General features: G+C 56.5%; 11 protein-coding genes across 14 annotated transcripts; 4 read left to right on the forward strand and 7 right to left on the reverse strand.

The window, feature by feature from the left end:
* Positions 1–255: 255 nt before the first annotated feature.
* LOC147415330 (uncharacterized) lies at positions 256–1,129 on the reverse strand. Its single transcript, XM_086467283.1, is given in 6 exon segments — positions 256–384; positions 386–421; positions 423–470; positions 473–670; positions 672–854; positions 1,055–1,129. Coding segments are annotated over 6 exon segments (669 nt in total).
* Positions 1,130–1,891: 762 nt separating this feature from the next.
* LOC147415331 (uncharacterized) lies at positions 1,892–3,188 on the reverse strand (the record flags this gene model as incomplete). The annotated part of the gene is given in 6 exon segments (XM_086467284.1): positions 1,892–2,235; positions 2,313–2,458; positions 2,460–2,655; positions 2,658–2,835; positions 2,837–3,130; positions 3,132–3,188. Coding segments are annotated over 6 exon segments (1,215 nt in total), but the record flags the coding sequence as incomplete, so codon positions are not given.
* Positions 3,189–3,767: 579 nt separating this feature from the next.
* On the forward strand, positions 3,768–5,428 carry NKX2-3 (NK2 homeobox 3). The gene is made up of 2 exons (XM_086467049.1): positions 3,768–4,110; positions 4,788–5,428. Exons 1-2 carry the CDS (start codon positions 3,768–3,770, stop codon positions 5,426–5,428), a joined length of 984 nt encoding a protein of 327 aa, XP_086323175.1.
* Positions 5,429–14,407: 8,979 nt separating this feature from the next.
* SLC25A28 (solute carrier family 25 member 28) lies at positions 14,408–18,526 on the reverse strand. Its single transcript, XM_086466706.1, has 4 exons — positions 18,188–18,526; positions 17,820–18,048; positions 16,871–16,927; positions 14,408–15,423 (listed from the first exon to the last, which is right to left on the reverse strand). Exons 1-4 carry the CDS (start codon positions 18,509–18,511, stop codon positions 14,906–14,908), a joined length of 1,128 nt encoding a protein of 375 aa, XP_086322832.1. The 5' UTR covers positions 18,512–18,526; the 3' UTR covers positions 14,408–14,905.
* An 802-nt stretch (positions 18,527–19,328) lies between these two features.
* On the forward strand, positions 19,329–23,637 carry ENTPD7 (ectonucleoside triphosphate diphosphohydrolase 7). The gene is made up of 12 exons (XM_086467285.1): positions 19,329–19,336; positions 19,432–19,611; positions 19,713–19,918; positions 20,030–20,180; positions 20,568–20,671; positions 20,745–20,801; positions 21,261–21,409; positions 21,494–21,660; positions 22,412–22,736; positions 22,818–22,903; positions 23,031–23,192; positions 23,357–23,637. Exons 1-12 carry the CDS (start codon positions 19,329–19,331, stop codon positions 23,586–23,588), a joined length of 1,827 nt encoding a protein of 608 aa, XP_086323411.1. The 3' UTR covers positions 23,589–23,637.
* A 1,639-nt stretch (positions 23,638–25,276) lies between these two features.
* ATP6V0E2 (ATPase H+ transporting V0 subunit e2) lies at positions 25,277–27,022 on the reverse strand. Of its 2 annotated transcripts, XR_015183539.1 has the most exons (4): positions 26,919–27,022; positions 26,790–26,837; positions 26,370–26,521; positions 25,277–26,092 (listed from the first exon to the last, which is right to left on the reverse strand). XR_015183539.1 is itself a non-coding variant. In XM_086467190.1 (3 exons), exons 1-3 carry the CDS (start codon positions 27,020–27,022, stop codon positions 26,428–26,430), a joined length of 246 nt encoding a protein of 81 aa, XP_086323316.1. In that variant the 3' UTR covers positions 26,335–26,427. The 2 variants fall into 2 exon arrangements, 1 of the variants encoding a protein (XP_086323316.1); XM_086467190.1 differs by lacking the exon at positions 25,277–26,092 and having other exon boundaries at positions 26,335–26,521.
* Positions 27,023–27,490: 468 nt separating this feature from the next.
* Positions 27,491–31,726, reverse strand: COX15 (cytochrome c oxidase assembly factor COX15). Its single transcript, XM_086467187.1, has 8 exons — positions 31,461–31,726; positions 30,855–30,977; positions 30,444–30,630; positions 30,058–30,225; positions 29,441–29,522; positions 28,953–29,107; positions 27,926–28,039; positions 27,491–27,622 (listed from the first exon to the last, which is right to left on the reverse strand). Exons 1-8 carry the CDS (start codon positions 31,709–31,711, stop codon positions 27,491–27,493), a joined length of 1,212 nt encoding a protein of 403 aa, XP_086323313.1. The 5' UTR covers positions 31,712–31,726.
* Positions 31,727–31,811: 85 nt separating this feature from the next.
* CUTC (cutC copper transporter) lies at positions 31,812–36,757 on the forward strand. 2 transcript variants are annotated; one of them, XM_086467188.1, is made up of 9 exons: positions 31,812–31,844; positions 32,167–32,238; positions 32,311–32,370; positions 32,596–32,805; positions 34,056–34,091; positions 34,517–34,650; positions 35,258–35,285; positions 35,650–35,755; positions 36,334–36,757. In XM_086467188.1, exons 2-9 carry the CDS (start codon positions 32,169–32,171, stop codon positions 36,443–36,445), a joined length of 756 nt encoding a protein of 251 aa, XP_086323314.1. In that variant the 5' UTR covers positions 31,812–31,844; positions 32,167–32,168; the 3' UTR covers positions 36,446–36,757. The 2 variants fall into 2 exon arrangements, with proteins under 2 accessions (XP_086323314.1, XP_086323315.1); XM_086467189.1 differs by lacking the exon at positions 34,056–34,091.
* Positions 36,758–39,916: 3,159 nt separating this feature from the next.
* On the forward strand, positions 39,917–57,591 carry ABCC2 (ATP binding cassette subfamily C member 2). The gene is made up of 32 exons (XM_086467524.1): positions 39,917–39,958; positions 40,518–40,691; positions 41,148–41,273; positions 42,350–42,484; positions 42,903–43,025; positions 43,377–43,432; positions 43,669–43,900; positions 44,478–44,659; positions 45,259–45,436; positions 45,938–46,192; positions 46,679–46,744; positions 47,211–47,348; positions 47,694–47,840; positions 48,141–48,225; positions 48,316–48,382; positions 48,578–48,704; positions 48,880–49,056; positions 49,159–49,326; positions 49,505–49,691; positions 50,549–50,666; positions 51,096–51,201; positions 51,496–51,715; positions 52,184–52,338; positions 53,250–53,405; positions 53,503–53,702; positions 54,328–54,454; positions 54,821–54,922; positions 55,018–55,161; positions 55,438–55,596; positions 55,851–56,017; positions 56,392–56,586; positions 57,017–57,591. Exons 1-32 carry the CDS (start codon positions 39,917–39,919, stop codon positions 57,144–57,146), a joined length of 4,644 nt encoding a protein of 1,547 aa, XP_086323650.1. The 3' UTR covers positions 57,147–57,591.
* Positions 57,592–59,377: 1,786 nt separating this feature from the next.
* Positions 59,378–86,067, reverse strand: DNMBP (dynamin binding protein). 2 transcript variants are annotated; one of them, XM_086467522.1, is made up of 16 exons: positions 85,923–86,067; positions 83,441–83,563; positions 80,386–82,335; positions 67,183–67,370; positions 66,489–66,588; positions 65,837–65,984; positions 65,250–65,267; positions 64,376–64,575; positions 62,896–63,026; positions 62,551–62,655; positions 62,232–62,360; positions 61,429–61,761; positions 60,789–60,971; positions 60,517–60,715; positions 59,965–60,419; positions 59,378–59,636 (listed from the first exon to the last, which is right to left on the reverse strand). In XM_086467522.1, exons 1-16 carry the CDS (start codon positions 86,065–86,067, stop codon positions 59,451–59,453), a joined length of 4,593 nt encoding a protein of 1,530 aa, XP_086323648.1. In that variant the 3' UTR covers positions 59,378–59,450. The 2 variants fall into 2 exon arrangements, with proteins under 2 accessions (XP_086323648.1, XP_086323649.1); XM_086467523.1 differs by lacking the exon at positions 62,232–62,360.
* Positions 86,068–99,460: 13,393 nt separating this feature from the next.
* Positions 99,461–111,336, reverse strand: CPN1 (carboxypeptidase N subunit 1). Its single transcript, XM_009958627.2, has 9 exons — positions 111,114–111,336; positions 107,932–108,128; positions 107,082–107,237; positions 106,411–106,593; positions 104,739–104,850; positions 103,915–104,054; positions 103,540–103,639; positions 101,508–101,626; positions 99,461–99,592 (listed from the first exon to the last, which is right to left on the reverse strand). The coding sequence occupies exons 1-9, from the start codon at positions 111,334–111,336 to the stop codon at positions 99,461–99,463; spliced, it is 1,362 nt and encodes a 453-aa protein (XP_009956929.2).
* Between the last annotated feature and the right edge of the window lie 3,666 nt (positions 111,337–115,002).

A 115,002-nucleotide genomic window follows, 5' to 3' on the forward strand; every position in this document is an offset into this window, starting at 1 on the left:
CGGGCGGGACGTCGTGCCGTGCCGGGCTTCGCGGTGGGCGCCGGACGGGCCTGCTGCCGGCAGGTGTCGGCGGCGAGCCGGGCCGGTGGGGGCCGGGCCCGGCTCGTCCCCATCGGCGGCCCCGTCGGTGGGTCTCTGCCCCGGGACCCCGCCGCCTCTCCGAGGAGCGTCGCTGGCCCCGCCGTGCGGGGGCGTCCCCGGCGCTCTGCGGTTCTCACATAAATCAGGGCCGAGCCCCTGGGAAAGGGCCATCCTTCAGCGGGCGCTGCTGACAGAGAACGAGAAACAGACGGGCCCTGAGATAAACCACGGCGCGCAGCGTTTACACAAGGGCAGGCTCTGTGTAAATAGAGCCGGGCGCGGGGGGCAGCTCCCGGCGGCGCGGGTCCGCACCGGCCCCGGTCCGCGGGCCTCCGGGCTGCCCGGGGCGGCGGGCAGGTGAGTGCCTTCCGCCGAGAGCCTCCCGCAGCCCCACCGGGGCAGCGCCACCGTTCCCGCGTTGGCTCCCCGAGCACCGGGGCTGGAGACAAGGCCGGATTAAGGTGTTTGTTTGTTTACGGCCATTAGCGCGGGGCCGGCTCCAGCACTCGGCACCCTCGAGACTAATGGAGCAATTAGCAGCCCTGGGGCTGATAGCATCGCCCCGAGCGAGGCCCCCGGCCGCGGCCGCCTGCTACCGGGCTGCCTGCACCCCGGGGCCCCGGAGAAGGGGTGTGTGTGTCTGCCCGCCAGCCGCAGTGTGCGCGGCCGCTGAAGGGCTGCTCCCCCCTCCTCGGGCCCGGGGCGGGAGGGGGGGTCTTGGCTCCGCTGAAGCATCCGCACGGCGAGCTCCATCCATTACAATAATCCCCTGTCTAAACAGAGCGCAGGAGCGGCCGGGACAACAAGGCCCCGCTGTAAACAGAGCTCAGGGGACGCCGCTAATGATATAAATAAAATAACCATTAATAGCCCGGTGACCCCAACCCAGCCGGCTTGGGAAAGCCCCGGAGCCACATCTCGGGGCTGACACCCGCCGGTAGGTACCGGGGCTGCGCCTGCCCCTGGGTCCCGCACTCCCGCGCTGCTCGCCGCGGACGGGTCGTGCCCCTCGGCCCGAGCAGCTCCTTGCTTCCTCGGCATCCGCCATGGGGACATCGCCGCTCGTGTCCCGCCGAAGCGGGCCTTATCCGACCCCATCAAAGCGGGGATGCCAGCAGGGCGAGAAGGCGTGGGCTCGTTTACCGCACCGGGAGCACCGGCGGCAGACGAAGCGGCCGCAGTAAAGGCCGGGATAACACAGGGGTGCTCCCACGCGTTTCGGGACCTGGCCGCGGCTTGCTCCCTCCGCGGGGCGTGGGTTCCCCGAGCGGTCTCTGTGGCCGGCGGAGGCACGAGTGATCGGGTCCCGGCGGGAGAACTGCTCCCACAGCCAGAGTCGTCCCGGGGCGCCGGTTCCTCCCGGCCCGGGCTCTCCGTGCCCGCAGGCCGCGCCCCAGGGCTCGGCCCGTTCGAGATCCCGCTGCGGGCGGGCGCGCGATGGCGCCGGGCGAGCCAGACCCCGCCGGGCCCGGGGACGGGCCCTCGCCACGGTGGCTGCTGCTCCCGCAGACGGCCGGCCAGGCGGACACCAGGCAGCCCTCATTGCCACCGCCACGGAGGGCACCGGCCCCTGCCGCTGCTCTCCCCGCCGCGGGGCTCCCGGGGACGCGGCGCCGTGCAGAGCCCCGGCCGCCCGCCGCGGGGCCTCCGCGCCTGCACGTCCCCGGGAGCGGAGCCCGGCGGCGGGCGGGAGCGGGCCGGGCCGGCGGCGGACGTGTAACACAGATAACCCACTACTTCTTACTAATTGTTACGGGGGCCGCGGCAGCGAGGCAGCACCGGGCTTCTCCGCGCACCGCACGGGCCTCCATCAGGCCTGATTACGGCGAGCGCCTTTCCCCGTCCTCCATCCGGACCGGGCGGACTCAGGACGGGAGGAAGGCGGCCGGCACCGGGAGCGGGCGGGGAGCGGCGAGGAGAGACCGATCAGCCGCGATTTATGGCGAGAGGTTTGAAGCGGCGCCGTGGGAACGATCCGGCGGGCCGGGGGAAGGGGAACCAGCCCCGCCGAGAGACCGGGAGCGCCCGAGCTGCGGCGAAGCGCGCGGTGCCCGGCCTCCCGTCCCGAGCCGCGCCGCTGGTAAATGGGTTTCTCCGGGGCGTGTGGAGTGGTGGGAAGCGGGGAAACGAGGGCACGGATAGATTCGGTAAACGCTGGAGCCACCGGACGGTAACGACCCGAGAGAAGCTCCCGGGAAGGCCCCGCGAAGCCGCGGCCCCGGGACACTCACCTGCCCGGCGTGCGCGCCCGGATCCCCGTGGCCTCGCCTCGGCGCCGATCCGAGCCCTGCGGGGTGGCAGGATTTTAATCACAACGAAATTTCTCGCCCAGGACCCTCCGCCCCGCTTTCGGTGCGCCCACTCCCCGCGCCGCGGCGGCGCGTAGCCGTTGGAGGGGTTCGGGAGCCGCGGGGCGCCGCCACGGGGCCGCGGCACCCCCCGCCCCGCCGCCTCGGGGTGCTCGGCCGGTGCTCAGCGCAACCACGGGTCCGGGGGACTCGCGATGCGGAGGGGGCTCGGCAGGCTCGGTCGATGCGTTACCCGCCGGCACCACGGCATGGTGTCTCCGTGGGGCCGCTCGCCGCCCGTTACCGGCGGGAGAAACGAAACGAAACGAAACAAATCGAAAGAAAACGAAAGGAAACACCGAAGGGCACAGGGTAGCGCTCCCTGCCTCAGCCCCGCGCTATCGAGGTCCCGGACTGCCCGTCCGCTCCGGCCCGGCCCGGCCCGGCTGGGCCTGGTAGTCGCGGGGCCGTGGGGCCCAATCCGGCAGCGGCGGCGGAGCGCCTCTTCCCCCGGGCGGGCGCGCTGTGCACCGGCGGCGGCGAGCCGGGGCGGGCGGCAGATTGGCCCGTAGAGGGGGGATCTGCGGGGGCACCGGCGAGGGCACCGGGGGATGCGGAGCGGGTCGGCTACGTGTACGTCGCACGACTAGGGTCCGCCCGGGACGGCGGGGCCGCCGCCAGCTCCGGGAGGAGTGCGGGGCGGCGGAGGCGAACCTCCCCTTCGCGCCGCGTCTTGAGCGGCGGGAGGCACTTGCGGGACCGGGCGGGCCGCGGGCGGCCGTGCTGTCGGGGCGGGGAGGCCGGGCCGGCGGGGCCGCATGTGTTCGCCCCTCCCGGGGCCGGGCCGAGCCGTGTGCGGGCAGGGGCCAGCGGGGCGCGCCGGGGCGGGGGTCCCTACCTACCTACACGTGCTTAGCACTGGGAGGCGCGGCGGCGGCGGCCGCGGCTCTCTGCGGGGACCCCGACCCCGGCGCACCGTCCCCGCGCCCGGCGGGCGGGTGCCGGGCCGGCGGGGCGCTCTGCGGGGAAGCGGCCTCCCCGAGCGCAGCCTTAATACATTGCTATTTCTGGCCGGGCGGCCGGAGCCGGGCAGGGGGCCGGCTCTGCCTCCCCCTCCCTCCAATGGCGAGGCCGCCCCCGGCCCCCGGCCCCTCCTCGCCGTGACGTGCCGGCCCGGGGCAGAGGAGGCTCCCGAGCCCTTGGCTGTCCCTGCAGAAGCTGTAACAAAACGCAGACCCCCAGCGCCGGGCTAATGGAGGCAACTTAGACAGGAGCAGGCGCGGCCCCTCGTCTCTCGGCGCTGCTTGCTCCCCCCGCAACGGGCGCGGCGCTCCCCGCCGACCCGCCGCCCGAGCGCCGCCGGGCCCGCGGGACTGCCTGGCCGCTTGCGCTGCCCCGATGATGTTACCGAGCCCCGTCACCTCCACCCCCTTCTCTGTCAAAGACATCCTCAACCTGGAGCAGCAGCAGGACCCGCACTATGGGGCCCAGCTCCCGCACCACCTGGAGCACCACTTCCACCCCGCCGCCTGCCTGCTGGCGGCCACCGACGGCGCCCGCTTCTCCGACGGCGAGGAGGAAGAGGAGGAGGAGAAGTTGTCCTACCTGAGCCCCATGGCAGCGCCCGGCAGCCAGGCGGACGCGCGGATCTCCGCCGACAACTACGTGCACGCCGTGCTGCGCGGCTCCTGCGAGGCCCCCGGCCCGGGAGAGGAGCTAGACCCCGCGGCCCGCGACCCAAGTGAGTATCGGCCCCGCCGCGCTCCCCCGCACTGCCCCGCCGGGACGGGCCCGAGCTCACTCCCCGCGGCGCGTTCCCAGCCCATTTGGCATCGCCCGGCGAAGGCCCGGTCCCGGCGCTGCAGCCCGATCTCCGCCGCCGCCGTGTCCTCTGGGCATGTCGAGCCGGGACTGGCACGTCGTGGGGCTGCCACCGCCCTCCTTTACGCCCCGCTCGCCGCCTTCCCGGTAAACGCCTCCGCGGGGCCCCGATCCGGAGCTGCCGGATCAGGCCCGCGCTCCGCAATTTCTGTAGCGGAGAGGGAGGAACGGTGCGGGTTAGGCTGCGGCGGGGCCCTCCGGGAGCGAGGTGGTGGAACAGGTGCCCGGCGCCGTGCGCGGCGCGGCCCGGGGCTCGGCCCCGCGGTCCCGCAGCAGTCACGCCGCAGCCGGCCCGGAGGCGCGGGGACGCGCCCAGCCCCGCCGCTCGAACCGGCCCCTCGCAAACACAGACGGTGCCCGAGGCGGCTAATCCCGGCGCTGCCACCCCGCCCGCATCGCGGTTCCCCGACGGGCGCGTAGTAGCGCGGAGCCGGCCGGGGCGCGGCGCGGAGCTCTCGCCCGCCGGTGGGGCCCGTCGGGAGCAGCGAGCGCCCGGCGTCGGCGAGGTACAGCCGTGACCTGTGCTCCTCCGTGCAGAGAGCTGCGTCCTGAAGAAGCCGCTGGACGCGGCGGAGAAGGCGGAGGAGGCGGAGAGGCCGAAGCAGCGGAGCCGGAGGAAGCCGCGCGTCCTCTTCTCCCAGGCGCAGGTCTTCGAGCTGGAGCGGCGGTTCAAGCAGCAGCGTTACCTGTCGGCGCCCGAGCGGGAGCACCTGGCCAGCAGCCTCAAGCTCACCTCCACGCAGGTGAAGATCTGGTTCCAGAACCGGCGCTACAAGTGCAAGCGGCAGCGGCAGGACAAGTCGCTGGAGCTGGGCGGCCCCGCGGCCCCGCCGCCGCCGCGCAGGGTGGCCGTGCCCGTGCTAGTCCGCGACGGCAAGCCGTGCCTCGGCGGGTCGCAGGGCTACAGCTCGGCGTACAACGGGCCCTACTCCTACAACGGCTTCCCCGCCTATGGCTACGGCAACGCCGCCTCCTACAACCCTGGCTACGGCTGCACCTACCCGGCGGGCACCGGCGGCGCCTCTATGCAAGCTGCCTGCAGCCCGGCGGCGGCCGCCGGCCCCTTCGTGAACGTGGGCGGCCTGGGGGGCTTCGGCGGCGGCGGCCAGCCGCTGCACCAGGCTGCGGCGGGGCCCTCCTGCAGCCAGGGCGCACTGCAGGGCATCCGGGCCTGGTAGCCCGCACGCACTGAGGGCTGGGAGCGGACCGGCAGGACGGCCCGGCGGCTCCGGGGCCCCGTTATCACCCGCACCGCAGCCCAGCTGCGCGCCGCGCAACGCGCGCCCTGGACCGGAGGAGCGGCGGCGGCGGAGGGACGGCGCGGAGGGCCGCCGGCGCTCCCGCGGGCCGCGGTGCGGGGCCGGCGGCGGGCGGAGCGGCGCGGCAGGACGGGGCCGCCCGAGCTCGCAGCCGAAGCGCCGCCGCCCCGTGGAGCCGCCGCGACGGCCGGGCGGGCCGGAGCCGATCGCGCCGCGCCAGCGGAGCAGCTTTGCTTGTAAAAAGCCGACGGCGGGGCCCGGGGGTGCCGCAGCCCCTCTATCTACTCTGTATCGGTTACTGCCAGCGCCAGCTCGCCGAGTCAGTCAATAAACCAGGTGCAATATCCGCCGCCCGCTCCTCCTTCGCCCAGCGGCCGGTGCCCGGCGGCGGGGCGGTCGCAGCGGCGTGCCCGCGGGGCAGGGCGGCCCGGCCGGCTTGTGAGCGTGCCAAGGGCGCTGAATGGGGCCGCGCAGCTCAGAGCCGGGCCCATTGTGGCCGCCGGGCCAGCGCTGAAAGGAGCCGCCGAGGAAGGTAGCGGGAATAGGCGCTTATTGGATTCGGGAACAAAAGGTGTGGCAGGGAGGCGAGGGACAAAGGGGCCCCGGCGCCGAGATTGACGGGCCGCTTTGCCCCCCACTGAGGCCCAGGCCCGGCGCTTTATGCGAGGGGGCTGCAGAAACGTGCTGGGTTTTGTTCCCCTTTCTGGGAGCGCAGGGGGAGAGAAGGGGGGTCCGCGGGCCGCTGATTAGGGCCGGCCGGGCCGGGCAGCCTGAATGCCGGGGCATTATTGCTACATGTTCAGCCATTTCTCTCGGCTGCAGGGGGAGGGGGCGGCCGAGGGCCCCCGAGCCCCGCGGGACCGGCCGCGGGGTCGCCCGCCGCCCGCCCCGTCCCGGGCTGCCCTGTCCCGCCGCCGAGGAGCTGTCGGGGCTGTCCCGGAGCCGACGCCGCGGCTGTGCCTCTGCCGTGCGGGTCTCGCCGAGCGCCGCCATCGGGGCCGGAGACGCGCCCGGGGAGGGCCGGACACCCGCGGAGCCCCGTGTGGCTCGCCGCGGGCGGCAGCGGAGGGTGGAGGTGCCGGGAGCTCCGCTGCACGGTGCCGCAAACCTCCCCGGCCGCGATGCTGGAGCTCCCGAAGATGTTTCCAGCGGAGCCTTCTCGGAGCCACAGGGGTGGACGCAGCCCAGGGGTTCGGTATGCCTCCCCCTCTGTCGGCGATGCCCACCGTGTCCTCCCCTTGCCCTCCCTGTGCGTGTCCTGTGACGGTCCCCCCGCCACGAGCAGAGGACCAGGTTTTGTCGCCTGCCATCGCAGAAGCGGCAGGTAACGACCGTCCACGCTGCTAAACCCGGTTCTGTGCTGCACGTTTCCCTGAGCTGAACGCGCACCCTTGGGGTTTGCTGTTTGAAAGGAACCGGAGAAATTCTTTCCGCTGCAGCACCGCGCGGACAGAGCAGGCAACCAGCAGGCCCCGGCTCCCAGCCCTGGGTCGGCACAGCACCCCGCTGTCCTGCGTGCCACCCCGAGGCCGGCAGGCTTCGCGGGGCCGGCGCTGGGAGAGGATGCGGCACGCCCAGCCGATTGTTTGCTGGATGGCAGCAAGGTGTCGCGGGAGAGGAAGCCCAGGCCCCGCTCTTGGCTTTCGGAGATGAGTGGTTAAGGCCCTGTGGTCTCGTGGGTAGAAACAGGATAGCCAAGAACAAAGATAGGTAATGCTCTCTCTTCGCGGCAGCAGTCAGGCTGGGGAGATTTGTCTCCGACATAGGAAAGAGTTGCATTTTCCTCCATATTCTGCCAGACTGTTGTCTGCAAAAATAGGGGACCCGTGTGAGTTCATGCCTCCGTGTGCAAGCCAGAGGAATCATAACCACAATACAAGCTCCTCCAAAATTAGGGTGTGTGACAGGAGCTCCAATCTTAGCCCATCCCCTCCAAGTACGTGGCAGCTGGTTAGAAATCCACTGCATCCCCAGCAGCACCCAGAGCCTCTGGTCGAGACCAGAGCCCTGGTGTGGGACACGCTGCCGATGTCTGTAGCCACAGCTTCTGGAGCACGGACAGTTAAGCAAAGCAAAGGGGCACACAGCGACCCCACAGTTAAGCAAAACAAAGGGGCACACAGCGACCCCACGGCCGCGCTGCAGGAGGTGATGCTGGGTGGTACCAGCATTATCAAGCACCAACAGTGCCCAGCATTGCTGTAGGTGTGAGGTCAGCATTGTGCTCACCCCACTTGTGCCTGGTGACACCCGTGTGCAGTCCTTGGCCCTGCTTTCCCCGCACAGAGCTGGAGCAGCAACCAGCCAGGGGATGCCGGGAGGCCTGGCTGCAGGCTGATGTGGCATGGCGATGGAAGTTTCTAGATGTTCACCATAGCAAGCCCCATTCCTGGGACAGTTCCCAGCTGTCCCACCAGCTCAAACTGGGGGGAGGGCAGAGGGTTAGTGGGAGGGACCCCTCTGCAGAATCTCACCCAAAGCCCCCGAGCTGATGGGGAGGACGGAGCGGCACAAAGAGCCGGAGGTGCTGGAGGGCCTGGAGCAGGGCGGCGGAAGTGAAGCGCTCCAAAGAGGAGGAACAGCCGGCGGGGGCCAGTGGGAGGGAGATGGTGGGAGACTGCAGATTGGATGGGCTGTCCAGGGAGGGGAGACACAATGGAGGGAAGTCACTGCGTGGCCACACCAGAGGCAGCGCCCACCTGTGACGTATCCTGTCCCCCGCACCCTGGGGCAAAACAGGGTGCTGCTGGTGGCGCGAGAGGCGCAGGGTGCTGGTGGAAATCCCTTCAGCATTGTCCTGTTGCAGTGGTGGTGTGGCGAGAGGGACATTGGGGAAGGAGGGATGGGGAGGGCCATGGTCAAGGGGTGGAAGGCTTGTGTTTTTTCTTCCTGGTTGTTCGGGGGATTTACTGCTGTTTGGGAGTCAGGGAGGGAAAGTGCTGACTGATTTTGGACAGGGACAGGATTCTCTAAAACAACAGCAAAGGAGGGACTGTTGAGGCGGCCAGGCTGTAACTACCAGGACTCAGGCCTGCTCTGTGCACAGGCTCCAGTTCTGTTTTTCACTCAAGTTACCTGGCCAAGGAGGAGCCCATGAGCAGAACTTGCCTCTGTCCAGTGGTTCCTAGGGAAGCTTTATCCAAACCCCAGTGCTAGCTGGTTTTCTGTGGCCTCTCCATCATTTTCAGGGTCACACGGGTCCAGTGCTGTTCCCTCTGCAGCACCACAGCTGCCTCTGGTTTCGTCTCCTTCCCAACAACTTTTTTCCATTCCTCCCTCCACCTTGCACCCTTCATCCTTCTCTCTTCACCACCCAATTGCTGCCATCATCAAGGAGCTTGCCTGGGCGCGGAATGAAAAGTCTGCTCCCAGAGAGGCCAGCCAGGCTGCCCAGGGACCTGGGCAGACCTCGGTGAGTTCTGGTCCCATCTACTCCAACCTGGGCACAGCCACCTTCCACTGCCTGAGGGCCAGGGGTCTGGGGACCCATCTGTGTGCTGGGGTGGTGCCTGGCTCTTGCCCCTCTGTGTTGGATCTGGGTTGGAGCAGGAGCTCCTGCTCTGCAGTGCTTCCCACCGCAGCCACCCCATGCCACGAGCTGGGAGCTGCCAAAGTGGCCTGGCCAGCAGAGCTCTGCAGACCTGTCAGGGCTCGGAGATGCTAGAAGCTCCTCCTGGCAATGACGATGTGGGGCTGTTGCACAAGCACTCTCCAGTGCCAAGAAAGCTGTGGCCAGCCGTGGATCAGGTAATTAAATTAAAATATCAGTGCTTGTTCTTGTGCTGTGGAACCTCCAGTGAGGGTTTCTCCCATTACTTGCAAGCCAGCATGAGGGCTGGGGGCAGCCCTTCGTTGGATGAGTCACTGATACCCACAGACCCTCCCCAGTCCTCCAGCCTGTCCCATCAGCACCACAAGATGACTACACCCGACTAAACGGGGTGAGGGGACTCGCATGGACCCTTTCCCGGGGATGGTCTGGGGCTGCTGCAGGCGGATGGTGCCGGGGCCAGGGGGTCCCCGGCTGCCAGCAGGGACACTGCTGCAGGGGCCTGTCCCCAAGCGAGATACGCCACCGCCATCTATCGGCAAGCACCTGGGGGACAGGGAGCGACAGGTACCCTTCTGTCCCCGCCACCGCACGCCGCAGGGGCTCTGCGTCTGGTCTTGGCGCGGTTTGGGGGTGCCCGAGCAAGGCTTGGAGGGCTGCGGAGCAGCCGGGCAGGGTTGCCCCCTCCCCGCGCTGGCATCGCGTCCCTGGCGCTGGGGACAGCAGTGGGACACGCTGGGCATCAAGAAGGCCGGGCTGGTTGGCTCTGGGCAGTCCGGTGTCTCCCCACGGCTGGGCTCTGTGGCAGCTGGGATCTCCCGATGCACGGTGGGCAGCGTCGCTGGGTCTTGTGCACGCAGCAAAAGGAAACCCCCCATGCGTGTTCCCACTTCAGTGGGAGAGTTGGGGAGAGGGCTAGTGTCCTCTCCCGGCCTCTAGCCACCGTGCAGGTCCCTTTCTAGTGACCAATGTCTTGCTCTCTGTGATCTTTTAGCTGAGGACTAGCATCCAGCACGTCTTTGTGAGAGACTCGGCAGGTTTTTAGTTTTGATTATCTTCTCCGTCCCAAAGTGGAGCAATTCACCCAATGCCGGGAGCACACCACACCCACCCCCAAAATCCTGATGTCCTACACTGCCCACAGCCTCCACCTACTGTGTTCCCGCACCCCCCTGCAAGTCCTTGCCCAAGGACATTTGTGATGGTTGTGGCGTCTGGTGCTTGGTGCCTGTTACAGATGCGTCCTCGCCAGAGGGAGCTGTGTCCCCGGTGAAGGCACGGCCCAATTTTGGCCCAATTCCCTACACCCTCCCCTTTTACAGCCCTTGGCAATGCCCCAGGCGACATACTGCTCAGGTCTAATGGGCACTCAAAGGTGCTGGGGACAGAGGAGAAGGCTGCTTGGATTTGCATTTCCCCTGGCACCCACCTAGGCATATGTGCCAGGCACAGTCTGTGCCCTGCCAGGAGGCCCCCACGCCATAGGTGTCCCTGGGGGGATTGCAGGGTTTCTCTGGGGCTAGCACTGCTGGCAGTGCGATACCTGCAGGCATGCTGGGCTGGGGAGATTAGGACTGGAGCCCCCTTCCCCATCTCCTGGAATAGCCCTTGCTTCAGCTGCTTTGGAGACTGACCTCAGGGCAGGCTCTAGTGTCACAACACACTTGAGCTGTCCCCACTGTCCTCAACCGTGTGCCCCTGCGAGAGTTGACCCATGCTGCCACTCCTGTGCCACCCCGAACCAGCCCAGAAGCAGCTCTTCTCTCACCCCTGCCTCCTCCTCAGCACAACATACTCTCTGCCCGCACCCCAGCTCCAGCCAGGCAGCATCTTCCCAGGGCCACTTTGCCGCCCCTTGTCGGGGGACTTTGACACATAACCCTGCACTAAGTATGGGTATTACCAAGATCTCCTCATGAAACAAGACAGGCTGAGAGCAATTCAAACCCAGCCCTGGGGATTGCTTTCTCTGGTGGCTCTTTACAGCCAAGAAAGCAGGTTTTCAGCCTCAGTTTTACCTTTCAGGCTATATTCCCTGCCTTCCGGTACCATGGTGCCCAGCCAAAGCCAGGCAGGCTGGGACCAGCCCAGCCAGGAGTTGTCTCTCAGCAGTTTAACCAAGGCAGCAACGTGGGTCAGAGGAGGGTTTCCCAGGGCCCACCAGAGGCAATGTCTGCTCTGTGTCCAGGCAGCCCTGGCGCCCATGTTTACCACCGCTGTAAGGCCGTGGGGTCACGAGAACTTGTACAACTTTATTGGGGTCTGACAGAGCCCTGAGGAATCCCAGAGCCAGGGTGGGTCGGGGCTGGAGGGAGGCTGGGAGCCTACCTCCACGCTCCCCGCAGGCTCCGGCCACCTCCTCCCACCGAGCAGGGCTGTCAGGCACCCACTGCAGAGGGGCTGGGGTGCAGGAAAACTCACGGCAGCCCAGGGCACTGGCAGAGGAAGGGCAGGGATGGGGTTTGGCAGCACAAGGCCCTTGCCCCTCTGCCTGCCCCCAAACTGGTCTGGCAAAGGCCCGTGAGGGCTGGGAACCAGCGCCCTTTGTGAGATCCCAGAGGCAGGAGCAGCTCGGGAGGCCACCAGCCCCCAGCTGAAAGTATGAGGCAGATATGCTGGAGAAGTGTCCCCTTCTTGCTCCGGGGGATATGACACCCCCGCCCCCCAGCTCTGCCCTTAACCTGTGGGAGTGCCGGCATCTCCAGTTACCCCAGAAAGGTGGCCAGGGGCTCCTGAGCTGCTCCTGGCACGGCAAACTTGGTCTGCCTGAAATAGCTTGGGCTATTTCAGCCCCGGATCTACCACCTGGAGCAGGGCAAGGCTGGCAGTGCTGCCCAGCTCTGCCTGCCTGGGGGGTGCGGGACTCACCCCACCTGGGACCACCCCCAGCACCATCGGCAGGACAGGGCTGGAGGGGCAGTCGGACATGGGAAGGCAAGGCAGCAAACCCCTGCCTGTGCTGGATGTGGCCGGGGATCCTACAGGGAGGCAAAATGAAATGGGGTTGTCTCCCAAACTCTGCTGGGCTGAGTGTGTCTTCCTTGCTGGAAAGCCAAAAATAGTCTCTTTACTCAGAAGAGGCTGTAGGAGGGATCTCACTCGAAACGCAGCCAAATACCTAGGAGGCCATAGGACTGACCCAGAGCAGTGTGTCTTCACCGAGGTGTTATCAGACCCTGGAAAGGCAGCGTCTAGCTGAACCAGCCATTAACTCCGTTACCTCTGGGCATCTCACACCAAAGTGCCAGAGGAACTGGGCTGGCTGGTGAGGGAACACCCTCACTGTGGCAGAGCTGGGGAGCAGCTGCGTGCTGCCATGGCCAGCCCTTGGTCTGAGGCAGATGTTCAGCTCAGGGGCTAGAGACAGCAGCAGGACAGGGGATTTTTCCAGTCTTTTGTGGCCTGACCCAAGGGATATCTGGGAATCCCCTGGGTGGTTCTGCCGTCCCTGCAGCTCCAGACCCCTCACAAATCCTCCGTGGGGCTGCTGCTGCCTGCTGCTGCCTGCACTGGGCAACACCCAGCTGCTGCTGGGTAAGCTGGCAAAGAGCCGGCAGACTAGAAAGGCCATGCCCATGCCCTTGCCAGGGGAGCGCTCAGGCCAGTTGCTCACAGGACAGCATCTCTGTGCTGTGCTGACTTCTCATCTCCCTGTTCCTGGGGGTCTTGCTCCCTCCCCCAGCATTTCTGTGGTCAGTTATTCCTGGAAACATCCTGGAGTCACCTTCAATCATGCCTTTGCCTGCTGACATTTATAGAGCTGCTTCCAGCAGCTGATGGATTTAATAGTGTGAATCTTCCCCCAGCCCCAGCTTGTGTTTATACCTTTCCCCCTGCAGGGTCTCTCACTGCCCCAGTGCGTGGTAAGGGCTAAAGGTGAAGCTGCAGCTCTGATGCCAACAGCTTTCAGCTTCTGAGCAGGGAGACCCATCCTGGCAGAGCTCAGTTGTGCCCATCTTCTGTCTAATGCCCTGTCTGTCAAGCTAATCCTCCCCTGGTCTCTCCCAGCCATTTCTGCTTCTTGGATTTCTCCCTCTTGGGTGGAGATGCCGCAGGGCTGCCAAATCTTGCAATACTCAGGCTATTTCTTAAAGCCCCAGCTCCTGAAATGGTGCGAAAACTGGAGGCTCCTGCCTTCCAGTGGCTTTTGTTTCTTTAAGGAGTTTCTTGTCCTCCTGCTTGTGCAGAAAAAGCAAGGACCAGAAGCCTGCAGCCTATGCCAGGGAGCAGAGGATGGGCACACAACCCAGGTGGACCCAAGCTGCGGAGGGGTGGCCATGGGCATGCTGTGCCCAGGGACACCTAGCCCAGCCCTGCCAGGCAGCCGTTGAAAATTCAAAAATCCCACAGAGGGTCACTCAGCATCCATGACCCACCCTCGGGGCAAGAGAGATACTTAAGGGAAAGATAGAGCTGGGGCTGGGAGGGAGCTTGGGCAGGGTGTCAAGCACCTAGCCCTGCAGTGTGGGGGTCCCTGCCCTCCAGCAGTGCTGAGGCCCATTGCCCCGAAGGGCTGCGCCCCCCCCGACCCGCTCACCCAGCAGCCTTTCCAGCTGCAAGAAAACTTCTCTTTCCCCTTGCCACAGCCCACCCCAGCAGCCCTCTGTGCAGGTCAGGCTAGGCCGGCAGATCCTCCGGAGCAGCCCCAAGCTGACCCAGAAGCTCTCCAGCAGCACATACCACGGCTGTGAATGTTTCCTCCAGGGAGTCACTTTGGGCATGGCACTGTCATGAGTTTTAAGATGTTCATCAAGCACCAAACTAGTCTAGTTACTCAAAATCACAAGCAAAAGCCCTGCTGAGCCCCAAATCTCCTATGCGAGGTGCACAAAGCCCTCCAGCCTCACCCAGCACCAAAATTCCTGTGCTGCCCCTGACACACAACATGGGACCGTCCTGCCAACACCTTTGTTCAGAGCAGTTTGGAAGCATCCCGAGGACCAGTGGTCAGATTGAGGCTGCAGGAATGCCTGGCAGAGCAGCATGAACCTCAGCTTCTGCGGGGGGGGGGGGGGTCACAACCCACACCAACAGCAGGTGATGGGCCACGAGCCAAATGCAACGAGGACCACCCTCCTCCCTGCACCTTGCCAGGGTGGCAGGGCCAGGCAGGCCCTCTCCTCCCACTGTCACCCCCAGACCCCACTTCCCTTCGCCCTCTGGCATCCATCAAAGGAGGTCAGCACTGGGCAGAGTCAGAAAGGTGCAGTGCTGGGAGCTGGGCCGTGTGGGAGTAAGAAGGGTACATGAGGATAGAGCAGAACTGTTTTTATTGGAGGTGTCAAGAGCAGGAACAATAACAAACCTACAGGCTCCCCTCCTCAAGTGCCATCCTCCCCGCCCCCCCCGCCACCACCGGGGCAGTCAGCATCACGTGTGCGTGCTACAAGACAACGGCAAGGCTTACACTTCGCTTCAGCCAAAAGCCAGACAAAGCCCCCAGCATCCCGGGCAGTGGCGCCATCGCCGCCCCCTCCGTGGCGACTGCAAGCTCAGCCTGGCCCTGCCGGAGGCAGGGCAGGATATTCACCTTCCCCTCTGAGGAGGGGCAAGCTTTGCGTGAGAGGAGGTTTTGGATAAGAGAAGGACAGGAGCACAGCTCCACCGAAGTGCCAGGGGATGTGACCTGGGCTGCAGCTCCCAGCGGGACATCTCGGAGGACCCTGGGAGAAAGCAAGCTGCGCAGCCTGAGCAAAGCTGCAGCAGCCACAGGCCACGGCATCGCTAAACCCCGAAGGGCTTTGCTGCCCTCTCTCTTCAACATAAACCAAACCGAAAGGGAGAGGGGTCAGAAGACACACCAGGAGGGGAGGTGAAGCAGGTCTGGAACGGCGTTCAGCTCTGGCTCACTTCCCAGCCCGCCGCTCCTCCTGGCGCTTGGTGAGGATGTACTTGAAGAACTCGTACACAGACCAGGCGATCGCTGTCGAGGGCATCTGATAAATGACTCTCGCCTGGACCCCTCTGAAATAGGCGGTCACGCCGCCCACTTGGTACACCGTCCTGAAGGCATTGGCCATGCCTGTGATGTGTCCGCTGATGTTGGAGCTCAAGGCCAGGGACTCCTGGGTGTTGAGCAGCGTTTTGCAAACGTCCAAAGGCGTAGTGGCAGCAGCAGCGACGGCCCCCGCGCAGGCTCCAGAGACCACGTGGGAGCCTGGGTTGTACTGTCTGTGGGGGTTGAGCTGCTCTTGCAAGAACTCGTAGGTCATGAAGTGAATGGCTTGGAAGGGGATGTTCATGGTGAGCTGGGTGGTGTAGCTGCGGTAGAAAGCTCCAGCCCCTTCGTTGCGCCACACAGCCCGCACACAGTCCGTCACACGCTGGTAAGGCGAGTTGTACATCTGCATCCTCTGTTTGACCACTTGGGACAGTCGGCAGCAGCCAGCAGCAGCCAGGACCCAGGCGCGGAGGGGAAGAGGAGAGAGAAAAGGTAAGCGTGCAGCCAGGCTTCTTCCAAGCGCCCGGAGATTGGTCATGCTGGTTTAAGAGCCAACGACAGACAACTCGGACCAGCAGTGCCCTGCGTGTGCCCAGGCAGGACCGCAGCCATTTAGATCTGCCGAGGCATCACCGTCGCACAGACATCACCACCAGCGAAACCCGCAGCTGCTGCAGCCCCAGGGAACACCCCAATACCCGGGTGCTTGTACTCCAGATCCACCCTCGCTCCCAAGTGACTGATGTCTCCCTGTTCACCACCGCAGAGCTACCATGCAGTCAGCAGAACTCCCTCTGCATCTATTCTCTTCATTTCCAGACAGCTCTCAATCTGGATGAGCCTCTCCCTCCTCAGCCGCCCCCGCTGCAGCCCAGAATAACCACAGCACATCACAGAGCCCACCAGCCAGGAATCATTAGTGGCTGCTGCTGAAATGCAGCCGCTCTGGGGCAAGAACCAAATCCAAGCACCCCCCACCCCCCAACACATCCAAGAGTGGGGCAGGGGAGCCAGATCGCAGCCCAACGCTGTCCTGCTCCCCCTATCTCAACGTGACCACAAGGAGCTAGAAACGATGCCACTACCAACTACTACAGTCGTGATCAGAAGATGAGCTCCAGGGAAGGAATGACAACAGTCTGGCCAGGCAGCTGCCTGCTCCTCAGGGTCCCAGCCAGGCAGTGAGCAGGCGGGAGCCTTGCTGGGCTCAGATCAGCTGAAGCCCGCACTGCCATGAGCCCTCCAGTTTCAAGAAGAAAAAAAAAACGTTCATGGCTGATCTTTCCTCATTATTCCTCTTTCTCCCGCCATGTTCACAGACTTTAATTATAAACTCTCTCTGCCTTCTTCATACGTACCAGGCTCAACAAAATCAGTATCTTCCAGACATTTCACAACACAAGATCTCCCTTCCCCTGACTTCTCTAGCATGCCTTTTGTACCCCATTCTTTTAATTTTCATCCCAAACACAGGCCCAGAACCGTACCACATCTTCCTGAGACCTTACCACAGCAACGCCCAACTTGCACACAGTTGCAATGACTTACACATTATGAATCACATCTTTCTTGCCTTCTCTCCTGCTCCAGGTAACTGTCCCCAGCCAACCCCCTGGGCGAAAGGCTGCTGCCCTCCCGGCTCCTCCTAAGCTGAGGTTTGCTGTGCTCCCCAGAATGAATCTTTTCTACCTACCCCCTCAGTCACGGGCAGCCGCCGGGGGCCCTAACCAGAGCTGCAGCCACTGGCCCCCAAAGGATCCTTGCAGTTGGGCAAGCAGTAAGGAGAGCACCCTCTGTGCTCCAGAAGGGACCCGAGTGGTGCAGGCAGACCCTGATCCTCCCCTCCCCGGCAGGCCAGGACCATCGTTACCTTCAGCAGGGTTCATGGCTGCATCGTGGAGCAACGTTGCTACACACCCGGCTGCACCTGCAAAACAAGAACTGCCACATGTGAGCGGGGGGAGGTGAGGGACCCCGGGGCTCCACCACAGCCCCGAGACCCCTGCCAAGGTATAGGAGGAGGCCCCTGGAAGAGGGTGAGATCCGAAGGCAGGCTCCATCTCCCCTCCAAGAGGCGGACTGGTCCTCAGAAGTTCCCACCCAGAGAGAGCTCAAGAAAGAGAAGGAGAAGATCGCAACAAGTTGTCAAGTCCCGTGGGCTGACCGGGAACAGGCCGATACCACCAAGTGACAGGGGCCCAGAAGACCGCGAGCATCCCCTCGCCCCACGGAGGAGAAACCTGATGGCACTCTGCCGCACACCCACCGAGGGCTGCAAGTGCCCTGCTCTCCCCTCGGCCCCACGCTTTCCCCACCGTGGCGGCTCCTTGAGTCGAGTAACGGGCACCATGGCAAGGTGGGCTCCGAAACCGCATGGTGCTCCCGGAGTGAGCTCCGTCACGAACCCACGAGGCCACGGCCAGTCCCGGCTCGTCTGTGGGCAGCTCCCATCCACCGGCATCCTTCCGAGCCGGGGGGCCAGGGCTGACCACTAACCTGCTTCAAGCCAGATACCTGGGAGCGGCTCCGGCAGGCGCAGCACCGGCGATGCCTCCTGCCGGGCACCGCAGCAGCGCAGCTCCGCGCAGCTGGCTGGTGGCTGGCGGGAGCACAGGGCTTTGGGACATCCGTGGCCCCCGATCCCGCGGCTGCAATGCCCTGCAGCCGAGCAGGAGTGGGACCGGACCAGACCTCCCTGCGGCCATGCTCAGCCTCTCCCCACCCCTCTCCCCACCCCGGTGTGGCATGGGGTGGTGTGGGGGCGGCCCCCGGTAGCCCCCGGCCCCCGTGGCCCCCCGGGGGGGCGTCGGGAGCAGTACCGTTGGCCACATGGCTATTGCCCCCCGCGTGGATAACGTCGCTCAGCGTCTTTTTTAACTTTTCGTAGCAGGCGAAGTAGAGGGCGTGGGCCGGGCCGGCGCCGGTGGCGGTGATGTTCATGCCCCGCATGGGCCGCCAGACGCCCTCGGTGCGGGCGATGCGCCACAGGGCCTCCAGCACGTTCCGGTAGCGGGCGGCGGGCTCCGGCCGCAGGCTCTGCATCCGCGTCTGGAACACAAGGCCCGAGGCGGGCGGCCCGTCACCCCCGAGGGCCCGGCGGGGCCTGGCCAGGGCAACCCCCGCCTCCCTCCCCGCTAGGCCCCTGTTGGCCGACTCCCCCGCCCCGCCGCGCCCCCAGTGCCGGCACCTTGACGCAGTCGACGGGGTACATCACGCAGTGCTCCATGACGCCGGCCACGGCGCCCGCCAGCATGTGCGTGGAGACGGCGGCGCCCTGCGGCAGCGCCTCGTAGTCGGGGGCGGGCGAGGAGCGCGGCTCGGGGCCCCGCGCCGCCTCAGGCCCCCCCGGGCCGGCACCGGGACCCGGCCCCGCCTCCGCCTCCGCGCCGCCCCGCCGCGCCCGGCCCGCGCCGCCGCCGCCGCCCATCAGCAGCAGCAGGACGCGGCCCGACTCCGCGCCCCCCCGCGCGCCGGGGCCCGCGCCCGCCCCCGCGCCCGCCCCCAGCTCCATGGCGCCGCCGCCACCGCCGCCGCCCCGGCCCCGCGCCGCGCCGCCCCGCCCCCCGGCTCCCGCCCCGCCCCGCCGCGCCGCGCCCATTGGGCACCGCCGCCCGTCGCCCGCCCTCGCCGCGCGCCCACTGGCTCGGCCCGCCGCCCGCCACCCGCAGGCGCCTCGCTCATTGGCCGCCGCAGCCGCGACTCGGAGGCCGCCACTGGCCCGCCGCTCCCTCCGGCGCGCTCGGGCGCGCTGCCCATTGGTAGCTGGGACGCCCCTCCCCGCCGCCCTGCGCAGCCCATTGGGTGTCTCAACTTCGCGCCCCGCCCCACCGCACAGCCCATTGGGCGTCGAGCCTGCGACCTTTAGCCCGCCCGCTGTTCCTCTCCGCGGGGCCAGAGAATCCTCATTGGCAGCCTTGCCCGCCACTCCGGCTCTTGGCGCGTGTTGTTTATTTGGGCGCCTCGGATTGGCTGGGCGCTGGAGGTAGGAAGGCTGCGATAGGGCGCGCGGGAGGAAGTCTCTGGGTGACGTCACCCGGCGAAGGTCGGACGTAGGAGCAAGGGCGAAGCCAGGCACGGCCCTCGGCCGCCTGGGGGCGCCGTCCCGCCCAGATCCGATTGGTCGCCGGGCCGCTTGGGCGTGGCTCCGCCGGGGGGCTACGGGGCCGATTGGGCTCCGCTGCCACGGGGGGTGGAGCGCCGCCCGGCGGGGCTCAGCTGCGGGGGCCCCTATTGGCCGCGCCGGGGGCGCCTGGTGACGTGGCCGCCGGTGCCGGCGGCGGGTGCCGGCAGCGGGGCAATGCACGGGCGGGCGGTGGCGGCGGGCGCACATGGCCAGGTGAGCGGGGCCGGGCCGAGGGGTGGGTCCCGGTCCAGGTCCAGGTCCCGATCCCGGTCCCAGTCCCCGTGCTGAGCAGTGGCCTCTGCCCGCAGGATCAGCGTTTCCTGCCCGTCGTGGCGCTCGGCGGGACCCTGCCCGTGCCCATGCCCGGGGCCGCGGCAGCGCCCGGCGGCTCTGGGGCTGGCCCTCGCCGTGGGGGTGCTGCTGCTGCTGGCGGCCGCCGCCCCCCGCCGCTGGGCCGCGCCGCCCCGCGCCTCCCGGCGCGACGAGAGGTGAGCGGGGATGGGGGCGGCGGGGAACCCGGGGCTCGCCGGTGCCCGCTGGTGCTGAGGTGCCCTGTGGTCCTTCGTCTCCCGCCCTCCCCGGGCCGCAGGTACCTGGCGCGGGCGGAGGAGCTGACGGCCACAGACACCGAGGACTCGGCCCTCAATTACGGGGTGGTCGTTGACTGCGGGAGCAGCGGGTCACGGGTCTTCGTGTACTTCTGGCCCCCGCACAACGGGAACCCCCACGACCTGCTGGACATAAAGCAGATGAGAGACCGGAGCAGCCGCCCCGTCGTGAAGAAAATTAAACCAGGTGGGTGCCACACCTCTCCGCTCCCGGCCCCGAGGCCCGCTGCACACGGGACGGGTACGGCCACTGCCCGTGGCGGGGCTGTCTGGTTCACAGCCCCCCTCCCGCGGGCAGGCATCTCCGTGGCGGCGGCAGCCCCGGAGCACGCTACGCCCTACCTGCGCCCACTGCTTCAGTTCGCGGCAGCCCACGTCCCAGCTCAGAAGCACAAGGAAACTCCGCTTTACATCCTGTGCACGGCGGGCATGCGGCTGCTGCCCGAGAGGTGAGTTTGTTGGCCCTTGTCGGGGGCAGCCAGGGACCCGCTGGGATCCCTCAGCTGCAAGAAGGGGGAAGGCAGCTACCTCATCTCATGGGAGAGTTAGGAATCCTGGGGGGAATTTGAGAAAGGAAAGGGTGGAGTGAGTGGCAAGGACTGCAGGAGGAGGGTTTGAGCACACTGGGAGGGAGCTGAGAGGAGATGCTTTTTACTGAAGTCTCAAAGGAAGAGATCTAGTTTCTAATGTCCAAAGTGCGCTGGGTGCAGCCCAGGGCTCATGGGGCTGGGCGTGAGGTGTCTTGCAGCGGAATTCCTGCTGTCTCTCATGCTCCTGCAAAGGAGTGTCACTGGTGAAGGTCCCTTAGCATCTGTCCTTCTCCTGCATCCTTGCAGGCAGCAAGCTGCAATCCTGGAGGACTTGGTGAGAAATGTGCCCTTGGAGTTTGATTTCCTCTTCTCCAAATCACATGCAGAAGTGATCTCAGGGAAACAGGAAGGTAGGAGCTGCTGCAAAGCACTGCTTGGTTCCCTTTAGTATATTGCCATGATGACCCTTTCTGTCTCGTGCAGGTGTCTATGCTTGGATCGGCATCAACTTTGTCCTGGGACGGTTTGATCATGAGGATGGTGAGTCTGGCTGCTTGTAGAGCAGCTGGGAGGGTCTGAGCAGAGCCCTGCTGGAGCTTGCCAAGAGCAAGCCCTGCAGTGGGCAGCGTCTGTCTCTCTGGCCAGGCAATGCCTGACTTCAGCCACACAGAGTGTGAAATGCTCCTGGAGGGGCACCTGCCCTGGTCACAGGAACAAGTGTCTGCGTGAGAGGGGCACCTGCAGCATTTTGGGAGAAGAACTAGGGAGAGAGGGTTTGTAGTAGTGTTCCTGTAGCGGCTTCCAGCAGTGGATGCTTTGGGGGAACCTACAAAGCTGGGAGGTGGCCAGCCTCAAGTGCCAGGATCCACTGCCCTGCAAGTGATACTTGCAGGGGTGGACGAGCCCCATGAGGCTGCTGTGGGGGGTAAGAGTGGAAGGGAGGAGCTGCCGTCCCGGGCCCTGCCCCTCACTGACACGCTGCTGTGGGTTGCATTGCAGAGGAAGATGCGGTGGTCACCGTAGCACTGGGAGACCAGGGAGAGTCCCTGGTTCGGAAACGAACAGTTGGGATCCTAGACATGGGGGGTGCCTCCCTGCAGATCGCCTACGAAGTGCCCGACTCTGGAGCCTTCTCCTCCCCACAGCAGGTGGGTATTTGGTCAGCCAGCCCCGAGCGCCAGCTGCTGCCTTCCCTGGGTTGCTGCTGATCATGGACCTCTCTCCATCCCCAGGAGGAGGCTGCTAAGAGCTTGCTGGCAGAATTCAACCTGGGCTGCGATGTGCAGCACACTGGCCACGTGTACCGCGTCTACGTCAACACCTTCCTGGGCTTCGGGGGCAATTTTGCCCGGCAGCGCTACGAGGAGCTTGTGCTCAACCAGACCTATGTGCACAACCGGTACTGCTGCCTTGCCTGGCAGGGCCCCTGCTGGGGCACTGCAAAAGAGGGTGCTGGTTCCTTCATGCCACCCTCTCCCCATTGGATTGCCCCAAGAGCTCCCACAGCCACGCTGGCAGCAGCAGATACCCAGGCTGGCACAGGGTGCATGGGCGCTGCCCTTCTCCGAGCGTGGCAGGCGTTATCTGTGCTGCAGCTCCCTGCCTTCCTCCTCCTCCCCTCGTGGCAGGCTGCAGGGAGGCCCCTCTGGTGGCTTTTGGCTTTTCCTGCTCTGACTTTTCCTCCTTCTCCAGCACCGATTCACTCAGCACAACTTTCCATCGCATGCCCACCTCGAGCTCTCTGTCTCCTGTCTCTCCTTCCCTTCCCTTCCCAGAGCGGTACATGACGCTGTCGCCAGAGGCGGAGAGGCTTGATGCCCAGGTACTCCTGTGCCAGGAGCAAACCCTGCCTCCAGTTCCCTGGGGGCTGCACAGGGGTGTGGATCCCTGCGAGCTGGGTGGGGCAGGCTGTGTGTTCTTGCACCCTGCAGGTGCTCAGGGCATGTGTCCGTAGGTCAGCATGAGAGATCTGGTGAGTTTGGCTCCAGCAGGAGGTGGCAGGGAAAGTGCCAGCACCACTGGGTACAAGGAGACAGGGCCTGGTCTGTTATGGGGTGTATCTGGATGTGGGGCAGCGCTAGATTAGGCTTTTAGAAGTGGTACAAGACCCTCCCCATGCAATTGCCTTTCTTTCCTGGCCTGTTTTTCAGCCTGCACGGCCAGCAGATGGGGCTGAGCCCTGAGACGCCCTTCCTGGACCCCTGCCTGCCCGTGGGGCTGGAGGACACGGTGGCGAGGGGCAGCCAAACCCTGTACATGCGGGGCCGAGGGGACTGGCCGGCCTGTGCGGAGCTGCTGCAGCCCCTCCTGGCCGGGCCCAACAGCAGCCAGGCCTCCCTGGTGGGGACCTACAAAGCACCCATTGACTTTGGCAACAGCGAGTTTTATGGCTTCTCTGAGTTTTTCTACTGCACTGAGGACGTACTGCGCCTGGGGGGCCGCTACAGTGCCCCCACCTTCACCTCTGCCGCCCAGGTGGGTGCTGCTGCAGCCCAGGGGCTGGGAGGGAGTGGGGGCTGTTTCTCTGCTCTGAGCCCCAACTTCTCCATCCCGCAGGAGTACTGCAGCCAGCGATGGGAGGTGCTGACCCAACGCTTCCGTGGTGGCCTCTACTCGGCACACGCTGACCAGCACCGGCTGAAGTAAGTGGCTTTGCTGAGGGAGGGGAGTGCCATGGCTGGAGCTCCTGGGGGGGCGGTTTTGCTGGGGTGAGAGACTGTGGTGCAGATGGCAGCATCTGGCTGATGCTTCCGTGTGCTGTGCCTGCAGGTATCAGTGCTTCAAATCAGCCTGGATGTACCAAGTCCTTCACCAGGGCTTCCACTTCCCCCTGGACTACCCCAGCCTGCGCACGGCCCAGCTGGTGTACGACCGGGAGGTGCAGTGGACACTGGGAGCCATCCTCTACAAGACGCGGTTTCTGCCACTCAGGTACCGTTGGCTCTCTGCTGGCGTCACTGAGGGAGGGGTGGTTGGGCAGGAGAAGGAGTTACTGCACTGGGTGAGGACTGTGCCCTCCCAGCAAGGGGAGAGGTGGCACGTGCACTGGTAGCACCCCATGGCATCTCACGGCCGGTCCTGACTCCTCGTCACAGGGATCTCCGGCAGGAGGGCATCCGGCAAGCACACACCTCCTGGCTGCGCCTCTCTTTTGTCTACAACCACTATCTCTTCTTTGCCTGCATCCTGGTCGTAGCGCTGGCCATAGTCCTCTACCTCCTGCGGCTGCGCCGCATCCACCGCCGGCAGCTGCGCTCAGCCCAGCTCACCCAGCTCTGGCTGGACAAGGTGGTGGTGCCGCTGCCAGGCCAAGGAAACGGGCCATGACACTGGCGGTACCTGCCGTCCAGTTGCACCAGCAGAACCAGGACTCGCTGACAGCCTGGGCTCCGAGGGCTTGGACTCTTTTCTTAAAGACCATCTCAACACTGCACTCCATCGTCTCCACATCAGAACCTGAGCCTGCGGGACGAGGCATCTGGGGACACTGGAGCTTTCCTCTCCGCCTTGCCCCAGCCCTAATCTTTGCATTCCTTGGCCTCTGGCCTTGCCTTGCTACATGGCATAGAGCAAAGTCCGCTGCTGCCAGCGGGCTTGAGGCTGCAGGTGTAGCAGGTCCCTCAGATAAGCAGGACACTATCACTGAGATGGCCAACCCAGGGCTGTGGCCTGAAGCACTGGGCCACCCCATGCGTCAGCCACTGTTTTGCAGAGCAGGCTGGTGAGGTGCTGTACTCATGACCTGGGGTGGCCTTTCTGCAGTCCCTTGCAAGCCCACGGGCTGGAGAACAGCAATCGCTAGCGAAATTACTGCAGGAACCAGGTGAGCCACGAGTTCCACCAAGCTGCTTTGCCCAGCCCAGCCCGTCCTGGAGCATTCCTTAAGAAGTGATGGGCTCTTTGCCATGTCTTCTCCTAGGACAATCGTTCCAGTCCTAGCCACCATCCCAGGGTCAGCCCTGAGGGCTCAGGCACTGGTTCCTAAGGCACCACTAAAGCGGGCTGCCTTTCCTTCCATACATTCCCTCCTGGGCACCTCTGCCCTGTGGTGTCCCCCACATTAATCAGGCACTAGCACTGGGACCTGTGGTTCTCTCCCTCAAGAGCGCAGGCTGGGCCTGCCCGTGGGCGAACCACCTCACTCCAGCCCAGCTCCCTGCCCCGGGGCAGGCCTGGGCTTTGGCTGTGCGCGCAGGCACAAGCCTTCCTCCCCTGGGGCTGGAGCCCCCAATGACCCAACAACGTTTGTCACTTTTTACTTGAACTGAGCTGTTCACATTCCTGTAGCAATAAACAAACCCCTTGAGCCATCCAGCACCGGTCTTGTTTTCTAGCGAGCGCCTCACCAGCAGCAACGGCTCCTGGCACAACTGGGGCCAGCGCACGTCTGTGCAGCGCTGCTTTGTGCCAGCACAGAGGGACGATGGAGCGGCTCTCTTCCCTGCAGATGTTCCCTGTGCTTCCAGCAGAAGGACAGCTGAGCTCAAGTCCCGAGCTGGTAGCAGCAAGGGAAGCTCTGATCCAAACGGAACTGTTGAGGTCTTTGGAGACAGCATCCTTTGCTGCCCCTCCCTCTCCTCCTAAGATGAGAAAGTTGAGCTTGCCCCACTCTGAGCCCCTGGAAGCTCCCTGCTTTTTACCTTATCCCCCACCCCAGCCTTGGAAAGGGGCCACTAAGCTTCTCCAGCTGCTACACAGCCCTAGGGATGGCCCCAGTACAGCGGCCTGCCACAAGAGGCTGGGCAGGTACCCAATTCTCCCTCTAGCACATGCAGTTGCGTACCTGTGACCCTGGGCACAGGTGGCATCAAGGATAAAACCTTCCATGCACCAGTGTGCTGCCACGCTCCTGCCCAACAGCTGCAGATCCCAGCCTTGTTCTCATGGTGCAAGAACAGGGTTAAAGGGAAGGGAAGAAGTCTAAATAAAGCCGAGACTGTTCTTCAGCCCCAAAGCAGCAAGTGACTGCCTCCAGCACGACTTATTAGAAAAAGGATTTATTTCCACAACACAAATTTAACAAACACAGACAAATAAATAAATACAGATAAACTATGTGATAAATAAGGGGAAACCGAAAACACAACGCCCTACTTGGTTCCTCTCAGAACCTGGACAGAGGTTGGGGTAGCGGTGGTACCTAGACACTACTGCAGCACCCTCACTGCTGAGGTGGGAGGAGACGCAGAACCCCTTTAATGCCCTCCAGCAGGCTGCCAAACAGCAGAACCCCCTGCCCTGCACCCCAGCATCTCCCTCATCACACCCAAGGGGGTTTGCATGCTCCTCCAGGGTCAGCCCTCCCTTCTCACACCCACAGCCAGAGTCTGTTTTAGCAACAACCACCCTCACCACAGAGGACTGACCACGCCATCAGAGGATGCTACAGGCTCCTGCCTGCGCAGACAGACAGGCAGCCAGTGCCTGAAATGACTGGGGACATGGTAACGAGCTGGGCAGCCTGGGCTGGGGACAGGGGTTTCACTCGGGGAGGCTTGGGCTGAGTACATCAGAAGGAGCAGGGCAAACACTGCAGGGACAGGATCCTGTGGCACGACACACAGATCTCTCTCAGGATGGTGCTCGCTGTCAGTGACTGCAGCATTTGGGCAGCTGAGGGGATCTCTCCCTGGTAGCGTGGCTGCTCCCAGGGCTGGGCTTACCAGGCCCTCGTCCCAGGCAGGGTTGCTGCCTGCCATGCTCGGGGGCCCAGCCATCACTGGTCCAGGTTGCAGTGCTGAGAGTGCATGGGGCAGCGGGTCCAGCCTCTGTCCCAGTACCTCTGGGGGCTGCCTGGGATGGGAGGGTAGAGGCTGGAACAGCAGCAAGAGCTGGAGGAGGCAGAAAGGAGAGAAGTTAGCACCAAACTGCACCCACAAGGGACCTTACACAAACCTAGAGAACCACAGGCTCAGGGGGAAGTGCTCAGTTTTCTCTGGCCCAGCACAGAGCCAGCAGCCCCACGCCAAGACCAGCTCACGACAGGCACAATGCACAGAAGCAAAAGCATCTCTCCCACCCAGCAAGGACCAGATGCAGCTCCCCCCCAGTCGGACACAGGCAGGCAAACGGGGACACCTCAGCCACCCCAGCCCTCGGCCCACTCACGGTGATGACTTTGGGGGTGGGGGGTGTCTCTGTTCAGGCGCCGGCTTGCAGGGACTGCTCACTCCCAGAGGAAGCGCACGTACCAGATGGTCTCGTTCTTCAGCTGCGGCCCAAACAGGGGGTTGGCCTGGGCCAGGATGGCGATGAGCCAGCTGCAAAGGGATGCAACCTGTCATCAGCCCCGGTAGCACGGAGGCAGGGATCAGGATCCCGGCATGCTGCGTCCTGAAGGGGCTGGCAGAGGGACTGATGCCCCGGGGGCTGAAGTGTCCGTGAGGGAGGCAGGCCGCAGCCCGGGGGCTGTCCCGTTCATCCACGGGCAGGGGACTGGGCAGCAGCCACTGGGCCTGGTGAAGCCATACGGAGAATGACGGAGGTGTGTGTGGGGAGCAGTATCGGGGCCCGGTTCGCGGTACTCACAAGAGATAGCAGCACACGGCGGTGGTGACCAGCATCGTGATGATCACCCTGCGGAGACACAGCCGTTAGGACCGTGAGGCCCCGTCCCGGACCCCCCCATCCCCGGTATCCCCCCGGAGCCCCACTCACCCGCGGTTCGGTCCCTTGGGGACGAACCAGGGGGCGGCGATGCCTACGAGGCCCCAGAAGGCGGAGAAGAGGACGAGCGGCAGCGCGAAGCTGTGGGCGGTCATGGCGGCTCCGCACCGACTCACCGGCCGCCGCCGCACCGGATGCCGCTCTGCCCACTGCCGCGCGCGGCGGCCAATCCGCGGGCGGAGCGCGGCGCGCGGCCGCCACCGTCGCCTCCCATTGGCGGAGACGCGAAGCCGGGCGTACGCCAGGGGGCGCCCAAGGGAGCCCGGCCGCCCCTCCCGGCCCGGCCCGGCCCCGCCGCGGCGGCTCGGCTCGGCGACCCCCGCGGCTCCCCGCGTCCCGCCTCACCTCGCTCCGGAACGGAGGCACCAGGCAGACACCAGCCGCTCGTAAAAACTCCTTTATGTTACAAAGCGCGCACTCGCGCCCGCCGCCTCCGCCCTGTGCGCGGCCCGGCTGAGTGCACATCCCGCCCCGCCGCGCACCCGGGGGGTTTGTGGGGGGGGTCTCTGCCGTCTCCGGGCTCAGCGGCGCAGCTCCCCCAGGAGGGCTCTCCCTCTGGTGGGTTACTTGGGGACCCGCCGGAGCTCGCACATGAGCCAGAGTGCCGTGCTGAGCAGCGCCAGGGAGCCCGACTGGTGCGTGGCGGCCAGAGGCGTGGGGACGTACAGCAGCAGGGTGCTGATGCCCAGGCCCACCTGCCAAGAAGGGAGAAGGGGTGAGAGCGGCTGTGGGTGCAGCGTTGATACACATCCCCAGCACAGAGCATGGTGTAGAAAGGCCCATGGCCACAGCCAGGCTTCCCACCCTCAAATTCAGACTGTGAATGCAGTACGGTGAGGCCCCCAGTCTAGACAGCTTTGCCTCAGCTCCAGGCTCTTGGGGCCAGCACAGACCCAAGGTGGGGACAGCTCTGTCTTGTGGGGACAGCTCTGTCTTGTGAACTGGCTACAAAACACTAAAGAAAAAAAAAAAAGAAAGAAAAGAAAAAGAGACAGTACCTGCATATAAGCCACAGCCAGTAAGGAAGTCACTGCCATCCTGGTCCTGCGAGGAAGTGGGATCTTCCGCGAGAAGAGGTACAGTGCTGTGACAGCTGTGACAGAGGTGACTCCCTACAGAAGGGGAGAGAAACAGCCACCCTCCCAGAAATGTTCAAAGGAAATGGCTGCCGTGGCCTGTGGCTGCACCTTCCATGCAGTAAAAGAAATTCTGTGAGCAACATGTAACTGTAGAAACGTGTTAGTAGCCACGACCAAATCCCAGAGCTCCCATGCCCGCCAGGTTAACAACTCTGAAATTTAACTACAGTTACAGGGTTTTTGATTTTTCTCCACATTAACACCTTACTTTCCAGCAGCTTTTCTGCATTTTCCAAGTCATTAGGGATTGTTTTTGCCCTTTCCCCATCTGTCACCTTGACAACTAAAGGTGGAAGCTGTTATCTGGAAAACTGATCTCATTTTCACCACTTGGCTGTAGTTCACCAGCATAATCCTGCTGTACAGGTCACCCCAGGTGATTCCTCTTCCAAGTCACTTGATCCTTCTTTCTAGTCTTAGCAATGGCTTAGTCCACCGCAGTGCTGGCAGTGGTATTTAATATCTGGATTGCTCTAATAGCATGAGACATTTTCGCAGGGCACTACTGGTGTAAAGCAAGTTCAGAAATGCTGGAGGAAGCATTCAGTATTGTGATTTTCCAGTTTTATTTCACACAACCTTCCCAGACATTTCAATAGCGAAAGCTACCCTGGTCTGTAACTCGTGTAATGGAAAAAGGAAACACAAAGAAACAAAGTCTGTAACTTGCACAGGAGGAAGACGTCCTTAAGGGAGGAGACCACATTGAAAGTAAGTAAGAGGGCTAAGCTTCCTCCTTCTGCAGAAGCAAACTGGTAACACGCTCTCAGGACCTTCAGACACCCTGATATCACTCAAGCTGACAGAACCGCAGCCCAAAGAGGACAGCTTGGCTGCAGGAGACAACCGAGAAGCAGCACTGACATAGCAGGAAGATGGCACTTACCAAGATCCTGTGATCAAACTGTACAGTTGTAGGATTCTCAAAAATATTTCTCAGCACAGGGGAGAAGGCAAAGAGATCATCTGGGATCCAGCGCTCCCCCATTTTGGGGAAGGAATTGTACACAAGGCCAGCATCCAGCCCTGCCACAAAGGCACCTGCAATTCCAGAGCAGAAAATGAGACAACCAGGGCAGGCAAAAGCTGCTCTCCAGGTCACACAGCTGTGACTTGAGAGCTCAGCTTGATCCTGAATTTCTTTGAGAGTGATATACAGCGACCACACAGCAACAGGCAGGCTGGAAGGAGCATCTCCACCTGCCCAGGAAAGACCAGTAAGGGAGGTTCTCGACTGTATCTCACTGACAGTGATAAAGCTTTCCCAGAGGATGCGATGGGGTTGCTCACAGTCCCCGCCAGACCAGAAAAAAAAAAAACAAACAAGAGAGAGAAACGAGCTGCAGATGGGACAGCAGAAAGAAACAGTCTTACCTGAAAGAGCAGTAAGAAAAATGAGAGCTGTAGTGCCATGAGCAAATTGTCTCAAGCGAAGGAGCTGATGGGTTTCAGGTAACTGCAAAATACAAAAAAAAAAAAAAAAAAAAAAAAAAAAGGGACAATAATCAAGGCAAAGCATTTCCAGTGCTGTTTGCAGCAGGTAAGAAAGGTCTTTACTGCATATATAGGCCAAGGGGTTGGCCTGTATTTTACAGGAGGAATCTACAGGCCACCACACTGCACTGTCACACTTCAGTGGTTCCTCAAAACCACAACTAATCGAGTCCAACTGTGTGCAGAAACTGAAGTGGCCACTGGACAGTTACTGGCACAAACCATTCAGCCCGGCCAGGCGCACCTCTGCCTGAGCTTGCACGAACTCTGAGACTAATCACTTCTGAGCGGAACAGCAGCAGCCAGAGGAAGCCCCCCATAACCAGGAAGTTTACAAAAAGGGTATTTTGTAAAGCAGGATTACATCAGTCAGGAACGGAGACTAAAACAGAAGCACCATCACCCTTCACACCCTTTCCTCACCCAACACATGACACCCCCAACCCTCTCAATGGTCACTACCCAGAGCTCTTCGCTCCTGACGCACCCCTCCACACCTTGTGTCGTGGAAGCAGCAAAGACAGCCCCGTCCACAGGCTAGCAGAGTACAGGACCAGCGCGGAGCCGAGATGCGCTGCGAGACGGTACTGACTGACCCGAGGAATGTCGTAAGATTCTGGCTTCTCTTCCAGCCCGCTCTTCACCATGTACCATCCCAGCAGCCCCTGACAAAGCAGGAGAGTGGTTAGAGCCAGGCAGGGCAGCAGCAACTGCTGAGACTTCACCTTTTGGAGCAAAGCAAGTTCTTTCCTCCACCTTCAACCAGCTACCAGCACGGACACCCCTCCAGCTTTCACGACTCCCACTGTCTCAGCTACGCTCAATCAGAGATTATTCATAGGATGGGCTGCCGCTAATCCCGGCAGCTACAGAGCTGGCTCACCTGGAAGCAGACCAGCCCGCCGAGCGCCAGAACGCAGCCCTTCATGGGGCGGCTGAGCCAGCCCTTCCACCAGAAGTAGGTGGCGGGCAGAATGTAGGCCAGCCCCACAGCACGGCCCCACATGCGGTGCGAATACTCCATGTACCAAATGAACTTGAACTCCGTCAGCGTCATGTCGCGATTCAGGCTGTTGAAGACAGTAAAACAAAGAGCTGCAGCACGGCAGCCCCGTGCTGTGCTTCCCACAGCAAGGGATCACCTTCCTCAGAGAAAGGAAGTGACAGCGAAGGAGAGGGGCCGTGTGTGCCTTCCCAGCGATGTCAGACCACGTTTCCATCCTCACATCCTTGGCTGGCTCAGTTGCAGCAGGGATGTTCCCAGCCCACCCTCCTTCCAGTTTTGCACACTCACATTTTAAACTCCGGGAACTGCTGGTACTTCTGGAACTCAGCTTCCCACTCCTGCTGCGTTCTCGGGGGTTTCATCTCTTTCACCAGGTGCCAGTCAACCATAGAAAGGCCCGATTCCGTCAGCCTGGGAGCAGACAGACACAGGCAGGCACCGCTCACTCCCTGGCAGTATGCAAACCCACTCAACCGAAGAGAGAGCTGTTGGCTGCACCAGACAAGCCTTAAGCTCACGGTTAGAAAGAGGAGGGAGATCAGGGAGTTTGCGAGTGATCAGACTGACCTAAAATTACCAAAAACGGGTAAGAGAAAGTTGTGCCCAGCTGGCACCACGGCACCGCGGGCAGCTTCCCTGGTATTCTCAGCCCCACCCCACGATGCCCCCTTGCGACCAGGGAGCAAAGACACGGCAGGAGCTCTCGCAGGCACACTCGGGACGTGTCCCAGGCGTGGGAGGCAGCTGCGAGCCCCAGGGACTGCCTAAGCCGGTCACCGGCGGCGAGGACCGGAGGGCGGACAGGACCGCTGCCTCCATACGGCCCCTTCAGCAGCGCCGGGACGGCCGCGGGGAGCGAACGGGCGCTAGCGGGCCGCGAGGTGCTGCGCTCACCTGGTGACTCCGCCCAGCACCACAGCACCGGCCACGGCGCCGCTGCAGGCCAGGAGCCATCGCCCCACGGCGGGCGGGGCGGCGGGTGGGGGCGCCTGTTGGAGGAGCCGCCGCGGAGGGGGACGGGCGGGGGTCAGCGGGGGGGGGGGCGGGCCTGGTGCCGGCGCCCCCCGCCCTTCGGCAGCGCCGCCACCGCCCCGCGCGGGCAGCAGGAGCCGGACGCCGCCGCCGCCGCGCACCGCACGCAGCATCCCGAATGACCCCGGAAGTGGCGCGCGCCGCCGGAAGCGGGCCGAGCACTTCCGGAAACACCTGGGCGTCACCATGACAATCCCCGGCACGTGACCGAGAACCAGCAGCGACCCCCGCGCGCCGCCAGCGCAGGTGAGGGCGCGTGCGAGGCGGGGGCGGGGCCCGGGCGGCGGCGGGGGCGGGGCCGCGACGCCGGGGGGCGGGGCTTCCGCCACAGCGCGCGAGCGAGGCGCGCCGTCTCTCCCCCCCGCCCCTCCGCCCTCCACCCTCCCGCGCCCGCCCTCGCGCCCGCGGGCGGCGCGGGCCCGGGCCGCGAGGGGGCGAGGCCGGAAGCGGGAGCCAGGGGGCGGGGCATGAGGCGGAAGTGGGGCGGGGCGGAGCCGTAGCCGGCGGCGGTGCGGAACCGGGCGGCTGCCATGGGGCGGGTCGGGCTGACGGCGCCGCTCTCCCCCAGGTATGGACGATGGCTTCCTCATGGAGGTGTGCGTGGACTCGGTGGAGTCCGCCGTCAACGCGGAGCGCGGAGGTAAGGCCCGGGGGGGCCTCGGGGGAGAGCGGCGGGCCCCAGCGGGGCCGGTTCTGACGTGCCTCTCCCCAGGTGCCGGCCGGATCGAGCTGTGCGCGGGCCTCGTGGAAGGAGGGACCACCCCGAGCATGGGTGAGCCTCGCCCGCGGCCCGGGCCCTGCCCCTGCCCTGGGGCCGCTCCCCCTCCCTGGGGGCTCAGCGTGCCCGCCTGAGCGCCCTCCTTCCCTCTCCCCCTCTTCCTTTGTCCCCCTCCCGCCAGCTTGGCTGCCCCCCTGCCCGCTGCCTAGCCTCGCCTTCCCCGGTGGCCAGAGCTGCCGCAGCTCGGCGCTGAGCTGCCTCCGCCCCTTCTCCCCGCAGGGCTCCTGCAGGTGGTGAAGCAGTGCGTGCGCGTCCCCGTGTTCGTGATGATCCGGCCTCGCGGCGGCGATTTTCTCTACTCGGACCGGGAGGTGGAAGTGATGAAGGCCGATATCCGCCTTGCCAAGCTGCACGGGGCTGACGGGCTGGTGTTCGGGGCCCTGACTGAGGACGGGCGCATTGATACTGAGCTCTGCACGGCGTTGTTGGGTAAGAGCGTCTCCAGAAATGCTGTGCTGAGCTCTGTGTGAGATCTGTGCTGTGACTGGGGGTGGGAGTTCAGTGCTGCTCAGTCTGATGTTGTAGAAAGAAGTGCGCAGGGTGCTTTGCTCTGCCCGTCTTGTCTGTGGTCTTGCCACCTCTCTCCACCTTTTCCAGTTCCGTGTATTGTCGTACCTGTGAGATATTAAATAGGTAAGAAGCTTTGCAGACCAAGGGCCGCTGCCCCAAGCAGCTCACACAGAGTTTGAGGCCACCTAAGATGTAATAACAGTGTGTAAGAAGAAGAGAGGCTTAGATGAGCTGCTTTGGGGGGCATCAGAGTATTAACCTGTTGGATTATCTTCCTTGTTAATTTTATTTTCCTTATGTCCCTGCTACAGGTGTCTAGGACATGTCTCTCCTGGGTTTTGGCCTTGTGGGTAGCTGGCAGCTCATCTTCTTTTTTTCCTCTAACATACCTAGTGAGAAAAGATGATGAGAGAGAGGCAGAAACATATAAAAAGCTACTAAAGCTGTAATGAGAAATTGTTAGTCCAGACCCCTAACATGCAGAGAGAAGGAGAATTTCCTTCCACATCTTTTCTGTGAGCTACAGCCAAAGAGGGGCAGAGCCTCTTCCTCATGATGTGGTGCTGAAGTTCTGTGAAGGTGGAAGTGCTGTAGGGAGTACAGCAAGAGAGAGGGGTCTTGCCAGGATTTGCCTCCACTAGAGCAATGAGGTGCTCTGCTGGAACCAGTGTTTACAGGGTGGGAGGCAGTTAAGTTTCTTTTCGTAGAAATAAATAAGCTTTACCCAGTGAATAGAGCACCAGTGGTGAAGTTTGCTGTGGTCTGAGAGCAGAAATTGTAGGTAGTGAAAGAAATCACAAAAATCAGCTCTCCTGCTTTCAGAATGCTGGTCCTGTCCCTTCCCCAGGTAGATGACACAACTGCCCTGCTTCCTTCCTGTAGAGAAAGACATCTCTGGTGGGAATGAGGGTTCTGCATGATCCAGATGAGATGGAGTATTTTGGTGTTACTCATAAAAACAACGGTTTGTTGCTTCCTCAAGAGGCAGAATAACTCTTTCCCACCAAAGAGCAGCAGCTGTGTTGTTCCCAGCAATACTGGGACTCTTCTGAGCTCCCCAGGAATGGCCCGAGAAGCCTTTGCCCTCTTTCATCTCATGGGCTTTTCAGATTCTAGCACAAGGGACTCTCTGTACCAGCTCTGGCTGACCATATGTCTTCTTATTGCAGCGGTGTGCCGTCCCCTGCCGGTCACATTTCACCGAGGTGAGTCAGTGACACTGTCGGACAGTGGCCCTGGCAGGGACCAGCCTCTGCTCTGCTGCCAGAGGAAGGTGGGGCCTGGGGGGAGCTGAGTTAGTGTGCTGCGGTCGTTCTTCGAAGGAGGGAAAGCTCTGCTTGCTGTGCAAGAGCAGGCTGGGGTTGTGCTGTTCTGCCAGGAGGGGAAAGGTTCAGGGGGTCCACGTTTGGGGGCTGTTTGGAGAGGAGGTGTCTGAGGAGCTGAGCATGGTGGCCCTGCCCCTGCTGCGAGGGGGACATTATAGTGAGGAGCTGTGGCTCCCCGTGGGGCTGGCCAGCTGTGAGAAGGACTTTTCCTGTCATTGTCGCCTGGGCCTCTTAGCTGCCTGGGGACAGGGCTTGAGCATGATGAGCTGAGCGATTTCTGAGCTGTTGTGTTGGTGGTCTCTCAGCGTTCGACATGGTGCACGACCCTCTGGTGGCGCTGGAGACCCTGATTTCTCTGGGGTTTGAGCGGGTGTTGACAAGTGGCTGTGACAGCTCAGCGCTGGAAGGATTGTCCTTAATTAAGAGGCTTGCAGAACAGGTGAGTGTTCCCTGTGCTTCCCTGGGCTACCCTGGCTGCTTCCTGGGCATTGCCTGGAGGCCACTCCTTTGGGGTTGCCCTCAGTTCTGTAAGGGAACTTCTGTCAAGGAGCGCTTGCCCTCCTTCTCTGGCTTTGCCTTTATCTCTTTTCCCAAGTCCATGTGGGCTGGACCCTGAAGTCTCCCACACCAAGGACTGGTTGGGTTCTTGCTCGCCGACTGGGAGGAGGGCAGTAGGAGTTGGCTTCAGCAGCGGGTGTGTTTAGCCCACGCAAACAGCGAAGTGAGGTCCCTGCTGGGGGTCTCACAGTTCCTTTTAGGAAAATGCAACAGATGTACCTGAGAGGTAACCAGGTGGGATAGAGAGGTAGGAGAGGTAGGAGGAATTGGTGACAAGTTGTCTTAGCTGTAACTGCAAATTCTTTTCCACTCTTCCTTGTAAAACATGAATTGTACAGAAAAGATGGGCGAGAGCGCGCGAATCGTAAGCGATGGTGATGACCATGAGCTTATGGAAGGTGCTGTGTGTAAGGTGTCTTTGCTACCCCACAAATGCATGTGCAGATGTCGTGCTGAGCAGTATCAGTAACATGTTACTCTTCTTTCAGGCAAAGGGCAGAATTGTGGTGGTGCCAGGTAATGTTTTTTTGTCATTTGTAACACGTCCTGTAGTCCCTAGCCCCTGCTTCCTAGCCTCTTGCCCTGGGATACGCTGTCTGATCTGGTTTTCTGAGCCAGGTCCCCAGGAGGAGGAGCCCTGGTGCAAGTAAAGGCCATGCAGGCAGCTGGGGATGTGGAGACAGCTCTAGACCTGTGGGAGAACATCAGCCAAGGCTTCTCCCGTTTTTTTTCACGTGCCTGGGTCTCCATTGTTCCAAGGGCTGTTTTTTTCCCTTCAGTGTAGATGGCTCTTGTCCCTTAGGGGGTAGGTCCTGGGGTGGTGTCAGGTCTGGGACAGTGCCATCTGCGCCGTATGTGACATCGGGATTCTTCCCGCTAGGGGGTGGCATCACAGAGCGCAACCTGCAGAGGATTCTGGAAGGCTCCACCGCTTCTGAGTTTCACTGCTCTGCTCGCTCAGCCCGAGACTCAGGGATGAAGTTCAGGTAACTGATTATTTATTTTTATCTTTATTTTTTAGCAAAACTGTACAAGGGAAAATCTGGATTTGTGTGAACGTGAGTTTGTAGAACAGGCATAAATTTCAAACAGCTTCCTGGGTGCTAATTGCGCTCTGGTGGTTGGGATCATGATGCCTGGCTCTGTATTCTGCAGTGGATGAATCCACACATCATCGGGACACGAGCTCTGTGCAGAACCCAGTCCTTGGGGCATTTCTTCCGCTACTGCTGCCCTAGGGCTTGTGAGTGTACTTGTGTGGCACTGGAAGGCAGGTTCTGGTGCAGCTGCCTTAGACCTTTAACACAAGGGTGTAGGATTTGGGAGTTCCGTGGGATGCGCCTCTGAGGAATGGGTAAGGAATGGCTTACACTTGTTCACAGGTCTGCACTGGGTGTCTGTTGGTGCTGTTGTTTCTTGCCTTTGGATTATTCTTTTTATTACTGTCTCATCTTTGGTTTGGGTGGCACCAGCAGGCTCTCTGGTTACTGCTGAGACTAGGGGAGACAGTGGGTTTTTCTTAGTGCGTCCACCTGCAGATAGTAACCAGTGGTTTTCCTGACAGAAATCCGAACGTTGCCATGGGAGCGTCCTTCTCTGCCCCTGAATACTCCATAAAGGTGGCAGATGTGGCCAAAGTGAGGACCCTGAACGCGATTGCAAAGAACATTCTGTAGCGGAAGGCACCGTGCTGGGACAAGAGCGCTGAGACTCCAGGGTCTTCCCTACCACATGGACAGATGGGTACTGCTTCCGTCCTCAGGCTGCAGAGGATGAACTAGGTGATGAAGCCTGACATCTCTTCCCTTGGCTTCCCCTGAATGACCAGTCCCTGGCCTGGAAACTTATGTTGGCCATTTTAAATAAAAGGACTCATTCCCAGATGTTGCGGCAACCAGCTGTTCAGCAGTATTTGGGAGGAAGTGAGCTGAGCAAGTAGGGGGACTGAATTGTGTAGCACTGCATGTGATTGTCAAATAAACACTGCAGCTGCCCCCCTCTTGATGTGCTTTTCTAAAAAATTATTTATATTTTACAGGTAACACTGTGATCTGTGTTGCGTAGCCTGAATTAATCAGGCCCTCTGCTGCACCACAGGAGAACATGGTCACATCCAGCATGCCGGGGAGGGAAACATAGCCACAGCTGGAAAAGAAGGCCTGCTGTGTCAGCCAGTAGGATGGCTGGGGATTAGCAACACAGCAGCTGCTAGCTAGAGAAGGACGTTGATACGTAGGGGTGATGAACGTGTTAAGCTCTAAGGGGAAGGAGCTTCTGACTGATTAGGTGAGGTAGTTGTGAGGCATCCTGGGCTGTGGGGCATGCTTGCTTGAGGTGGGGTGGGCTTGTGATGGGATTCCTTGGGAGGGCAAGGTGCTTTTTCTCAAGGAGTTTGCAGGTCCTTTTCCCAACATGAAGCACAAACTGCTGGTTCTCCAGACAGTACTCGGGAGAATGTGCCTGGTGGGTTATTGCTGCCTAGTCAGAATTGAAGCCTTAGACTCATTTCAGTTACCCTGCAAAATAGCCAATGAAGGATCTGAAAGGCATCAGAGTGGTCCATTAAAAGAGTAGGGACCCAGAGATAAAGCACCTTTGGTTTTGCTTCCTGCTCTTATCTAAAAGATCCATAAAGCTGAAGAGAATTCCCCCTGACAGCAGGGGTAGCAGACCTTAGGAAGCAAAAATCAGTGTTCAGATTTGTTGGCCCATCTTCGCAATAGCATACAGCCTATGAGGATGGACAGAAAAATGTATTATTTGACAAGGTGGCAGCACATTTTGTCACCTTAAACCGAATCAAGTCACTGAAAACCTGTAGTGAAGACTAACTGCCTATCTTCAGCTCAAAGGGGACATCCACCTTTTCACATGGATCCATCAGAGGTATCAGTGTCTCCCAAAACACACCTCAGGAATGTATGTGGTAGTTCTCAACAGAGGAGCTGGGAAGGGAATGGCTGCTTAGTGCTGGTATCAGAGCCTGCTTCAGCGCTGATAGATGTGCAGGCAGTAGGAAGGATCTGAACTCAGAAGGAGGAATGATTACATTTGCGGTTATGGTCAATGTAGTTCAGACTACCTGATTTAAAAGTTCATGACTTATGTCGTGAGATTTCATGAGTCATGGTGATAATTAGATACCGGTGGCTCAATTGATATGAATATTCTGCTGACACAGCGCCCCCCCAGCATCATAAGCACAGAGTTCAGTTCCTTTTGTGTAAAGTTTAAAAAAAAAAAAAAAAAGCTTTTGAACTGAGTGGGGTTACAGTGTTTGAACTGAGTGGGGTTACAGCATTAACAAAACAGAGAAAGAAACACTTCAGAAACAGAGATGAGCAGCGAGGCCTGGCCTAATTCGCAGATTGCCTTGCAGAAGCCTCTCTTGGACCAGACCCTGTGTGAGACAGGCATGAAGCAATGCCTAATTTTGAAACCTTAGGTTATAAGATGGTGGACAACAGATGGGTAAAGGCAGGGGAGCACAGGGAAATGGCCTGGTACTGTTGGCCAAAGAGGTCTTGCCACTTTGATTAGCTTGGTCCCAGTGAACATTTTCTGGGTATTGTAGTGAAGGAAGCTTTATGAAGGGAGCTGAAGGACAGGGAGGTGGCTTTGTGGGTTTTTAGGAGGAGCATGCCCCAGGTGTGAGGGTAGAGAAAGTGCGGGTGTGCTTGCTTTGAACATTAAAGGTAGCTGGTGTCTTGTGGTGAGAAAAGCGCTTCCACTCTGAATGAGAGCCCAAAGACGGGGTGAGGGTGGGCTGTGACGTACTGAAAACTGAGACAAACGGTGGGACAGAGGATTACATAGGAAGGTGTCACAAGCAAGTGGTCCCATTGGCAGCAGCGCTCCAGGTGGGTATGAGCAAGGCCAGAGGACCCCTGTGCCAGTGAGCAGAAAGATGAGTTCCATCAGCACTCTGCATGGAGAAGGGCTGAGGGAGTGACTGCTCCATTCACTTGTTTCTTATCCATTGCATCAGATTGCTGCTCTCGTCAGCAGTATGTTAGTTCCGGCCTGGGGGACCTAGTACTAGGGGTAGCTTTATTTACAAAATCAAGTGGATTTAATCAGACAAACCAATAATAATTAACCAATGAGTTGGACATTGAACCTTTCTCTGGTGTTGATGGTAAGGGGGTTATTCCTGAGCAATTACTCATTGTATCATCCTTGACTTCTGAGCTATCTACTAACTCCATGAACAATGAGACAGCAGAATTCTTGTAGTCACCCTACCATCCCCTTTTACCTACTGCTCACCAAGAGCACGTGTGATAAAGCAAATTTAGTTCTAGCCTTAGAGTAGCACCATCCTAACCTGCCCCCACACGTCCACCTAGAAAGGTGATGATTTAGTGGCGGTCACCCTCCTCAGGAATGGTCCTATGGCTGTCTGAGATGTTGGAGGTTGCCTCAGAATGAAGATTCAAGGTCTCTTTCGGGTTTTGTGGTTAGCTGGCTGCCATAACGTAACAGCCGGCTGCAGACAACACAGAGATGTGGGAAAGTATTCAGGCTCTGCAGGCCAGAAGAAGTTGGTAAAAGGAACCTGGATCCTGGGGACTGACCACTGCAGCATGCAGTCAGCTCGGCTGCCAGACGCTGCAAGTTCCCAGGCCTGGGGCACTGCTGGTGTCCCGGGCCTCTTTGCTGGGCAGTACATGAGAAAAAAGGTACCGCTGCCTTTGGCAGACCAGCCTTTGCTGGACTTTTTGGCAGCATTCGGCAGGCTTGTTCTGGCAGGAGAGGTCTGTTGCACCATAGTGTCTTTAGTGGGTTCATATGAGCTTGACTCTGTTGGTGTGCACTGATGAAGGCCACGGTTTCTGGGCAATGGCTGTGGTGTCCTGCAGTGACTGTGACAGTGGCTTCCCTGCATCTCCCCTTTGATCTCTCTCTTGGATCTTCCTCTCCTCCCTTCTCCAGAGCCCATGCAGTTTCCAAAGCCTTTTTGGTCACTGCTTTGGTCTGTCATGTTGTGCAATAGCACCAAGTTAACAATTAACTGCGTGGGATCAGGGATTTTGTCCCAGCACCACTTGAGGGTGTGTGGGGACTTTTGTCCCAAACATCCACCCAGGACTCTCACAGCCAGGCAGAGCAAGGGGAAGGAGCCGCTGTCTCTTCTCTGCTGAGCCATGTCAGCAGCCCTGGAGGAGTTCTGCGGCTCCGTCTTTTGGGTGAGTGGCTTCATCACCCCCATCGCCTGTTCTTGAGGTAGAATGCTCAGTGGAAGGGGAGAGCAGTAGATCCCAATGCTCACAGCTTGGTCAGCCAGTGGAACCCAGCTGCCAGTGGTCGGCAGAGGTTCTGGTATTTATCCAGGACTGTCATGGCACTGAGTGCTGTGCACTGCCTGCATGATATCCATGAGATCACGATGCAAATTACATTCCCTGAGTGACCCCTGTCCTGTTTTAGCCTCGCAGCCCAGCTGGGAACGCAGGACACTGCACAGACCTCTTGGGGAACGATTTGGGTCCAGCTGCTGTAGCTGGCTTTGCTGCAGCAAGGGGTGGTTGTAGGGGAGACCCTCCCAGGTTCAGGTAGATAGATGGGTAAGGGGACATCACCTGGGACCTTGGCTGAGTGCTGAAATGCTCAGGCAGGAAGGTGGGTGTTGAGGAGGGGGTGCAATAGGGTGGGCAGGAGCTGTAAGAGTGATGGCTCTTGTGCTGTGAGCCAGGTGAGGGTCAAGCCATCACAAGTGACTTGTCTGTCTGTCCTTGCTGCCCCCAGAATGCCTCCTACCTCGCTCGTCCTGATGCCGACCTGCCTGTCTGCTTCCAGCAGACTGTGCTGGTCTGGGTCCCCCTTGGCTTCTTCTGGATTTTGGGTCCATGGCAGCTCCTGCCCATGTGCAAATCCAGAGCCAAGAAATCATCTGTGACCAAACTCTACATCATCAAACAGGTAGAGTGGGGCTGAGGGGGCACAGAGGGTGGGTTGGAGCAGCCTGGAATGGAGGGCTGGTGAGTGGAAAGCTTCTGGGCTGGCATCTGATGTGTGATGGAGAGTTGAAAAGTGTAGGAGAGAAGGAGCAATGGGCTAGGGCACCATCTGGGAGAGAAACGTAAAGGGAGGCCCAGGACAAGGCATATCTGGGACAGAGGGGATAACAGGACTGTGATGCACTGGGAGGGAGGGCAGAGGTGTGTACTGGGGCCTCTTGTCTTGTTGGCTCTTATCCTCCAAGCTTGAAGTGCTCCTGTGGAAGTGCTACAGCTTCCCAGGCCGGGTTTGGGTTGGAAAGTGTGTAATGGTGTATGGGACACAGTGCTTTTATGCCCAACTGTGTTGTCTCCCAGTGGTTCCCAGTGCCCATGATGGGCTGGATCTCCCCTCACAGCTGCTCCCCTCTCCCCACAGGTTCTGGCTGCCTTGCTGGTGCTGACAGCAGTGGCAGAGTTGGCCCTGGCGTTTGTAGAGGACACAGAGCAGGATCCCCTGCCAGCTGTCTGGTACACAAACCCCAGCCTGTACATCACCACCTGGGTAAGGGTTCAGCTGGTAAATGTGGTCTTTTGTGTGTCACCAGAGACAGGGTTTGAGACTGTGGGACCAAGCAGCAAAAAACTTCCCTAGCACAGAGATCAGCTGGAAACCATGTCCACGAGGGAAGTGTTGCCTGGAAGATGGGTAGGGGACTAGCCCTGAACAGGTGTGGGTGGTGCACGGGGGTGATAGGTTGGGGGCAGGTGTCTGGTTGTGCGGTGCTCCCTGCTTTTATCCTTAAAACTGGGATATATACTATGCCTGTGAGCGTAGCTGAGCTTTCTGGCAGAAGCCTTAGTAGCAGCAGTATGCGTTTCACAGGACTGATTGCACAGCGTGAACATGGCTTGCTGCTCTGATGTCTCACAGCTTGCCATGGGTTGCTGCTCAGTTTTGTGCAAAGAGTTGAGAAGTGCCACAGGATACCCAGGCAAAGGAGAAAGCTGAGGACAGAGGGGCTATTAGCTTGATGGAATACATGCATGGAAGTTGCAGATATCTTGTGTGAGACATGGCATATTCTAACAAATTCAAAATGCTCAGGAGCTACACTTAAAAGCAAAAGCGACACCCCCGTTTGCTATCCTTTGTATTTTGTCAAGGCATTTAGTTTCACGTGCAGAGTTTATGTAAGATTATAAGACAAGAGGACTGCCCAGAGAGGCTGAGCCTCTGGGTCTCTGATCTGGCTTTAGTTCCAGGTCTGGAGGTAGTATTCAGGAGACAGGGTGTGACGCCTTACAGATGGGCATGTCTGAGAATTTGGGGTGAGAACAGCTAAAAAGAGAAATAGTGCCCTGCTGTAATGTCAGGGTGCCTTCAGACCTTACTTTTCCTATGAGGAGCCTGATCTTACTTCTTCCTGAAATAAACCTTTGCCCTATGCGATTAACTCCAAAGCTTATGTAGGTTTGGCAGTGAGCTCAGGCTCTGGGAGCTTGGTGTCTTCAAGGCAGTGAATCCCAGCAGATCACACGTGCTGATGTCCCAGGACACATCCTCCAAAGGCACGTTTAGAGCCCAAACGTAGTCCTGCAGTCCTACCTGAACCTCTGACTGATTTTTCCTTCCCCCAGCTCCTGGTCCTGCTGATCCATGATGCGCGACGCTTCTGCTTGCGCAGAGACTCGGGGATACTTTTCTGCTTCTGGACGCTGTCCCTGCTCTGTGGGATGTTGTCTTTCCAGTCACTTGTCCGGAGAGCCCTGCAGGTTGGGTTTGGCAGGAAGCTCTGTGCTTCCCTGTGGTCTTGTTCTGTCCCCAAAGAAAGTCCTTTTAGGCTTCATTTCTTGACAAGCTCCCAGTGGTATCACTGAGGTCCCAGCTGCCCTAGGGACCATGGGGAACCAGAATAGACCTGAGAAGGAATTGCTGTTTGAATTCATCCTGTCTCTTTGGGGAGGCATAAGCTCTCCAGGACCTATTTCTCCCCTTACAGACTTATGGGAGGAGGTCAGGGAGAAGCAGGGAGGGGTGGTGAAGGGAAGCTGAGCCAGGACCTGCAGCAAGTTTTGCACTGCCCTGTTGGGCTCAGCCATGTTCACTGTCCTGGGGATGGATCTTGTCTCTGAGCACCAGGTGGCCTTGAGACAAGCCTCAACAGTCACCCTGGACTCTCCATTCCTGCAGGGACCAATCTCTGATGTGCCACGGTTTGTCCTTTTCTTCATCTCCTATGGGCTCCAGCTGCTACTCTTCCTTGTCTCGGGCTTCTCAGACATTGCCCCAGAAACAAAGGAGATCAGAAAAAAGGTGCGAGGTCCGTGTGGGAGTGGGCTTGGGGCTTGGGGTACCATATCCCAGCTGGCGTTGTGCGGGGCAGGGTGAGCTCCATTGCAGAGGCTTCTCCTGGCCCCTGTGGGAGGGAAGATCTGGGGGCTTCAGCAAGGGGATCAGTGAGAGCTGGAGCCTGCAGCCTGGGGCATCTGCACATGTGTCTAAGGGGGGCTGCTTCTGGCTGTGGAATGGAGTTCCTGGGGATGGAGCTGGCACAGTTTGAAACCTCTGGTATTCCTTAATGGCTGGGGGTGCTGAGTCAACTCTTGTCAACACCACTCCTCAGCATCAATGATCTCTTGGTACCCATTTTGCTTTGTACCCTAGAACCCACAGGTGACAGCCTCCTTCCTGAGCTCCATCACCTTTGAATGGTACACAAGGTGAGCAGGGCTCTGTGGGAGGTTGCAGGGGTGCTTTAGGGCTGGGCCAGTGGTGTTTCAGGGAGTCTGCAACACAGGCTGCTTGGAGTTAGTAGCGAGAGGCACCACACTCAGTGCAGTCTGTGCAGACTGAGCTCAGGGCCAGGCTGGGTGTGGAGGCTCTGCATTTGCAGTAAGGACTCTTCCTCAGCTGTCGTGTGGGAGACTTGCTGAGGGGAGATTTCTCTGCCCCACAGCATGGTTTTCAAGGGCTATCGCAAGCCCTTGGAGATAGAAGATGTCTGGGAATTAAAAGATAAAGACAAGACGAAGGCTATTTACGCTGTTATGGAGAAGAACATGAAGACTGCGGTAAGGAAGGCCCAAGCAGAACTGGAGAAACGGAAACGCAAGAAAAGACACCAAGAAGGTGACCCAGACCATGGGAACAACATGAGCAAGGCCCAGAGCCAAGACATCCTGGTGCTGGTAAATCCCTTCTTACTCTTGGCCTTGCATGGGACTGAGAGATCCAGGTCCAGCCATGGGGAGTAGGGTCACCTCACCTGCCTGCAGCCCCTTTTGCTGGGTTTTCCACTCTTTGATTCTGCAGAGCCATGGGCAAGGATGGAACCCATGACAAGGTCTTTCCTGTCCTCGTCAGATCCCCATGTTTTGAGACACCAAGAAAGTCTCCATCCTTCTGCCCTACAGAAGGTCAGGAACCACCCTCAAGTCTGCAGTACAAGCAGCTCCCTTGTTTCTGTCTTGCTCTACCCCAGATACCTCCTAGCAATGAGGTTAGAGTGAACATCACTCTGTGATCACCCCAGCCTCAGGTTCTTCCTGGGGTGCCTGATTTTTGGCCTGAAAAGTTCAGGCTCCATACGAGGGGTTTGCAACAATTGTCTTCGGTGCACAAGAGAGGTGTTAGTACAGGGGGTGTATGACATGAGCAGAGATCAGTGAGAGGGAGCACGTCTGTGGCTTTGCCCTGGAAGCATCCTTCCAGGTGCAGGAAGCCTGCACAAACAGCTCCTTTACTTCTGTGTGGGCTTCCCTCTAGGAGGAGAAGCAGCCGAAGAGGAAGAAGGAGGGAGACAAAGGGGACTCTGGCCCTCACAAGGATTTCCCCAGGGGTTGGTTGGTGAAAACGCTGTGCAAGACCTTCTGGCAGAACCTCGTGCTATCGGTGGCTTTCAAGCTGGTGCACGATGGACTCGTGTTTGTCAGCCCGCAGCTGCTGAAGTGAGTCCTTTCTCTCTGTCCCTGTCCGTGCACTGTCCTGGCTTTGCACCTAGCCCCACTGCCTCCCTGTGTGCGCTGCATCCATCTCTGTATGTGTGCCTCTCCCAGCCACACACCCTGGGGACTTTTTGTGCCCTCACCAAAGGTGTGAGAATGTGTTGGGTTACAGTTTAATGAAGAACTGATCTCAGCTGGCTGCCAGCTCTTATGGGTGATATCTTGCTCCCTGCTCCCTACGTCCTCTGTTGTGCAGTCCTGCTCTCTCCCTGGTGACAGTCCTGGCTCTTCTTTGAGGCCCTTCGTGAGTCAGGCCAGCTCAGCCCAACAGGACCTGCCCGTTTTCTTTTGCAGAGCCACACAGTCTCTGTGGATGATCTGAGATTAGTGACTCACTGCTGTATGTGAAACGTGGTGTCCGTGGCAGAACGAGGACACCCAGCAGAACAGGGGTCCCCAGCTTGCTGAGCATCGAGCCAGCTGTCTGGAGCGGGGACTTTCTCACTGCTCTCATGAGGATGTTCTCCCTGCATTGGTTTGGAGCATCCTGCTTGGGTCTGTCTCAGTAGGGTGGGGGTCTCATGGGTTTCTTTACCCTCCAGGCTGCTGATTGCCTTTGTGTCGGATGAGGAGTCCTTTGCCTGGCAAGGCTATCTGTACGCCATCCTGCTTTTCCTCACAGCGCTGATCCAGTCAGTCTGCCTGCAGCAGTACTTCACCTTGTGCTTCCAGCTTGGCATAAACGTGCGTGCCAGTCTCATCTCTGCCATCTACAAGAAGGTTGGTATGGCCCTGTCATCACACTCATTGTCTTCCTCCAGCTGGGCTGGAGATAGCAGCATCTATTGCTTGCCCCATCAACCTGGAGTGACTGGGGTGTATGCCTTTTACTTCCCAGGAAGACACAGGGAGAGCTTGGCTTTTGGGACACCCACCCAGTGCTGGGGACACTGTGGGTGCTAGTTCTGCCTGGGACCTGGGTGCTGCAGCTGTGTGTCTGACAGCTACCAGGGGCTGAGGGAGGTTTCTCTTCAGAGCAGCACAACACCAAGGGCAGCTAGCACTGGGATTCCTTCATAGGCATATGTTTCTTTGTCCCCAGCAGCCAGCAGCTCCCGGTGTGCAGGTAGTGATGATAGCACCTGTGGCCAGCAGAGAGGCATCAGGAGCAAACCCAGGAGCAGTTTCAGCCTGGCCAGCTAATTCCCTGCTCTGTGCCATGCTGCTGGTCATCAGGCTGCTCCCAGGCTGACTTGCGGTGACTACGCTTTCTCTCTCCAGGCACTCACCATGTCCAGCGCCACCCGTAAGGAGTCCACGGTGGGAGAGACCGTGAATCTGATGTCAGCTGATGCCCAGAGGTTCATGGACGTGGCCAACTTCATTCACCACCTGTGGTCATCCCCCCTGCAAATCATTCTGTCCATCGTCTTCCTCTGGGGAGAGCTGGGCCCCTCTGTCCTGGCTGGCATTGCAGCCATGGTGCTTCTTATCCCTATAAATGCATTCCTGGTCGCCAAGGCCAAAACCATCCAGGTCAGTGGTGGGTGCAAGGTCCTCCCTGGCCTCTTACTCCTGAGGCTCTCTGTTGCTCCCCTCACTCATCTTCCACACTCCCCTACCCTTCCCTGTTATGCTGCGGGTCTTTCCCAGCCTAGGAAGTTCATCTGACTTGGGCTGGAGGTGTCTCTAGCCTGAGCTGGGGGGTGATCAGCTGAGATGAGCAGGAGGCAGGTGAGACCTGTTCTGCCATCACAACTGAACTTGAACTGGTCTGGGTGCAGCGTTGAGAACTGAAAGTGAGATATTACCAACCATAAAATAAAGCTCTATCTTCTACCTGACAACAGGGTACTGTTTTTTCCCAGGTTGTCCAGAGCCCCAGGGAGCCAACATCCAGCTTTGTGGGATGGCTTCTCTGGGTTCTGGAGCCCATTATTCCCTTTCCTGAGGCATCTCAAATGTATTTCCAAGGGTGAACCACTGTCTGGTTTAGGTGACCTCTGGCTCTTCTGTTTGTAGGTGAGGAACATGAAGAACAAGGATGAGCGCATGAAAATAATGAGTGAAATCCTCAATGGAATCAAGGTGAGCAGTGGAGTGGAGTCCCCCTGGGCATCTGCTGCATCCCTCTTCTTAGTGCACTGTACCTGGAGGCAGCACACCTGTATAGCCCTATAGAACCAGTGTTAACGTCCAATTTTGGGGCCCCTATGTTTGGGTTCCTCACCTTTTCAAAGGTTGGTTGGGGAGGAACTCTGGGTGCCTGGACCAAGACTTGGGAGTTAAGAGAGGTTTTTCTGGGGGTTTCCTGGATGGCCGTGGTGGTGAGCAGGCTGCCATGGTGGCAGAGGGACTGGCAGTGACCTGTAAGCCGAGGATAAGAGAGCAGGAATGCTGTGGGGAGGTGCTATAAGCTATGGGGCAGGACAGGAGAGGGGAGATTCAGTGACCAAGCAGGCTTCTGAGCAAGCCAGGAGCTGGTGATGGAGGTGCTGGCCACCAGTGAGCTGAGTGTGGAGGCCAGCACCTGCTCACCCTGCCCATCCCACAGATCCTGAAGCTTTTTGCCTGGGAGCCCTCATTTGAGAAGCGAGTCAATGAGATCCGTGCACGTGAGCTCAAAGACTTGGTGAACTTCAGTTACCTGCAGTCAGTCTCTATCTTCGTGTTCACATGTGCCCCTGTCCTGGTGAGTGCCAACAGGCCCAGGGTGGACTGCACCTTCCTCAGAGTTGGGGGTTGGGCTGTGTCCAAGGGGATGGGAAAGACTGGGAACCTCGTCTGGAGTGCTCCTGCAGTGAGGAAGGGGCTGGCTGACAAATGCCTGGGATGCAGGGTATGGTTCTGGCTGCTGGCAGGAGAGCTGTGGTGGAAAGGGGTCCCATCAGAGTGGTGAGACAGGGCCCAAAGGAGAAAGGAAGCAGGAGGGGAACAGCTTCCGAGCACGAAGGCACTGCTGAGGCCTTGGGGGAGCATGAAGGGCTGGGCTGCACACAACCACACTGATGGTGGCTTTCCTTGCTTTCTGTCGTAGGTCTCCTTGGCCAGCTTTGCCGTCTATGTGCTGGTGGATGAGAACAACATCCTGGATGCACAGAAGGCCTTTACTGCCATCTCCCTTTTCAATGTGCTGCGCTCTCCCATGGCCATGCTGCCCATGGTCCTCTCTTCATTGGTGCAGGTCAGCCCTCACACAGGGCAAGGGGTGCAGGGGGATCTTACGATACCTGTGCTCAAACCAGCACATGGATCTCAGGTCTGTGATGGACTTGGGCCTTGGACACCCAGGGGTTGGTGCACAGGACTCTGCTGGCTGTGGGGTTGGACAGGACTCACATATGTGACATGGGCTTGGGGCTCAGAGGTTGGGGCTAGTGCTTGGGTGGGGGCTGTGTGTATGAGGTGGTCTGCTTACGGGGCTCCTGCCAGCGCACCCAGCTGCACCCCATGCCCATGTGCCATCCTCTTTCTGCTATGGCAGACCAATGTGTCGACTGCAAGGCTGGAGCGCTACCTGGGTGGAGAAGACCTGGACACCTCGGCTATCCACCACGACCCCATTGCAGGTAGGTGAACCTCCAGGTTACTCCCTGTGTGCCACAGGCTGGCCCAACCCTGGGCTTTCCCAGCCCTGAAGGACTGCTCTCTGCTGACAGGCAGTGCTGTGCGTTTCTCGGAGGCCACCTTTGCCTGGGAGCGGGACGGCAACGCCGTGATAAGAGAGTGAGTGCTCTGCGCCATGTTTGGGGCAGGTGGCTGGGGAGAGGGAGTCTTTCTACGCTGTTAGTTGGTGATGGCAGTCACCTCTCACAGTGCTGATAGAAGCCAGTGCCCCAGAGACACTGCCCTCACTGGTCCTATGCAGGAGCTGGTGGGTGACCTAGCAGTGCTGCTTCCTCAGCCCTCATGTCTTTGCAGTGTCACCCTGGACATCGCACCTGGGAGCCTGGTGGCTGTGGTGGGGGCTGTGGGCTCAGGCAAATCTTCACTGGTGTCAGCCATGCTTGGGGAGATGGAGAATATCAAGGGGCACATCAACATCCAGGTGAGAGGAGCTGACAGGTGCGGGGGGCTGTGGGGCTGCCTGGGAGCTCAGTGGGGAGGCAGCAGGGCAGGACTGGTCCTGGAGTGGTGGCTCAGGGCAAGGACAGGCTGCAGTAGGTGGCAGTGCTCAGGCTGATGCTCTGATGAGGCAGCTGTTCTTGTGTCTCTCTTTCCAGGGCTCCCTGGCCTATGTCCCCCAGCAGGCCTGGATCCAGAATGCCACGCTGAAAGACAACATCCTTTTTGGGTCAGAACTGGATGAAGCTAGGTATCAGCAGGTCATCAAGGCCTGCGCCCTCCTTCCAGACTTGGAACTGCTGCCTGCGGGTGACCAGACAGAGATTGGAGAGAAGGTATCAGCCCTGGACACTATGGGTTTCCCATAGCACTGCAGCAGAGGACAGAGCTGTTGCCCTGTGCCAGCCCAGTGCTCAGAGAGTTCCCTTCCCTTCCAGGGCATTAATCTGAGCGGGGGCCAGAAGCAGCGAGTCAGCCTGGCCCGGGCAGTGTACAGCAATGCGGACATCTATGTCCTGGATGACCCATTGTCTGCCGTGGATGCTCACGTCAGCAAGTACCTCTTCGAGCATGTTCTGGGGCCAAAAGGACTGCTACAAAAGAAGGTGCGCACCCCTGCCCTCCTCCCCACCACCTGGCCAGGCAGGAATGGCACTGGCACGGCATTGACCATCCAGGGAAGGCTGAGGTTGCTTGCTTGGGACAGAGAGGGGTCCTGCAGGCCCATGGCTGGGGAGCGAGGGGTGGTCTGATGCTCACTACACTGCAACCACTTTGTTGCAGACGCGGATCTTGGTGACGCACAGTATCAGTTACCTGCCCCAAGTCGATAACATTGTGGTGCTGGTGGCAGGAGCAGTGTCTGAACATGGCTCCTACAGCACCCTGCTTGCAAACAGGAGTGCCTTTGCCCAGTTCCTGAACTTGTACGGCAGCCAGGAGGAGGATGCTTCAGAGAAAAATACCACAGGTACTGGGAACATAATGGGGCTGTGGCAGTTAGAGGGGCCATGCATGTGTCTTGGGGTTATGATGACCCCAAGACCTGGTCCATCAGTCTGACCTGGCTCTATCCAGCCCAGACCCCAGGGGTGGCTGCTGCGAATCCTTCCTAGCTTCTGGTAATCAGCAGCACAAGGACTTTCTGCCTAAGATTCTCATGCAGGCATTATGTTGAACAGCCAGCGAAGGACCTGTCTAATTCTTTCACTCCCTTTTTAGTTCGTTTATGTTCATGGGTCCCATAATCTTATGTGGCAACAGGCTCCATACCTCAGTGGTGCTGGGGTGAGGAAGATCCTTTGGTTTATTATTCGGTTTATTATATGTTGGATAACATTTCATCTTTATCATGTCCCCCAGTGCTATGGGGAGGAGTGGTGTCAGGTCAGGCGGATGCTCACCCTGCCTGGGCTCAGCCCAGTTGTCCAGCTGGAGCCTGGCTGTTCCCAGTCCATCTCCACAGGACCCATCTCCACCTGCTCAAAGAGATGCTCCTGAACTGGAGTGACATGATCTACCAGATCTTGCACCTACTAAACTAGGACAAATCTCTCCTTCAAGTCCCACCAATGGTACTGGGATAAGTCAGCAGCAGGGACTGCCTCCATGCAGGCCTTTAGCCCTATGTCGCCTGTCAGTTCTCCCTCCAGCACAATGGATTTCTTTCTCCTCCTGCTGTAGTGGGCTTGCAGCAGGGTTGGAGAAGGTGTGATGTGTGGTGGTCAGACACAGAAAGGTGGAGCTGAGTGCAGCAGAGGTGTGGTGTATAGGATTTGTTCTCTCCTCAGTGCCTGACCCTACCTTTCCCCATCCCTGTGCTTGTAGCTCTTGCTTTAGCTGAGGATGAAGACATTGAGCCTTGTGTGGAGGAGGGCCCTGATGATGTGGTGACCATGACCCTGAAGCGAGAAGTCAGCATCCATCGGAGAGAGTTCAGCCGCAGGTGGGAACTCAACCCGACCTCTCAGCTCTCTCCCCTGGCCCCTAGGAGAAAGGGGATCTGGGAGCTTCCCTGGGGAGTTCCTGCAGAGAAGGGGCTGGGAGCCTCCTTACCTGCTCCTACCACCAGCTGGACTGGATCAGGAGCATCTGGTCTTGCCTTTACTCACATAAGTGTGTCACAGCCTTACTCTGTGGTCTTCTTTGAAAGCCCTGCTGCTGGCTGGTTCTGCTTTTGGCAGATGAGGGGTATGATTTCATGGCTGCATACGCCTAGGGATTCCACGAGGCTCATTCAAAGCTGCCTCAGTTAGGACATTATTTCCCAGAAGGCTCCAGTACTGGAGTCCCAATGCAGCAGAGGGATGGACCCCGAGGACAGTAGGACCCATCTGGCCCACTGTGACTAATGGTGCCCATCACCTCCCTGCAGCCTTAGTAAAACCAGCACCAATTCCTGGAAGAAGGCCCAGGAGGAGCCCCCCCAGAAGCTGAAGGGCCAGCAATTGATCGAGAAAGAAGCTGTGGAAACCGGCAAGGTGAGGAGGATGGATGGATGGATGGATGGATGGATGGATGGATGGATGGATGGAGAAATGTGCTGCCCTGGTTCAGTGCTACAAGACCCTGACTGTGGCTCAGAGAAGACGGTGCTGTCTGTCTGTGGCCCCACTGCAGCCAAGAGATGCTGAAGGAGACAGAGATGCCTGGGACTGGTGGGCAAGGTGGTGGAGGGGAGCACTGTGGGCAGCAAGACAGGAGTCCCAAGGCTGTGCTGGGTGTCATTGACCATGGTTTGCTGGGCAGTGGTAATGGGCTGAACTGGTCCACAGGTGAAGTTCTCCATGTACCTGCAGTATCTGCGTGCTGTTGGCTTGTGGTATTCTTTCTGGATTGCCATGGGCTATGTTGGACAGTACGTTGCCTTCGTGGGGACCAATCTGTGGCTCAGTGCCTGGACTGATGATGCGCAGCACTACCTGAACCAGACCTATCCTGTGAAGCAGCGAGACCTGCGGATCGGGGTCTTTGGGGCACTGGGGGTGTCACAAGGTGAGTGTGGGAGCACAGGGGATCCTGCTCACCTCAGCTGTGTGGTCTGGAAGGGATACGACTTGCAAAGCCTGCAGCCAGCAGTGCAGCGAGGAGCAGGGGACCCAGCATTGTGTTCATTTGCCTGCAGATGCCTTCCTTGTGGCTCCTGGCTGAACTGGGGACAGATATCAGCCTGAAGCCAGCATAAATGCCCCCTAGGAGCCTGTGTTGCCCCCTTAGGTTGAAGATCACTGTCCTTAATCAGTCTGGAGATAGTGCCAGGGCCCAATCCAAGAGTTAATGTTCTTCCCTTGTGGTGGGACACAGTTACTGGGGCCTCCCAAGAAGATGGGATGCAGGACTACCACAGTGGATCACTGCAGAGCTGCTGGCTTGGAGCTGCATGATGTGTTCTATCTGCCAAAGGGTGCCTGGGGCCAGTATCACACATGAGCTGGCGATGAGCGCTCTGTGCTTTCCTTGCAGCTGTCTTCCTGCTCTTTGCAACCATCCTGTCTGCTCAGGGTGCTGTGCGAGCCTCCCGGGTTATGCATCAGCAACTGCTCAGCAATATCCTGCATGTGCCCATGAGCTTTTTTGACACAACCCCGACTGGCCGCATTGTGAATAGGTTTGCCAAGGTAAGAGAACAGCCTGAACATGGAGGAGGTGTTTGTTCCAGCAGGTCTGGAGAGCATTGGGTGGTGGCATACCCTGTTGCTGTTCATCACTGCACAGATGAGCCCAGATCGTGTCCTGGAAGGGACTAGAAGGACATGGTGGATGCAAGGCTCACTGTGAGGCAAGCCACATCCTGGGCTATAGTAGGAGGAGAGTGGCCAGCAAATCATAGGAAGTTATCGCCTCTGCTCAGTGCTAGGGAGGCCACAGCTGGATACTGTGTCCTGTTTTGGGGTAAGAGGGATGTGGAGAAATGGAAGAAGAACCAGGGTAGATTACCAAGAGAGCCTAGAGCTCATGTCCCATAATGAGATGTCCTTCTGGTTATGGACTCTCAGCAAAATAATAGTCTTTGCTAAGTAAATGAAGCTCATAAAACAAAGAGAAAACGAGAAAGGAGGGAGAATGCAGACAGGTGTTTTCAACTGTGCTGCCACTCCACTTTTTCCTTTGGTGCCATCTCTTGATTTTTGGAAATAAAAACCTCTCTTGAGATCAAGCCTAAGGGTTTGCTGAGTGCACTCTCAGATGAGGTAGTATGTGGTGCCTAGCCCTGTCCCTCTTTTTGCCTCAATTCCTGCTTCTGCATCCTGGGTCCAGAGGAAGATGCAGTTCCCAAAGCTGGTCTGTGCAACAGGGCAATGTTATAGAAAACTTCTCTGTTAAAGCAGCCATTCCCAAGCTAAGAGCTGTGGCCCTAAATGGAGTTGTGACTCTTAACATCAATTCAGTGCCATACAGTATTTCGCAAGTGTCTGGCACTGCGTTACCACATGAGTGTTTAGAAACTCTATATGTGTGGGGGGGCTTTGGGTTTCTCCCTCTCTGTGGGGTCACTGACTGCTTTTCCACACTTCTTTGTATGCTTCAGGACATCTTCACGATAGATGAGACCATTCCCATGTCCTTCCGCAGCTGGCTCACCTGTTTCATGGCCATCATTAGCACATTGCTCATGATCTCCCTGGCCACGCCATTCTTTGCTCTCATTATCATTCCCTTAGGCATCTTCTACTATTTTGTGCTGGTGAGTGACCGGGGCTTGAGAGAAGCTTCTGCCCTGCCCCTTATCTTGGTCGCTGCTGGGCTTTGTGTTGGTAACCAAGCTGTGTCCCTCGTTTCAGCGCTTCTATGTCTCCACGTCACGCCAGCTACGGCGTCTGGACTCTGTCACCAGGTCTCCCATCTATTCCCACTTTGGTGAGACAGTGTCAGGCCTTTCTGTGATCCGGGCCTACGGACACCAAGAACGGTTCCTGCAGCAAAACGAGAGCACCATGGACATAAATCAGAAAAGCGTTTACTCCTGGATAGTCTCAAATAGGTGAGTTTTACTCTTCATGCCACAGCAAAACCTGCAGCACCTCTGCCCAGGGGCTTCTGGGTCCTGAGGGAGGTGCCTGAGATGCTGTAGTCCTCTCTCTTGATCTTAGGACTGAGGGTCTGTCTAGGAACTGAGTGAGCTTGGGATAGGGATGCCATCTATGAGAAGGAGACATTTTAGGGTGATTTTGAAAGCCAGAGTGTGGCCCTCTACAAAGTATCCAGAGCCTGGGCAGGGTGAGCTGTGCTGTCAAGGGCTGAGATGCTCTTGGTGGATTCTGGGAAAAGGCTGATGCTCCAGGCCAGGTGGGAGTGTGATGGGGGCACTGTCTGGTGTTGATGTGTTACTGGTACATGCTTTGGGTTTGTGAGGATTGTGCAGCTGAGGCTCCTCTGATATATGGAATTACCAGCACAGGAGGTTATGTATGAGATGCGGGGACTGACAGATAAAATGAACCTGCTTGCAGAACTGGCCAGAAATCACATGCTGTGTAGGTGCAGGTGCCGGTGCCATGTGTACAGCACAAGGGATGCTGGTGGGCTGCTCGTCTTACTGGTGGGCCCTGTGTTGGGCACAGGCAGATGCCTCTACCCTGCTCCGCAGCCATCCTCTCCCGGTGCAGGTGGCTGGCCATCCGTCTGGAGTTCGTTGGGAGCCTGGTGGTCTTCTTCTCTGCGCTCCTAGCAGTGATTTCAAAGGGCACTTTGGATGGTGGCATTGTGGGTCTTTCTGTCTCCTCCGCTCTCAATGTGAGTAAATGAAAGCTTTTTGTTATTCCAGGACAGGGCTGTTCTTGGGAGCTCCCACTCTGATCCATGGAGAGGGGATTAGCTTGGGTGTCCTGTCACCTGGGGAGCTGTTATGGAGCCAGGGGAGCACACATCCCAGTGTGAGGGGAATACTTGCTGCTGTAGGGAGGAGCAAAGTCCTACTGTGGATCAGAGATGCTGCAGCAAAGCTTCTGAAGAGCTGGGGAGAGGGGGCTGTGGCTGGGGAGTGGAGAGGTAGGGGCCAGTCCAGGGCTGCTAATTCCCAGGCTGAGTCCCTGAGCTGAGGCAGTAGGTGGTGGTTCCTGGGTCCCACTGGACTCTGCAACCTCTGGCTCTGCCATGCAGGTGACCCAGACACTGAACTGGCTGGTGCGGATGTCTTCAGAGCTGGAGACGAACATTGTGGCTGTGGAGCGGGTACACGAGTACACGAAGGTGAAGAATGAGGTGAGGAGACCAGGATCCAGGCATACACCTGCTGCACCGTTTGGTGCTAGCCAGCATCACAAGGTGCAACCCCCCTAACACTCCTGTGTCCCCAGGCTCCGTGGGTGACAGAAAAGCGTCCACCTCACGGCTGGCCCAGCAAAGGTGAGATCCAGTTTGTTGACTACAAAGTTCGTTACCGACCTGAACTGGAACTGGTTCTTCGGGGGATCACCTGCAATATTGGGAGCACCGAGAAGGTGAGGACCTCTCTGCCTCTGCCCACACCACACTCTTTCCAGAGTGACACGGTGTTCAAGTTGTTTCTGTCCTCTTGGCTTCAGTCTGTGGGCTGGGGAGGCATGGTGACAGGACGTGGCTCCTGGGGACTCGAGCTGCGGGGCAGGGACCAAAGGAGACAGTCTTGGAGATGGTGATTGCAGATGCAGGGCAGGAAGACCTGCCAGACCAACACAGAGAGCATCTGCCCTGTTTTCTTCAACCCTATCAGCTGGTTTAAATAGCTGCTTCTACAGGTTGGGGTTGTGGGCCGGACTGGAGCTGGAAAATCCTCCCTCACCAACTGCCTCTTCCGGGTGCTGGAGGCCGCTGGAGGAACTATCGTCATCGATGGGGTAGATATAGCGACGATTGGCCTCCACGACCTGCGCCAGAACCTCACCATCATCCCCCAGGTGAGCTGATCCCTGCCTTTCCATGTCCCACTGCTGCACGGCCTCACCGCGCTCTGTTCCTTGGGTGATGCATTGCCCTTAGTGCATCCCTGGGTGCTGCGGAGACTCCAAGAGTCTGTGAGCGTGCCGTCGCCACCTCCCCTGCCCAGCTGCAGGCAGTGGGGTGGGCAGGATGTGGCCAAACTTGGGGGCCTGGAGCCATTACCCCTGCTGAATGGCCGTAGCGTGGCTGAACGTGGTGCTGTCCCTGGCAGGACCCCGTGCTCTTTACTGGCACCCTGCGGATGAACCTGGATCCCTTTGACCAGTACACAGATGAGGAGGTCTGGAAGGCCCTGGAGCTGGCCCACCTGAAAACATATGTGCAAACCCTCCCCGAGGGGCTGCTGCATCTTGTGAGTGAGGGAGGGGAGAACCTGAGGTGAGTGGAGAAGCAGAGGTACGCCCAGGTCCCCTCCCTTTTCCTGGTCCCAGGGATCAGCATGGAACAGCAGCCTCCAGCAGAGTGGCTGTCCAGGGATTGAGGGCACAGAAGCTTCTGGGAGTGAAGGTGCAGGAACATGGTCCAGGAGTCAGGGCTGTCAGGGAGCCGGTGTGAGCCAACCCTTCCATGGTGGCCCAGAGAGCAAGATGCTGAGGGACTTGGTGCTAAGGGTGGCAGGTGATCAGTTGGGGCAAGGTGGGGGATGGCTGGGCAGGCATGGTGCTGAGATCAGGGCAGTGTGTAGCAGTAGGCTTGCAGAAGCCCAGCACCTCCTGTCGGCCTAGTAACTCACGTTCCCCACCTCATCCCAGTGTTGGGCAGCGGCAGCTGGTGTGCCTGGCTCGGGCCCTTCTCCGCAAAGCCAAGATCCTCATCCTGGATGAAGCAACAGCAGCTGTAGATCTGGAAACTGATCATTTAATCCAGACAACGATCCGGAGCGAGTTTGCTGACTGCACAGTCCTTACTATCGCCCACCGCCTCCACACCATCATGGACAGCAACAGGTACCGTGGGGCAAGGGGATGGCGATCTGGACTCCTTGGATGCGTTGAGAGGTGGCCAGCAGCAGAAGCAAGGATGCAGCCAGAGGGGCAGGGGTGGATGCAATGCCCAGAACAGCAATGTACAGAGGTTCTAGGAGAGAAGAACAGAGGGATGGGAAGGATGGCCATGCAGTAGTTATGCCTTTGTGGGGAGAAACATTTTTGGGGATCCCTCTTTACAGCAACAGGCCACAGAGGTGTTGTTGACACCTTATGTGTGTCACCCTGCCAGCACAGGGAGGACAGCTGTGCCCCTACACCTGTGCTGAGAGGAGGTGAACCACATAATGTGGTTGTAGAGGGTGAGGGTTGGTGGGGCTGCAGCACTGGCACCAGCAGTGCTATCTGCTCAGATCCCAGGAGCTCAGACCTTCTCCTTCCCTGCTACCAGGGTGATGGTGCTGCAGGCTGGGAGGATTGTGGAATACGACAGCCCTGAGGAGCTGCTCAAGAAGCAGGGCATCTTCTCTGCAATGGCAAAGGACGCTGGCATCACGAATACAGAAACCACCGCACTGTAGGTGGAGCGGAGCAGCGTGTGGGTGTGTGCGCAGGCAGCTCCGTCCTGCTGGCACTCACCAAGCGGGCACTGAGGTCTCCTTGCAGACGAGCTGCCCGGGAATTTGTCTCTCTGCAACTGGGAAGCAGAGAGGGTGGCTTCTCTGGCTGTCAGGGACAGAGGATCTCGGCGAGTGAGCTGTTAACCTTCCTGCCACACCCTGCCTGCTGTGCACACGAGGGTCTGGAGCGGCATAATTTGTTCCAGTATAGAAGGGAAAAGTTATACGCCAGGCAGGGAAACCATGACCCCCTTCGGGGGGTGTCTTAGTTTTTGTACTTCGCCGTGCCAGAGAAACCTAGCTCAGAGATGCTTTAGCACTATGGAATGAAATTGTCAGTTTAATCTAAGAGTGAATGTTATAATTTGTTTACTTTTTGTAACTGTTTCTAGTCTTGCAACTAAAAGTGTGACTTTAAGGCATGCTAAATAAGCCTCAGTTTGGCTTTAAACCTGGCTAGTGTTTCAGGGAAGCTGGTAACACAGGTTGTGCAGACACACATGGCTGGGCACTCCAAATTGAGCTGCACGAACACTGCTCTTTGGCAGCAGAGGTGGAGAAGCGAGGGCCTGCCTGCCTTCCCTATGGCTACAGCTCCCTTCAATGGCAGCGCAAATAAATAAGGCAGTCCCTGGGGCTATTGTCACCACTGGCAGGGCAGACTTTGGGCGGTAGCTCCAGACTGCAAACCTGATGGGGGTAGAGACAAGCTGGAGAGGTGCAGGCACGCACGTGTGCTACACTGACAAGCACACATAACACGTGGTGGTTTCTTGACCCTTATTTGTTCTTGGGCATGAAAGCCAGGAGCTATAGCACTGGCAGCAGCTGCTGGCATGCAGGGAGCCTGTGCCCACGTACACACTGCCTGCCCACGTACAGCAAGGCAAACCCCTTCACCCTGTCTGGTGGCAGGAGGGACTCGGGCCACCTGCAGCCCCAGCTGAGTCACACAGGGGGTGTGTGTGGGGGTGTCAGTGCAATCACTTCATCTTAATGAAGAACTTTCCTGTGAGGGTTTCCTGGTGCCTGGGCTGCTGCTGGCACAAACACCAAGGCAGAAGCATGCTGGACCCCACCAAAAGGCACATTGTTCTTCCTGGCCCTGCAGGGTCTCCATGAAGGCTGTGGGCTTTGCCCCTGAGCCCAGCACTGGCCAGGCACTCCTCCCAGCTCTCCCACCACTTGGACAGGCACCTCCTCTACGCAAGGGCAAACCTTTATTTACAGAGCAGCAGTACAGGGGATACAAACATCGCCCCAAGAGAGGGGAGCTTCGCTCCTTCAGGGCAGGGCAGCAGTGGGTAAAACACACCACCCTGGCAAAGGGCACCACATCCCTCCCGGGGAGGGCCTTGCCCTCCCAGAACGTCCGCACAGCCTCCAGCACCCTGCAGGAAAGCACAACTGAGGCAATCCTGGTCAGAGCCACCCCCAAATCAGTCTGGAAGACAGCCTGGGCTTTGCCTTCTGCCCTGCCCCAGCCCAGAGCAGCCAGGTGGGCATGTCAGTGCAAAGGCAGGTCTTGGGCACTGGAGATATTGCACTGATAAGGGAAGATGGCGTTCTGAACCTCTGGCTCATGTGGAAGATGAGACTCTGATGGCTGCTGCTAGCAGTAGAGCTTGGAGAGGCCCAAGCCCCCAGGAGACCAAACACAGGGATGAAGCACCCGCTGGGGGGCTCTGCTGTGGGGGCTTTCAGAGGCTGGGCCCATCCCAGCCCTGGAGCTTAGCTACTCCCAGCAAACCTCAGAGTTGCTTTCCCAGGCAGGGTGTAGATGTCCCACCCCGAGGTCTTGCATAGACAGATGAGACCAGGCTCCTGCTGCTGGTGAGAAGGCACAGGGAGCACATTCACAGGGCCCGGGTTGCTTTTAACACCACTTGGCTAAAGACGGACTCCAGAAACTCAGCATTAGCCTTGCACAATTTAAAAGCTCCTCAGCCTTGCTCGAGCTTTCCCCTCCTGGGCCATGGCTCCAAGCTTTGCTCCCAGCTGGACATAGGAGGCTCAAACAGCACAGATGAACTCACCCTTGCTCTCACACAAGCTGCCTGCTCCTGCCTGCCCTGCCAGCCCACCCTTCTTCCTCCCCAGAGAGAGAGGTGGCAGCCAGCGTGGTGGGGAACACTGCATGGCTGCGGCTGTGAGGGACACAGCCTCAGGGCAACCAGTGAGGGCTGCAGGGCTGGCCGGCCTCCCCCAGGCCCCTGGCAGTCCCAGCAGGAACAAGGCGCGGGGTGTAGGCTCCTGCCCGGTGCCTCACGTGTACTCTGTCTTCCGGATGTAACTGGAGGGCACATAGCCCTGCTTCCCATGTGCCTCGGCCAGCCACCACTCCCGATTGCCTGTGATGTCCTCAAACTGCAGGATCCTGAGTCTTTGGTTAGCTGACACACTCAGCTCGTTGGTGTTCCGACCTTTGAAGGTGTAGAGAGCATAATAGACCTGCCAGACAGAGGGAGAGCATCAGTTGGATGGTCGAATACACAGCCTTGCTGTTGCACTGCAAAGGATGTGCGGGCTTTTGATCCCCTCCCCAGTGAGAGCCCCAGACCCATCCTGGCCTCTACCAGAGCTGTCCCCTCCTGCCCACCCCCATTTGCAGCCTAGTTCTGAGGAAAGGTCTCATCCTGCACTTCAGCCCTTTCAGACAAAGCAGCCTTCACCTCCTACCTCTCCCTGGTCACTGCCAGGGAGGAGGATTCAGCCCCCACTCATGAGAGGGGGCCAGTCCTTGGCATCCCCAGCGCCCCCGGGGAGGCTGAGGGCTCACCTGGTTGCCCTCTGACTCGCTGCTCTCCAGCCCGGAGTCTCTGTCCTCCACTGAGAGTGCGGGCCTGGGATGCGCTTTGGTGGGGTGCCCATTGCGAGAGCTGGGGCCACAGCCCAGCTCGGGGCGGCTGTAGCGACGCTGAGACGGCACTGTACCAGCCTCCAGTGGGGCTGTCCTGTCACCAGAGCCAAGCTGGGGAAGAGAGGGGGAGTCCACCTCTGAGGGGGGCTGCGGGGACTGGTATGGGTCTGCTGGGGAGGCCGAGTCCTGCAGGGGTTTCTGAGTGAAGGTGACGGCTGCCCCGCTTGGGCTGAAGGTCAGCGTGGTGTTGCTTTGGGGAGAGGAGCTGCTGTGCTCTGACTCGTTGGAGGAGTGGCTGCCCACAGAGACGTCTGACTGGCTGCGGCGTGGGTTGTAGGGCTTCAGAAAGGAGCTGTACACAAAGCCCTTGGTCACTGCAGAGAGGGAGAGGAAGGGAGCTCAGATTGGGGTGCAGGGGGACCAGAGGAGGGGACTGAGAACAGATGCTAAGGGCAGGGAGCAGCCACCTACCTCCGTTGTCTATGAGCCAGCGATTCTGGCTGCCCATGGGGTCCTTCTTCTTGATGACACCCACGATGTCTCCTTCCAGCAGTGAGACATCCAGGTCTTGGGCAGCATTGAAATTGCGGTCAGCCTGGAAGAGACTGTCTGGGGGATAGCGGGCCAGGAGGGCAGCTCGGATGTCATCCGACTGCAGGAGGTAGCTAGGCTGCAGGAACAAGGAAGGTGTGAGTGGTTGTCCCGAGTTCTGCAAACCCAGACACAAGGTAGAGGGAACTCACCAAGCCGACAAGGGGCTGCCGCCGGGCAGACTGCCGCTCCACACTTTTCCTTTCAAAAGGCTTCTTGGGAGCTGCCTGGGACTCTGGGAAGAAGGTGAAGGCCTGGAGCTGCTGGAGGACTCGACTGTGCTCATCCTGGAAGATGGCAATGAGGTTCCCCTCCCTGCCGGCCACCTTCAGCAACTGGAACCAGAGCAGGGTTGGGGGTCAGTTAGGTCACAACTGCTGGGAAAAATGGCCAAAAGCTACAGCAGAGACCACACCAGCTCCCCGGTGAAGCGGGGCTCTGAGTCCTGCCTGTGACTTGCATCGGGTCCAGATTTGCAGTCCTGTCTGGACCCAGCTCTGAGTGGTCCCCAAACTCATGACCCAAGATTCTCCCAGGCAAATGCTCTCCTGCCACTGCTCCAGGAGCAGACACAGCCTTCCCCATCTCTACGCACAACTGCACCATGACCCTATTATCCCTGCCCTGACAGCATCCCACAGGAACCCTCCCCAAGGCGATCGCAGCCTGAAACCACAGCAGCAGCTTCCTTGGCAATGGGATGGATCCCAGGGAGGCTTGGGGACAAGCCCTGCGCAGAGATTAGCGCTGCACTAATCAGCCCAGAGTGCTGGCTGTGCTCCGGGAACCCACCGACAACAGGGGTCTCAGCTCCTCCAAGGCCAGGCGCACAAAGTCGCAGTGCGCCTCGGCATAGCCCCGCACGCAGCTGGCAAACAGTTCCTTGGCGAAGCGCAGGAACTTGGGCAGCTCGTCCAGCAGCTGGGCGTTGAGGGCCTCGTAGTTGTTGCGGGCCGACTGCAGCTCCTCCAGTGTTCGCTTGTCCTTCAGCTTCTCTGCTCGCTCTGTGCAGTTGTGGAAGTCAAGGAGCTTGTCGAAGCGTTTCTGCACCAGCTTGTGGGGCCCCGCAAACATGCTCAGCAGCTGGTTCAAGGGCGAGCTCACCAGCCGCTCTGTCCGCTCTTTCTGGTGGGCAGAGATGCAGAAAGCAGATGAGACAAGGCGCTCTCTCACCGTGTGGTGAACGCCAGCAGCTCACCCTCCAGCACACAACCTCCCCAGAACAGCATAAGGTCCATCTTCCTGAAGGCACCCACCAGAGCTTCAGAGGTCCCTTCCAATAGGAGCTATTCTATAAGCTTATGTAAATGTGCCAGAGTGGGCAACGCTAAGGGAAGTACCTGAACCACTCACATAGAGAGCTGTAACATTTCAGGTAGGGCTGAAAAAAATGTGTATCTAACAGGCATGCTCATACACATCATAAACCCACAGGCATCAAAGCTCTCAGGAGGGATGAGCCAAACAGGAGTGCTCACACCTCTCCCAGGCTGTTACCCTCCCTGCAGCCTCCCAGGGGCTGCCCGTCTGCAGCAGGCCCCCAAGGATGCCCCCAGTGGGATGCTCCCAGCACGTGAGAGCACAGCCTCACTCACAAAGTTGGAGAAGAGCTGGTCGCTAATGAGCCGATTCACTTTCTGGAACTGGTCCAAGTCCCCACTGCCCTTCTCCGTGCACAGGTCCCACATGCTCACTGCTGCCAGCGCCTTCATGCAAGCCGACTCCTGCACCAGGAACGCACAATCAGCACGGCCATGCTTGCTGCCCAGGAGAAGAGGCTTCCCAGAGCAGCCTAGACCCTCAGAGACCACCCCCCCGGCAGGGCTGAGGGCAGCACTGGCCAGAGGCGCTGCAGGCAGGGGGGCAGCACACAGTGAGCCCCACGGGTTAGGCATCAGACCCAGACTGACTCACCCGGACGTGCTGCAGGTAGAGGGAAAGGTCCCGGATGAAGGACTTGATCAGTCGCTCCTGCATCCGGAAATTTTTCTCTGTCTCTTCAAAGGCTTCATCCTTCAGCTGTGAGAGAAAATGTCTCAAGGGGGGCAATGTGGGACTCGCAATCTGGGAGGTGCTGGAGATGTGGGGCATCCTACCCACAAGCCAGACAGCAGAGATGGGTGGTTCGGACCCTAAGCTCACTCTGCCTTGCTGGCCTGGATCAGAGCTACTCATCGCGGAAGGGGTGTGGGGGGACAGCAGATACACCCTGCGGTGCTTCTGTGGTGGTAAGTGCACCTGACAGCTGATCCACGTTACCTGGGGCGCAAAGCCTGTGAGGTGCTTGAGATGGCTGCTCACACGGTTGGATTTCTTGATGATAGAGTGGAAGTTGAGCTTGGAGATCTTCTCCATGAGGCTATCCTCATCCCCTTTGCGGTACTTCAGCACTAGATTGATGTGGAAATCAGAACCCTTGTCAGCACAACGCCCGTGCCTGCCTCATCAACAAGTGCTTTCCTGGCTCTCCCCCTCCCTAAGCCTCTGCAGTCCCAAGTACCCCACATGCCATGCCATGCCATACATCATCTTGAAATCCAGCACTGTGCCACCTGTAATCCCCTATTTGGCTCTTGATATGCCCTACAGTTTGTAGACCCACCATTCAAACTCTTCCATAGGACTGTGCATAGCATTAGCATAAGATGACATAAGAGATGACAACAGAAATACAGAAGGTATTTCTATTGCTGCTTTAGCAAACATGAGCAATCATTACAGGCAGCCTATGTCATCTCAGCTTCAGTGGGGCTATGTGGAAAGAGTAAAGTGTAAGACTTGCATGAGTCAGGAACTTCCAAGGGAAAAGAGGGAGGGTCACTGGCAGGTCAAAGGGAATAATTTTCTCCCTCTCTTCAGTCCCGGGGAGGCTGCACTTGGATACTGCATCCAGTTTTGGTGCCCCCAGGTCAAGAGAGATGTGGGAGAACCAGAGCTCAGGCCCCACAAGGACAGCTGGGGGAGCTGGGCAGGCTCAGCTGGCTGGGAGGAGGCCAAGAGGGATCTGCTCACAGCTGGCAGCTACAAAGGTGATGGAGCCAAACTCCTCAGCAGTGCCAGGCAATACAAGGAGAGGCAGCGGCCACAGATGGCAGCTTGGGAGCTTCAGGGTGGATGAGGGAGCACAGCTTCACTGTGAAGGTGGTGCAGTCCTGGCACAGGACAGCAGAGAGGCTGTGAAATCTCCATCCTTGGGGCTCAGTGAGAATCGGCTGGAGGGAGCGATGGCTGATCAGAGCAATGTTGGGGACAATCCTGCTCCCAGCAGGAGGTTGGACAGGAGACGCCAGAGGGTCCTTTGCAGCCAGCACCTCTGTGATTCTGTCCTGTCTACAAGTGTACCTTCAAACTTAGTCTCCAAATCTCAGTAAGACAGAGACTGCCCTAGCAGATTAACTCCCGACCTGTGTTAAAATTGCATTTTTGACTTTAAATATATATTCTTTTGTCTCATCATTATTTTTGTTTCCATTTAATAGGCATGTGGTCAGCAACTGCATATTTTTCCATATTTCTGTACCACAAGAAACAGCTAAAGTCAGATGTATACTCTCTTACTTTTAAGTATTGTATTTCACACTCAGATTTTTTTTTTAAATGCAGCTCTTCTACTCCCCTTCTGTGAGGGCACAGACTTTGGGAGCAGATTCCCTCCACGACTATGGTTGCCAGCTAAGGCTCAGGAGCTGACAGACACCAACCTCAACACATTCACTCCTGTCTCTCCCCAGCTACTCACCCAGGTCCTTCCTGCGCTTGTATTCATTGATGTTGACATTGATTTCTTTGACTGCGAGGACAGCAGCTGTGAGCGGTGCCTTGTCAGGGTGAGCCTCAGGGGTGGCACTCAGCAGCTCCATCAGCAGCAGTGGGTATCGCATCACCCTTTGCACTGGCTTGATGAGGAAGGAGCCCAGGTTAATGTAGTTTGTGCAGCCCCTGGGAAGTCAGGACAAAGGAGATACACCAGGTTTCCGTCCAGCTCTGCCATGCAAATTCTGCCCCCTCAAACCAACCCAAACCACACCCAGAATAGCAACGCCTCTAAATCCAGTGTGCTCCCTAAGTCACACCACCCTCATCTCCAAACTTACTGCACTCCTGAACCCCCAGTGATCTCAAATCAACCCCAGCTTTCCAGAATCACTCACACCAGGTGACCCCTTCCAGCCAGGATCCTCTCCATCACCACAGCCACCACAAAATCCCACACAGACACAGCCTCAAACTTACCTGTGCCACTTGCCTCAGACTCTGTCCCACCACCTGACTGCTCAGATCTGAGCCCCACTGCAGGACAGACTGACTGTGCTCAGGATCGCAGCTGAGGCAGGGCTCTCCTGGCTCCTTGGGGCTGATGGCTCCCAAAACCTGTTTCTTTGCTCAAGACTTCCCCTCACCTCATCACCTGCCTGTGCTGCCTGCCTGTGTAGCTCATCCATGGCCTCTGTTGCAATCATGCCACAAACATCCTGCTCCTCCCAGATGTGCCTTACAAGGCACCGTTAGGGCCCTTTGACATGCACACAGCCAGTGTCAGGAGGTTAGTTACAAGGGAGCAGCCAGGCTAGGCCAGACAGACAAGCGGGGACTAACAGGAAGGATGCACTTACCACTCACTGTACAGGCTCCTGCCGGCCCACAGAGTGCCAAAAAGCAAAGAAAAGCAACGGGTTAATGGGGCGGCAGGCGTGCAATCCCGCAGCCGGCCCCTTCGCCCTGTCCCACAGTGATGCTGCCAAGGCAGCCGGCAGCCTTGTCCCCCCAGAGCAGCAGCCAGTGCTGCTGGCTCCCAGGGCATTAGCCTTCACAAGCTGGAGCCCTGGCAGTGACAAACAGAAACCAGTTGCTGAGCCAGGCAAAGTGGCTCATTTCCTCATCAGCCATGGTAGGGCAGGGCCTGAGGAACAGGAGCCCTCAATCCAGGACAGGCCGTGTTCTCTGTACCTTGGTGGTTTCTGCTCAGAGTAAGGGCACCTACAGGTGTCCCCAGCACCTGTGCATAGGGGCGTCCCCAGCACCTGTGCATAGGGGCAGCAGGCCATTTGAACCTGGAGCCTGGTCAACCATGCAGTGACACAGCCAGCCCCTCTGCAGTGACCACCTGAACTGTCCAAGCACCGCTGGCAGAGGGACAGGGATGTTGGAGACTGACCCCTCCTACCCCAGCCCAGTGGCTGCCACAGCCAGAGGCTCTAACCTGAGGCTATCCAGCAGGTCCAGCAGTAGTTTCTGCATCTTCTCATCCTTCTCATAGGTTTCCAGCAGTGCGATGGCCTCGTCATGGTTCTGGCAATACACCCTGTAAACACTCTCCAGCTCTGCACGCTGTGCCAGGAACACCGGCCCTGAAGACAGCAGCAAAGCAGGACTTGAGTGCCTCCCAGTCCCCAGCTGCCTCCAACAGCACTGCCGTGTCTCATGGTGAGACACCTAGTGCCCCGTTCCACACACACAGCTCAAAAGACAGTGCTACTAGAGCACCCAGGATGCCTCCTCACCACCCACTAGCACAGACGGCAAAATTGATGCAGGTCTTCCAGGAATGAGAAGCGGCACATTGGTCACAGGCTGCCCAAGGCCAAGTGGCAAAAGCTGGCAGCACAGGAGGGACGAGTGGGGCTTGATTTGGGGCAAGGGGCCACAGAAGGCCACAGGCATTATGTTTCTCAGCACAGCATGGGGCAGCTCAGACCTCCTTGGCTTTGCTGCTGGACTGACAAGCGGCGAGGGGGATCAGCAGGGAGGAAGCCTAGCCCCAGTGATCCTCTCCCACCATTTAAACTGTTCTGCCCTGCCCCTAACAAAGCCCATCCCAGCCTGCTATGGAAAGTTAACAGCAGAATTCATACCGATGGCATCTGAAGCCTCCAAGGTGGAGAGCAGCTGCTTGGAGAAGCTAATTACCATGTGGATGTTTCCAAAAAGAGCCTCAAAGTCTATGTTCGGCATCTGTGAAGTGGAAAGAGAGATGTCCTGGATGGGGGAACGTGTCTCAGTCAGACCCAATAGTACCCTCTTGCCCTTCTGCAACCCATCAGCCACCTGGTGTGACCTCCTCCCATCACAGTGACTTCTGTACTCACTCCCTTGTTCCCCAGTGCACTGAAACTCTCACTCCTTACATGCCCTACCAGTGTCCTCCTCTTTCCCAGCAGTTTCATCCCTGCCTCTGTTCACCTGTTATTCTCCCTCTCCTCCCACCAACTCTGTCCTCATGCCAAGACCCTGTATTTTCTTTCTCCTGACAATGAATTTAACCTACAAACCAAATGAAGAGGAACATTTCCTGCTCCAGGAAATGAACCTGTGATACTTGCTGACAGGTCTTCTGCTCTCAGCAATGGTGAGAGCTCAGCAAGATCATAAAACAGATGGGCTATTGCTATGAGTGCAGGGAGCAATGAGAACCATCCTGCTCTCCTTAGCATAGCTGAATCTCCTCTATGGATTCCTGTGCTGCTGCTTGGCTGCCTCCGAGAAGAAAGTGGACTCAGTATCCCCACCCCACCAGTGCTGCACCATAACCTGTCCCCCCACTCCTACCTGTGCCTGCTGCAGGGGTACCATGATCCTCTCCACACACATCTCCAGATCTCTGATATAGTCCCGCTCTGTCTGGAGCAGTTCCTCAATAACCTTGGACCTCTTTTCCAGCATCCTTTGTTCTGGGCTCTCAGTGGCAGCCAAGGACGTCTCCAGGGATGGTGGCTCAGAGGACAGGAGAGTCATCTCTGCAAGACAGACAAGCAAGATCAGCATCCTCCAGCCAGGATGCAAGGACAGGAGACAAGTAACACCTGAACTGTACCACATGCAACCTGTAAAACTTGCCAAGCAGTCAGAGAGCAGGAGCATCCACGCAAGAACCTTTCTGGAGAGGCTATCCCTGGCACTCTCAGCCCCAGGGCAGCGGGGAGCTCGGGTCTGCTCCCACAGCCTGCCCTCGCAGCACCAGTAACACTGCAATGCCCCTTGCATCGGGTCAGCAGGCACCAAGCAACACAAACCTGCTCCATACTTGTCCCCCAACGCCGGCCGGGTCCAGACCCTTCTCCTATCCCCTCTCTCCAACTCTGCCGCTCCAGGAAACTCCGTGGGGCTGAGCAGATGGGGAGAGGCGCCCTGCTCCCGTCCTCACCCTCTTCCCAGCCGAGCAATGGCGGCCGCCCCCTCCCCTCAGGCTGGGAACAGGGTCTCCATTCTCCAGCCCCGCGGCATTTCCATCTGAATGGCCGAAAAAGCCTCGGGCACCCACAATGGGGCTGCCGGCGGCAAAGCCTGGAGCTGGACCGCAGCGAGCAGTGCCGGGCGGGGCCGGGAAGGCCGGGGCGGCGGCGGCGGCGGCGGCCCCCGCCGGGAGGCCGGGCTGGGCACCCAGAGGCCCGGCAAGGCGGAGGCCCGGGGTGGGCCGTTCACGCTGCCATGGCGGGTGGCCCCAGGGCAGGGGGCGGCGGGGAGCAGGCCCCCAGGACGCCAGCACAGCCCAGGAGCCGGCTTCGTGCCCAGGCCGCCGTCCCCCCGCCGCAGCCTCCCGGCCCTACCCCCGGCAGGGCGCCGGGGCCCTCGGCAGAGACAGCGGTGGCCGCCCCGCCGGCAAGGCCGGGGGCCGTGCAGGCAGCCAGGCAGCCGGCCACCCTCCTCTTCCCTGTCCCAGGCCCCCGGCAGCCGGTTTTCCTCCTGGTTTTCTGTCCCACCTGCGGCTCCCAGGCCGGCCCAGCCCCCTCCAGTTTTCATTGAGACATTTTATCCCCCAGCAGATTCCTGGGCCCCAACCACTTTCTGCCCCACCTGCTTGCTTTTAAAAGCATGTGCCCCCTGGCCAAAACCACAGCAACATTACCCCCCACCCCCCACCCCCCCCAATTCAGGATAGCCCTTCTCCAGCACCTCCCTGGGACACCCCTCTGAGGCAGGCTCTGACCCAGAAACACTCAGGTCTCCCCCATTTTAATGCTGCTTTGCAGAACTGCGGCCCCCAAGCCCCTTGCAGCACCCCAGCCTCAGGTACCTGATTTAAGGCCAATTGCTGATTTGACAAATGCCCGTCCATTCCAGCCATCTCCCACGGATCCCCAGCTGCTCTCTCTCAATGGGATTTTATTAGACTTGTGGACATGCTCCAGCTCAGACATTTGTAAAAATATTTTTGCAGGACAGGCACTTCCAGACCTCCACCTCCCTGACCTCTCTTGTTACCATCTCATGCAACAACAGCTCAGCCTGAAGAACTCCTGAGGGCACCCATCAGGGCTTGGGACTTACCCTGGTACCCCAGCACCCACCTTGCAAAGCCTCAAGAGCCCCCCATGCTCCCAACTGCCTCCACCAAGTGCTGGCTAGGCCCTGCCTGCCTGCTGGCAGCCCCCCAGCCTTGTCCAGCCAGGTAATGGCAGTAACCAGCAGCAGGGTGAAATGTGGGATGGGAAATTGCTGCCTCAGCCTAAGCATCCTGCCTGCTGCTCTGCCACAATGGGGTTTTTGCACTGAAACGACCCATGAAGGAAAAGAAACATGGCTGAGATGAGACACCGACTCAAGTCATAACTAGCTGAAACTGTGCCAGCGCTTCCAGCCTTTCCCATTGCAGAGCAGCAGTAACAAACAGCAAACAGCATCACTGGCATCAGCAGCATCTTCTCACAGCTACCTGGGCTGAGGACAAACTGCTGTTCCTCATGCAGGAAGAGTAACTTCAAAATCAGTCCCAGTCACCCCTCAAACGCAGCAAATGGGAAACCCAGCTGAAACCCTGCTCAGAAGAGGTGCCAGAGGGAAGACACCATCTCTCTAAGCAGGCATCTCTGCTGCCCTGCCTTGAAGTTGAACCTGGAGAGAGCCAAAAGGGCCAGCAGAGGAGGATTTAGGGGCACAACCAGTACTACGTTTAGTAAGCAATTACTGGGAAGAGCAGACTTCACTGATTCTTAATGGCAACTGTCCTTAAAACTACCCTCATGACAGCCACTCTGCATAAGGGAAAAGGCTTGTTTCAGCTAAGTCAATGGCTGTCTTAGCTCCCAACCAGGTAAGTCCCCAGTGATGAACTTTTATTAACTCAAATGCAGCAAGAGTCTGCAAGGAGGGCCTGGGAGCAGCTGCTGGGTTTAACATTTGCTGTTTACATTTCCACAGCATCTGCAAAGCCTCAGTAGCAGACCAGGGCCTGCCATGCAAAGTCCTCTACAAAAACCCAACAGGGACATCCTGCCCAAGACACAGCACTTAGAGCCTGAACAGGCCACAAGACAGAAAAATGTACAAGAGGGACAAAGAAACACCAAGATAATACAGTCAGCAGGTCTCTGAAGCTCAAAGAGTTAAGAAAGTAACAACAAATGAGTTATTTTATTTTAAAGAAGGATACATATTTTTTTAAGGAACAGCAGTCGTTCTGCAGGAGAGCAAGCTCAAGTGGGAAGGCAACCTGGAAGAAGCAGGAAGGTGTTAATCTGAAATGCAAACAGGTGTGTGAAACCTAGAGGAGGTGGGTGGGTGATCCGATACCATGGCGCGGGGGTGGCCTGGGAAGAATCTTGAAAATTAAGACCAGCCAGAACAACAGCCAGAAATAACCCATGCAGCAGCATTTGGGAAGACAAATGGGAAAGATTACATTTGCTTTGGTCAAAGAATAGGGTTTTGCATTTATCCCCAAGCAAAATGCCACCAGACGAAGCTTTGTATGGGACATCTCGGGAGTTTACTGTACCAGCCAACAGCCCTGCTGCGCTCCCAGCTTTAGCCACAGCTAACTTGCAGCCACACGATGTGTCTGGCTCCAGCTCACCAGAGCGGAGCTGGGGATGCCCAGCGCTGCCAGAGAATGCAGCAGCTCCCCACGCTCCATCAGGCAAACCGCAGGCAAGTAAATCTAGGTCAGACCCTTTCAGAGAGCACCCTGGGGCGAGGACTCGACTGACACTCGTGAGATTGCCAGCTCCACGGCACCCTTCCTCTGAAATCTCAAATCCCTGCCTGTGGAAGGGAAATTAAAACTTTCCCTGCACAGGTTTTAAGTCCATAGTAGTCATCAGCTCGGCCTGCTTGACCTGGCACGATGCTGGCCACCAGTTCTGCCCAGTTATACTATATACCAGTATTTGTGTTATTTTGAAAACTCTTACAAACTAACTCTCCTCTGGCCTTCTTGCTCCTTCTGAATATTTCAAGATTTGTTTAAAAACAAGGTTATGCTGGAGCCAAGTCTCTTAGGACTCTTGGTGTTTACCACTAATCCAGAATCCTCCTTCAGCAATGAACTCAAAAGTCATCCTGCCTCTTTCCAAACACTCACAGTGCAAAAAATTCAAGAATTTGTTTTTAATATTTGGCTCTTCTGACCAAATATGTACAATACTTCGGATTTGTTTCTGACGCATTTAAAAACTCCCACTTTTTGTATTTCATGCTATCTCTGTCAATTGCCATCAATTTCTTTTTTCCTGTTTGTCACATATTCTTGTATGCATAATAGCAGCTTTCCTAAATGAGGCTTATTAACCACTTAACTAAACCCACCCATTTCACAGCTGTGGGTTTTGGTCATCTAGTAAATGCTTTTTAAACAGATCTCCATATTACTTCACAGATTTTCTATTTAAATGTTACCTTTCAATAGAAGTCATCACGCCCATCAATTTTGGAGGCAGTAAGATGCACACCACAGCTGGAACGGGCTCCGCTAGCCTGCAGGAATGTGACTGGTATTTCTAATGAAGCCACCAAATTCCAATCCAGTGACAAATTCGTGTTTACCCATGACATGGATGCCAAATGGGCATTCAGAAATACATTTCCAAAAACAACGTTCTCAATTGCAATTTTCAGAGACTCAAATTTTCTTCTCTCATAGGTTGCATGAGCTCTGCAATTTGCCCTCTAAATTAAAACCTCTAACACCACAGTTTCCTCTATCCCATTTTGGCAAATTTGTGACAAGCCCTTGTCTCTCTGGATTGGTTTGATGGTCTACGACAGCCTTCCAGGAGCGCCTGCTTTTGAGATTTGCTAGTTTGCCTGCTGACGCATGGGAGATCCCACACACGCTCGTAACCAGCCCCTGGCAGCGAAGTGTCAAGACGGAGCACACTCCCATTTCTGCCCTTCCCGTGGAGGCCATAATTTACTATCCCAGTCACATGGCTCACCCTGCTGGTCTCAGAAATCCCACCGTCACCGACTTTCTTCCAATTACCAACTTCTAATTACCCAACCTCCTAGTGGGAGCACACACGCAATTAAGAGGTTTTCTCCCTGCCCCACTCTGGAAGCAGAGTTGACCCACGAAGACCTGATCGAACCGGGTGCGTATCCATCACGCACAGGCTGGGGGGCCCACCCAAAGGGCTGCGTCGCCCCCCAACTCCTCCTGTTCGGGGGCTCACCTGCCAGCATCCCCACGGCATGGCGCAGCCTTGCAGGGTGCCCGAGCTGCTAACGCAATCTGGAGAGGGATGTGCTGCCCATCAGTGCTGAGGACAACCCCTGGCAGGAATCTCCGAATCTCCCACGGAGCTGCACCCACTTTCAAGGGGAGCCCAGCCCCAGGCTCACAGCTCAGCAGAGTCAAGCAGTGACTCAGGACAAAACAAACCAGCTGCAAATATCTGAAGTATGTGGACGCCAGGAGGGGAGGAGCCACTGCCTACCATGAGAAGTGAGGGGATGAAACTAGGGCAGGGAATAATTAATCTGAGCGAAAGGCTAAACTGGCTGCCAGGAGCAGGATCTGGCTGGGGTGAAAACTCTCACTCAGAACATTGGTCATAAGCCTGTAACACAGTATATCCAGTGCTCCCAAAGCAACAGACTGGGTATATTCAGTGTCTCATTGCTCCTTAGGAGAAAGCAGGGGGTGCAGCAGAGAGGTACCATGGCAAAAGTGAATTCAGCCACTAGCCTTGGCAGTCCCGAGACTGAGTAGTAGGAGACAAATCCAGACAAACCACAAAAATGAGCTGAACAGGAACAGACTAGGGACACTTCTCCAAGGCCACTGGAACAGCTTGGCATCTCAAAGGTGTCTCACATAGAGCCTGCTTGGTGGGGATGTCTCTGTGTCAGGTAAGATGACAACCATCGTCCCAATGCAGCCCGCCACATTCAGTGTGAACAGCGGATGGTCCCAACTCGTGATGTAGACAAAAGTAAAGTAAAAAAAAAAAAAAGTAAAAGATGGTCTGCAAAAAGCTAACCTTCCAAAGCTGAGGCAGAGCATCAAGAAAAGTGACTGTGAGCAAAAACACTGATGGAAAAAAGAATGAAAGCTGGAAGTTCTAGAAAAGAAATTTTAAAATAGATAATCCAAAAAACACAGTTATGTGATCAAGAAAGAGAACAATATTGATGAAAAATCTGTCCTGGGTCTGTGCTTCAATAAAGGCAGCAAATATAAAAAAATAAATGAATGAAAACAGAACACCAGGTAATAGACAACAGACACACTGGGAACTCTGAAGTTCAGAAAAATGAGAAAAGAAAGATATCATGAAAAGAATCCATGAATGGTAGAATTCAGAATCCATTTTTTATTTTTTAAATGAGGAAATGAAATGCTACTTTGTAACAGAATTTTATTGCCATCCAGGACAAAAGAAACCCTTTCAATGATGCAATATCACAAGTAAGCAGAGATAGGAATATTCATTGTAAATTTGGCGAAAACGCAGAATTATACAACAAATATTGTTTCTTTCCATCTAAACAGCAGAAATAAGACCTTGCAAACAGGCACCTCAAAAACCCATTGCCAGTGCAGAATATCCAGAAAAGAAGTTATGCCTAATCAGATTCTCCAAGGCCTGTATTTTGAGTTGATCCTCTATAATATTTTTAAAGTAAACGGAAAATCACTGCTGTCATGCAGAAAAATGAACATCAATTCAACAAATAAAGATGAGGCACCCAAGGTATTCTGAATAAGATGGAATTATTCAAACCAAGCAGGTTTAACGCAGATGAATCCCTGTCCCCATGTATTAATGGGGACAAGAAATGCAGCCACATGCAGGGCTGTATTCTGGGGTGTAATGCTTTGTCCAAAATGCAGCAGGAATTCCGCGAGCGCTGCAGAGGCAGACTGTGGTCCTCAGACAAGGGCACAGGAGTGCAGTGAGGTATACCACTGTACAAGCAAGTGCTGACACCTACCCAGAATGCCTCATGAAGCTCTGAAGTCCACTATTTTAAAAGAGCCTGAACAAAAAAGAGTGAGGACAGGAAAAACAAACACTGAAAGGTCTTCCTCTGAGTCTTTGCTAGGAGTATTTTAAGACTCTGTTCACTACAAAGAACCAAAGACTGAAAAATTACTTAATTACAGTACCCGCATAAGAAGAAAATACCATGAACTAAAAAACTCTAATTTAGTAGAAGAAGGTTGGGGTTCAGAGCTGAAATGCAACACATTAGTATGCAAAACACGTAACAGTGATGGTGACTAAGCAGCAAAGCTGTGACAGGTGGGTTTGCTTGTTGATGTGGCAGTCAGACACATCTGAATCTCACCCCAGAAGAGATGCTCTAACCAAGTAACTGTCACCGGCTGCACCGCAGAGAAATCTGTAAGAAGTGTAATAACCCTGCTTATGGAAAAGATCAGGCCATGTCATTCCTACCAGTGTTTTAAAGTCCTAAATTCTGTTACTCTGTGGACAGGAGGAGGTACTTGGGAGAGAAGTAGACAGCATTAGAAAAGATGCCTGAAGCACGCACAGAGGGAAAAACAGAGCTGACTTTTTCCTACCAGCTGGGCAGGAGGATGTCTGCTGCCAAGCACGATGGGAGGGCTTTTGGGGAGGCTCCTAGACACTGGTGAGGTCTTACACTGAGGCAGCAAAGAGGTGCTGGTGCTGGCAAGGTCTTACATTGAGGCAGCTATGGCAGCAAAGCCTATTTGCCAAGGAGGGCTATTGCTGGTGCAGCACTGTGCCCAGGAGGAGCAACATCAGGGAACGGCAGCCAGAAACAGGCCACAGCATGGACAGTGTTACAAAACATGTGGAGCCTTCCTCCTCCCCTTCCTGCTGTGGGACACCAGCACTGATGTTGAGGGGATCCCGCCCTGCACCTCCCGCAGCTGATCCCCTGCCCCTGAGCCTGCCACAGTGGGAAAAAAGTCGAACGCCCTCTCCCAGCACAAGCATGGGTGCACGTAGCATCACATTTAATATCAGAGGAGTGAAGGCTCTCACCTGGCATCGCAGTCTGTTCCCCTAACTCTTGCAAAAGCTGGCCAGGCCAGCACTGCTCCAGCCTCCTAAGGCTTTGTAGGCCGTTTCCCTCCCCACTGTGCTCCTGGCTCCTCCTAGCTTCCCTTCTGCCCTTTGGACGCCCTGGCACCGCAAAGCCTCTCCCTTCCCTCACCCTGGGGACAGAGCTGAGCAAAGTCCCACTCTACCAGGGCAGCCTGAGAGTGCAGAAATGCAGCCGGCGGAGTCTGCTTAATCAAATACCTCCAGAGGACAGATTTCATGGCAGCTGCAGCCTCCAGCTCTGCCACCTCTTTGGCCGCTGAACTGCAGTGGTGTTTTGCTCTGTGTTTCAATCCTCCTTTACTGAGAGTTCACACACAGGTGCCCAAGACAGATGCTGGCAGAAAAGGTGCAGGAGCAAACAGGTTTTCAGACACTTGGCTGCCCAACAGGGAGGCCAGTCCACCAAGAAGGGCTCCTTCAGTCCCTCTGCCCAGACCCACCTTGCTGCCCCTTCCCCAACACACACTAATTCTTGCAAAAAACTACATGATCTCCAGAGGTCCCTTCCAACTCCTACCATTGTGCAAACCAAGCCCCACAAAACTGTCTGCAGCCAACTCTGTCCCAGTCACAGCATCAATGGGACGATTCTGCCCATGCCAAGACAGCTCAAGCCCTCCAGCTTTGGTATCTCCCCAGCTCCAGGGTGCTAGTTGATGGGACTGGAGATCCAGGGATATTGCAGGGACCCAGGACACAGAGCACACAACTGCTGTAGCACTGGCAAGTGGACCACTGTGGTACCGAGGCGCTGGTGACGTGGGAGGTACCATTCCCACCAGCGACAGCCCCCCGATGCACAGATGCCCATGTGCAATCATGCAACTACAAGCACTTGCCCTGCACGTACGTCTTGACTGCTCCAACAACTTCCCTATGTCCTTTGTGCTGCCTGCGAACAGCTGCCATACTTGCCCTCCGCAGGGTCAGGAATTGGTTCCTACACACAGAATCTGTTCATGATGAGTTATGAAAATAAAACAGGCAGTGGGAATAACCCAAATACCTCACCGTTTCCCCTATAAGAAACCTCTCTGGGGCCCTGAGACAGCAGACAAATCAGGGCCACAGGTTTTAGGGTGTACCCAAAACTCGGGACACAGATGGAGCAGCAATCAAAAGGACAGCAGGGAGCTGTGGATCTCTGCTGCCTGGGCTTCCCTCCCACCTGGACCTCTACGAAATGGGGGCAAGACCCCTTGCAGGACATGTAGGCGACTATGCAGAGGGGTAATGATGATGATGCCCATTTCAGCAAGCTCCAGGATTTCCCACAAGAGCCCGGCTGTGCTGGCCACCCCCCTGTGCCAGACTCCCGGTGCTGCCCTGGTGCCAGGGCAGGGCGAAGGCACACCTGAGGCCCAGCATTTCCCCACGTACCTCGCTTCTCCTTCCTGGTCTGCACAAACTCTGAGTGCCGCAGGGCACTGGGAGCCGTCCGTCTGTAGAAGCTGTTTCGCTGCAGCACGGAGCCCACCCTGTTTGCTTCCTCGGTCTCCTGCTCCCAGACCAGGCTCCAGTCCGGCCGGCCTGTGCGTACCCTTGAGCGCTCTGCTCTGCCGCTGCTCCTGGCTGGCATCCTGGGCCCTGGGGCTGCTCCTTCCAGCTCCCCACAGCCATCGTAGTCCACGTCCTGTATCTTGGACTGTGCATAGCATGTGCCTGACCCCAGGCTCACGCTACCATCTCCTGAGGACCAGATAGCAAATGCAGCAGCTTCACAACCTCTGTCCAGACTGCTGCGGTCCATGACATGGCTTTTGGGCTGCCTGGGCCGCTCAAAGTCTTCTCGGTCTTCTTGGTACCTGACACCTATATGCCGCTTTTCCTGCTCTCTGTATGCCCCAGAGCCTCCATCCTCTCTATACCACTTTTCCCCTTCCTTATGTACTTGATTGCCTCCATCTTCTCTATACTGCCTTCTCCCCTCCCTGTACTCCCCAGAGTGCCTCTGCTGCCTGTACCACCTTTCCTTTTCCCTATAATGTCTTTCACCCTCACTGTAGCCCCTAGGATCCTCCTGATACCATCTTCGCCCCTCCCTATAGTCTCCCAGGCTTCTATCCTCTCCATACTGCCTTCCCCCCTCCCTATACTGCCCAGGTACTCTGTCCTCTCTGTACCACCCTTCTCTTATCTCAGAACTGCAGTCTCTGTATTGAACACCCTCCCTCTCATACACCCTGTAGTTTCTACCCTCTGTATCCTGGCTTTTGCCTTCCCAAGCACCGTCTGCTCTCCTGCACTCTGCGTACTGGGTATCTCCCTTCCAAAAAACTCCAGAGTCTCCATTCATGTTCCGTCCATCCACGGAGATGCCCTTCCCTCTCCTGTAACTGTCCTGGCTGCTGTCTGCTCCCCGGCAGCCCGGGTACTGCCTCCTTGCCCTGGGTCTATCATTGCGAGCCTCACCGCGCAGCATGGCCACCCCAGCCACGTCCTCTCTCCGCACGGCACAACAGTCCTCATATTCCCAGTCGAGGAGCCGCGGCTCCGGCCTCAGATCCTCCACACCGTGTTCCATCCCGGGATAAGTGCGCATAGTCCTGCCCGGCTGTGGCTCAGCTGCTGATTTCCTTTGCTACCTGCTCCCCGAGCCCAAGCCTGGGCTGATGCCGCCTCTCCGCTCTGCTCCAGCACTCCTGTCCCAAGTGAAACGCAGGCGTCGCTTCCTGAAACCAGCCAGCAAGGGAATGAAGAGGTGCGGGCCCAATCGCTGCCAGCCCCGGCCTCCTCCACCTGCTGCCCAAAGTAATCAGTAACCAGCCCCGAGGAGGGAGGCTGGGGCTGGGCAGGCTCTCACCGCCCAAACCGGCTCCACAGCTTTGCCAAAGCCTCTCTGCAGGTGTCTCAGAGGCAGGGAAAAGGAGAGCACTGGAGCATGCAGAGGCCCTGCCCCAAGACCAGTGTCCTCAGGGAAGGGAAACAGACTGCATGTGAGACTGCAGGAAGCCACAAACCAGAGATGGGATACCAGATCTCCTTCCATTGCCTTCATGCTCCTGCCAGCATGGAGGTGAAACGATGTGGTCTAGCAGAGGCTGGGCTCTGCTCCACACCTCATGGAGGAAACTGAGGCCTTCAGGCTGCCCCTGGCTCAAACCTGCTGCCGAGCTCATCCTTTTCCCAGCCCTCACCCACAGGTCCTGGGAAGAGCAGGAGAGGAGCAGCTCCCTGCATGACAGAACATCCCCAAGCAGTGCCAATCCAGTGCCATGCAGCCACAGCTGCCCAGTTCCCTGCTTCAGGACAAATGGCTGGTCCCCCTGCTGATAGCAACAGGCTTGAAGGGACTATCTGGGTTATAGAGTTCAGTGCCAACACACAATAAAGGTTTCCAGGAGGCTACAGAAACATGCACTCCAGTAATTCCTCTCACTGCAAAGCACAACATATTCCCATGCCAAATGCAGGAGCTTCTATAAGAAACCAAGAGATGGACACAACATAACCTAGATGGAAACCAGGAGTTGGTGGATGTCATCCACGTCTCAGGTTCTTGTAACACAGGTATGCACGGCCAACATTCCCAGCTGGTAGAAGACAAAAATAAAACCAATGGACCCTCCTACTCCAACTACAGGAGGGCAAGCATTAATCCTGCCCAAGCCTGGTGATCAGCTGTGTGCACCCAAGACATGCCAAAGAAGCAGCCTGCAAATTTTAAACATGTATTTTAGAAAACCACATACTTTCTGCTCTTCCTTTGGCTCCCCAAAGGACACAACAAAGGGCTGGGTTCCCCCAAGATGATGCCAGCCCTTATTTGTTTGCTGGGCAATGCTTAGGGAAAGCTTTTCTCCCTCCAGCATGCTTCCATGTGCCCTTAATGGCAGCAAGGCAGAGGCCATGCCTGAGGCATGCTGCAAACGTGTTTTGCTGAGCTGATGGAACACCACATTACTGATCTGGCCCACTGCACTAAAGCTGGGCTAGCAAGCCTGAGACATGCTCTCTGGCCACACTCAGATATAGCAGGAGGGATGCAACAGAGCACGGGTAGGGCACATCTTAATCATAGGATCAGAGAGACTACTTATAAATCCTCAGGTCTCTTGGAGTGGTGAAAAATCCCCTAGGACTACCAAGGGCATAACTTGATGGGTTAGTGCATTGGTTCCTGCCTAAAATTTCCAGTTCCAGTAATCAACAAAGCACGGGTTCTGCAAGATCCGTCCTCTGTCAGGAAGCACTGGGAGAGTAGGAGACATTTCCCAGCAAGATCCATCCCATCAGAAAATTTCCCTTGAGATCCAGCCTAGATTTTCCTCTTCCTACCTTCAAGTTATTTCATCTAGCCTCAAATCCTCTAAGCCTCCTTCCAAGCATCCCTCTTGCACACCACTGATGTGGAGGCTGTTCATCACTGTGTTTCCCCCATGCACCCGTATCAGCCTTCGTTCCCACGTGCTCTGCATCAGACACGATCCTGCAGCAAAGTGCCTGGGCTCCCCAGCGCTGATTAAGCAGTGGGAGGATGGAGGCAATGAAGTCAGAGTGAGTAATTCCCAGGCAGGAGCTGGCATTTCACTCCACCTCCCGCGTGCAGTGCCCACATTTCCTGCACATCGTGGGTTTCAGTATCAGAACTGCAGTGTCAGAGCTCCTGGGAGAAGCTGAGGAAGGGACTGTGAGAGATGTATGTGGTCCTGACTTTCCCGTTTGTCTACTGTAATATCAAATATAATGTAATCAACAGTACTGATCTTTATATGGCATCTTTGGGTTTCGGAGCCCAAATGTGCTGATATAAAAAGGGCAAATTTTTCCTCCCTGAGTAATTTTTCTGGACTGCAAGGACAAAAGTCATCTTTTTGGCTACAGACATGCCGCAATTTAAAGCCTTTTGTTGCTGTTACCGACAGTGCAGTGTCATTTTCCTGTCCTGAAATTCTGGACTCCACGGACGGCATGAGCACAGGGGCAGGCTGTACTTTTTGCCCACTAACCCATCCCACTCCCAGGCCAGGTTCAGCGCCCTTCTGTGCATTCCCTCTGATTTGAGTGACAAGTCCCCAAAGGTCTGTATCACCAGCAAAGCAGAAATCGCAGGACACCCAGACGCTGAGGGCAGTCACGCCACAGACATCAACTCAAATCTCAACTGCAGGACCACCAGCAAAGGCACTCTGAAGCTAAGAGGGGATGAGGCAGGAAGGTTGAACCTACAGCAGCTGTGTTTTCGCCTGAGAGCAAGGACACAGTGGGAATGGACCAGATGAGGGCTCTGGATGTATGGTGGGGCTGGAAGAGGAGATGGGAGAGTTGGAAGGAAAAGGGGGTGGGGAAGGCCAGGGCTGAGGGATGTTCAGAGAACAACACTGTTTCTCCAAGGCCAAATCATCATGATTTGTACTGCCACAACACTTACAAAACAACCACAATCAGGAATTAAAGAAGGAAATAAAAGAGTGGCTTCAACAGTGCCTGTACGCAGCAGGGGCCAGCTGTCCCCCTGAAGCACCCCCATCCCATGCCACTGCAGACTCACCTCTCAGCTCCTGCAGCTCCACACTGAGGCTCTCGATGTTGGAGTCACAGAAATCAAGGTTTTCCAGCGTCTCTGCTCTCACCAGCTCATCCTGCTGCTCCTCCAGCATCAGGCTTAGCTCAGTGCGGGTCTTGCCGTAAGCCTCCAGGTCTCGCTCCACCTCTCCAATCCTTGTCAGCAGAATGGAGTGGGGGGAAGCTGATCCTGCCCGTGTCAAGTTCTCACGTCCTTCCTCCACTCGCTGCTCCTGGCTGCTGGGCTGAAGCTGCACAGGGGCCACATTTTTCCGCTGGTTGCTTGATGGAGGCCGGGGTGCAGGCCGGGAGGGCTTGACCGAGAAGGACAGAGACCTGCCTTTGGGCACCTGGCCACCCAGCGCGTGCACAGGGGTTGTCGCAAGGCTGCTGGGCCGAGGAGGGGGTGGCCTCAGGGCCTTTCTCCTCTCTGGCTGCCTGGCATGCGGGGCACACTCAGGAGAGCCACGGACAATGTCCTTCTCAGAGCTGTAGTCCAAGATAGAGAAGTGGCGGGAGACCTTGTCCTGCTCAGCGCCGGTACTTGACAGACTTTTCTCAAACTGCACCAGCTGCTCTGTCAGTTTGGAGTCAAGGTCCGTGCAGCCGTCCCCTTGTGCTGCAAGTGGGCAGCATTCCCCCCAGCTTCCAACCCATGTGTCCAGGCCCACCTGGGCACCTCCCAGGCCAGAGGAACAAGGTTTGGACTTCTCCTGTTGACTGTCCACACAACTATCCAGGTCCTGGGTGCTGCTCTGGCTCTCCTGAGGCTCGGATGCTGCCCAGCTGTTAGGAGAAGAAATTGTCTGGCTTCTGCAAGGATCTTGGGGGGAGTGTGGAGCCTGCAGGGGCACAGTGGGACTGTCTCCATCATGCTCGGGCAAGGTGTGAGTTTCTGAGTTGCCTGGGGAGGCTGAAATGGCCCCCCCAGGCTCCAAATCACCTGCTTGACCAGGTCTGTTGCCCTGTTGGGGAGGCAGCTGAGCAGAAGGGAGAAGGCCGTTGACTGTCTTTGTGCGGTCAAAGGGGAGGGAGTCCACTGTGCCTTTGGGATGTGGCCCTTGGTGTCCTGTGCCAGGAAAGGCCTGCCACTTCAAATCTGTGCCAAGATGACCCTCTGTTCTCCCCACCGTACGAGACAAAATGGTGTCAGGCCCAGGGTGTGCAGCTAAGCCATCCTCCTTCTCCCTGCCATCTTTCCCTGGCAAAGGAAGAGCTTCGGAGCAGGTGCTTTCTGGGTCTTGATTGATGGTCACTACACAGCTGCCTCTACCTTGAGGATCCCCAGCACCTACCTTTTCCCTGCAAGCCTCAGAGGCTTCCAGCCTCACAAATCTGTGTGGAAAGATGCCGCATTTCCCCCTCAGCTCACCCTCCAGCCAGCCATCCTCCAGAATGCCTATGATCCGAATCCTGTCACCCACATCAAAATCCAGTTCCTTGGACTCCAGGGCTTGGAACTGATAGAGGGCAACACCGTAAGTGCTTCCTGGCTCCTCCTCCTCCTCCTCCTCCTTGGGGGGCATCTCCACTGTCCCATTGGTGTCATGAGTCCCTGTGGGCTCTGGATCCACTGAGCTTTCTGATGCTCGCAGAGGAGTAAGCAGTTCCACAAAACCCTCTGGGAAGATGCCCCTGTGGCCTCTGAGCTCGCCTTCAAACCAGCCAGGCTCTGGGACACCAACAATGTTGATCACATCCCCTTCCCTGAAGTCCAGTTCCTCCTCCAGCTGAGCAGACAAGTCCATCAAGGCCCGGGCTTGGCCCAGTGAGTAGGCAGGCACCTCCAGGAGAGCGCTCTGGGACAGCTGATGGCTCCGAACTGAAAGGCACAACTCCCGCACACATGATGAGGGGAAAAAGCCCTTGGAACCCCAGCTGCTTCGGCCCTGGAGCCAGCTGGAGGCCAGCGACCCCCCCAGGATCACCAGGTCTCCTGCAGGGAATGAGACACATCAGTTTAAAACTGCCCTCATGATTGCTTCCCACCTATTATTCCTGCCTCCCCGTGCCCTTCCTGGCTGTGGGTAAGGCCTGACACTCTGCACAGAGCGCAGCGCATGCTGGGGATGCACGAGAACACAGAATGGAGGTAAGCCACAAAGAATTGGCAGCCTCTTGCACACACATATCTAAGATACACAGTTTTGGCTGCTAAGCTATGAAGGTACACCAAAGCTTTGATTTCTCCCCCAAATCTCTCTCTGCCCTTGTGAGACCCCACCTGGAATACTGCGTCCACCTCTGGAGCCCCCAGCACAAGAAAGACATGGAGCTGTTGAAGAGAGTTCAGAAGAGGGCTACCAAGATGGTCAGAGGGTTGGAACACCTTTCCTATGAGGACAGACTGAGAGAGTTGGGGTTGTTCAGCCTGGAAAAGAGAAGGCTCCGGGGAGACCTTATAGCGGCCTTCCAGTACCTGAAGGCGGCCTACAGGAAAGGTGGGGAGGGACTTTTTACAAGGGCCTGCAGTGATAGGATGAGGGTGATGGCTGGAAGCTGGGAATGGGCAGGTTTAGACTAGATACAAGGAAGAAGTTCTTCACCCTGAGGGTGGTGCAACACTGGAACATGTTGCCTAAGGAAGTTGTGGATGCTCCATCCCTAGAAGTGTTCAAGACTAGGCTGGATGGAGCCTTGAGCAACCTGGTCTAGTGGTAAGTGTCCCTGCCATGGCAGGGGGGTTGGAGCTAGATGATCTTTGAGGTCCCTTCCAACCCAAACCATTCTTTGATTCTATGATTCTATGAAATGCAAGCCTACGATTTGGGGATTGGAGGGTAGTTAAAAGGCAGCTGTAAGTTTACTATGATCACATGACTCCAATATTTGGAATTTCAAGAGTAATGATAGATCATGAGAAGCTGGTTTCAGAATGGTAGAAGCCCAAAGGTGGATTTGGCATGACCCATGTCATGAGGTATTAGTAAATGCCCTGTCTCTCCTGCCACTCTAGGCAGGATGCTGTGACTAGGTTCATGCTTCTGGAAAGACAGGTGAGGGCTATGAGATGCAAAGCAAAGGAAGGGAATTAAGATTACCTCTCTGCAATGACAAGCTCCCTGGCTCTTGAGATGTGAAGTCACTTGTACAAACAAACAGCTTTTCTCCCTGCTTCAAAGGGGGAATATCCACAGGTTCCACAAAGCTGCTAGGAAACTGCCCTAAAATGAGAAGCAGTTGTCAACAATGGGTATTTCCTGTAGCCCATCACCACTCCCTCCACTCTTCTTCCAGATTTTGGGATCTATTAATCTCTTGCTAAAGGAAAATAACCAGCTACCCAGGGTGCTCCAGTAGCATGTTGAACGAGGAACGAGTTTGGGAGTCAGGAATTCCTGAGGTTTTAAATGCTTAAGAGCTAACAGAGAACAAAAAGCTTTGTGCCCTCAGCTCACTCCAGGCAACCAACAGGCTGTGTTCATTACTGGGACTGTGCCACCAGCATGGAGTTTCTGGGAACGGACATACCAGGTTTTCTCTGCTTTCACTGCTTGCTTCCCAGTTCAGAGTCATGATAAGGACTGAGAGATCCAGTAGTGCAGGACCATGACACCAGTATCTTGTGACTGGGCACATCCATCTGGTGCTCCTTACCCTGTAAGGCTTGGCCCCTGTGCGGCCTCAGCACAGAAGTCAGGCCACCACACTTGGGATGGCCACGTCTGTAAGTCACAGGCTCTGTCACAGCTTCAGCGCTGCTGAGGCTCCAGGGACCTTCTTCACTTTATCACCTCTGTGCATCTATTTCACCATGGCACCCATTGCTGAATGCCCAGCTATTCTGAACAGGCCACAGCCAGACAGGGCAGTGCACACTTGTTGGCCACCACAAAATACTATTCAGCTTCTAATTTCAGTGCTGGGAGCTCAGGATGTGGCAGAGCCCACTGCAAAGGCCACTAAAAATGTCATTCCTACCTTTTACAATTTGTGGCAAGGGGATATGATGGAGTATGGGCTAGTAGGACTTCCAGCATTCACTCCTGATGACCCAGTATGGCATCCAGGTTCTCCAATAAAACCTGGAGACACCATATTCTGACACCCAGAATTCTGCACTGCGTTCAGGCAGTTTGGCATCTGCTGTCATTAACCTGAGGTGCAACCAGCAGCCCATAGGCTGCTAGAGCCTCAGCGGCTTCCTTCAGAGTTTTAAACAACTCTACCTGTTTTTCCACGTCTTAGTTTCCTGCTCTGTACATGGAAACAACCTAATGCTGTTAGAAAGGAAGTCATGGAACTACATTAATTACTCCCCACGGAGTACTAAGTAGTATTATTGGTAGGCTGCAGCACCTCCACAGCTTCTGTTCAAAAGTGCCTTTTCAATTCCCTACAACTTTAGCTTAGAAAACTGGGCAGAAAACTATAACAGCTGTCCCAAGGGAAAGCAGGAATGCAAGTGGGTTTTGAGTTAAAAGTCATTAAAAAACATTTGGTTTGACTTCAGTGTGTTTCTTTATCTTTGAGCTATGACACACATCTGTTTATTATTCCTTAGCTTCATTGAGAACAAGCGCATCAGTTATGGGAGACAAAACTGTGGTGAAGTAGATACTGGTGATTTCCACAGAAGTAATTTGTGCCCAGTGACTTCAGCAGCAGGATTAAGCAGGCATTCATTCAATACCATTTATAAGCTCGTGGGGCACAGGAGAGAAGTCCTCCTCTCCACCTTTGCTCTTGTCCATCTTTGTTTTAGCCAGGAGACAGCTTGTGGCTGCTAGCAGAGCCCAGACTGCTGCTGCAATAGCAGCCCCATCTCCATGGCTGGGGTTGGAACTCCACTCCCACCCTCATGCTGGAGAAAGAGTCAGACTTATGCTTTGAAGTGGCCTGGTTTTCATCTCCCTGAGAGCTCACACATTCTCTCAACATCAGTATTAAGACGAGAAAGAGCTGCTTAAACAGGGACTAAGAGATTCTAAGTGTTTCACTAAGAGCATTTTGCTGCTTCAGAAGTTTCTCACATTCCTCCGAAAGTTTAAGAACCTTGCACACTACATCAGGCACTCAGGTATTGATGGAAGCTTGTGCAGGAAAATTATTTAAAGTGGAAAGGAGGAAGTGAGGCTGAGTCAGAGGGCTCAGAGGGACACACAGACTCTGTAGCCGCATCTCCCACTGACTTGACCTGACAAGGTCACTTGGATGTGGATGCATTTCCACTCTCAGTGCATCTGTTTCCTCTCTCCCCTTCCACTGCCACAGCAGGTCAGTGCATAAACTAGCCAGGAAACGGGCTGTCCCACCACAGAGGATGGAACAACTAGTATTCTTGAAGCTCTCATCTCTTTGAGAACTGACCCTCCACTAATCTCTCTCAAAAAAAAACAACAAATGAGCCGTCTGAATAGTTGACACAAAACTGGCAGGAGACCAGTGGCAGGAAAAGTCCCATGAAAGATTTAGTAAATTGAATCTGGTCTTGCATAGTGCTGCCTAAGGGAAGGTGTGCTATGGAGTGGATGTTTAGCTGGCACATCTATGGATCCAGGTGCAAGCATTTCCAGCTCTTACCTGTCACACCTTCCTTCTTGCCGAGGAGCCAGAACTCATCCACCACAGCCAGCACCTCGATGACATCTCCCACGAAGAGGGGCAGCTCTTCAGAGACGCTGGGACAGAAATCAAAGACTGCTCGTACCACAGAACCAGCCTCCATTGTGTGGGGTCTGAAGGTGGATCAGTACCTAAGGCTGAGACACAGAGTGAAGTTTGTTAGCAGCCAGAAACGCCTGAAATTACCACATATATGCTCAGAAAGTAAAACCGTTGCTGAGCACAAGAGGCATGAACAGTGCGAGGGATCCTGTCCTGAGCTCCCTGAAACCCCTTGCAGTGTGAAACGTGCCACAGGAGCCAAGGGTCTCACGGTCTAACCTGCCTTGTCCAGCCCCTCTGGCTGTGGGGACACGTGTTTGTGCTGCAATGGGGGGAGAAACAGCAAGAAAATTGGAAGTGAATTCCTGTCAGGAAGGAAGCAAGGGGAGGGGAGGAAGCTGACAGCGCTTCCCTGACATGCAGGGCAGGGCTCTGAGCCCGCCAGCGCCAGGGTAGGCAGACAGCACCACTCACTTGCACGGTCCCACCATGCATGCTCTGGCAGTATGGGCACAGGCATCCCCCTCCCCATGTCACCGCTCAGGGCCACAGGAACCGCATGCTGGAGCAGTGCCACACTTTTGCCCAGCAAGAGAAGAGACACAAAGTTCATTCAGGCAAGCTCACTTCACCATCCTCTTCCCCACCGGTGAACTCTTCCTGTCCTTGTCTGGGCTCACCCAGGCTGGGCATCCTCAGACCTGGCTGGAAATGCCCCTTCTGCCTTCTAGGTACCAGGCTCAGCCATCCCCGGGAAGGCCACACCATGGTTCTTGGCAGAAGTCAGGCAGAGATGAAGGTGCAGACCCTGTCCAAGGCTCTGGGAACCAAGGCTGAAATTCCCCCTGGCAGGGGACCTGAAGGCAGGCAAAGATGGATTGCCCTTTCCTCTCAAAGTGGCTGCTGAGCCAGGACACTTTGCTGTATCACCTTTGCTTTGCACCAAGCAGCTTCACCAGGAAGGCAATACACCGCACCAAGGCAACAGCAGTCCTGCAACTTCAGCTGCTCCTTCCCCTCTTCCCGGATCCCTCAAGATGGGAACTGAAAGGTGTATCCATCCAAGGCAACCAGGAACCCTAAGATTACTCCTCAACATCTGCACCTCAGACCAGTGAGTGCTTCCCTTCACCTTCCTGTCCCACTGCAATTACGGGCAGAGCACGGCACTGCCGACACCTGGCAACGCTGGGACATCAGCATCCTCCCCACCAGCCCTCCCCGACACAGCCTGTTTTTCCTCCCACATCACAAGCAGAGTCCCTGCTCTGTCCAGTCAGACACAACTTCCCTGAAACGGGACTCCACCTTCTCCCCTCCCAAAGCGCCTCTACGTGCACGGTGAACAGTCACCCTCGAAGCGCCACCCAGCCAGCAACACCCGTCCCGTACTCAGCATGGCTTGTCAAACCATCCCACCTAGCTAACAGCAGCAATAGCATGGTGACGACACACACCACCACCCACAGTGAACACACAGGGCCCCAGGGGTCCTCATTTCTCCATACAGCCATGCACAGCCCACCTGAACCCTGGAGAGTCAGGAAGAGGGGAAGCTAACACAGAAGGAGAAAAACATCTCTGCTGATGAGGTGTAGCCAACTTCCAGCGAGAGCGCCAGTGGGGGATCCAGCCAGGGAAAAGCTTTCTGCTGACAGGACCGCTCTGTTTATCCAGTCCGACTCACCTCCTGGGAACAAAGCGGGTTTGTACTCGGCAGGAACAGCTTCCTCAGCACGTCCCTCCCCACCCCCAGCCGTACTCCCACTAAAGCCAGCGTGCTGTGCCCTGGCCCCCAGCCACCCTCACCTTTGCCGTCCTGTCCATCACTCCTATTGCTCTCTGCTGCCTTCCCCATAGCACGTGGGCTCCTTGGGGCACAGGCTGTCCCTTTGTCACCAGCGTTGTGCTGGCTGTACAAACAAAGAGCCCAATATCCAGCAGCCGACAGCACTTTGCCACCAAAAAGAGATGAATGGACTGGAGTGAATCAGGAGCACAAAGAGCTGCAGTTCAGGGTAGCAGGAACCTACTGAGGCAGAAGGAGTAACAGTATTAAAAACATGACCATGTGGAGCAGGGAAAAAGATGGAAGAGCCATCAATTAGCTTGGAAATAATAAGACAAGAAAGGAGCCTTGCGCTGTTTGAGGTGGGGTGGCTGGGACATGCTGCTGCATGCTCTGATGGGACCAGGACAGCAGCAGCGACAGGCGCAGCAGCAGCAGCAGCGCCTCGCAGGCACCTGGGGCTGCCCTCCAGCCCACAGAGAGGCTGCTGACTGAGCTCAGGGTCCTAGGAATCCTTGCCACACTCTGAATATGCAAACTTCACAGGCACACTGGACGAGGGGGGGGAAACATATTGCAGGCATAATTGCTGCCTTGGGGTAGTTTCTCCAGGAGCACATGATGGTACAGTGAGATTTCTGGCACTTCTTCTGTCAGAAGTATAACGTAAGAGTGGGCTGAGGAGTGCAAGGATTGCAGCATGTGTGCTGCAGACCCAAACCCTGGCTTTGCTGCTGTCACTGGGGCTGAGGCTACGGCCCTCCTGCTACCCGGGGCTCAGATCCAGCCCCTGAAAACAGCAGTGCCACTTCCTTAACTCACTTACAGCTCTGGGCACTCATTCATTAAAACGTACAAAATTTTCCAGTGAGACTGAGAGGAGCAGGCAGGATTGCAATTGTTCCACCATGTATATATTAATTGCAGTTATAATAAAACATGGGCACTAACATATTCATGTGAAAAGCTTTCCCTGAGAGCCAGCCCATGAGGTAAGAAAGCATGAAGTAACTTCTGAATCTGCCAAAAAAAAAAAAATCCCAATAAGCTCATGTTCCCTCACCAGTATTAAGAAGAGCAGGATCACTCCCTGACTCCATCTGAGTCTAGACAGTATGCCCCTGCATTCGAAAGCAGTGAATCAGCAGTGGGGTTTGTTTGCTACATAACATGAATTGAACACAAAATATTATGTTTTCCAGGACCTTGGCCTCGTCTTACTCCATGGAGTGCTGCCTGCCAATGTTTCCTCCAAATGCCCACCTAGAGAAGGAAGCCTCCCAGCATCTTCCAGACCAGAATCTTACTGATTCCAACATTTCAGGCTTAATGGTGGACCTGAGCTTCTCCCAGATCCACCCTTGACCTGGTGAAAACATTCAGCAACAGCTCGAGCAGAGGCTCCAGCAGGAAGAGCAGATTGCAGGGAGAGCCGGGCTCCGCCTGTCATCCCCAGTGAGTCACAGCTCCAAACGGCTGGCCAAGCACCATCCCCTCTCACCTCAAGGATGGGTGATCCCTGCCTACCAGGGGGAGGGAGGCAGGGTGGGGTCCTCCACAACTCAGCAAACACTGGGACTTCACTGCTGGTGGAGGTCAGGACTGCGAATTGCAGGACTCCTGCCCCCGCCTAGCAGCAGACCCGCATCCAAAGAGAGCCTCACTGTGCAAGTATGAAGTTGCAGCGCAGCAGCGAGCTCGCCTCGCTGAGAACACGCTCTCTGTCTCGCTGCCTGATCCTGCACAAACTAGGTAACGTGTTCCTGGCGCCCGACTGCAGCCTGCCTGCTGCCAAGCTCCGGGCCTCACACAACAGCATTGTGCAGCAAGGCTGAGAGGATTCCCAGGGCATTAATCACTCCCCCCAGCCTGCCTGCATGCATGCTCAGCACACATTAACATCACCTCCATGGAAGACTGCCCTATCCCATCTTGCCATTAGCTCTGGAGCGTGTCTGGTTCAGCGTGGGCTGATGAAAGGAGGGCCCAGAATGAAATGATGGCTATTAACTCAGCTACAGTACTGTTTCGAGACCTTCAGCACAGACTGGATCAAGCCACAGTGGCCAAGAGAAGGCATTTACACACTGACAACTTCTTGTATCCTTCCTTTCTTTTTGCAGCTGAAATTGGGCAAGGTAAGAGGTCTCAAATAATGGACTCACCAGCACCACAAATAATTGTCAGGAACTTGCTCGAAGCGCCATCACTTAGATGGATGCAGACCTACTGAAGATGGTGATATAAATGCCCTTTTTGCATTTTTTTTGATGGTAAGGGTGAGCAAATGAGTCTCTGATGAGTTTCTGTAGCTTAGAAATGAGAGTTCTGTCTTCCCTGTTTTTGCTGAAAGACGCCGAAGCAAGGATTTCAAGCAGTTAAGAGATAAGGCAGCAACATGAGGAGACCATTTGAGCCTGATTACAAAAAGTATTAACAGCCCCAGTAAAAGGAGAGACCCAAAGGGTTTGCAGACAGCTAATCTGGTGTTACACCCAAAGTGCTGATCAGATCATGAGATAAAAAGCAGTAGCGGATGGATGCCACAAATTTTGCAGCAAGAAAACTGAACTTCACAGGTGCTATCACCACTTGTTTCCCTCTAAATAATACTTTTCAGGTACTTACTCCAGAAGCAGCTCTGTTAGAACTGGCTATGGTCAGCATGACAGCATGGTAACTGAAAAACTAACATTTCACCAAACTGCAGTGTTTGCTTCCACAGACACGCTTGGTTTGCACAACAGGGACAAGTGGATTCTTGTTCAGCAGATGTCTCAGTCTCTGTAAAAACCTTAGAGCCTGCCTGAGCAGTAGACCAGGAAGGAGTCAGATTCCCAGAAATGTACAAAAGCCTAGTCTGTCACAGAATGATTAAAGAAATGAATATTAAAAATATTAAACAAATACTGCCAGTGATCTTTTTTTAAAATTGAAAAATGCCATGCATTTCACCTAGATCCTTTCATGCCTCCTTTTGCTCATTATAGCTCAATGCCTGATCATTGAAAACAGTCTACCCCCAGAGATGGAGATGCCCCTCAGCCCCATTCAGTGCACCCTCCAGCTGCTGGGTCTCGCTTTGACAACAAGAGACCTGCTGCAGCTCTTGCTGCACTCTAGGCTGCAGGACTGGTACCTGACATGCAATGGGAGGAAACCAGGAGTGACGCTTGGCTTCTCATGCCATTGTGTCAAGAACAGAAGCTTACTAACTACACACCGAGGCATTCCTACCCTTTTACTCTGTTCCTCCCCGTGGTCTCCAAATCTGGACAGCCCTCCTTCTCTCCTCCTTACCTCATTGCATCCGCACAGCCTGTACAGTCCTCATCCACACTTCAAGGGCAGGACATTGCCTGCACACCAGCACACCCTGGCCACTCATGCCAGCCTTCAGAGCTGTCACCACCCACAGTCACTCTCCCTGCTCGGAGCAGAACGTGTTGCTCTGTAAGCTCCCGGAGGTCCTTGCTCGCCTGCACATTCCTGGGTGGGATAAACAATACCCCGTTGAGCCAGGCCGCCTGGGCTCCAGCTGGAGATAGTGCCAATGCAGGGACTGCGGCTCTGGCAAACTGCAGAGCTGACCCTATGAATCCTGACAGAATGGACAATGCAGGAAGCAGGGCAAAAACCTGACTAATGGTGTGGAGGAGAGGAGCCTTCTCCCACCAGGGAAACGCTGACTGCTGCAGCCTCTTGTTAAGACATACTGCTTCTCTCAGCAGGTCCCAAAGAGCCCCCCCACTGCACTTTGCATAGTGGGAAACGTGAGATCTCTTCTGCACTCCACCTCCTAACCCCATATGGCTCCCAGGAGGAAGAGGAATTTCCTCTTTAAAAACAAGTGGCTTCTTTTGCTTTGTCTGTGACCTGATATACCAAAAATCATTGAAATGAATATATTGAGGTTGGATACCAAGCCCTCCAGAACCAGGACTACCAAGGACAAGGGCTGCTTAAGCAAGCTCTGGCCTCGCACCACATGTATGTGACAGTTTGGGGTATTTACCACAGGAGCTCTGCCACGTACCACACAAGTCATTCAAACCACTACTTCTTCTCTCCAGCTGGGCCCTGGCTGTCACAGTGTTCTCACCTGCTCAGTTGCAAGGCGTGGCTGAGGGCAGGCTGGTGGCATTTGCGTGGGATAAGTGTAGCTTGGGGAGGAAAGAAGAGGAGCTTGTGCTGGGCCAGATGGTAAGCAAATGAAAGCAAGCATCTGGAAACTATAGCACAGCATCCATTTTTAATGCAAAGCAGAACACCTTGCCGCAACATGTGAGCAAGGAGACGGTGACGGATATTTAATCTCTGGCACTGGGGACCCAAGCACGCAAAGGCCAGAACACCAGCTTCGGAGACAAGTTTCCCAAATTCTGTATGGAGTGGCTGCACCTTGCAGACCTCGTTACCGAATCCTACCCCAAGGCACGCAGTTGTCTCTTGCCATTTTTGCAGACAGGGTAAAACAATACAGCATAGAATAAGGAACAGACAAAACCCCAAGAACAGCACCACTTCTGCTGTGTGGTACCCATGGCTGGGCTAGTGGGGCTAAGTAGTATACAACTAAAAAATTAGTCATTACACTGTGAGTACATATCTAAAACAGGTTGAACTGGACCTCAAGGACATTCCTTAACACTGGAGCACTTGACTTTGCACCCTGAACAATATTTTTCAAGACAGCTTTTGGACAGAAGCCCATTGTGATGCTTTGGTTGCTGGGCAGGGAGTCCAGAAATCTGGAAATTACTTGAGTTTGACTTGGAAGCTCTGCTCTTTGCCCGCCTTCACTCCTGTTCTGCTTGTTATCTCCAAAGAACCTAAATTCCTGGCAGGACTCTGCTGATACCTGGCAACACATGGACCTCTTCCTTTCTGAGCTCCTAGGTCCTCCTGAGAAGGAAGCAACAGATTTTAATTCCTAACAGAAAGGTTCTAAAAATAAGACAAAATAAAAGCTGTGTCGCTCAGAAGTGGGGTTGAGCAATCTTAGAATGTGATTAGAAAAATACTTTTGCTGGACGTTGAGGGGAAATTATCAGTTAAGGTAGTTAAGTGCCAAGGTAAGCACAATTCAGGCTGTCCCACCCAAGCTCACATCACCACCGTCACAAAGTCCGTCTGAACAGTCACCCACTGCAGGGACACCTCAACTGCACGCAGAACCCTGAGACGTCACACAGCCACGCTTCTCACGACAGCTAGCAGAGCTGGTCGTTCCTTTCCTCTCCCCTACAGCTCAGTTCCTCCCATCCTATTCCCAAGTTAACATTTCTCTAAAATCATTGTACGTTCGTACTAGTTTTTAATGTCACTGCTGATCCTAAGCGGAGCGGCTGGAGAGAGAACTGAAACCTTTGGCCTTGGCAGAGCAGAGGATTTCAAGAACAGAACAGCAGAAGCCAGTGCAGAGATGTGGGAATTCTCAGTGCTATGGAGGACCTTGCAAACAAGCAGGACACATTTAGACACAATGCCCAGCACGACTTGCAGCCAGAGGAGTGAGTCAAGATGAGGGGGATGATGGTGACGTCTCGTAGCAGGGTACAGAGGCTGTATTTGGCAAAGCATCTGCAAAACTGCACATTCTGTATCTACAAACCCTTTCAGGCCTTTTGCGGAGGAAAAGATAGAACTGCAATGGAAGCAAAGGAGCGAATGGCAGAGGCAAGAGGAGAGAGAGCTTTTTCAGAAGAAACTGAAAGTTACGGAAACACGACAAACCACAGAACAGATGTTAATGCTTATGACACAACTAGAGACTTCGTAGGTACTATGGCAAGGAGAACAAGATGTGAAAGGACGGAGGTGGGGGCAGTACTTCAAACACTAGGAACGGCAGCAGAGATGTTAGAGCTCAGAGGCCAAATGGTGTCAAGGATAGGATCAGCTGAGGCACCTCTCAGGGTCAGCAAAAGGGTGAGCACAGGAGCAGCAGCCGCCTCTCAGAAGGTGTTGAGGGTGAGCCAAGCCTCCATCCCCTGGCAAGGCTACTGGAGGAGGCACCTCCAGGTCATCTCTGTTAAAGTGCAAGGCGACAGTGTTGGGCTGGCAGTGATGCAGAGGGATTTGCATTTGCTGAAGTGAGAACAAACGGGGAAATCTTGTGAGTTTCTCTTCTCAGGCTGGCACAAGCAGAGCGGATGCTCTCGCGGAGCACCCGGGGATGGCACAGCACTGCATCACAGAGCTTCTGCTCTCTGTGTGCAGCCACCTGTGCCACCCTGCACCAGTGCTACCACTCCAAGCCCATAGTGCCAGACCACTCCAGGTCCTGGATGCCTGCACCGTTTCTACACGGCCAGGTGCTCCCCTCCAACAAGCCACCCAGGCAACGCCAGCTACCACCAGCTGCGTGCCTGCTTGGTGGGTGACCACCCCGGGTTACCACTGGCCACACAGATACGGCTTAAGAGGCTAAAATCCCAACCCACGCAACGTGGGGAGCAGATGGGTGGCTCCCGCTGTACTCCACAGCTGCTCCATGCTGCCAAGGTGCCCAAAGTGCTCCCAGGGCAGCGTGGGCATGGGGGACAGAGCTGGCAGGACACAGCGAGCACCCAGCTGGGCATGCAGGGCTGGAGGGCCACACGTTGCCACAGCCCGGCCGCTGGGACGAGGGGAGAGCACCCACCCGAGCTAGCAGCACCCACCCCAGCTAGCAGCACCCCAGCCAGAGGCACCCGCCACCCCCAGGCCGGCCAACGCGGCCGAGGGCAGCCCCCCGGCCTAGGGCAGCCCCCGGGGAAGGCAGAGCCTCGGCCTCAGCGGGGCAGCGCGGGGGAGAGGGTGCCGGTACGGGCTGAGAGGGCAGGAGGCGCCGGGAGGGGCGGGAGGCGGCAGGCTGAGGCGGGGGCCGCGGCAGAGGCGGGGGGCCGGGCCGCGCCGGGGGCCCGGCGGAGGCACAGGCCGGGCGGCCGCGGCGGCGCGCAGGGCGGGGGGAGGCGGGCGGGCAGACGGCGGGGCAGCGGCGAGGCCGGGCGACGGCAGGCTGGGAGCGCCCCGCTCCCCCCCGGCCGCTCTAGCGGATCCCTACCTTCTCCCGGCCCGCTCCGGGCGCCGCGGCCGCTCCGGCCCTGCGGGTCCCGCTCCCGCCTCCGCCCCCCCGCGGCCGCCCAGCCCCGCCCGGGCCCCGGCCGGCCCGGCCCCCAGCGCCCGCCCGGCCTCGCAGGGCCCCGCCCGGCTGCGGCCCGCCCCGCCGCCCGGCTGCTTTCGCGGGGCCCGGCCTGGCCGGCCCGGCGTGGTGCAGCTGGGAGGCCGCGGCCAGGGCTGGCGGGACGGGCTGCAGCTGCTCCGCGGGGCCTGGGCCGCAGCCTGGGGACCCCCGGGTGACATGGGGACATCCCCCTGTGCAGCATCGCTCGGCCCTAGACTGCGAGGCAGCCTCCCCGGCGGCCCACGGGGACACCCCGACGCGGGACACGCTGCCCACCGTGGGGTGCCAGGCGCGGGGACATGGGGTGCAGCCTCCCCTGTAGGCACCAGGCTGGGCACAGCGCCTGTGCGCCATGCGCCCGTGCTAGGGGGCTGGCAGAGCACCCAGGAGCCCGGCGTGGAGCGAGACAGGCAGCTGCCCGTGCAAACCCTCTTCGACTTCTTCCCTACAAAGCGCTGCCACCTCGCAGACATGAGCAGCGCCGGGGCTCCCTTTCCACGCTGTTGCCTTCTCCTTGGAGTTTCTTGCTGCCTCGTGGGCTTCAGCTTTGGCAGCAGCTGACGAGTGGGTCTACACTGTCCATCTGGTGCAGTCTCAGTCTTGCTGCTAGGAGCTGGCTTGGCTGCTTAGATACGCTAAGATCATGCCAGAGCACCAAGATGGAGAAAAACAAATAGCTCCTTGGCAGAAAACTGTGACAGGGAGGGACAGTTTGTGCATCACATAGCCGTCAGGCACACCAAGTATAGTAGGTCCTGCACTGGTTGTCCTGGCAGGCCGAAAAAAGCCTCCGTGCCCCATGGGATACCATCCCTCAGCAATATGCTGTAAAGCCCGGAGACTCTCAGCCTCCAAAGCCATTATTACCGTTTGGCACTTGGTGCATTTAGCTATACTTCTCCATAGCAACCACCCAGATCCCAGCTTGGCTTGCCACCAGCCAGGAGAAGGGTGTGCAGAGCGTGTTGCACGTACCGCTGTCAGAGTCGTGTTAGTACGTGCCCAGGCCCCCGAGGTGGGGACCCACACTGCTGGGATGGTGCGATGCTGTTGGTAGAGGGCCTGAAGCTGCACAGGGAGCTTGGTGCTCTCTCCCCAGTAGGTATGGATACTTGTACATGGTTTGCTGGAGCTGAAGAATGGACACCAGCCCCTGCCACAGGGCTATAGATACTGTCCTCTGACCCAAAATTTCTGTTGTTCTTGCCTGCCAAGACAGATTTTGAGCATTTTTTGTCATCCCAGTCCCTTGTACAGCTTTTCAGGTCACTGCCATGACCAACTCTCCTCTGCTGACATCCCCAGCCAAGCTGCCTCACTCTTATTTGAGCTCAGCTATTTGTATTTTCCCTTTTCTTCCTCCTCCATGCCAGCCACAGAAAGCAGCATGCATCGCAGGCACCGAGTCCTATCCTCCCTCCCCACTGGGGTTTCTGCTCATCCAAGATCCTCACAGTTTTGCTTGTAAGAGTTTTTGTTCATTCTTCTGGGTCTGGCTTCATTTTGTTTACATATTTCTCTGGTGTCTGCATACAGTTTTGGTCCCCTCAACTCAGAAAGTGTAAAAGAGAATGGAAGAAAGTTCAGAGGCAGGCAGTAAGGATGCTCAGAGGTATGGGAATAGACTGTACAGTGAACAACTGTGTAGGGTGGAACTCTTCAGCTTGGAAGAAGGACATAGGGTGGAAGGGATCATGAGTGGCCCAGAGAGTATGGGGAGGATTGACTGTTCGCTGTGTCTACTGACACAAACCTGTCAACTGCTTTTGCCATGACTGGAGCCTCAAAAGAATGTGAAACCACTGCACTGCAGGTATGTCAAAGGTTTAGTGCTGTTTTTAGCCCATGCTTCTTGCAACACTAGGGGCTAAGTTCATGGCAAGCCTTTGAGAGACATGCTTAAGAGGGTGCTGCCTCAGAAACGTTTTGTAACCATGTTTTCACGTGGAGAGCTCGGCCATGGCCAAGTGGAGCTTTACCAAACTGCTCAACACAAAAATATTCAGAGCTGGGAGGAGAATGAGCTGGACAAATCCCAGCCCAGAGAGAGAAAGAGTCTTCCAGAAGGCTGTAACTTGTAGGAACCCTCTTGTAGGGGAAAAAGCTTACGACTGAGACTAATTTTGATGCTGCACTGCCAAACCCACAGCAATCTGTGAGGGTGAGTGACGTGGCCTCCTGGACTAGCTGTCCTGTTCTAAAGAAGAAATCTCCCTCCTCTGCCTTTGCCCTGGAAAGTAATGGGAATTGAGATGGTCCTACATTTTCTAGGACCACAAGAGGGCAACATGAGAGCACCCTGCAGCCAGCAGGCTCAGCAAGGCGACCTGTGACACTGCTAGGATGTGGGTGGCATGGGCAGCTCTGTGCAGGCTGTCCAGGGACCACCCGCTGAACTAGCCAACTGATGGCTGCTCCCTGGGAGCCCTTTCCTTGCTCTCAGCTTCATATATCTCCTCAGAGATGAGCTGTTAGCTCAGCAGCTGAGCTAGTGCCGTGGTTGGGGTCAGCAGTATCTTCCTGCACATGGGTCAGACATGTGGTGACAGCAGACCTTTCTGCATGCTGCACGGGGCCAGGCTGTGGGATGCAGGGTGACCTCTGTCATCCTGCCTGCATGTCCACCAGGAAATCTTTTGGGTGAATGTGCACTAACACATGGCTTCAAACAGGAGGGTCCAGCATGTGTAGTGATACTGCTGGGCTTGGCCAGAAGAGGTGTGAAACCACACAGAAGTTTGAACATCTCAGCCTCACGGTCCTTTTTCACTTCCTTCTGCCATCAAACGATAAAAAATTAGAGAATCTGAATTCAGCTTTGGTTGTGAATGTGGAACTGGCCAGTCTCTGCAGCCCACACTGGCCTCTGCAGGCCAAAATCACTCAGTCATGGTTAAGTGCGCTACCATTGCTGGCACTTTTTTTGCAATAGCCTGTATAAATACTCTGCAAGGGACAGTTTGCTCTGCCTTTCCAAGAACAGGCATGACAGAGAAACAGCTTCTGTTAGCAGGCAGAGCTACAAGAGTGTGTGTGTGCTGCTAGGGCTGAAAATGCCACTAGGATCTTGTGGCAGAGACGGAGGAGGAGGTGACGGTGAGGAATGAAGCACAGAATATTGCCTAAGCGGTAGGGTGGGAGAGGTTGCTCACAAGAGTTGAAGAGATGTTTGCAAAAGAGAAGGAGCAAGGGGATGTCTGGGGGACACTTTTTGGACAGGCTTGAGCCATTGAGAGAGCAAGTGCAATGGAGGGCTGTATGGGGGAAGATTGGGATAACCAGCCAAGGAAAAAGGAATGGCTGGGGCATGCGGGTGGGGCTGTTTAACCCTCTGGAGTTATTTATTTTCTATGAAGAATGCTAGAAAGGTTTTGCCTGCTTAAGATATTTTTGCCATGGAAATAACCAGCATTGTTTCTGCTCTTGCTTCCACTCAAACCTGCCCACACAGCCTAAGCAGCATTTTAAGGCTCAGCAGCCTGCAGTACCCCACCTCGCTGAACTCTGGATAATGTCTTTCCTAACACAATTACAACTCACATTGCTTGTGCTGAACCTGCACAGCACACTGCTGGCATCAAGGATCCACACTTCTCTGTTGCACATTGACAGGACCAAGGTTCAGGGTATTTGTCTCAAAGGAACATCAAATCACCTGTCTTGCACTCCTACTCCTCACCTATCGTCAGACTTCACCTAGTTGCTCCTGAGCTCAGACTAATAGTTTGTGTTGGCTAGAACAGACCCTTCAGTGAGCCATCTGGTTTGGGTCTGAAGACATAAGGAGACAGCATAACCCTTGGCTTTTGCCAGCGTGTATCGTTTCAGCCTGTCTGACTACAAAGAATCCAAACCAGCTACCAGAAAGCCCCATCTAACACATCAAGATAAATGTGACAGGAGATGACCTTGGACCACCACCTCCCAGTGCTGCGTTCATAATTGTGGTGTTGCCAACCAGCAATAGCTGTGCTGTGTGTAGGACAAACTGTTCAGAGCTGGTCACAGCACTGACTGCTTTAAAACTGACCTCCCCCTAACTTCAGGGTCTACAGGCAGCAACTGTCCTTACCTGAGGGAGAAGCATGGCACTCACACCCAGAGGACTAGTGCCAGGACTCACATGCCCAGCTTGTGAGTGCAGCAGTCAAAGACCAGGGCCTGGATTCATTCTCCCTGGTACGCACTAGTGTCTGGGCATCTCACATGGGCTGTAGCAACTGAGTCCAGGAGTAAAGGGAGCAGACCTCTCCGAGACAGAGCGAGTGCAGGAGAAGAGCTCAGCAGCTACAGACACACTGCCCAGGGAACCGCAGCCCAGGCACATTTTGTTGTGAATGACTTCACGATTTGCTCAGGGATTAAATACTTCCTCGTTTAATAACCTATTAATTTGGGCTAGTTTCATGCTGGACTGTTGGAAAGTTCACCGGCTGGAGTCATCAGCCAGGCCTTGTATAAACGGCTTCCCCCAGCTCTCAGCCAAGTGAGCTGTCCTCATCTTTGGATCCCCCGGCGGGTGGCTCTTGGCACTACCTTCTTCTGAAGGGCTTTGTTGTTCATGCGTGTGCCTGAGGTTTTACGCTCCGGGGGCTTCCTCACCACATCTTGTTTGAGCTGGAAATGCACCTGGAGAAAAAACAAAAATAACCATGTAACACCATGTGTGTGCTCTGCTGGCTCAGGGGTCTGCAGGACCTGCCTCTGCTGCTAGCCTTCAAAGCTGACTCCTGGGCCAAGACAAGCAATAAGGGGCCTCAGCCAGTGTTACAATACAATGGGAACTCAGTTCTTAAGTCAGCTGGAAATATTTTTTTTTCCTGTGAAAAATGTACCAACAATCAGCTACATTTCTTAAGCAGAGAGTTGCCCCTGTGGCAATGCAATGTCCTAGGATGGTTTGGAAGATGAGCTGTGAAAGGCAAGGGTCTGAGCTATGCTCTTTCTTCATCTTTTTTGCACCAGAGAGTAGAGAAATAGCATTGCTTTACACCTCTGTGAATATTTAATACACAGGATGGTTTAGGACAGACAGTCCTTTTTCAGTTGCACCTCATTAGCTGAATCCTGCTTAATCAGACTTTCAGCAAACAGTGCTTCCAGTAGATCCAGGCAAAAAAAAAAAAAATCCAGGCAAAAAAAAAAATCCAGGAAAGAAACCTCCATTCACTACAGCCATGTAAGCAGGTAGAAGAGGGAGAAGGGGACAATGATTGTGCAGGACACAGCATCAGATAAACGGGAAATGGGGAGGCCATGCAGAAAGGTGAAACTGGAATGGGGCTGAATGGGCTTCCTGGGGGAGGGATGGGGTGAACAGTGGGTACGGGAGATGCTGCAGGGGCAGAGGGAAACGGGGACAGGAGGGCTGCTGTGAGGGGACATCTGCAAAAATCAGACTGTCAGGGAACAAATCAGTCTTCTACAGTAACATGATAAAAGGAAAATCTATTTTAAAAAGGAAAGCCAAAGAGCTGGGTGCTTAACCTAGCAAAGCAAAGGCTAGGACTGGGCTTTCCAGCTCTCTATAAATACATCAGGGAAAAAAATACCAGGGAAGAAGAGGAGCTATTTAAAGCACAACATTGGCATAAGAACAAATAGGGATAAACTGACCATAAATAAATTTAGGATGAAAATTAGAAGGTTTCTGATCCTGAGAAAAGGGCAGCTCTGGAAGAACTTCAGAGGCTGGGTAGGGTGGGATGAAGAGACGGAGGGTGGGAGAACCACTGCAGTGTATTTACGGCAAAGCCTGACCAGTGCACATGCAGTGAAGCAAATGCTGTGCCAGGATGCCACAGCCAGGGGATTCTTGCTGGTCTTTAGAGGAGGCTGCATCTGCGGTCCCACCATGTTCACAAGGCCACAGCAGGGGCAGGAATCACCACTCACTGTTTTTATAACCTATTTCTAGTTGTCCAACCTGCCCTCAGAAAGGCGCTGTAGGGGCCACACTGGTGTCAAGAGCACTTCATCTCCCGAAGATGTTTGGCTGTTTTTTGTCAGCACCCAGTGCCCATCTGTCTTGGGTACTCTTGGCAGAAAGAAAGGCAGACTTCAGCCTCTTGCTTCGAGTCTCATACTGTGTTTGGTCCCAGGCAGGATGCAGATGATAGCAGAGCGTTGAAAACCACAAAGCCAGGGCCATAACAGAGCCTCAGGGAACAGATGCTGTCTCCAGATCATCATGTCCTGGAGAGCGGGGAGGATGGAGGGGGAGCTAAAGAGCAGCAGCCCCAGCCAGCCAGGGGCTCTCCCCATGGCCAGGAGACAGAGGGATAGAGGAGCTGGCACGGCGGCCCAGTGCAGCTGCGAGCCCTCAGTAAGAAATTGAGAGGCACATAGCATTGCCTTCAGCATGTCCCTCTGTCTGAGCTGCAGGGAGCCCTGTGTCTGCCAAAGCAGACAGCCTGTAGCCACTGGCAGTGCTCTACATCCCATCTCCTTTCTCTACTGCTCACTAGACATCCCCTGCTACATTTCTTTCTCCCTGGGGCGAAGACATTTTGAGACACCCTCGTGACTATGCAGTCTGACTCACCAATGAAGGTGCAGCTGGGCCCACTGTTGTTGTCACCGTCTGGGGCTGGTACCCCTCTGCAGAGGCTGTGACAGTGTAAGTGCCAGGCAGCAGCAGCCGGAAATAATCCCCCATATCACCTGGAACACAAGGTGGGAAGAGAAAGCACTTAGGATGCACAGGGAGCAGAGCAAAAGATATTCCAGTAGGTCTTGCCGAATGTACTTCCTTGAGCATGTTTAGCCTTCAAAACTCAGGCAATTTTTAGATTTCCTTCCAAATCTGCTGGCTACTGCAAGGCTGGATTCACATTGGTAGACTGCAAGTAATGTTTCATTAGTGCCATGGAGTAGAGGTCAGTCTGCAAGTAAAGGCCAAACGAAAGGGGTTGGTACAGCAGTGTTGGCTGTGCCTGTGCAGGGAGGCTGCAAATCTGAGCGCTCGCCAGTCAGGTGACAGCAGACCTAAGGGCAATCACAGCTCCAGTCTGACTCCTTATGCAAAACACAATCTCCAATTCCTGTCATATATGATTTTGCCACATTTGGGTTATCAGCAGGGTTTTAATTGCTCATCAGCCTAGCTGCTTCCTGATTCTCCCTGCATAAAGAAGCCCCAGGAGCACTTTGACGGTCTGTGTACTGGTGTGTTTAGGGACAGGGGACAATCAACAGTGAGGCAGCAGCACATTATGGATTACTTCAACAATTTGAGTATATTTCTATCCATGGAACTGGATGGGTATTGCAAATTTGGGTAATCATTACAGGCAGCCTGTGTTATTTTGGCTTAGGTGGGGCTAATTGGTGTGAGACACACATGAGTCAGGGGCTTCCAGGAAAAAAGAGGGAGGGTCACTGGCAGGTCAAAGGGAATAGTTTCTCCCTCTCTTCAGTCCTGGTGAGGCTGCACTTGGATACTGCGTCCAGTTTTGGTGCCCCCAGGTCAAGAGAGATGTGGGAGAACCAGAGCTCAGGCCCCACAAGGACAGCTGGGGGAGCTGGGCAGGCTCAACTGGCTGGGAGGAGGCCAAGAGGGATCTGCTCACAGCTGGCAGCTACAAAGGTGATGGAGCCAAACTCCTCAGCAGTGCCAGGCAATACAAGGGGAGGCAGCGGCCACAGATGGCAGCTTGGGAGCTTCAGGGTGGATGAGGGAGCACAGCTTCACTGTGAAGGTGGTGCAGCCCTGGCACAGGACAGCAGAGAGGCTGTGAAATCTCCATCCTTGGGGCTCAGTGAGAATCGGCTGGAGGGAGCGATGGCTGATCAGAGCCAATGTTGGGGACAATCCTCCTCCAAGCAGGAGGTTGGACAGGAGACGCCAGAGGGTCCTTTGCAGCCAGCACCTCTGTGATTCTGTAATGTCTTGCATACTCCCCCTCCCTAAGCAGGTTGGCATAGTAAGTGCCAAATATTAGAGTGCCACTGAGTCACAGACCTACAGCCAGAAAGAGTTTTGATGATTTCGTAGTGTGACCTCTGACGAGGTTAAATATTGGCTGTTTTCTGCAGCTAGTCTGTAATGTTTGGTCCAGTTGGAAAAGGGTGTTTATGAAAAGGAGGTTAAAATCAGCCAGTGAAGGAGAAACCACTACAACTTGAATAAACTAAAGTGGCACTTCATTCTCAGTCTAAATTTGTCTGGCTTGAACTTTCAGTCTTTCATCTTGTTCTGCCATCGTGTCCTTTGCTATCAGTTATTTCAGCTCTCTGTCGATACTTAGATGCTTGAGTAGATTATTCCCTCAATCTTCTGTTTGGTTATACACAAATGTATTTTCTCCTCTCTCAGACAAAATAGGAGCTGACTTTCTGTACAATAAGGTTTGCATTCCAGTTTTCACATCTTTCCTTCCTCAGCTTTCATAAGCCCTCGCTGGTCCAGGATGCACAGGCACAATTCTCAATTCTCACAGCTAGGGTTTTTGAGAAGCAAACCACACTGGCCACATATATTATAGCTTTGCCTGCTAACCTCCTCCCACATACCCAGGTAGCCTCCAAGACGCTGTATCCAAAAGGGGCAGCATGCAAGGGGACCAACAACCCACCAGAGGTGATGTCATGGCTGATTCCCTGGACAGAAATCACTGCTCCTGCAATGCCGTTGTTGTTCTCGTCTGACACCATCCCTTTGATGCCCTGGTGAATCTGCAGGAAGGGAGACAGACTGCTGGGTCAAGGACCCTCCTTTGCTCAAGAGGGTACTGCCAAACACTGGAGCAGGGCAGAGCTCTGAGGACAACACCACCCTTCCCCATACCCTTGGCTCTCCCCAGCAGAGCCAGTCTAGGACACAACAGCCTCCCCAAAGGCCACCAACTAGAGCACCCAGTGAGCTCCATGATCACCTCCCTTCCATCTCTAGTGTCTACTGGTCCCCTACCATCAGGGCCCATGTGTAGATATCAGGACTGCCCCCTTACCTCTTCAATGAAAGCAACAAGGGCCTCCCGGTTGGCCATCCACTGCCGCTCCAGGTCCTCCTCAGGGGGAAACTTATTGCAGCTCAGCTCCAAGGTGATTTCAAAGCAGTTGGTGTAGAGGTAGTTGAAGTCCTGCATGCCTGGAAGAGAAGAGCCTGTGGCCGAGGGAATGCAAGGCCCCCTTCCCTCCTGACTCCTGTGTCCCTGTCTATCTTCTACCAGAACTGTCCCTCTCTCCCTCTTTGCTCTGCAGGTGCAGTCTCCTCCCTCCGTGACAGGCTGACTAGAACCCCTTCCCCCTGTGGCTGCCCGACTCTCTCCTTCAGCTGGATCATTCACCACTCTGCCTTCAGCAGCTCAGGGAGGTTGGGTATGGCAGGGGATATGTATCTCTTTCCAGTTGCTCTTCAATCTTTTTTCTAGACTAATTTGCTGATTCTCAGTTTCCTCATTGTGCCTTTTTTAATCAGATTTTTCAGGACCCAGCAGCTACAAAAATTTATTCCCTTTGGTCACACCTTTGGGTCTTGATGGAGTTATGCCATAGCATTTTCAAATACACAAACAGATTAATGCTTCCTCCATCCAACGGCACACAGCAGGTCTCTGCAGACCTCGGCTATTTCTGTGGCTCTTTCCCAAGCCACTTCCAGTCTCTTCCCAAGCCATTTCCCAGTCTGAGATGCAGATATCAGAATGGTGACCAGTAAGGGGCACAGTGCTATCACCATAGTCCTTCCCCAGCCCATCCCGTCCCGAGGTTTCTCATCTGCCCCTTCACCTCTCTTCAGCCCAACACTGGTGCTCACCTGCCCAGCCCTCACCTTTGCTCAGCGAGTACCAGGATGCCCCATTTGTGATGCCATCAGCAAAGTAGTCCCCGCAGTTCCATCCACGGTGCATCCAGCCATGGGCATACGAGTAGGTCTTGGCCAGCTAGAGAGAGAGCAGCTGGTGGTCACCAGCTCCAGCACTGCACGGCTGGGGACTCTGCCTAGCTCCAGGCAAAACATCCTCCCTTCTGCACAGGCTTTGCTGGGGAGCGTGGGAGGGAAGTCAGACAGGAGACAGCTCCTGCATTTTACTGCCATGAAATACAACATGAGGTGGCCAAGACCTCTATGAAATGTAGGCAGATGAAGGCAGAGGAGGAAGAGCAAAAATCTGGCAAGCTGGAGGCTTGCTGATGGTACAGGTGGCTTCTGCCCTGCTCCTGCTGAGACGAGGTGGAGTGGAGGGCACTGGGCCCACACAAGGGCAGTCAGCTCCATCGATGCTGGTCCCCACACAACAAATGGCACTAACAGGGGGAGAAGTTATGCAAGGAAAACTAACCAGTATCAGTCCTGATGCAAATACCATATATATCAGGGGAATTTGGATTAGGAAAGAGTTTGGGCAACTTCTAGTTCTAGCAACCGCTTGTTTATTGTCCTTATCAAGATTACTGATTATTTTTAGACTTCATGTCTAAAAGGCAGAGCTATAATTGGGCCACTGCATCCAAAGCCTGTCCTTTGTGTAAGACAGTTTAAGAGAGACCAGTGTTTGCATTTTCTAATGCAAACTCTATACCCTTGTGTTATGGTTCAGATGCTGGTGTAATCTCGTTCTGTCAGCAGGAAAACAGTTACTTCATTACATTTCTGACTTCTGAGGCTGTGTGGGTATCATTAGCCTACGCCCCAGACTGCAGCCTCTCTACATATGGGTCTGAGCACAGCCCTGATCCCAGCAGGTCCTGGCAAACTCCTGCACAGCCTCTGCTTCCAGAGAAGGCTGAACTCCAGCTCAGACTTATTTTTCTCATTAACTGTTCTAAAGCAGACTTGCTTTTTCTTGTGCTGGGTTTTTCCTAATGGAAGCAGTAACTGAAGGCACTGTGTTCTGGGACATTTTAACAATGGAGAAAAACCACAGGCTTCAGCTAGCTCTAGCAGGATCAGCAGCATGGACCATTACATTCCCCGATGTCTGCCTATGCTCCTGGTGCTCTTTTTGTTGTATTTCTTAGTCTTCACCATCTGCAAACCCCTGCTGGGCACCCACCTCCCTCACCCTGCTGTCAGCAGACCCCCAGCCAGACCCTGCCACCTCTCTAGGAAAAAAACCCGTATACATGCTATGATGATGCAGCGAAGCTGGGGGCAGGCTCTAGCTCTGGAAGGGCAGGGTGGTACTGAAGATACTGGTGGTACTGGGGTTATGGGGAACCCAAGCACGGCATGGATGAGGAAAGGTCTCCCGAGGGTTAAGACTGGCCTGTCCATGCGATGGGACTGGCTCACAGTGGGACTGGTTTACGGTGGGGCTGCCCTGACCTGGCTCACTAGCCGCAGGCTGGCAGAAGTGCCGTAGTCTGCTAATGGTTATTTCCAACACGTTTCTTGGCTCAGATCCTGCATGAGGCAGTGAACAGGGAGTCCCAGCCAGCTCTCGCACGCTGCACCCTACCAGGGCTTTGGGAATGCCCTCACCCGGTGGGGCTGTGCTCACCTTTTGAAACAACTTGTCATCAGGGGTAGGCGTGTTCACCGTGCGCCGGTGGCTCCGGAACCGCTGGTCCTGAGACTTGTCATAGGGGTAATTTGCCACCACTGCTCCGCCATGCAGATTGGCCGAGAGCACGAAGTTGTAGCTGCTGATCCACTGGATCACAGCCAATGTCTCAGGCTCCACCTGTGAGGAGAAGAGGGACAGGGACGGGGAGAAGAGCTCAGCCACTTCTGGGCCAGCTGCTGCTGCACGCCTGGCTGCAGCGTGATGGGTCACATCAGATCCTACCTGGCAATGTACCTCATTCAGCCCTTACAGCTTCCTCCGTTCTCCACCGCCTGCCCTGATAGGCAGAGCAGGCTCCTCCCATGCATACCCTGATACAGCTCTCCCAGCACAGCCCCAAAACCTGAGGCACAGGTGTAAGCCAGCATGTGCCACCTCCTCTGCCCTGTGCATTGCAACCTTCTCCCCAAGATGGCTGTGGTGCCAGCCTCTCCGCCTGGCAGAGGTGTGAACTTTGATATGGGACAGGATTACATCGTTTCTCTGCATACAGAAGGCACAGAGAAGGAGACAAGCACCATGCAAGCCAAAGGACAGTATATTTCCTTGCATTCTGAGCCACTCTAAAAGGATGCTGTAGCCCTCACAGCATCCCGGACCTGTACCTGGCTTTTCCAGTTGTCAGGCAGTGGGATGTGGTGATTTGGCCCGCTGATTTCCTCACTGTAGTACATGAATGTGTTGAGGTCAGGGAAGTTGCGGTTCAAGTCTACTCCATTGGCGTTGTTCCTCCCAGTCAAGTACCCGTTGCTGTCCGGGCCCTGCGGGGCAAAGGTGTGTCATGGGGGTGAGTACAGGGTGGGCACAGGCAGTCTGGGTGTCAGGGAGGCAGGGACCGGTCGTCGTAACGGCACTTGGGTGCCTTTGAGTCACAACACGTGTGTTATTGCTGGAAGGAGAATAAAGAGTATTGGTACTGACAAGGAAAGCCAGTAACAATATCTTCATTTTCCAGGGTGACAGAGCAAGGCACAAGCCAAATAAACAATTTGCCTCAACTGAAAGAGCCATGAATAAAATACCTCCCCAAGGTCTAGGGGTACAAAGGAATAGGTGAGGTTTTGGGGGTTTGACTAGAGGGCTCCCCCCCAGCCCATCCCTCATGTCCCTTTCTGCTCATGACAGTGGCCTTTAGCTGCCACTTCCCCAGCCTGGGGCAGGGGAATTGTAGTGACCCTCCTGTGACAAGTAACACAGGGGAGGGTAACATGGGAAGGGTGAGACAGGTGTAGGAAGCCTCCTCCGCCACCTGCCAGGGGCACCTGTGGCAGGACACACAGCGCAAGCCCTTGGCATGGGAGGTGAGAAGCAGTAACACTGGTTGAGGGGGACAAATCTGTCAGGGATGGAGAGGAAGGATGGCCCCTCCCCATAGCTGCAGTGAAGGGGATCCCGCAGGGATTTGAAGGGCTTTCTGCCCCTACCCGGCTGGAGGAGGTGATCGCTGCCTGGTACCTGCTTGGCAGCCACTTCGTACCCGTCGGGGTTCATGGAGGGCATGATGTGGATGCGCGTGTCATGGATGAGGTGGGTGATCCGCTCGTTGCCCCGCCGGTACTCCTCGCACAGGAACTCAGAAAGCTGCAGCAGCAGCTCACGGCCCAGCACCTCGTTCCCGTGCATGTTCCCGACATACTTGAACTCTGGCTCCACTGGAGAGAGCAAGAAAGTGACACCATCAGCCAGAGCTGGGACAGTGAGGAAGGAGCTAATTCCTACTGCGGGGAGCCCAGGCAAACCCCAATAAGTGGTGTGAAATGACCCTTTCCCTTGGAAAATGCAAACCTCATCGAAGGAGATTCTCATATGAACTCCGCTTGGTTTGCCACAGCATCCCTGGGAGCAGCTCATGCTCTCCACTGGGTTGCTGGTCGCCTTTGGAGTGCACAAGAGGATGTATTTGCAGGTGGTTTGGTCTCAGGATGGGGAGAGGCAGCAGAGAGGGACCAGGGAGCACCAGCAGGATTGCTGCCAGGCCAAGCCCGAGGGTGCCAGGGCCTCCCAGCTCTGTGGTAGGTGGCAATGGAGGGGACACGCCATTTCTCCCACCCCTGCCCTTCGTGGTTTGCTCTCAGTGCTTCTCACTAGCATGGCACATTCCTGGCTCTGCATGCTTTAAGAAGCTTTTCATTACTCTGCAGGATGAAATCAATCCTTGGCTTGGGGTGAGCCATGCTCTTTCACTGGAAGGGCATGGGTGCCTCTGACTGCAGCTGTCAGCCCTTGACACCCGTGCTGGCGGGAGGCAGCAGCAGTTTCCATTCTCCCTCCCCTTTACCTGCCTCCAAGGAAAAGTTTTAGGGGCTTCCTCACCCCCAAGGGACAGGCACAAGAGCCTGGAGAAACCCTCAGCAGCTGAGTTGAATATGGATCAAACTGTCCTTCAAGCAGCTCCAGTATAAGCAAAACGGTCTCTTGCACTGACTTTTCTAAAACGAGGTCTCAAAATACAGATTTAGTCCTGCCCAGAGCAGGACTTGCTGCTTTGCTGAAGGAAAGGCAGTACACGTGAAGGACTTGTTACACTTTCCCAGAGGGTCTTTTAAAGCAGGTAAGTGTGGGAAAATAAAATGTCCCATTTCAGGCTGGAGTCAGCACTGGTAGGATGAGAGACACCAGGGGAATTCAGTTAAAAACAGAGCCTGACTTTCATGTGAAAGGATCAGGAAAAAATAGGGTGTCATTACAAATGCCAGCTTGCTGGAGCTTGAGACTGCCATTGTACCGTGAGTTTTCTGGCCACCAGCAGCGATCAGACTCGCAGTTGCAGTGTGCAGCCCTGCTGCCACATATGGTGTCTGTCAGGATCCCTGGGGCAAAAGGCACCACAGCCCCACATTGGGCATCTGCTGCTTCCAAAATCCTCTGTGCCTTTGCTGCATGGGGAGGACTTATAATTTGGGAAAAAGATTTTGCTTTTCCTTATCTTTTGATCGCTGTGCCTCAGCACAGGACACCACAGGTGGGCAACATGTTTTGACCTGGTTAGATTTCAGTGACATGAGAATGGATTTAATTAGGTAATCCAGTTATAAAAACTATAAAAATGTCCTGGGGATATGTGCAACATTTATTTAAAAAAATAAGGTCTCAGCAGGGATTCTCCTTCTCTGCTGTGTTCAAGTCTGCAGCAGGACTTGTTAGCCTTTTTCAATATGCAGACCCCTACACATTAGCCACATGGACACACAAGCCCTAATTACTGCACGTAAGCCCACTGACTCTAGGCTTGCTTTTCAGAGTTACTTTCTGTGGCCTTCAAGGGAATCCACAGCTTCCCAAGTCCTCATGCCACAAGCTGGAAGTGCCAGCCTGAGGGTGGCCCACTTTACAAGCAGGGCCACAGGTCCATGCTGCCCACCTGGGGCAGGGAATATCTCGGTCATCTCCTACGGCCCTTCCAGCTGTTCTCCTGTGGTTCTGCAAGTCTAAAATCCAGTGGTACACTGTCAGTGCCTTTTGCTCGCTCCTTGCTTTGAATCAGCCCCTGATGTGCTGTGGATGTACCTGAGGTGTCCTCAGCGCTGTGCAGGTCTCCCTATACTGAACAGGGCTGGTGCGAAGGTGGTCAGGATGGGAAGCCTCCTATCCCACCTCCCGCACCCCTGAAGGTGATACTCTGGGCCGCAGGAGGGGAGCAGCATACCCCCAGTGCAGCGCGTCCTTGGGCAAGCTGCGGCCATGTATGGGGTGCTATGGGGTTTGCGGGGGGGCTGCTCCACTGAGGGGGGCACAGGTACAGGTCCTGTTCACCCCTGTGGCACTGCCAGCAGTTTTCCATGTGACTAGGCTGCCTGCACTTGTCAGCTCCTACGTTTAACCACACCAGCCAGGATCTGAAAAGTCAAAAAATCCTGTGAAAAGCAGGCAGAGCCCTGTCCACATATGCAGCCCAGGGGCACAAGGCGGGGAAGCGAGGGAGTCCTGTGTGCACATCCCCAGCTTGGAGAGCCGGCTGGTCCCCTCAGCCCCCCAGGAGCACATGGCTCCCAGCAAGGTCCTGCTTGGTGGCATCTCCATGCTGCACAGGCAGCAGCTCAAGGGGCCATTGCTGCCAAGGCTCTGCAGGGCCACGTGGCAGCATGTAGAGGTCCCCGAGACTGGCCTGTCACAGGGGCTGCACAGCCCATGGGGCTGCGGGAGCCCAGCGCCCTCTCTGCCAGGGTCCTTTGCTTGCTGTGCCCCTGGCTTTGGGGTCTGGAGGAGGAAGGGCCAAACTCTTCCCTCCTGCCACTATCCAGCAGCAAAGGGTGGAGGGTGGGTGCTGCCTCTCCCTGCCTGCACAATGCTGTTTTGGGAGGGAGAGGGTGGCAGAGCAGGTGGGGTGCTGGGATGGACTTGCCCATGTTCTCGCGTTAGCTTGCGCTGAAAAATCAGAGCTCCGTCCAAAGTACACACCTGGGCCACGCTGCAACTCACGCAAGCATGGTGCATGCATGTAGGTTTTGCGTGCGTGTCCCTGGGCTGGCTGTGGGGTCCTGCCGGACCCGGCACTGCCTGACACCCGGGCATCGCCCGGAGTCCTGCCTGGGAAGGGAAGTACCCCCTGCCCCGTGCCCCAACAGCGCTGCGTGGCAGGCAACGTGGCGACGAAGCCCGTTCTCTGCACCCCGCCGTCCCCGTCCCCCTGTACTTACGGGGCTCGTGGATGCCCGGGTAGTCGCTGAACTCCAGCACGTAGAGGTGTCGGCCCTCGACGCTGCGGCCGATGCTGTAGATGCGGGTGACGTAGGGGCACTGGCTCTGCACGCGGAACAGGGCCTGCACCATCTCCTCGTAGCGATGGTGGAGAAAGCTGAGGGCGGCCGCCACCTCGAGCAGGAGCAGGGCTCCCACGAGGGACCGCAGCCACCGAGCCATCCTCCCTCGGTGCCGGGCGCCCAGACCAGCTCCGAGCCCCCGGCTCCCTCCCAGCCGGCAGCTTAAAGTGCAAACTCCAACCAGCTCTTTCCAGTTCCCGAGTGCCAGCCCCCTGCACCTGCGGGCGGGGGGCGGCGGGGGGCGGCGGGAGCGGGGCGCGCCGGGGCCCCGCGGCGCAGGAATGCTCCCCCCGCCCGCCCCCGGCCGCCGGCGAGCCCGCTCTCCGCCGTCGGAGAAGTTCCCCCCCGCCTCCTCGCTCCAGCTCACTTATTAACCGGACAGAAAACAGGCCCCCGCAGCCACGGGCTGTCACTGCCGGAGAGGCGCAGGGCTGGAAAACTGGCTGCGGAGGGTGTCGGGGCTGCCAAGCGGCAGGGCGGGGGAGAGGAGAGGGGGGCGGTGGGCGGGGGGGGGATGCCCGTCGCCGAGCCCTTCCGTGGGGCAAGAGCCGAGCGGGGTGGGAATGGCGCCGGGGAGGCCCCGGTGCCCGCACGGCTCCCGCTGCCCAGCCCCGGCCCCTGCTTGCCCGGCGCGGGCAGCTCCCGCCGCTCCCCGCCGGGGCCCGGCCACCAGCTCAGAGCCGCGCCCGCTCTCCTGCCCCATCTCCTGGGGAAGCAGAGGGAGACATCGCCGCAGGCTCTGCCGGCCCCTCTGCCCCAGCCCCTGCTCACCCGGCAGTCCCGCTGTTCCCGGGATAAACAGAGACGGGGACCGCATCGCCCTCCCCACAGCTGCCTACCCAAACAGCCGAGCTAGGAGGTTGCAGGGGGAGGACAGGGCAGCGTGGGGTTGTCTGCTGAGCACGTACCAGCAAGGAGAGCTCTGCTCAAGAGGTCTGGTATCGCCCTGCTGTGAACTGGAAGTGGGCACGATAGCGAGCGCCAGCAGGCACTGGGCAACTGGCAGCAGAAGAGAGCTTTACAGCCTAAAGGCCGATGAAAATGCCCTGCTGTCTGTTAATAGAGAGTTGGAAACTGTTTCTGAACTTGTGAGAAGCTGGTTCCACTCCACCCCTCTGCCACATACATCCTTGCCCCGGTGGGTAGCAGTCATGTCCGGGTCCCCGTGCCCTGCCCGTGGAGGGGCACAGCTGCAGGACGCAGCCTTGCTTTGCAGCCTTACCCCGTGGGGCTAAAACTCCAGCAGCTTAGTGGCTCTGACAGAGGTCTTTATTAGGACATCCCTGACACAGAGCCCAAGCATGAGCACAAGTGGCTGAAAAATTTACCATCACGGCTGGACATGCCAGGAGAAAGTCTCCCTTTGGTAACATGAGCATGCTGTGCTGCTCTGCCCAGGCCATGCTGGAAAGGAGCTCCTCCTGCCATCAGCAATGGACTTCTCAGGATACTCAGGAGCCATGCTAAACATCCACTTTCCCTTCAACCTTGAGGTGGTTCCACACTGCATTACTCTGACCCCTGTGACAAGGATTGCTCTAGCGGCCTCTTCCCCCAGCAAGGCATCCTCTACCAGTGCTGCCCAGCACCACTGCTTTCCTACCTGTTCTCCACATTTGCTTGGGCCACTGACTGCTGCCTTGCCTCAGTTTCCCAGAAAGAGCAGTGCTAAAACCCGGGAGCCCCTGTTTATAGCCTCTAACGCAAACAGTGCAGGCTGGTGGGCAAAGCACACAGCTTGCCTGCTCCTGGCTTGGCTTACTCAGACTTTCCCACTTCGAACTTTCTTCTGCCCCAGCCCCACCATAGTGGTCCTTCCTGTGCTTGTCCCTGGACCTTCTTTGTCTTCTCCCTCATCTGCACAGTGCCCTCCTCTCAATTATTGCCCCTTTCAAAAAAAAAAAAAGGTGTAAAGTCCTGGTTTTGAACAAATATCTTTTGAAGATATGACCAGAAAAATAAAGAATATTACACATGTATAAAGATAGCAGTAACCATATTAATACTTTTTCCCAGTTAAGCTCCATCCCACCACATTCCACTTGTCAGTCAGAGCAATACACATTCAGGAGTGGGAATGGCATTGCACCCATCTTTAATCAGGTAACAAGAAATGGTGCTGGAGCTGCCAGCTTCTCCCAGAACTTGCAGGAAATGAAGTAAAAGTAGCTGAGGCTGTGGCAGGGCATGGCGAGCATGGGTATGGTGAGCATGGGTATGGTAGGACAGCTGTTACCTCTATAGCAAGCCACGTCTGGTGGTGTTTTGCAGACCTGGTGGCCCATGCAGCAGTGGGAAGTGCCCTCGCCTCCTTCTCATCACTGCTCCCAGGGCTGCTGGGTTCCCGTGGAGCTGCTCTCTCCTCTGCTTTCAGCAACCAAGGCAATGCAAAAGAGGTGGGCAGGTTTCCAGTGCTAGCCAGTGTTACTTGGCAGCCAGAGAGCGCTAGGCAGGGCTATAGTAAAATAGCACAAACCCCATGTTTGGTCTGTCTCCCGCCTCCCCTTTCCCTTCCCAGGCTGTTTTCAGTAGCCTGGGACAGCAGTGGCAGAGTTGGAGCTGCAGTGCTGCCAAGGGACACATGGGAAAAGCTCTCACTTTCCTATGGAGACAAGCAACACTGATGTGAGAAACAACAGAAAAAAAAATGCCAGATTGTGAGATCCTAAAAAGGAGACATGAGCAAAACCTGGGATGGGCAGAGAACACATCTCACTCACTATTAGGTCTGGAGAATTAGTCAGTATTATCTGTAGCATAGGGATGGAGGCAGCCCGTTATCAGGTAGCATGTTTAAATCAACCAAAAAGAAATAGTTTTGCACACAAGGTACAGTGAAATTACCTTGTTGAAGCTGGAAGTTAAATGAGTGCAAAAGAGGATAGGGTGAATTCATAGAGAACTAGGGCATCCACAGCTATTAATTATGCAGATCCAGAAGCAATGGCTTGATCACAACTTTCCTACACCCCTGATTGCTAGAAGAGAAGGATCATGCCTTTTCCCTAAATGTCCATCTAAATCCTTGCCTATTGCTCAGCTGGAGACGAGTGCCAGTGCACTGCCTGTCTGATCTGAGTTAGCATGGCTCTTATTACATTCTAGGAAAATGACATGCTAATGAAGCTTTAAGCTAATAATAAGTTCAGACATGTTAAAAACACTGATGAAAGCCGAAACAAACAATATAGGATATTAGCTCTTAGAAACAGTGCAGGAAGTAAACAAAGACTTAATTTGGAAAATGCGGCTAATACATCTGGGATGGATCACGCGCACACACACATACCACTCCCCCACCCTCCGCCCCCCAGATGTTCAAAAATGGAGAGACCTTGAGGCAATGGGAGAAAGAAAGCGAGCAGGAACGTTCTGTGCCATGGTGGCAAGGGTGAGAGGAATGCGAATGTGAGCCTCATACCCCTCATTGCTGTGCTGCTGAGGGTCACAGGCAGCAAGGAGCTGATCCCTCCAGAGCCAGCTGTGGAAAGACTCCACCTGGTGTGTTCGTTTTAATTCTGGCCATATTGTTACTGGGAGAAGATTGGAAAATTTGAGGCAAGTTCAAGTTGAGAGCCATGAGCAAACTGGGGAGAGTGTGCACTGAAAGAAGAATGATGAACCGTGACAAGCATGTTTGCCTTGGCGGAGCTACAGCTGTGGCTGCACACAGAGGCACGCAGCCGCACGGCCCCGCGAACCAGGGGCACAGGCCCCCTGTCTTTCATCTGTTTTGGGGGGGTTGTAGTGCCAGCATGATGCCAGT

The sequence above is a fragment of the Leptosomus discolor genome, chromosome 6, assembly GCF_034619465.1.
Source record: "Leptosomus discolor isolate bLepDis1 chromosome 6, bLepDis1.hap2, whole genome shotgun sequence".
Taxonomy (NCBI): domain Eukaryota; kingdom Metazoa; phylum Chordata; class Aves; order Leptosomiformes; family Leptosomidae; genus Leptosomus; species Leptosomus discolor.

Coding starts and splice junctions, on each gene's coding strand:
- COX15 (XM_086467187.1), bottom strand. CDS start 31,711: ATGCTGCGTGCGGTGCGCGGCGGCGGCGGCGTCCGGCTCCTGCTGCCC. Junction 30,978..31,460: donor GTGCTGGGCGGAGTCACCAG/GTGAGCGCAGCA, acceptor GTCTGCTCCCAG/GCTGACGGAATCGGGCCTTT. Junction 29,108..29,440: donor TTTTCTTACTGCTCTTTCAG/GTAAGACTGTTT, acceptor CTGGAATTGCAG/GTGCCTTTGTGGCAGGGCTG.
- CUTC (XM_086467188.1), top strand. CDS start 32,169: ATGGACGATGGCTTCCTCATGGAGGTGTGCGTGGACTCGGTGGAGTCC. Junction 32,806..34,055: donor GCTCTGCACGGCGTTGTTGG/GTAAGAGCGTCT, acceptor TTCTTATTGCAG/CGGTGTGCCGTCCCCTGCCG. Junction 35,756..36,333: donor GACTCAGGGATGAAGTTCAG/GTAACTGATTAT, acceptor TTTTCCTGACAG/AAATCCGAACGTTGCCATGG.
- CPN1 (XM_009958627.2), bottom strand. CDS start 111,336: ATGGCTCGGTGGCTGCGGTCCCTCGTGGGAGCCCTGCTCCTGCTCGAG. Junction 104,851..106,410: donor ATGACAAGTTGTTTCAAAAG/GTGAGCACAGCC, acceptor CTCTCTCTCTAG/CTGGCCAAGACCTACTCGTA. Junction 103,640..103,914: donor TTGTTGCTTTCATTGAAGAG/GTAAGGGGGCAG, acceptor CCCTTCCTGCAG/ATTCACCAGGGCATCAAAGG.
- ABCC2 (XM_086467524.1), top strand. CDS start 39,917: ATGTCAGCAGCCCTGGAGGAGTTCTGCGGCTCCGTCTTTTGG. Junction 41,274..42,349: donor GCCTGTACATCACCACCTGG/GTAAGGGTTCAG, acceptor TCCTTCCCCCAG/CTCCTGGTCCTGCTGATCCA. Junction 54,455..54,820: donor CTGTCTCCTCCGCTCTCAAT/GTGAGTAAATGA, acceptor TCTGCCATGCAG/GTGACCCAGACACTGAACTG.
- DNMBP (XM_086467522.1), bottom strand. CDS start 86,067: ATGGAGGCTGGTTCTGTGGTACGAGCAGTCTTTGATTTCTGTCCCAGC. Junction 82,336..83,440: donor GAGCTTGTCATTGCAGAGAG/GTAATCTTAATT, acceptor CATTCCCTGCAG/GAGACCTGGTGATCCTGGGG. Junction 60,420..60,516: donor CTGGCTCATAGACAACGGAG/GTAGGTGGCTGC, acceptor CCCTCTCTGCAG/TGACCAAGGGCTTTGTGTAC.
- SLC25A28 (XM_086466706.1), bottom strand. CDS start 18,511: ATGGAGCTGGGGGCGGGCGCGGGGGCGGGCGCGGGCCCCGGCGCGCGG. Junction 18,049..18,187: donor ACCCCGTCGACTGCGTCAAG/GTGCCGGCACTG, acceptor CTTGTGTTCCAG/ACGCGGATGCAGAGCCTGCG. Junction 16,928..17,819: donor CAATAGCCATGTGGCCAACG/GTACTGCTCCCG, acceptor CTTGTTTTGCAG/GTGCAGCCGGGTGTGTAGCA.
- NKX2-3 (XM_086467049.1), top strand. CDS start 3,768: ATGATGTTACCGAGCCCCGTCACCTCCACCCCCTTCTCTGTCAAAGAC. Junction 4,111..4,787: donor CCCCGCGGCCCGCGACCCAA/GTGAGTATCGGC, acceptor TCCTCCGTGCAG/AGAGCTGCGTCCTGAAGAAG.
- ATP6V0E2 (XM_086467190.1), bottom strand. CDS start 27,022: ATGACCGCCCACAGCTTCGCGCTGCCGCTCGTCCTCTTCTCCGCCTTC. Junction 26,838..26,918: donor CCCAAGGGACCGAACCGCGG/GTGAGTGGGGCT, acceptor GTGTCTCCGCAG/GGTGATCATCACGATGCTGG. Junction 26,522..26,789: donor GCCGTGTGCTGCTATCTCTT/GTGAGTACCGCG, acceptor ATCCCTTTGCAG/CTGGCTCATCGCCATCCTGG.
- ENTPD7 (XM_086467285.1), top strand. Junction 21,661..22,411: donor CAGACCTATGTGCACAACCG/GTACTGCTGCCT, acceptor CCTGTTTTTCAG/CCTGCACGGCCAGCAGATGG. Junction 23,193..23,356: donor ACGCGGTTTCTGCCACTCAG/GTACCGTTGGCT, acceptor TCCTCGTCACAG/GGATCTCCGGCAGGAGGGCA.